General features: G+C 44.9%; 2 protein-coding genes across 4 annotated transcripts; one reads left to right on the top strand and one right to left on the bottom strand.

Moving 5' to 3' along the window:
- Positions 1–1,907: 1,907 nt before the first annotated feature.
- On the bottom strand, positions 1,908–14,158 carry AGT (angiotensinogen). Its single transcript, XM_049868657.1, has 5 exons — positions 13,953–14,158; positions 9,092–9,943; positions 5,233–5,500; positions 3,784–3,928; positions 1,908–3,014 (listed from the first exon to the last, which is right to left on the bottom strand). The coding sequence occupies exons 2-5, from the start codon at positions 9,912–9,914 to the stop codon at positions 2,745–2,747; spliced, it is 1,506 nt and encodes a 501-aa protein (XP_049724614.1). The 5' UTR covers positions 9,915–9,943; positions 13,953–14,158; the 3' UTR covers positions 1,908–2,744.
- Positions 14,159–42,876: 28,718 nt separating this feature from the next.
- CAPN9 (calpain 9) lies at positions 42,877–94,018 on the top strand. 3 transcript variants are annotated; one of them, XM_049868652.1, is made up of 20 exons: positions 42,877–43,089; positions 55,084–55,153; positions 56,790–56,908; positions 60,491–60,624; positions 61,463–61,631; positions 62,542–62,625; positions 64,447–64,532; positions 67,351–67,428; positions 71,064–71,224; positions 72,190–72,347; positions 72,515–72,723; positions 75,278–75,314; positions 76,641–76,721; positions 78,987–79,044; positions 80,475–80,539; positions 81,434–81,502; positions 81,862–81,940; positions 84,446–84,562; positions 87,757–87,815; positions 93,992–94,018. In XM_049868652.1, exons 1-20 carry the CDS (start codon positions 42,877–42,879, stop codon positions 94,016–94,018), a joined length of 2,073 nt encoding a protein of 690 aa, XP_049724609.1. The 3 variants fall into 3 exon arrangements, with proteins under 3 accessions (XP_049724609.1, XP_049724610.1, XP_049724611.1); XM_049868653.1 differs by lacking the exon at positions 67,351–67,428; XM_049868654.1 differs by lacking the exons at positions 55,084–55,153; positions 56,790–56,908.
- Positions 94,019–112,593: the final 18,575 nt, after the last annotated feature.

Below are 112,593 nucleotides of genomic sequence, written 5' to 3'. Positions count from 1 at the left end.
GTGGCATGTGTAGTTATCCCATCAGAATGGGCTGTGGGGTATGCTGACTGTGAGGTGTGGGGGGTTCTGAGGAGTGGGCACACCTTGCTCAGGCTTTTTTGGTCTCTGTAAGGAGATGAGGGACCACAGAAATTAGCTGCAAAGCATCGATACGTACGTGATGCATGTTCCAGAGAAAATACAGAAAGTGGGAGCTGATCTGGGGAAAGGGGGTGGGGGTAGCTAGAGAACGGTTACCAGGACCTAAGAGGATCCATCAGCAGAAATCTTCACCTTCAGTTTTAAAAATAGGGAGGGGTGCTGCCTGTCTCCCAAGGGGGCTCAAGACTTGAGGTCCTCCCCAGAGACATCACCACCTCTGCTCCCCAAGTACCAGCCCAGCCCTTACCTGGCAGTGGTCCTCTTGAATGGGTGACTGGCAGCATCAGTGCCAATTACTATCTCCTGAAGACAATAACTAAACGGAAGTACATTCTGAAGAGCCCAGAACACGTGGGGGCAGACTTTGAAAGGCTCCTGATGATGAAGGTGTGAAGCCTCACCTGAGTGAGCGTGTCCAGGTGCTCACAGGTGCATACCTCTATGGCTGCTCTACCTCCACAGAACAGGACTTGTGGGGAGGAAGTTGTGCCTCTTAAGTATTGAATGCCATGGATATGGCAGTGTTTATTCATATCTTCACTCAAGCATTTCCCATTTACCAGTGAGGGCTCTGAGGCCCAGAAAGGCAGTCACGAACCCCATGTCCCGCCCAGTCAGTCCCCCTCTGGAACCCAGGCTCCTGACTGCCACACCCCGCCCTCTTCAATGGGACTGGCCACAATAGAGCCTGATTAGACTGAGTCATGCCCACGGTGGTGGGAAGGGCACAGTGACATCCTCAACATTGGAGCTGGTGAGAGACACAGGACTGTGCGATGAGAAGCTGAGTATCCTGTCTCACACCTTGCCCTTAGATTTGAAGGATATCCTTGCTGTTTGCTGCCCCAGCGTGGGCCCTATCTGAGTGGGAGGAGCAGCCTCCTTCTACCTCTCCTCATAGTATGCTTTGCTGCAGACAGCCACTGGGAGCGTCTCTACCCACTGGGCTCAGTCTGCAGTGGGAGTCTGGGCAGAAGTGACAGGGCAGTTCCCACAGGCACTCTGCTGAAGCCCCTGAAATCGCCTAAAATTGCCTAAATGAGCCCCAAAATCAAACTCAGTGCCATCGACTCGATTCTGACTCATAGGGACCCTATAAGACAGAATAGAACTGTCCCATAGGGTTTCCAAGGCTGTAATTGTTACAGAAGCAGACTGCCACATCTTCTTCTTACGGAGCAGCTGGCAGGTTTGAACTGCCAACCTTTTGGTTAGCAACTGAGCACTTAACCACTGCACCACCAGGGATCCTACCTAAGTGAAAAAAGACCCAAAAACTAAACCCACTGCCATTGAGTCTATTCCGACTCATAACGACCCTATAGGACAGAGTAAAACTGCCCCATAGAGTTTCCAAGGAGCACTTGGTAGATTCGAACTGCCCACCTTTTGGTTAGCAGCTGTAGCACTTAACCACTACACCACCAGGGTCTCCAACCTAAGTGAAAGAACTGTAAACTATGAAACCATCATCCCCACTCCCACCCCTGGGCACTGTTGCATTTGTCTCCTTAGTGCTTATCAATTGCTAACAGATACAAAAATATTTGTTCCAATGTTTATATAAGGTAGAAAAGGAAGAGGAAAATAAAATGCTTTGCACACAAAGAAGCATCTTCCTGGTTATTAGCCAGCAGCTGTGGGCCTGCTGGGTATCCAGCCCTCATCCAGCCTTGTCCAGGGTTTAGGAGGTGTGGGTTTGATCCCACCCAGGTGGCTGGCAGAGACGCTCAACAGAAAGCACTTTGCAAATATTTATATGTGAAGGTTTATTTTTTCTATCTTCTGCTCCCCGGGCACAATATAAGCAGCAGCATGACCACCCTATGTCACCAGTAAGGAAGAAGTGCTAGCCAGCCCAGTCCCTTTATCGGCTGCCAGTGAGGTACAGTGCCCCCCACAGGTGTTCATCTATCCATCACATCAATGACCACCAACAATGACCACCACTGCTTGTGGACAGAAGTGTCCAGAGAAAGGCACCACCTAAAACTCCTCATTGAGAAGTAAGGAGTTACTTAAGGACCAACCAGCCCAGGCCCTCCATGGAAATTCCATCCAAAACATGACTCAAAGTCCTCAAAAGCACTGTGTTTGTACAGTCCTCGAGCTAACTTACACATAACTGTTCTATGGCTGAGTGAAAGATATGTTTTCCTTATGACATTTATTAATAACACAAGGGGTAATTAATCATGGTATTACACTCCAGCATAAATTCAGATGCTTGTGTTTTTCATAAGGAATTTTTCGAGAATCACAAATGGTACATAAAAAAAAAAAAAAAACCTAAGGTATTGAGATTACATACCGGTCAGATTCATATTCTCACATACAATGAGCAGAATATAAACCAAGGCAATGACAAATTTGTTTTAATTTCAAAACCCAATCTCTATTCTCAATTAAAATTAAGGAAACCCTTTTTGGTTTCTAAAATAAGTTAGTTCAGGCTCTTTGCAGGGCAGGAGTCCTGGCTAACTCTGGTTCTGGGCTCCACTTGCCCTGTTACCCACAATACAACTAACCACCTTAGGAAGTCTGGGGCGCCAGGTTCCTGCTGCTCATTATACACAGCAAGTCTTCTACCACGGAGAAACGACCTAACGAGAAGGAAAAGTGGAAGACTGTGGTGACAAATTGGCGCCTGCCTTCTGGGTCCTCCCCCTCTGGCCTGGAGCCCCGTCCCTGGGCTGCGGGTTGATCACACGGCCCAGGATGTGGACAGTGGCTGCGCGCTGCTCATAGACGACGAACAGGAATGGGCTGTTGAGGGTCACCTCCAAGGCCTCAGGCCCGCCGGGCTGCTGGGCTGACTCTGGGGGCTGCTTGCCCTCATCGGCTTTGAGTTCGAAAAGGACGCTGGTCAGCACCTGCAAAAGAGCCACGTCAGGAGGGACTGGGGCGGAGGGCAAGATGGGCTAGAGGCCTCAGAGCCGCGCAGCGCAGGCCGGGGGGCTTTTCCAGCTGTCAGGGTGATGAGCCCTCAGGAAGATGGGTGGGGACAGCCGCGGCCCAGCTCACACGGCAGCTCCTCCCAAAGCGTCCCTCCAGCAGCCCGTTGCCCCTGGCAGAGCCGACTGCCGCCCCGCGGTGGCGCACAGGACCCTTCATCCTGCGGCGCCAGCGCGGAAGGCTCTCGTGCCCGTGAGGTCTGAGGGCAGGCCCACGAGTGCTCCCTTTCCTCCCTCGGCGACAGCACAGTGCCCGAGCAGCAAAGGGGCTGGGCCGGTGACTGCGGAAGAGCACTGGCACGCGTGGGCCCTATTGGCGTATGTCTCCGCTCGCTGTTTTCCTGAAGCGGGGAGCTGTGCGACAGAATCGGGACTAGGGTGAGAAGAGTGAGGCACCGAGGGCGCGAAGCTTAAGGAGGCGGCTCCCTCTAAGAGCTCCAGGTGCCTCACCGCATCTTAGTCCCAGCCCTGCCCCAGGATCCGGAAAGGACCCCGGACTGAAGGAACACACACTCCGCCTGAGGAAGACCTGCCCGAGGGGGGTTGGATGCTCTCCCCCTGTCCCTGGCGAGACCATTCTCTCCAGGTAGGCGCACACCCACCTGCTCCTACCTCCACCCCACCTCCAAAGCTTCTTTGTGCTGTCTCATTCTATCTGGTCCAACCCCATGGTGGCCCCACACACTACCTGTCCAACTCTGGGGTTGCCGTCGCTTATTTTGCCCAAGTGCGCCTCGGGGCCCAGCAGGGTGGGCAGCTTGGCCTGGGTGAGCAGGTCCTGCAGGTCATAGGAGTCCTCCAGCACCAGCTGTGGCATGGTCAGGTGCACGGTCCTGGGGAGAGGATCCACTTTAGGAAAGTTCCTGGGGGCTTCTATAGGGGGCTCCAGGCCTAAGGGGCTGGGCCCGCCCAAAGGAGGGTGCCAGGGACCTTGGAAACACGTGTGTCTGAAGCCATTTTACCCACCTCACCCAGCTAGGTTGCCCTAACTTTTGAGAAACATTTTCTGCAACAATTAAAACCCTTCATGCCCTTTGAAACGCTATGATCAGGACGTACAAAATTTACCATAGATGATCTCTGGGTGATAGACTATGAATAATTGTTCTTTGCTTTCTTTGTTTTTTTTCTGTTTTTAGGTTGGCCGTGTTGAAGATGTATTGCTTGAGTAATTTTTTTTTAATACAATATATTCTCTAAAATAACACATTATGTCCTCTTACCCATATTTCAGTGGTTCTCTGCCCTTGATGAAGAGACACCCATGGAAGGGAGAACCCACAATGTCAGCCGCGGTGCTAGGCATGTGACATACCCCATCACATGTGCCCTCCACGTAGAAAAGTCTGCCTCTCCTTCCTCTGGCATCCCTGAGAACCTATGAATGCTTCTGGTGACATCCAAACATGATGCACCAGTGCCTGTCTCAGGAGCAGATTTCTGGGCTCCACTGGCCTGGCCCTGAGAAGCAGGACAAGGTGATGCTTCTGTTGAAGGGGACTTGCTTTATTTCTGCAACAGTAGGAAAAAGGAGCTAATGGCAACCTCCTCCAGGCAGCAAATGAGGGCTACACAGGGAACAGGAGTTCTGAGAGTCAAAGGAAGCTCCCTGAGAAAAATCCCACCCCCAGGTCTCTTTAAGAAGCCAGACGCTCCCGGAAGTCCATCACTAAGAAGCTGCAGATTGTACACGTGTGGGGTGAAATGGGCAGTGAAATATGTCCCCCCATCCTTCCAAAACAGGTAGGTGAATATAAGCACAAAAAAAGAATACTGTCTTCTCCCCTTTACCTCACCTGCATCCAGGAAGAGAGACATTAAGTTGAAAAAGAGATCAATAAATGGATGGATGGGAGGATAGATGAGTGGGTGGGTAGGTGGTTAGATGGGTGCGTGGTTGAATGAGTGGATAGGTAGGTGATGGATGGGTGGAATGGGTGAATGGATGGGTGGATGGGTGGGTGAACACAGATCTCCAGAAAAGCACTGGCAGTGTGTGTCAGTGCTTGAGGCCACCCAGCTGGCCCAGCACCCCACCTGCCCTCCCCGCTCCATGCCTGGACAGAAGAAGTGATATGATTTCCCACCTTCCGTGGGGGGAACCTGAGATTCAGAGTATGTTTCCAGACAGCCATACCGAGGAGCTAGATTCTTCTTGCGGGTCAGGAAGTCAACCTGGAGAGTATGGGCCTCAACCTTCTCCAAGTCTGAGGCGTGCTGAGGCCGGATCAGCAGCAGGCAGGCATTCTCACTGAAGGGCACACGGGTCACCGAGAAGCTGTTGCTGGCATCGCTCCAGTGCTGGAAGGTGCCAGTGCCTGAGAGCATGGGCACGGACACTGTGGTGGTGTTGTCCACCCAGAACTCCTGGGGCTCTGCCAGCAGGGAGAATCCCTTCATCGTCCCTGAAAATCCAGACAGGGCAGGAAAGACAGAGTTGGCAGTGGTCGGGCGGCAGCCAGGCTCAGAAGGGGGGCGGGTGCCCACCAAGCAGAGGCAGCGTGGCCGTGGGCAGGGGCCAGCTCAGAGCCGAAGCCTGACAGGCAAACTCTGACCACCACCCCACCTCCTCTGAGGTACACCAGTATCAGCCTGAGTTCCCCAGAGGAAAAACGGGCGCTTCTGATGAAGGCATTCTTTCACAGGAAGACAGTGGAAGGTCTTGCTCCCACGCCACACCTCTCCTTACATCTCTCTTTCTTCCTCAGCATAACCCAGACCACTCCACCTGTTCTGCAGCACAGTACTTCACCCTAGGTGCACCTCCAATCTTCTTCCTCCAAAATCCAGCCATTCTGAATTCAATAAAATAACAATAGTAACTGCCACTTGTTGAACACCAGGCACTGAACCCAAGGCTTTACACCTACGTTCTTCTCTGAGCCTGGTAAAAGAAACCACGGCTCAGAGCATTGAAGGAACTTACCAGCTAGGAACTGACCAGCTAAGCCCAGACCCTTTGTAGCCAATCATAGCACCAGCTGTGCAGGGACTGCTGGTGGTTTCCAGTTGCCAGTCTCCCTTCTTAGAGACATAGAGCGTATCGCTGGGCACATGGTCCCTAGAATAAAGACCCCATTTCTCAGCAGCTTTTCTGCTAGGAACAGACGTAGGACAGGGGATTTGAGCAGAGGCGACATGTGCAACTTAAACTCAAAGAGGGGCGGGGACACACAGGGAGCTAGGATGGCAGAGCAAGGAGATAGCAGGAGCCCGAGCCCTGTCAGTGGAGGAGCAGGGCTGCCCTGGCTCAGGTCATCATGGGAGAAATAAACCAGCTGCCTGTTGCTGTCACTGCTCTTTGGGGTCTCCCTGTTACAAGTAACCCAAGCCTGATCCCAACCACTCCCTGCAGCTGCAGTGCTCCCCCTCATCTGGAAAGGGCCTTTCTGGGATGTTTATAGGAGGGTGAGGGGATGCTGAGTAGGCCATCACAGACTGGCCCTTCAGTCTTACTTGCACTGACTCAGGGCTCTCCAAAGTTAAAGGAGGGAGCAGCCAGGAGGATAGTACCCCTAGGGGCAGGAGCTGGACATGTGTTTGTATCCTCAGGTATCGATTTTGTGAGGGTGGAGTGGCAGCCTCCACAGTGTCCTCACTAGTACCCTGAAGGTGCCGTGTTCCCGCTCACCCACCCCTCGCAGGAACCTCAGCACTGCCCAAGCAGGTCTGGGGGCAGCATTTTAGTTTAAAGGGATAAAGGACTAAATCTCTTCCCTCCAACAAAGCTGTGCATACCCAACAGAGAAGGGACACTATCCCCAGAGGCTGGTCTTTGAAAGGAGCAGCCACCCTCTTCTGCTCCTAGACAGTGCACAGTCCCCTTCACAGGGTTAAATCAATCTCCAAGGTCCAGTCAACTGATGCCACGGACCTCGGGTTGTCAGGAAATGTGGGCCAAGGGCATGGGTCCAGTGGCCAGACCCCCAGCCTGAGCTTACTAGAAGCACTCAGAGATTTTCAGAGGCCCTTTTTATGGAACATTATTGCCAAAGGAGAGCTTAACGACCCAGACACCCTGCTACTTCCATGAATGGACAGTGTGTGTGGAGGGCAGAAGGGCATTGCAGTTCCCACTGGACAGAGATAAAGGCAGGGGCAGTTAAGGAGCACCGTCAGAGGGTGGGAACGGGTGGAGGTTGGCTGCATCCTGAGTGCAGTCTGCAAGTTTCCCCTGTCCGTTTTCCTCCTCTGCCCCTTCTTTTTCGGCTCCTGGTCAGAATCCTGTGAGTTGGCATCTCTCGGAAGTGAGACTCCCTTCCTGAGCACTAGAGTCTCTATGGCCTTTGCTTTCTGGTGACCCACTTCCTCAATGACCCTCCTTCTGCAGCTCCTCTGAGTGAGTGGCCTAGGCCAACACCCCCAAACCCTTCCCAGATGGCACAGCGTCCTCAGGGCTGGCCCGTCACCTCTCACCCACACCCAAGGAGACTGGGGGCTCTTCTTCCCTTTGTTATTCACAGTGACTCCAAGGACACTATCGTTGTAGATTATCACGCTCCCCTAGCCTCTCTGTCTCCACAGTTCTCTCTCTCAGCTTCCTATCTTCCCCACAAGGTCGCCTGTCTTCTGGGTCAGCCTCACCAATGTCTCTTAAGTGCATCCCTCCCCACCCCCTGGCCTGTGGACTTGCAGAGCCACCCCGGGAGTGCATGTCCCCAGCACAGTTTGCCTGGACTATTGCACAAACTACTGCGCTCCCTGCCTCTAATCCACACAGTGCAGGGCACCACGGTGGCCGCTGAGCATCACTCTGCCTCATTCAACAGCCTGCCCACCAATGAACTCCAACTCAGGAGTCTCAGTGTCTCAAAGGCTCTCAAAATGTAGCCCCAACTGATCTTTCCAAGCCTGCCTTCTATTGGTGCCGTCTCCATTTTATGCTCTGGTCGAACAAGCCACTTGCTGCTCTCTGTCCTCACCTTGAACTCAATGCCTTCGCTCATGACATCCTCTCTGCCTGGGATGCTGTCCCTCCTGGCCATAGCCCTTCCTCTGAGCACCCCACTGAGACCTCTTCCATGCCCCAGAGCGCTCCCTCTCCCTGGTCACTCTCCAGGGCACTTGCACTTGCACTTGCAGCTTGATACTGGGGTTATTTGTTTGCATGCCTTCTCTCCCTTTGCCCTTTGGCAGGCAGCACAAGGGCAGGGCCTGGAGGCCGTTCCCACTTCAGGTGCCTGGGTCAGAGTTTTACAAAGAGCAAAGTCTCAACGATTATTTGTCAAATGAATGAGCAATCTTTGTAACACAGATTTTTTCATAATACCATCTTCCCAGTGTGAAAGTGATTTGAATAAGCAAATAAATTATTTCTTCATGCGAGAATGAGCCTAGTCCTCACTCTTCCTAGGGGCCATGAATGCTTCCCTTCTGAGCATAAGGCCAGGAGATGTGGCCATGTGATCTTGCACAAGTCACTTTGCTTCTCTGAGTCTCCAATTCCTTCCTTATCAGCAAGTAAAGGCAATGATACCCTTCACTGCATCGATAAGTAACAATGACATAATGAACATAAAATATGTACCACAGTAGCTGCACACATCCCTGGGTGGTGTGAACAGTTAAGTACTCAGCTGCTAACCCAAAGGCTGGCAGTTTGAGTCCACCCAGAGATGCGTCGGAAGAAAGACCTAGCAACCTACTTCTGAAAAATTGGCCATTGGAAACTGTGGAGCACAGTTCTAGACTCTGACACACATGGAGTTGCCATGAGTCCGAACTAACTCCACAGCACCTGGTTTGGTTTTTTTTTGGTTAGCTGCACGTGGTAGGACCATAGGAGGGTAGGGGGGTGCTCAGTCACTGCTCATCCAAAGACTCACACAGGCAGCCCCTCCTCTCCTCTCCTCTCCACTCTCACCTACCTGCCCCATCTCTGAGCCCTGGCTCTGCTTAGCTCAGTGGCAGCATTGAACATCAACTCCAAGAGGGTAGAGAATTGCCACCTTTTGCATCCAGCTGAGGGCTAGAGCAGACCAGAGGGTCTGCCTTACCTTGGAAGTGGACAAAGGTGTTGAAAAGCAGGGTGCTGTCCGGGCTGACCTCTGCCAGGGGTATGCTCATTTGCCACCCTGTCACAGCCTGGATGAAAGTCTTGATCTTCTCAGCAGCGAGATGAGGGTTAGTGGACAAGTCAAGAGAGCGTGAAAAGGTGTTTGGGGCAAAGGGAGCCAGGCCCTGCACGAATGACTGCTTCAGGTGCAGGCCGGGGGCTGTGAACAGGCCCACGACCGTGGACAGGAGCAGCCGGGCATCACCCTGCTCTCCATCCTTGGCCACGAGAAAGCCCTGGATGGTCTGCAGTGCAGAGAGGACCTTGCGCCCATCCAGTCGGGAGGTGTAGCTCTGGGTCTCCACAGGGACACCCAGGAATGTCTGTAATTTGCTGGCTGTGGGATCCACGGCCCCCAGGTAGAAACAGGCTAGGGTACCAAAGAGAGCCACTGGAGAGAGCACATGGGCCGTATGCCACGTCTTGCTCAGCACCGTGTACATATGGAGGCCCTTCAGGTTGATCAGTGTTCCAACCTCCAGGGCCCTCAGCCTGTCAACCTCCTCCAGTTTCTCTACTGCTGATGCCAGCTGGACTTGTAGGGCCTTCTCGTCCACAGAGGATGTCTTGGCCTGAATAGGAACGGGGGCGAAGGTCGGGTCTGGAGGTCCTTCTTCGTGGGCTCCCCCTGTCTCCTTAAGGCTGCTGTCATTATAGGTGAGAAGGTGGAAGGGGTGGATGTACACCCGGTCACTGGTGGCCAGGCCAGCCCAGGCCAAGAGGCAGAGGACGGTGGCTCTCAGGCTCACTTTGGCAGGGGCCATCTCTGATGGAGGTGCTCACTCTGCGTAGCCTGAAACATAATTTTGTGAATGGTAAAAGTGATTATTGGTGATTATTAAGTGCCCACTAGCCAAACTTTTAGTTTTCCCAATATCCCCTACAACCATGTAGCCCAAAAAAAGTCTCCATTTCTACATAGAATGAAAAGATGGATTTAAAGCTCCCTGGGAAGTATTTACATGATCCAGGAGCGACCCCCACATCCCTAGGTCTGTCCTTCTCCCCCAGAGAGCCCCATGTGTACCCGCGAGAGGCCTTTGTGGAAGTCCCCCAGCCCCAGGGAAGGTGGGGAAAGACTCAGTCCACACCCTCTGACAGCTCGTAAGGCCTTTGGAAGACGGGACTATCAGACACAGAGGCTCTTCCTACGGTATAAGCCAGCCTGGCCAGAAAGACCCAGCTGTGTCAGGTCAACCAGGAAACCCACCCTTCATTTCCCAGCCACCGTGTATTGTTTAAGAATACAACCAGTTGACATGGATTTGAGCCCAACTCATAGCATACCCATGTGCCGGAGTCAAACTGTGCTCCATAGGGTTTCCAAGGCTGTGGCCTTTCGGAAGCAGATCATTAGGACTTTCTTCTGAGACACGTCTGGGGGGGTTCGAGCTTCCAACCTTTCAGTCAGTAGCCATGTGCTAAATTGTTTGCACCACCCAAGAGACTCCATATTTTTATGATATGTAACAATTTACAAAAGCCCTTTCTCATGTATTGTCCTATGGAACTGTTAATGATAATCAGGTAAAGAAGGAATTGTTTCACCTCTTTACAGACACAAAAAGGGAAGGTCTGAGACAGGAAGAGATGGTCCTAAGGTCATACAGCAGGTGTGCGACAGAAAAGTCACTCAAACCTGCCCTTTCTCCAGTAGTGCCACTGGAATCACCGGGCAAGGTTTAGAATATGCAAATGCCTGAGTCTCATCCCCAGAGACACTAATTAGATTAGTCTGTGGTGTGGCCTGGCAACTTTGATTTCTTTTAATCTCCCTGGGGTCCTAACACACAGCCAGGACTAAGCTCCACTGGCTTTTACCGAAGCCCAGGCATTTCCTCCTTGTCTACAAACTCTAATCAGTTCTCAGAGGAGCTGCACATTAGCCTCCCCGTCCAGTGCCACTCACAGAGAGGCTGATTTAATTGCTCTGGGTATAGATTTTTTTTTGTCCACGTAATCTATTATTGTTGATGAGGTTATCGACGTCAAATAATGTACCGATTTTCTTCATTTGCTTTTAGTCATCTGTCTTCATGAGCAGTTCTTCACTTTTCCTTCCCAAAATGTTGCATGCCTCACTTGAGGCAACGCAGAATGTTTTAACACCACAGCTAAGGGCCTGAACACTCACTTGTCCACTGTTACATCAGATGTAACTTTGGTGCCTCTCGTTCTATGCGTTTGTGGTCCTCGTGGTTTTTCCAGTCACTCTCTGTGACAAGTTTTTGTAAGGCATTCACCATGGCAACCTTTACACATTGTCCAAACTCAGAGGCTGTTGCACCTTGTAGGGCTCCCTCACCCGGCAGGGCAGCAGAGCTGGGGCCCTCCTGCCTCTTCCTCCCTCAGAAGCCACAAGGAAAGCTCAATTTGGCTTTAATCTCCCACATGTGATGCTGATCTGCAGCCAGGGTTTGGAGCCTCTGCCCTGGACAGGGTCACCCAGGGCGGACTGGAGAGTATCCAGTCCCCTTCCCCCTCTTAGCTCTGTGACTCTGCCCCAGAGTCACCTCCCAGGAACAGGTGGGAAGCCTCTTGGGCATGAGGGAAGTCGCCTGAAATCCTAGGAAAAGGAGATTCTTGGGCTTGTCCTATTAACTTACTCTATTCTTCTCACTTGAGAGGGGGGATGGTCATTCATGTGCTTATTCAGTTCTAAACAATTTATATGGTCTCCACTCATTTCCTTTCAGAAGAGGTATACTGTACTAAGTCACTCCTTAGCCTTCTTGTCCCCTGCCTCCCTGATCCTCTTAGGGCCTCCCGCCCTGCCCTTCCAGAGCCAGCAGTAGGGAGTGGGAGGTGAGCCTCCCTGGGGCTCGTGCAGACCCCTGCAGCTGCACACACCATTCCCCACCAGTTGGCTCCACTTGTGTTGGAGCCACAGTATGTCATCATTGCTCAAGGTCATCTTGTGACCCTCAGATGCTGAGATTTTTTTCCATCTGCACCTACACATCCGGTCATTGTATCTTGTATTTGAACTTTGTTTTCCTCCCCCAGGTCTGGAAACCTGCACAGGATCTCATCCATCATAAAAGTATACTGTCTGTTGTGTTCTGATCTAGTCATCGAATTGCCATTCTTATCATTGTCAGTGAGGGCTCCTGTCTTTTGGACATATTTGCAAGAGAAAGTTTTTGCTTCCTCTGACCCTTTTTCCCCATTTCTCAGCCATCTCCTTGACCCATTCCCCCCACCCCCCACCCCACCCCCGCCCAGAGATTCCCTTTTTCCTCCCCCCCCAAGGGATTTGACAATATCAACTATTCTCATGAAAAGCCACACAAAATGGAAAAATGGAGCAGAAAGCTTTCTCCCCCTCCTTCCAGGCCTTTCTGTTTGGACAAGCTTAAGCTGCCAGTTCACAGCTACTGTAAATAGCCAAACTAAATTGAAACATCAGCGGAAACTGTGGGACCTAATCCAGCAGTAGCCAGCCTGACACAGCCCAGGTCCGGGCAATGCAGAAACCCCCAGCTCCCTCCCCTGTCACAGGCACCATCTCAGGTGAAGCAATTTCATGGGTTGTTTTCAGAGCAGACATTGTTGTTTGCTTGCAGTTGTGATCTGCTGCTGCTCCCAAAACTGGCTCTAAGTCAGCAAGCAGCAGGGTCCCGAAATAAATGGGTAATCCCACCAGGCAGGGTGGACCTGATGCTCTCTCCCTGCGGTCCTGCCTTTCTCCCTGCAGTTCTGCCTTCCTCCTTCCTTCCCTCACCGGGTTCTCCCTATCCACTGACCATACCCCTCCTGCCCCCAGCCTTCTCTATTTCCTACTTCTGTGGTTCTGGAATGTAAAGATAATGTGAAGATAACAACAAACACTTATGGGCTGATGTTCAGTGTTTACCTTTCGTCTCGTTTGTCTCCTACCACTAGAATGTAAGCTGCATGAGGGCAGAATTCTTGCCTTGTTTTGTTCACTGATCTATCCTGCATTCCCGAAATAATGCCTGGGACATAGGAGTACTCCATAAATAGTGGTTAAATGGAACCATTGGTGGTGCTTTTCAGAAGAACAGAGAAGTTGAATGACTTGTCCAAGGTCACATAGCTAGTAAGAGACAGAACTAGGATTCAAACCACACTCTTAAGCACCAATGTATACTGCCTCTTGAATAAAATAGTAAGAATATGCATTTTTAGTTTTGCCTAAAGTTTGTAAAGGCTTTCACATTATATCAGCTCTCTTAACTTACACCAAGGCCCCATGAGAGAAGGAGAGCAGGTATTTTTATTAGTCCTATTTTACAGATGAGCAAATTGAGGCTCAAGAAGAGAAAGTGAGGAGCCTGATTACACAGACCCAGGACCGGAACCCAGGACCAGAGACAGCACTGCCTGAAGGAGCTTCAGGAAGATGTAGACCACACTTCATCTGAGGCATCAGGGGAGGGGGGTCCTGTGGAGACCCACCTGCGGGCTGATGAGTTCCTTCACAGTCCCTCTGCCTGCTACAGCAAACCTTGCTTTTCCACTGAGCAGACTAGGCCCTGGTGGACTCTGAGCCACCACCAAGGGTCCAAGTACCCAGCTCTGGCTCAGAGGAAGCAGCTCGCCTGTAAGACAGGAGTACGGGCTGCAGGAGGGAAGACAGCTGATGTCTGGATGTCATTGGTGTCTCAGCAGCAATGACCCCTGTGAGGCATGGCCCCTCACTCTCACAGTATCCTAGCATCTCAGCCATATAGGCTGCTCTGCCCAGGCTCCACCCCAGATCACGCTGCCTGGGCTGTCTGACAGTGGAGGGGGACACAGGACAGGAGAGGCGCATGGAGTAGGGGCTCCAGACTTACCTTCTGCGTGGTCCCAGGAACAAGGACGGCCTCTTCCCCCAGCTGGGCCCCAGGACTTATTTGTATCTGAGATGGGGGAGAGCTGCTAGCGACTCTCAGCAGGCTGGAGGGTGGGATCATGTCACGTGGCCTGGATGTGAGGGAGGGGGCCTGCAGGCAGCCCAGCTGATGCCAAGAGCAGCTCCACTGGGCCTCCTTCCAGGAAGTTGTAGTGATCGATGCCCAATCCACTGCTGAACAGAACGAGCTGTCCAGGCTCGGGTTGCACATTGACAGGAGCTTGCTGGAGCCTGGGGGAACTGTGCAGGAGGGGCCAGACTGAGGTGTCTGAGAAGCCAGTGAGAGGGGAGGGGAGGCGAGAACAGGCGTGAGTTGGGAGCTCCTCTTTAAAGAAATGCAGCGACAAACAGAAGAGAGATTGGAAAACTGTTCTCCACTCTAAAAATAAAAGAAAAAAACTAACACTTGTTGAGCACCGACTACTACCAGATGCATAGATGCCAGCACATAAGTCTTGTCAACACGTCTACGACACAAATATTATTAAGTCCACCATGCAGGAGAGAAAATACTGAGGCCCAGAGAGGCTCCGTCAGTTGCTAAAAGTCACCCAGATAGAAAATGAGGAATGTAGGTGTGTCTGTCCCCAAAGTCTATGCTTTTTCTACTATATTCATTCACTGGCTCAACAAATATTTATTGAAAACCTACTATCTGCCAGGATTAGGGATATGGCAGGGGGAGGGTGCGGTTGCAGTTATGAAAGGGTGGGCGTTACTGAGAAGGTGACGTTTGAACAAAAACTTGAAGTTGTAGAGAGAATGAGCCAGTGTCTGGGGAAGGGCCTTCCATTCAGAGGGGACAACAAGAGCAAAGATGACGGGGTCTGTGGGTGTTCCCTCTCTGTGTCAGTCCTTCCCCTCCAACACACACTCACATACAGACTCACGCACTCACATACACCCTCTCTTTCACATGGCACGCGCGCACACACGCTCTCCACAGGAAGGAGATGGGAAAAGCATATGACAAATAATGAAAGTTGGTATTAGATAGCAGGATTATAAAAAAAAAAATGGCCTCACGTGGATTCCCATTCATGGCGATTCCATGTGTGTCAGAGTAGAACTGTGCTCCGTCGGGTTTTCATTGGATGATTTTTCAGAAGTAGGTCTCCAGGTCTTTTTTCTGAGGCATCACTGGGTGGATTCAAACCTCCGGCGTTTCTGTTGGCAGCCAAGCTACAAACTGTTTGCGCCCTTGTTGTTAGGTGCCGTCAATGAGATTCTTACTAATAGCGACCCCATGTGACAAAGTAGAACTGCCCCATAAGGATTTTTTGGCTGTAATCTTTATAGAAGCAGATCCCAGGTCTTTCTCACTGAGAGACCTGAGTGGGTTCAAACCACCAACTTTTTGGTTAGCAGGCAAGCACTAACCACTGCACCACCAGGGCTCCTTGAGGGCTCCTTACCCAGTGCCCCAGAGCCGTCGAGTCGACTCATAGCTACCCTATAGGACAGAGTAGAACTGCCCCATAGAGTTTCCAAGGAGCACCTGGAGGAGGGCTCCTTAGGGGACCTTTATTTTCTTCTTTGTGCTTTTCAGATTTTTCTCAAGATTTTATTTTTACAATGACCCTGTTACTTTTGCAACAAAGATTTATTTTTTAAATAAAAATAAATAGCCCAGTATGTCTGAGCAATGTAACAGGGAGGATGGGAAAGATGAGTGCACTGTAAACCCTCAGAATTTTACTTGTGAAGTAGATGCAGTTATTGGGATCTGATCTCTCTTCTGGACAGAGGCCCCTGGAGTCTAGCTCCATGACAGCAGAAGCCACCTGGGTCCTGCAAACCCAGGCACTGAGACAACTAACCACATGTGGGCAATTTGAACTTGGGCAGGCCCTGCAGAGGGAGGCTATGCGGTATCCCTGGGCTCTTTCAGAGCTGCTCAGCGGGCAGCAGCCCGGACACTTCCTGTCCCTGTGCCACCCTGCCACCACCTCTTCAAGGAAAGGCAGGAAGACAGCGAGGGACAAAAGGCTCCCCTCATTCCCTCAGCAGCTATTTTTTTGAGCCCGACTCCTGCTCTCCTGGTCCTTACCTGACTTTTGCTGCAACTGGTCATTCCACATAAGCTGTGTTTATTCTCTCAACAATATTTCAAACAGAGCTTGCCCCATTTCCTTCCAACGGGTCAGCTCAGCCCTGCCTGTGGTCAAAGGCTAGTAGCGCCCGCTGGTTTGCACTTATTCAACGCTAATCTGTCTGCCCACCACCCGCCATGTGCTAGCCCTGCGAGGCCTGAGAGCAGTGGCTCTTAACCTCTCTGCACCACGACTTCTTTAGTCATCTGACGGAGCCATAGGTCCACTCCCCAGAAAAAACAGTCGCACATATGTGCACGCCCAATTTCACTCACAATCACACCTGCTGAGGTCCTTTAATGTGCCACTACAAACCCCTGCGCTGGAAATAGAGCTGAAGGGGCTTTTTTGTGCCCTCAGGGAAAACAGTCTGCGGTTAGGGGATCCAGGGAACGGGCCTATCTACTGATATTCCCTGCTCTGTCTCTCTGTGGACTTGGGTATCTGGGTTCCCTCAGGCCTCCAAATGTGTCACCTCTCCTTCTAGTCCTCTCTGGAAGAGACAGGGGTTTAGACACAACTTTGCTCAGTTCTCTGCTCTGCTTACCAGCCTTCCACTGGGGCCTTATTTCTTACCAGTGAGGCCTCTCCTCTTCCTGGTTCCCTCCTGATTTCAACCCCTCTTACCCATCCAAATTCAGGACCCAGTGATCCCCTCAATTCACCCAAAGACCCACTTCTCCCTGAAACCAGGTTGGCCATGCCCACTCTACCTCATGCCTTGACCCCTGCGGCCCTCAGATCAAAAGTCCTTCTTGTCTCCTAGCCTTTGCAATCCTCACCCATTGGCTCGGCCACTATGCCCTCCATTTAGCTTCTACAGATGATGCCTTTTGGTAGTTAATTGTGTATGCTTTTCTGTAATGCTCTCAAACCACATACCTGTAATATGTATATGACATTGTTATATTGCTTCTATAATGACCTTAAGCCACAGATGCATAAGTTACTTATAATGTGATGTCAACCTAGACAACTTCAGAATTTAGACACAGAAACAGAGAAGTATGTGAAAAATTTGGTAAACAACCTTTAAGTTGAGTTTGCCCCTGTATACTGTAATAACATATAATTAATCTTTGTAAACTAGCCTTGAGACAGAAGTTGTAAACAGCCTTCCTAATCTTTAAATCTTGAAGTAAAGATGCAACATTCAACTAATCTCTAACCCTGGGGAGAAGATGTTAACATACTAGTCTTTGACGTTACACTGACCCTTATTGTGTGAGGCAAAGGTAAGAAATCAATATATAAGCACTGGATTCCTGCTCTTTCCCTGAGAGAAGGCCAAGACACTCCAAAAGGGAGACCCTACCAGAGCTTATACTGACGCTCCGCCTGCCATCACTGACATCGGACCCTAGGTTCGAGTGACCTCCTCCGAGTTTAAGCTGTGGTCAAGCCTTCTTCCCGAGGCGCCTCATTGAAGGTAAATGCCTGAAGTCTAAAGATTTGGACTGTAATCCCACTGAACTAATATTGTAATTATAATTGTTAATTCTGATTCCTCTGTTTTAAATAAATGTCTTAAGGTCATACTTGTGTGCTTTGCCATGACTAACTTGCAATAAACTAGTTTATGCATGCCAACCCTGAGCATTTCTTTATTTATGTTTACTGTAAAATCCTACAGGACAGTAATTCACCCTTTCTCTGAATTCCTTCAGCCCCGAGATCTCTATTGCACAATTACGTAACTTTTAGCATATTTTAAAGCAACTTCTCAGTGATTACAGCACATGTCAAAGTTTATTTCAAAACTTGTCTCAAGGGGAGAGGCCTTGAAGCAAGCCAGTGCAAAATTTCTCTCCTGGTGAAGACATGTTGTTGGCAAAAAGAATAAGGAAATAATCATTGTTAGACTGGATACCATAAAGAATGCCTGCTTGAACTTTTTGCAAGACTGCTTAAAGGCCCTTAATCAACTCCCATGGCTGACAGTCGGCTGGTTGGGTCTTATATGAGAGGCTTTTCAGCTCATTAAAATGAATTAGAAAATTGCTAGAGCATTTTATTAGGAAGGTAAATTATTCCCAGAAGGAGCAACCACTCCAACAGACCACAAAGTCCTGGCCCTCTCAGGTTTAAGACGATTTTCTTTCCCATAGGCATTAACCATCTGTGTGTTCATTCCATTAGTGGAAGGCAGGCACAGAGTTTATCTGTGGCTAAGAAAAGAGCGATTGAATAAAAATAAATGCTTAGTGTAGGAACTGAGTAAACCATGGCTCAAAACTGGATCACTGGAACCCAGCTGTGTGTCAGGAGCAAGCAGAGCAGGGGCATCTGGGGTCCCTCAGATTCCCCCAGGCCAGCCTCATTTGGGTGCCAGTCCACTTTGTTGTGGTTACAGAGATGAGGCATGGCCTAAATGAAAACTCTGACTTTCTGATCTCCTGTCTAACCAACTAGCGATGTGGCACATACATGTGAATCAGGAAAGCAGGGGACTCTCCAGTCAGGCTGATGTTGCAATCAAACTTGAGCCGGCGAGTGTGAGGCAAGGAAACTGGGTGGACACAGGAACTGAATTTTCATTCTTGCTGCTAGGACAAAGTTGTTTCTTTGGGGACTTTTTTCTGCCTGGATCAGAACTGTTACCACTTGAGCATGCCTGGCACGAGACGTGGCCATCGGCACATTGGTTACTGGAACCAGGGAAACAGGAGCTGAGGAAAATGCGGTCCTGCGCCACATCCCATGATCACCCTCCAAGTTTCGGGTTTTTCTTCTTACGACTAGGACGCTTGTCCAGAATTCCAAGGGGGCTTAAAGCCACACCACCTTCTCGCTGGTGCTCATCTTTGCAAGGAGAGCAGGACCTGGCCCTTGGGGCTCTCAGTTTATAAAATGGCTCATAGGAAGAGGCTCATTTCTTTCCAACTGAGAGCACCCAAACACAGACAGAGGTTTCTCAATTGGCTCACACTAAAGAGTCCCAGCACCCCCATTTCATCAGGAGGAATCCGGGGCTTTGTTTAGCCCTTTTTGACAATATGGAAAGCTGTGGGAACTGTCCTGTGGGCTGTTTGTTCTATGTGACAGTTACCTGGTGAAGAGGTGGCCACTCAGTCAGATGCAGCAAAACCACAGACTGGAGGGGAAAAATAACTTGAGATAAATCTCCCTGAGGACACATTACAACATCCTGGGAAATGTCATCGGAACGTGTTTCAGTGGTTACAGCCACCCAATGGCTTTTCTTGGTTGGCATTTGCAGTTTTGTAATTAGGAAGCAGGCTGTTTGTTTCTATCAATCTCAACGTTAGCTGATATAATTAGTGAATCCAGTTCCAGGTTCTTGTGAAAAGTGGTAATAAGCTTTATGCCAAATACTGTAGAATGCTGACACACCTCCAGTTCCCAACACCTATTTCATTTCTCCACTTATTCAGAAAAATGGAGAAGACTAAATACTCCCTTTCCTATCTCCACTGTAGCCATTAGTAGTCACATAAGATAGTTTTGGCCAGTGAGACATAAACCAAAATCTGTTGAGGGATTCTGACAGTCCTTTGGCTTTCCTTTTGTTGGCCGAGTCAGTGGCTCAGGCTTACCCCTTCTTCCTGCCTCAAATGTTGATGTAACGTCTGGAGACAGAGCAGTCATATTGCAACTGTGAGGCAATCAACGTAAAGCACAAGAGGCCAACAACTCAGAATGATATGGTGGAATGATAGAAAAAGCCTGGGTTTTGATTGGCATATAGAGCTGCTAAACTAATACCAGCAATTGCCTGTCTTTGAATCTCTACCTGTTTGTGCACCTGTAGTGGAACTTTCAATTATGTGCAGCCGAAAACATTCTTAATAACACAACCTTTATTCTCACTCAGAATTCCCACTTCAAGAATTCAGTACCACTGAGCACAATATGAAAACCCTGGTGGCACAGTGGTTAAGAGCTACTGCAGCTAACCAAAAGATTGGCAGTTCAAATCCACCAGGCACTCCCTGGAAGCCATATGGGGCAGTTAGTTCTACTCTGTCCTGTGTGGTCCCTATGAGTCGGAATCAACTCCACAGCAATGGGCGTAGTCGAGCACAATATATTTCCCATAAAATTTCAGCCTCTTTGTAACGAGTTTTCCTTTTTACATTTTCTTTTTTTCAGTTACTTTGCTTTTAAGGGAGCAACAAAGTGTAGAGTGCAACATTTTTTCATTGAAGTTCAGAATTGTCCGCTATGCCCAGATGAGGTTAAAGACTCCAGACCTTAAATGAACAACAGTGTTAGTGTCATGTTTTGCCATCACCTTTGCTTATATGCCTCATCTGTAATTAACTCTGTGTGATGTGAGCCTGAGCGAATGCTCTGCCTTCAATTTCGACAAGCTAGAAATACAGTTGTCCTTCCTCTATCTGTTCTCCAGAAGTTTTATGGTTCTTAATTTAAGTCTGCAGGGTGTTGAGCTTCTCTGAGAAAGCTCCGTAAACCCCGACAGTATACACCTTGTGGTATACAGCGCTTTATATAATAGCTGCCACCCTGAAAAACTGGGTGAAAATAAAGACTGGGTACTGCATTCCAGGAGGTGTCTATTTATAGTATTCATGGTCAATCCTATCAAGTAAAGGATTGTTTTATAAAACAAATAATAGAGTTAATATTCATCTATTCTAGGAGTTAGCAAACTACAGTCTATGGGCCAAATGTGAATACCTTTTGCTTTTATAAATAAAGTTTATTGCAACACAGCCATGCCCGTTAGTTTATGTATTGTCTATGGCTGCTTTCATGTTATAACAGCAGAGCTGAGTAGTTGTGGCAGAGCCTGTATAACTCTCAAAGCCTAAAGTGTTCACTATCTGGCCCTTTATAGAAAAAGTTTGCTGACCACTATTCTATTCTGTTAATTCATGTAGTCAATGACAGGGCAATAAATCTATACTTACATATTGTCCTTTCATTTAAAAATCAGTATTAGAAACATCTACTGTATTTACAGCATTTATTTCATGCATAATTTTATTATCCCATTCCTGTAAGGAGGATTACTTTCCAGAAAATTATGAACATAATGATGCAAAAAGTTAGATAACATATTTTATCCAATTCATAATGAATATGACAGGTAGAAATATTCCACACAACCTATCCTGACAATGGTAGAACTGTACATTACAAACATTGCCACCAACTGAAAATTTATCTTTGAAACATTCTGTTGGCAAAATTTAGATCCGCAAATTTCGAGCCTGGGACTTTGGACTTGATCATGGAAGAAGAAAAAAAAAAAGAAATAAAGAAAACTTTGAGCCTGGGTATAAACAATAACTCTCAATGGCAGAAGATATAATTAGTAAAATTTGATGTAAACAAAAACTAGTCAATTAATCAGCTCTTCGTTATAAAATTTAAATGGAAATGAATTTATCCTGATGAAAATTATTTCTAACAAAGAAAAATGGAAAATGTTTTGTTAATTAACTTTAAGAAAATAAAAATGATTTCATTATACCTCATAGAAATTGTTCATGGAATTAAATTGGCTTAACTGATTTTATTCCACGACTTACTTTTTCAATGAAAATTCATCAGGAGTCATATAAATCGGATTAAAGTATTCTTATTTAAAATAGCAAATTCTCATGAGGCCTGAGTTTGTTCTGTGGGTGCTTCCCAGTTCAAGCATGGCTCTGGCCAGGCCTGGGATGCTATTTCCATGTCACTAGGGTGAGCGCCCCTGAAAACAAACACAGGAAGTACTGCTTCCCAATCCTTTCTCCCCATCCAGAGTTCCTTGCACTTGTATTACTGCAACAGCTCCCCACGGGTCCTGACTCCATGTGTTTGCTTTGGCACTCCTGGTTGGGAAAAGTCTACAAAGAACAATTTTGCTCACAGTTTAATAAGTTTAGATAAGAAATGGCTGTCCAAATGAAAAATGTTGTCACCCTTTCCCCACCCAAGTCCCACAGTTGTGTTGATTTAGATGTGTGTGTCCTTGTTGGCCAGAGGTACTACCTCTTGCGAAAACTGAGTTCCAGAAATAATAATTTACTTAAATGTTCAGTTCTTTTCCCATGGAAAATATTGCAAAGAAATTTGTAAAGAGAAATACAGTTAGTAAAAATGGGAAGCAGAAAATTCAGAGTGGAACAAAGAATCCAGTTACTGTAGGGAAGCTAGAAAAGACCATCAATTAGAGTCAATATTATAGTGGCTGGTTTGAATTCTTCGGTCACTGAGCCTCATGCCAGCCACAGCTTAGAGAATTAAATGAGGAAAAAAGCTCACAATAGTTTCTTTCTTTATCTTAAAAATGAAAAGAATCAATTGCCTTGTAAATGGTTCAATGGCAAATGGTCAGGCTAACTTGGCATAGAGAGTTGGCCTAAGATGTCATATTACCACTAGGGTGGGACAGGGCCCTATTTGGTTTGCAATTACAATATTGAAAAACAAAACAAAGCATTTAATTTGATCAATAACCCTTCCCCCCAAAAAACAAACAAACAAGTCCATTGCCATTCAGTCTATTCCGACTCATAGTAATCCTCTAGGACAAGAAGAACTGCCCCATATGGCTTCCTAGGCTGTAATATTTACAGAAGCAGACTGCCACATCTTCCTCCCAAGTAGCATCTGGTGGGTTCAAACCACTGACCTTTGGTTAGCAGGCAAGTGCTTAACCACTGCACCACCAGGTTCTTTAGTTTAATCAATAACTTACATTATTTTATTATATTCTTAATCAACACTGAGGACTCTGATGGCTGAATTAATCTCCATTCTTATCAAATATTCCTGTTCCGTAATTTAATGAAGTGTCTTCTGTATCCACCGTACAAACTGAGAGAATTGTGAGGCTCCAGACAACTCCCAACACCTGTCATCTCACTCATTTTCGATCTTCATATCTGTTCACCTTCCTTTCAGCAGAACCACACTGAGAGAAGATAGTTACCAGTGTCTCCCCACGCCCACACCCTTTCCTTACCATCCCATGCCATTCCATTAGATCTTGCAGTGCTTTTTAAGAAGACATCTGGGCTATTTGAGTAAGGAATCAAAGAATTTGAATAAGGAATCTAGAAGTCCTCCCCTTCTCCCTCGCTCCTAAGAGATTGTGTTCATGGTCGCCTTCTGGATACAAGTTGCCATCTCTGTTGTTTACAAGATGATTAATTGTGAGACTTTCATGCAAGGTAGCCTAAAACTGGTACTCCAATAGGTCCAAGAGACATATAGGCCTTGAAGAACCTAAAACTACTCCAATGGTGATCAGGCATGACCCTGATGCCCAGAAGGGACTTTCTCCTCATAAAGCACAACCTCCCTTGTCTACCCACTCCTGACCTTAGCGACACCACTTGCCAGGAAGTGCTTCTCATACCTAAGCCCTCTTTGGGTGGCCTCGCAGGCCAGCAGAGATACTGTCTCATGATACCCGGCTTCCAAAATATCAATCCCAGATATCCGCCCCAGGAGGCAAATATCCAACTGCCCACACTGGGTTATTCTGCCATTGTAACCTAAATCTATCAATCAGACTGTCAACAAATATTTACTGAGCACATTAGGAATGGAAAAGCCAGCATGACTACAGGTGCCGAGGAAACTAGAAAATTGTGAAGGACTACTATACATGGAAACCCTGGTGGTGCAGTGGTTAAGAGCTATGGGTGCTAACCAAAAGGTTTGCAGTTTGAATCCATCAGGAGCTCCTTGGGAACCCTATGGGGCAGTTCTACTCTGTCCTTTAGGTTTGCTAAGAGTCGGAATGGACTCGACAGCAACGAGTTTGTTTGGTACTATATTCAGCTTTATGCCATTAAGCATAAAAACCTATGTGGCATGGGCAACTCTCCAGCAAAATTCAAATAATCAAAACTGACTCAAGAAGGAAGAGAAACTCTGAATAAACAACTAAGGAGGTCAAAGCTCTACCCCACAGACAACACCAAGCCTAAGTGAATTTATGGCTAGGTCCATCAACTTCTAAGGAATGAATAATTCTCCTATTTTGTCAATAATTACTGAGAACCTACTATGTACAAGATTCTAACCTAGTGCTATGAGACATATAAAGTTTTCCTGCCTTCAAGAGTCTTACATCAAGTTAGAGAGATAATATTTACTCACATGGAGATGTAAACAGCAATGATAACATGGTTGATGTAATTGGTGTCACTGAATTGTACATGTGAAAAATGTTGAATTGGCAAATATTGTGTAGTCTACATTTTTACAACAATAAAAAAATTTAACAGCAACAATAATACTACACTACCGCTCACTGAGCATTTGTTATGCACAGGTCACACTTCCAGGCACTTCACACCTTATTTTCTACCCTCATAAAAAAGTAAGTCATGGGGCCCAGGACAGGAACAGTGGAGGGGCACGTCCTACTTGAGCATAGCCCTCTCAGCACCTGCACTGTTTTTGCTCTTGGATCAGATACTTTTTAAGGTCGAGAAACATGGCTAACATATTTTTATACTCCCTTCAATCTTCGGTGAAAAAACTCCTATCTCATGGGCTGTTGCCATGGTGGCACAGTGGTTAAGAGCTCAGCTGCTAACCAAAAGGTCACCAGTTCATATCCACCAGGTGCTCCTTTGAAACTCTACGGGGCAGCTCCACTCTGCCCTATAGGGTCGATGTGAGTCGGCATCAACTCCACAGCATCAGGTTTGGTTTTTGTTTTTTTATGGGCTGTTGTGAATAGTAAATTAGTTAATTATAAAAGCATTTAGATCAGAGTCTGGTGAACACTTTTTAAGTATTTTAAGTATTAGCTAGTTATCACTCGTGAAAGGCCTGCTGGGACATGGTTAGATATAACTCATCTAGGCTAACAGCGAGCAAAACTGCAAAGGGAACGTGGCCTGCTATCCCCATACTGGAAGCCTAAGATTTCTGCCTTTGGGTATGGTGTCTCCATCACCTACCTCACAGGCCTCCACCACTCTCTTGTGGTCTTCCCCTTCCACTCTCCCTGGACTATCTCATCCTCACTTAGCCATCATCCGATAACCCCCAAGTCATCTTCAGCTAAATCTCTCCGCTGAGCTCTAGGATGGTTTTTCCAACACATAATAAGCACTCTGTGTTCACATATGCCTACTGAACACATGGTTGTCCCAGATGTCCACAGGTTTCCTAACCAGGCTTTGCCTTTCCCTTGCCCCCTCCAGTCAGTTACTCACATGGCAGAGTGTCCTTTTTACAGTGTAAATCACTCTCTGAGAAAATCTTGCCAAAGGCTGCCATTGCAATGAGAGAAAAATCCATGCCCGGGCATTACATAGTCTGGCTGCTGCCCTCCTCTTGAAGCTCTCCAACCATGCCTCACTTTGTCCTCCATGCTCCAGCCACACTAACCTCATTTCTGCCCCCTGAACACAGACTCGACATGAGCCAGGGCCTTGACACTTGCTGTTCTCTCCACCCCGCATGATTTCTTCCCAGATCTTTCTACTGTGGCTCCTCACACCCAATCTCAGCTCATGTTTCATCCTTTAGAGGCCTTCTGTGGTCACTCCAAAGAAGTGTCTGCTCGCCCTGCCACTCTGACCCATTCCACCACCTCATGGTCTTTATAACAACTGTCATCATGTGAAACTATATTATCTATGTATCTGTTTATGTACAGTGCGCTCCATGAGGTTGGTCTTGTCCTCACAATATTCCAACACCCAGAACAGTGTCTGGCCAGAGGTAGGTGTCAGAGCTCTGCCTGAACACCAAGACAGAGGAGCATAATGGGGCTGGTGGGAGGAGCCCTGGGCGGTCTTGGTTAGGGGTTTGAGGTCTACGGTGGTGTGTGCACAGTCTCACCTAGTTAGCACATTTACTGCAGAGTGGGCACCTAGACCAGCCCTGGGCACCCTGAACACACTCAAATAAGCAACTGGTGATCGAAATCACTGCTTTTTAAACGTCCCCTGAAGTCTTCTTAAAACCAAACAAAGTTTTATTTAACTAGGAAAAAATGTCTGCCTTGAACATTATGCTCTTTTAAGAACTATCTATAAAAACCATTGCTGTTGAGTCGATTCCAACTCATAGCGACCCTATTTATAGGGGACTGAATTGGCAACAACAACTCGAAAGATTAGATAAGAACCTTAGGAGGCAGTGAGTTTATGTTAATGACAGAAGAAGAGCTCAGTAGAGGAGGGTAAGAATGGTTGCACAACTCAAAGAATGTAAACAGTGTCACTGAATTATACAGGTAGAAACTGTTGAGCTGGAGGGTGTTTTGCTGTGTATATTCTCAACAACAACAACAAAATAAAAAATAAAATCATCAGCACTTTTTGTGTGAGTTCCTCTAACTGACATCAAGTTTTAGACTCAACTCTTTACCAGTTTGTTTCTAAACAGACTTTTACATGTTCACCTAGAAAAGAAACATCCAAGGGCCAACACCTATGACAATTGCCAGAAGAAACCCATTCTGAGGGGCTGTGTGTTGCCAGGCTGTTGTCTGTACATTTACCTACACACTTAAGGCTGTCTCATTTGCTACAATGTAAGAAACTAAAAGCCAAACCTGTTGCCGTAGAGCCAATTCTGACTCATAGCAACCCTATGGGGCAGAGTAGAACTGCCCCATAGGGTTTCCAAGGAGCTCCTGATGGATTTGAACTGCTGACTTTTTGGTTAGCAGCTGAATTCTTAACCACTACACCACCAGGGTTTCCATAATAAACCCAGTTGCCCAGTTGGGCCAAAATGTCACCCTTGCTTATTGTGTAAAAATAGAAAGAGTTCGAGGACCGATTTTTCCTCTGGAGAACTTGGAAATGAATTCCACACAGAGAGCTCATCCAGTAATATGTTGCTTACAGATGAATTTCCACAACAGTTTCACTCTAGGTACGAAGGAATCACTCAAAGGTTGGGGCTAGCCAGTGTGAGGAGGAACTGGATGTGGTCTTTACCTCAGTTGGCCTACAATTCAGCCATTCCCATTGTCTTGCCTTTTATTTAGAGACTATGTAATAGGCTTGTTATGGCAGTAATTCAGGGGCCACTTCCCCCATCTCAAGGTGAGAAGTGGGGGCCCAGGGAAGAGCTCAGACTCCTCCTGAATCCAGGCTTCTTGGGTCTTCCTGTCTACTCTCTTTTCCATCAACTCTATGTTCTGTTTCTCTTTTTCAGATAATCTGATCATAAATGGAGTCCACGGCCCACAGTGGAGTTAGTGTGTGAGTACGTATGTGTTTTATTTGTTGACTTAAATCCCCCAGTTCACAACAAAACACTTGAATTTAGGTCCCCAAGGCGGGAGACTCTAAAATACTTTCAGCTACTCCCAGTGAAGAATTTAACTCATTGCTGTGCTGATCGTCTTAGTAAAAGGCCCAGAAGACTGGAGGAATAGGATTGATAACCAGATAACTCACTGCAGCAGTAGGTTCCTCACTGCGGGGCTGCTGTCGGGTATTCTCATGGAGCTCCTGCCCTCTTGTGGGAGATCCTTGCCAATGTCGCTCCTGGCAGCAATATGGCCAAAGACCTTCACTAAGGGCTTCCCATCAGCCTTCCAGAAAAGAAGGTGACCCCTGACTCTCACTGCCAAAGCAGTTTCTCTTTCCCCCTTTTCCCTCCTTAGGGTGTATTTGGAACCTGGTTTCCCATTCTAGGAGCCCTGGTGGCAAAGTGGTTAAGAGCTATGGCTGCTAACCAAAAAGTCAGCAGTTCAAATCCACCAGCCGCTCCTTGGAAACCCTATGGGGCAGCACTACTCTGTCTTATATGGTCACTATGAGTCAGAATTGACTCGATGGCAAAGGGTTTGTTTTGCTTTTTTTTTTTTTTCCTGCCCTTCTCTGTTCCCTAGGGACTGTGTCAAAGGGCTCCCTTGTCTCAATTTCCACTTGGCTTCAGCTAATGTGAAACATTAGCAGGAGATTATAGTATTGATTCCACCTCACTGCTTCCCAAGCCTCCCCCATCCCCATAGGTCCCTTGGACCCTGCGTTTCCCAACCCTCTTCAGTTAGCTTCCACCTCTCACCTCACTTCGGAAACTGCTCCTCTCCAGACACAGAGGTTAAACCCCTTGTCTGTTGAGTAGATTCCATTCAAACAGCCGACCTTTTGGTTAGTAGCATAGCTCTTACCCACTGCACCATTAGGGCTCCTCCTGCTGCTGTTAGCCTCAGGGAACAGCTCTTCTATTGTGGTTTTCCTGCTCATATCTTTGTAAATGCTTCATTTATTAAAATTCTCAAATTACCCGACTTAAGTGTACTGTTTCTTTCCAGAACCCTGACTTTACCATTTTAAAGGAAACTGCCTCACCTTAGAGGAGTTTGGAAAAGAGTGTCAAAACTCAAAGAAAGAGGATATCCTAAATCAAAAAAGTTTGCTTCTCTTTGCTCTAATCTCTTGATGCAGCCGAGAAAACATTTCACAACATGGATGAATCTGGATGCCATTATGCTGAATGAAATAAGGCAATCACAAAAGGACAAATATTGTATGAGGCAACTGTTATAAAAGCTCAAGAAAAGGCTTACATACAGACAAAAACAATCTTTGATGGTTATGAAGGAGGGGAGGGTAGGAAGGGGAAATTGCTAGCTAGATAGTAGACAAGTGTTAACTTTGGTGAAGGGAAAGACAACTCACAATGTAGAGGAAGCTTCCTGGACACATTCAAACACCTTGAGGGACTGAGTTACTGGGGCTGAGGGCTGGGGACCATGGTCTTGGGGGCATCTAAGTCAATTGATTTAACATAGTTCATAAAGAAAATGCACTACATCCTACTGTGGTGAGTAGTGTTTAGAGTTTTAAAAGTTTGCAAGCAGCCATCTAAAATACATCTCTTGGTCTCATCCTATCCGGAGCAAAGGAGAATGAAGAAAACCGAAAACATTAGTCCAAAGGACTAATGGACCAAATGAACCACAGCCTCCGGCAGCCTGAACCCAGAAGAACTAGATGATGCCCAACTACCACCATGGACTGCTCTGACAGGGATCACAATAGAGCATTCTGGCCAGAGCAGGAAAAAAATGTAGAATAAAACTCAAATTCACAAAAAATGACCAGACTTACCGGTCCGACAGAGACTGGAGGAACTACCGAGACTATGCCCCCCGCCAAACCCTGCTAACTCAGAACTGAAGCCACTCTGGAAGTCTACCTTTCAGCCAAAGATTAGACAGGCCTATAACACAAACAATAACACACATGAGGAATGCGCTTCTTAGTTCAATCAAAAGTATACGAGACCAAACGGGCGACATCTGCACAAAAGCAAAGACAAGAAGGCAGGAAAGACAGAAAAACTGGACAAATGGACACAGGGAACCCAGGGTGGAAAGAGAAAGGGCAAGAGTGCTGACATATTGCAGGGATCGCAACCAATGTCACAAAACAATTTGCGTATAAATTTTTTAATGAGAAAACTAATTTGTGGTGTAAATTTTCACTTAAAGCACAATAAGATTAAAAAAAACAGTGAAAAAAATTCATATCCAAAAATAAGTGATTATCATGTTACTTTAGGTTCTCACAGCTATGCCTGACGGTCAGCAATTTTATAAATTATCTTTTCATAGGAATCCAAACTAATAAAACCCCTTTGAACACTGGGTCATAAAGATTGCTATGAGACTCCATGAAAGCCATTAGCTCAAAAGAGACAAATAGTTCTCTCCCTGAGCCATTCATCCACATAAGTATAGAGTGAGTGTTTGCTGCCTAATGCTGCTTTCCCAAGTGGGAAAATATATCATTTATGAGAAACTGAAAATGGTGCGTCAGAAAGTGGAAATGGAAAGTGGCAAAGGATGAGACACATGAAGAGATAGATACTGAAGATAAACTGTTACCACGAAAAAGACTGAGATTATGCTAAGATCTATGTAACATAACTAAACAAGCAACTATAGACAGGAGATACTTCAAATGAGATATTTTAAAAACTAATTATTTTAATAAATCAAATGTATTGCGCATGAAGAATATAAAAATCTCTGTAATAAAAGGCATCATTTCTATCACCAAGGCCATATTTTCCAAGTACTAATCCTTCTTTGTTTCCAACTTTTGCATTCCAATCACCAGTAATTATCAACGCATCCTGGTTGCACGTTCAATCAATTTCAGACTACAGAAATTGGTAAAAATCTTCAATTTCTTCGCCTTTGGCCTTAGTGGTTGGTGCATAAATTTGAATAATAGTCGTATTAACTGGTCTTCCTTGTAGGCGTGTGAATATTATCCTATCATTGACAGCATTGTACTTCAGGATAAATCTTTTTTTTTTTTTTTTATTAACTTTTATTAAGCTTCAAGTGAACGTTTACAAATCCAATCAGTCTGTCACATATAAGTTTACATACATCTTACTCCATACTCCCACTTGTTCTCCCCCTATTGAGTCAGCCCTTTCAGTCTCTCCTTTCGTGACAATTTTGCCAGCTTCCCTCTCTCTCTATCCTCCCATCCCCCCTCCAGACAAGAGTTGCCAACACACTCTCAAGTGTCCACCTGATATAATTAGCTCACTCTTCATCAGCATCTCTCTCCCACCCGCTGACCAGTCCCTTTCATGTCTGATGAGTTGTCTTCGGGGATGGTTCCTGTCCTGTGCCAACCGAAGGTCTGGGGAGCATGGCCGCCGGGATTCCTCTAGTCTCAGTCAGACCATTAAGTACGGTCTTTTTATGAGAATTTGGGGTCTGCATCCCACTGATCTCCTGTTCCCTCAGGAGTTCTCTGTTGTGCTCCCTGTCAGGGCAGTCATCGATTGTGGCCGGGCACCAACTAGTTCTTCTGGTCTCAGGATGATGTAGGTCTCTGGTTCATGTGGTCCTTTCTGTCTCTTGGGCTCTTAGTTGTCGTGTGACCTTGGTGTTCTTCATTTTCCTTTGATCCAGGTGGGTTGAGACCAATTGATGCATCTTAGATGGCCGCTTATTAGCATTTAAGACCCCAGATGCCACATTTCAAAGTGGGATGCAGAATGTTTTCATAATAGAATTATTTTGCCAATTGACTTGGAAGTCCCCTCAAACCATGATCCCCAGGCCCCCGCCCTTGCTCCGCTGACCTTTGAAGCATTCATTTTATCCTGGAAACTTCTTTGCTTTTGGTCCAGTCCAATTGAGCTGACCTTCCATGTATTGAGTGTTGTCTTTCCCTTCACCCAAAGCAGTTCCTATCTACTGATTAATCAATAAAAAACCCTCTCCCTCCCTCCCCGCCTCGTAACCACAAAAGTATGTGTTCTTCTCAGTTTTTACTATTTCTCAAGATCTTATAATAGTGGTCTTATACAATATTTGTCCTTTTGCCTCTGACTAATTTCGCTCAGCATAACTCCTTCCAGGTTCCTCCACGTTATGAAATGTTTCACAGATTCGTCACTGTTCTTTATCGATGCGTAGTATTCCATTGTGTGAATATACCACAATTTATTTACCCATTCATCCGTTGATGGACACCTTGGTTGCTTCCAGCTTTTTGCTATTGTAAACAGAGCTGCAATAAACATGGGTGTGCATATATCTGTTTGTGTGAATGCTCTTGTATCTCTAGGGTATATTCCGAGGAGTGGGATTTCTGGGTTGTATGGTAGTTCTATTTCTAACTGTTTAAGATAACGCCAGATAGATTTCCAAAGTGGTTGTACCATTTTACATTCCCACCAGCAGTGTAGAAGAGTTCCAATCTCTCCGCAGCCTCTCCAACATTTATTATTTTCAGGATAAATCTTGAAATGGTCTTTTTGGCGATGAATGCAACACCATTCCTCTTCAAGTTGTCGTTCCTGGCATAGTAGATCATATGATTGTCCAATTCAAAATGGCCAATACTAGTCCATTTCAGCTCACTAATGCCTAGGATATTGATGTTTATGCATTCCATTTCATTTTTGATAATTTCCAATTTTCCCAGATTCGTGCTTTGTACTTTCCATGTTCCGTTAATTAATGGATGTTTGCAACAGTTTCTTCTCGTTTTGGAGCTGTGTCACAACGGCAAATGAAGGTTCCGAAAGCTTGACTTCAACCATGTCAGTAAGGTCTACTCTACTTTAAGGAGGCAGCTCTTCCCCCGTCGTATTTTGAGTGCCTTCCAACCTGAGGGGCTCGTCTCCTGGCACTATATCAGGCAGTGTTCACACATTGCCATTCATAAGGTTTTCACTGGCTAATACTTTTCAGAAGTAGACCGCTGGGTCCTTCTTCCTAGTCTGTCTTACTCTGGAAGCTTACCTGAAACCTGTCCGCCATGGGTGACCCTGCTGGTATTTGAATACCCGTGGCATAGCTTCCAGTATCACAGCAACACCCAAGTCCCCACAGTACAATAAACTGACAGACACGTACAAAATGACGGATTGAAGTTGTCGTTTTATTCGGATCCACAATCAACATCCATGAAAGCAGCAGTCAAGAAATCAAAAGACTCATTGCATTGGGCAAATCTGCTGCAAAAGATCTCTTTAAAGTGTTGAAAAGCAAAGATGTCATCTTGAAGACTAAGGTGCTTCTGACCCAAGCCATGGTGTTTTCAATCACCTCATAGGCATGCAAAAGCTGGATGATGAATAAGGAAGACTGAAGAACTGATGCCTTTGAATTGTGGTGTTGGCAAAGAATATTAAACATACCATGGACTGCCAAAAGAGTGAGCAAATCTGTCTTGGAAGAACAGAACCAGAATGCTCCTTGGAAGCAAGGATGTCGAGACTACATCTCAAGTACTTTGGACATGTTATTAGCAGGGATCAGTCGCTGGAGAAGGACATCATGCTTGGTAAAGTAGAGGGTCAATTAAAAAGAGGAAGACCCTCAATGTGATGGACTGACGCAGTGGCTGCAACAATGGGCTCAAGCATAACAATGATTGTGAGGATGACACCAGACTGGGCAGTGTTTCGTTCTGCTGTACATAGGGTTGCTATGAGTCAGAACCAACTCGGTGGCACCTAACAACAACAACAACCACAATATAATGAAAGAATTTTTAAAATTACATCTGCTTCTGCTATAGATGAACTTTGACCTCTAGTAGCAAAGCACCTTATTTATCAGCATTAATTCACATTGATGATACTCTTGCTACTATCCCCTTACTTGTGTATATAACTGACTCAATCAATGTTTCTTATAATTAAAAACAATAGATGTCTAACTATACAATATTGTTGATAACATTAAGATAAATGTGAGGAGAAACTTTTTTATTGTTCTGATTATCACTTTGTGTTACTGAATTACAAAAAATCACAAAAATATTAGAACTGGAAACCATGTTGGAAATAAGTGGCTTTTCACTCAAATATGGACTCCTTCCCTAGAAAAAAAGAGCATGTACCATATACAATATCAGGGTTTCAAGTTAGGAATCCCTGATCCAACTTAACCAGTAGAGTTGTGAGAGACGGCCACAGATTTACCTGCGAGTAAGTCTAACAGAACAGACTCCTTAGGATCTGCCAGTTGGGCAGACAGAAAATGAAACCCCAGGTGGATGGAACATTTGGAGGTGAGGGCAGGCAAGCAGATTGCCTCCAGTGCTCCCCCTGCAGTCCTTGCTCCCACATGATAGAACATGAACCAAGTCATTTTCCACTCTGCACAGTTCACACCCAAAGCCATGTGACTCATAGGCAACCCTATGGAAGGGTTCCCTGAAGCCTTTATGTCCCCCTTGCTCCAGTCTCCCTCAGTGTATGAGCTCAAAAGATAATCAAGGCTAACAATCTGGCTTCATTTTATAATAAATCCAAGGGCTTTCCTCAAACATAGGCTGGGCTCTAATCCCAGCACTCTGGGACAGGTTGAGCAATTATTAAACCTTCTGGATTTGGGATGATCAAGGACAGTGAGACTTCTACCTGGATATTCTGGAATCTTCCCTCTGGCATATCAGAGGGTGCTTGAAATGGTGTTGCTTGGGTTTGGAATGGAAGGATCCTTCAGATCCAGAGTGAGCCCCTCTCCCATAGCTTTCAGAGAGGAAAGAATCTCTCAGACACCCCCAATTTATGTGTCCTTTGGAGGAATGAAGAATGGGCTAAAAGCAGGAGCAAGAGACCTAATTGAGGGTTTAAGGGTAAGGGTAATTACCCTAACAAAACCAGTGGAATAAATTCTATGGGTCTTGGGATCCTCTTCAGCCTTGTGTGCCACTTTCCCACCAAAGCAACAATGCTCTCAGAGGGCAGGCCACCTGCGCTTTAAGAGTGCCCCCCTCCCAGGTCTAAATCCGTACCCATTGCCTTCGAGTTGATTCCAATTCATAGTGCTCCTATAGGACAGAGTAGAACTGCCCCATATGGTTTCCGAGGAGTGCCTGGTAGATTTGAATTGCTGACGTTTTGGTTAGCAGCCGTAGCTCTTAACCACTATGCCACCAGGATTTGCCTCCAGGTCTAGACAGCCCATATAGCTTTGGGGTGCTTGTTCAACCCTACGAAGAAGGATCAGACCTTCCAAAAGCTAACTGGACTTACAGTTTTCATCAATCCTGGAGACTGAGAGCTCAGAACCAGAATTAATTCCATTTAGGAAATGTTACACAACAAGAATATAATCTTTAAATACTGAATCCTAAATCAAGGTATTTTTATACCCAGTAATCCTTAGTTCAAGGAGTCTTGGCAGTGCAATGGTTAAGAGCTTGGCTGCTAACCAAAAGGTGGACAGTTTGAACCCACCAGCTGCTCCTTGGGAAAAAGATGTGATAGTCTGCTCCAGTCAAGATTACAGCCTTGGGAACCCTATGAGGCAGTTCTGCCCTGTCCTATAGGGTCACTATGAGTCGGAACTGACTCAATGACAATGGATTTGTTTGTTTTTTAATTCTTAATTCCAGCTGTCTCATGACCACTTTTTCATTGATTCAATGGTATTTTTCGTTTCATCGGTGGGTATATCAGTTAGCTTTTGCTACATAATCATTTTTTTGAAAAATGCTATAGAGTCAATTCCAACTCCTAATGACCCTACAGGGCAGAGTAGAGGTACTCCACAGGATTTTCAGGGCTGTAATCTTTACGGAAGCAAACTGCCACATCTTTCTCCCAGGGAGAGGCTGATGGGTTTGAACCCCTCATGCGCCACCAGGGCTCCTTTGCCACATAACAAACTACCTCAAATTTAAGAGCTTGAAACTAAAATTTCTTATTTTCATTCTTCTGTGAGTTGGCAATTTGTACCAGGCCCAGCAGGGCTGTCCCTCTGTAGTGGGCTGCATTCCATTGTTCGCTCTGAGCTCACTCACATGTCTGAGGCCTCTGCCTAGATGCTTGGGGCAGCTGAGGTAGCCGAGCCTCTTTACATGTGGTCTTGCCTCATCCAGAACGCTAGCCAGGGCTTGTGGACACCATGCTAGAAGGGATCCTAGGACTAGAGCAGAAGTTCCAAGGGGTCTAGAGGGCTAGGCTTGGAACTCACACACAATATCACTGCTGCAGCATTGTTTAGATCCAAGCAAGTCACAGGCCAGCCCAAATTCAAAGGATGGGGAAAATGACTCCCCTCTCATGGGGAGGAGTTGCAAAGACTTTGTGACAGGAGATAGAGTAGGGTCAAATCCTCAATAGGCTGAGCGAGCCCAGGAACCTCTGGTCTGCTGCCTAGCGTCCCAGGAGAGTGCAAACTGCCTATGAGGCTCTGGGCTTGTGTACTCTGCACTTGGCCTGGTGAGGGCTGCTGGCCACTGTAGGAAGAAGGAGGCTGGTAGGGACAGGGGCGCTTCTCTCTGGTGCCAAAATGCCACCTGGGAACAAAGGGAAACGAAACACATAAAGACAGTGTTTACTCAAAGAGGACTCAGCCTTGACCTAGAGTGACTTTGATAATAATATAGAAAATCGACTGAACAATCATTGCATTGGGCAGAACACACTGGAAAGGGACAGAATTAGCTTGGAGCCCAAGATCCAAGATGAAATCAGTAATAGAAAATAAAGAAAATGACTCTTCTGTGCACATGGGAAGCCCCCTGTCCCTGTGCGCCCAGCACTTACTACAGAAGTTGGTATTTCTCAACCCTGAGTGTGCAGAGCACCATCATACACACTGTAAGGGATAGGTTGTGTGAGCTTCATTGAAGGGAGCAGGAGGGGAAGAATGGATAGTACTCTAGGCAGAGGGGTGTAGTGTATCAGGATCCACAGCCAGAAGTGACGTGACTGTTGCTGTTAAGTGCCATTGAGTCACTTCCAACTCATAGTGGCCCCATGTACAAACGAACGAAACACTGCCCAGTCCTTTGTCATCCTCACAAACGTTGCTATGTTTGAGCCCATTGTTGTAGTTACTATCAATTCATCTTGTTGAGGGTCTTCCTTTTTTTTTGCTGACCCTCCACTTTACCAAGCATGATGTCCTTCTCCAGCGACTGGTCCCTCCTGATTCAAAAGCAAGAAGAAGCCTCTTCATTCTCCCTTCTAAGGAGCATTCTGGCTGTACTTCTTCCAAGAAGATTTGTTCGTTCTTTTGGCATTCTTTGCCAACATGGTAATTCAAAGACATCATTTCTTCTTCGGTCTTCCTTATTCATTTTCCAGCTTTCACATACATGAGGCAGTTTAAAATACCATGGCTTGGGTCAGGCACACCTTAGTCCTCAAAGTGACTTTTTTTTAAAAAAACACTTTAAAAGGGTCATTTGCAGCAGATTTGCCCAATGCAATATGTCATTTGATTTCTTGACTGCTGCTTCCACGGGCATTGATTGTGGATCCAAGTAAAATGAAATCTTTGACAACTTCAATCTTTTCTCTGTTTATCGTGATCTGCTTCTTGGTCCAGTTGTGAGAATTTCTGTTTTCTTTATGTTGAGGTATAATCTATACTGAAGGCTGTAGTCTTTGATCTTCATCAGTAAGTGCTTTAAGTCCTTTTCGCTTTCAGAGAGCAAGGTTGTGTTACTTGCGTACCACAGGTTGTTAAAGAGTCTTTCTCCAATCCTGATGCCACATTCTTCTTCATATAGTCTAGCTTCTCAAATTATTTGCTCAGCATACAGATTGCATAAGTATGGTAAAAGGATACAACCCTGACCAACACCTTTCCTGATTTTAAACCATGCAGCATCCCCTTGTTCTGATCGAACAACTGCCTCTTGGTCTATGTACAGGTTCCTCATGAGCACAATTAAGTGTTCTGGAATTCCCATTATTTTTCAATGTTATCCATAATTTCTTATGATCCATACCGTTGAACATCTTTGCTTACTCAAGAAAACAAAGGTTGAGAGCCTGGAGCCAGTGTACCAGTCAGGTACGGCACAAGCACAGAGAGCTGCTCCACCCCCCTGAACTAACCCCGGGAGGGGGACCAGCCGTTTCCGCGGGCGGCGTGGGACGCAGCCGGTAGAAGAAGTCCCCGGGAGGCAGCGACTGGTCTTGGAACGGGGAGAGCAGCGTCCCAGCCAGGGAACCATCCCGCCGGGATTTGGACTGGACGCAGCGGATTTTCTGGAAAAACTAGTTTCCCAGTGATGGCTCGGAGACAACAATCCATATCAAACCACTTAAAGAAGCAGACCATGACAGCTTCTCCAACCCCCCAAACAAAAGAATCAAAATCTTTCCCAAATGAAGATACAATCCTGGAATTATCAGATACAGAATATAAAAAACTAATTTACAGAATGCTTCAAGACATCACAAATGAAATTAGGCAAACTGCAGAAAAAGCCAAGGAACACACTGATAAAACTGTTGAAGAACTCAAAAAGATTATTCAAGAACATAGTGGAAAAATTAATAAGTTGCAAGAATCCATAGAGAGACAGCATGTAGAAATCCAAAAGATTAACAATAAAATTACAGAATTAGACAACGCAATAGGAAGTCAGAGGAGCAGACTCGAGCAATTAGAATGCAAACTGGGACATCTGGAGGACCAGGGAATCAACACCAACATAGCTGAAAAAAAATCAGATAGAAGAATTAAAAAAATGAAGAAACCCTAAGAATCATGTGGGACTCTATCAAGAAGGATAACCTGCGGGTGATTGGAGTCCCAGAACAGGGAGGGGGGACAGAAAACACAGAGAAAAGAGTTGAAGAACTCCTGACAGAAAACTTCCCTGACATCATGAAAGACGAAAGGATATCTATCCAAGATGCTCATCGAACCCCATTTAAGATTGATCCAAAAAGAAAAACACCAAGACATATTATCATCAAACTCGCCAAAACCAAAGATAAACAGAAAATTTTAAAAGCAGCCAGGGAGAAAAGAAAGGTTTCCTTCAAGGGAGAATCAATAAGTTCAGACTACTCAGCAGAAACCATGCAGGCAAGAAGGGAATGGGACGACATATACAGAACACTGAAGGAGAAAAACTGCCAGCCAAGGATCATATATCCAGCAAAACTCTCTCTGAAATATGAAGGCGAAATTAAGATATTTACAGATAAACACAAGTTTAGAGAATTTGCAAAAACCAAACCAAAGCTACAAGAAATACTAAAGGATATTGTTTGGTCAGAGAACCAATAATATCAGATATCAGCACAACACAAGGTCACAAAACAGAACGTCCTGATATCAACTCAAACAGGGAAATCACAAAAACAAACAAATTAAGATTAATTAAAAAAAAAAATACACATAACAGGGAATCATGGAAGTCAACAGGTAAAAGATCAAAATAATCAAAAAGAGGGACTAAATACAGGAGGCATTGAACTGCCATATGGAGAGTGATACAAGGCGATATAGAACAATACAAGTTAGTTTTTACTTAGAAAAATAGGGGTAAATAATAAGGTAACCACAAAAAGGTATAACAACTCTATAACTCAAGATAAAAGCCAAGAAAAACGTAACGACTCAACTAACATAAAGTCAAATGCTATGAAAATGAGGATCTCACAATTAACTAAGAAAATCGCCTCAGCACAAAAAAGTATGTGGAAAAATGAAATTGTCAACAACACATATAAAAAGGCATCAAAATGACAGCACTAAAAACTTATGTATCTATAATTACGCTGAATGTAAATGGACTAAATGCACCAATAAAGAGACAGAGAATCACAGACTGGATAAAGAAACACGATCCATCTATATGCTGCCTGCAAGAGACACACCTTAGACTTAGAGACACAAACAAACTAAAACTCAAAGGATGGAAAAAAATATATCAAGCAAACAATAAGCAAAAAAGAAGAGGAGTAGCAATATTAATTTCTGGCAAAATAGACTTTAGACTTAAATCCACCACAAAGGATAAAGAAGGACACTACATAATGATAAAAGGGACAATTGATCAGGAAGATATAACCATATTAAATATTTATGCACCCAATGACAGGGCTGCAAGATACATAAATCAAATTTTAACAGAACTGAAAAGTGAGATAGACACCTCCACAATTATAGTAGGAGACTTCAACACACCACTTTCGGAGAAGGACAGGACATCCAGTAAGAAGCTCAATAGAGACACGGAAGACCTAATTACAACAATCAACCAACTTGACCTAATTGACTTATACAGAACTCTCCACCCAATTGCTGCAAAGTATACTTTTTTTTCCAGCGCACATGGAACATTCTCTAGAATAGACCACATATTAGGTCATAAAACAAACCTTTGCAGAGTCCAAAACATCGAAATATTACAAAGCATCTTCTCAGACCACAAGGCAATAAAACTAGAAATCAATAACAGAAAAACTAGGGAAAAGAAATCAAATACTTGGAAAATGAACAATACCCTCCTGAAAAAAGACTGGGTTATAGAAGACATCAAGGAGCGAATAAGGAAATTCTTAGAAAGCAACGAGAATGAAAATACTTCCTATCAAAACCTCTGGGACACAGCAAAAGCAGTGCTCAGAGGCCAATTTATATCGATAAATGCACACATACAAAAAGAAGAAAGAGCCAAAATCAGAGAACTGTCCCTACAACTTGAACAAATAGAAACTGAGCAACAAAAGAATCCATCTGGCACCAGAAGAAAACAAATAATAAAAATTAGAGCTGAACTAAATGAATTAGAAAACAGAAAAACAATTGAAAGAATTAACAAAGCCAAAAGCTGGTTCTTTGAAAAAATTAACAAAATTGATAAACCGTTGGCTAGACTGACTAAAGAAATACAGGAAAGGAAACAAATAACCCAAATAAGAAACGAGAAGGACCACATCACAACAGAACCAAATGAAATTAAAAGAATCATTTCAGATTATTATGAAAAATTGTACTCTAACAAATTTGAAAACCTAGAAGAAATGGATGAATTCCTGGAAAAACACTACCTACCTAAACTAACACCTTCAGAAGTAGAACAACTAAATAGACCCATAACAAAAAAAGAGATTGAAACGGTAATCAAAAAACTCCCAACAACAAAAAAAAAAAGATAAAGTTAAAATTCATCTTCTGGTATTTGTGGAATTTATCAGGTTTGGATCCTAAATGGCCAAGCATTATGATTGGGAAAAAGGATCAAATGGTGCGTGGCGCCTAGTGGGAGCTGGGAATCTGAGGCAGAGCCACCTGTGTGTAACGGGACGGCCCCACGATGCGTAAGCCACACTCAAAGTTACTACTCAGATTACATGCCTTTCACACACAGGCATTGCTGACTTTCAGCTTCCATATGCCCCTTGTCAGAAGCACACGTGACGAGGCAGGCGTCAGGCTGGTTTGGAGCAGGGTCCTCCACCTTGCCTACCCCTGACACCTCTAAGAGAAATCCTGAAGGAAGGACAGCATTGTTTTTGCCATGTGGTGCTTCTTACAGGAATGGCATCACCTAACAGGTGAGGTGTGGGCCTAAGATGGAAGACAGGTGCTGACATTCACTGCCCCACAGCACAAACAGCAACCGTTTTCATTGGCAACATCCACTCCCCCAAAATAAAGTCATGTTTTTAGTTTGAAAAAAAAGAAAACAAAGGTTAACATCTTTCTGGTATTCTCTGCTTTCAGCCAAGATCCAGCTGACATGAGCAATGCTGTCCCTCATTCCATGCCCTCTTCTGAATCTGGCTTGACATTCTGGCAGTACCCTGTTTCTGTACTTCTGCAACCACTTTTGAATTATGGTCAGCAAAAATTTACTTGAATGTGGTATTAATGATGTTGTTCGATAATTTCCACATTCTGTTTGATCACTTTCCTTTGGAACGGGCACAATTATGAATCTCTTCCATCTGGTGGGCCAGGTAGCTGTCTTCCAATTTCTTGGCATCAAAGAGTGAGCATCTCTAGTGCTGCATCCTTTTGTTGAAACATCTCAATTTGTATTCCTTCAATTCCTGGAGCCTTGTTTTTCAACAATGCCTTCAGTACGACTTGGACTTCTTTATTCAGTACCATCAGTTCTTTATTATATGCTACCTCCTAAAATGGTTGAACATTGACTAGTTCTTTTTGGTACAATGACTCTGTGTATTCTTTACATCTTCTTTTGATGCTTCCTGCATCATTCAATATTTTGACAATACCCAGTAAAAACCCAGTGCCATCGAGTAGACTCCTTCAATATTGCACCTCGAGGCTTGAGTTTTTTTCTTCAGTTCTTTCAGCTTGAGAAATGCTGACCATGTTCTTCCCTCTTGGTTTTCTAACTCCAGGTCTTTGCGTGTTTCATTATAATACTTTGTCTTCTCAAGATGCCCTTTGAAATCTTCTGTTCAGCTCTTTTACTTCATCATTTCTTCTATTCACTTCAGCTATGCTATGTTCAAGAGCAACTTACAGAGTCTCTTCTGACATCCATTTTAGTCTTTTCTTTCTTTCCTGTCTTTTTAATGACCTTCTTGCCATCTTTATGTATGACGTTCTTGATAACCCACCACTCACCTGGTTCTCAGTCATTAGCATTCAATGCATTAAATCTATTCTTGAGATGGTCTCTAAACTCAGGTGAGATACACTCAAGATTGCACTTTGGGTCTCATGGACTTGTTCTAATTTTCTTCAACTTCATCTTAAGCTTGTATATGAGCAATTGATGATCTGTTCTGAAGTCAGCCCCTGGCCTTGCTCTGACTGGTGATGGAGCCAAAACATATTTTCAGAGTTTTATAAAGCAAGGAATGTCATTAATATGATGTCTGTTTTCACTAATATGACATCTATTTTGTCCATTCCTGGCAGAGGCTGCCAGGAATATGGAAGAGCACTGGAGGGAGAGTGTGTCCCTCCTGAGCTTACTTGTATCAGGGGCCAGGTCAGCAAACTAAGGAAAGCTTTCCTGGGACAGCCATTTCCAGTCATTTACACATCATCTATCACAGCTTTTGCACTTAGACAGCATAGCCAAGTAGTTGAGACAGAGACGTGTGGGCCACAAAGCTGGAGACATTTACAATACCCAGCCCTGTACACAAACAGTTTTCGAACTCGGATCAAAATCAAAATAAAACTGTGAAAGGGCTGTGTAAGCTCTATTAATGCAATGTGCTGCTATTATGTTTCATTAAGCTCCGTTCCAACCACAAGACTGCAACTCTTTCTTTTGGGGGAGTGACTGCGGGAAGGATGCACAGTGCACTATCCCACGGGAACAAGGCGGACCTGCCACTTCCTGGGTCCATTTGGTTTCTTGCCATCTTTCCTCGAGAGGCAATCTTCTCTCTCACTGGGTTCCTAAGCCTTCAGCGGAGGTCCACAGCCTGTGCCTGGAGTGGGCAGGCCGAAGCCCTCCGCAGGGCAGGTTGCTCTCACCCCGCAGTTTGCGCTCTGGGCGCGGCCCTCCTCCGTCCAGCAGGGAGTTCCCGGACAAACAGGTGTGGGCCGGCGGGCCCTCGGCCGGCTCTTCCTCCACGCACAGCCTCTGCATCCTCACTCCCTTTCCACGCATCATGCCCTACCTCCACCGGGCCGCAACCTCCCAGGCACCCCCGGCCCGCAGGGACGCTCGCAGCATCCACTCCTCGGGCCAGAGCTTTGAGCAGCTGCGGCAGGCGTGCTTCCGCAGGGGCGTCCTGTTCGAGGACGTCGACTTCCCGGCCAGCAACGCCTCCCTCTTCTACAGCGAGCGTTTCCCGGTCCCCTTCGTGTGGAAACGGCCAGGGGTGAGTGCAGCGAGCGGGACAGGGGAGCAGCGCCGGGGAGGGCGGAGCGCTGGAGAAGAGAGAGGGGGCTTACACAGATTCTACCTGGGCACGTCTGCAAGGCTACTTCCACCGCTGGAAACGGTGTGCGTGGGGTGGAATGCTCTGAGGGGTCTTCTGGCTGCACCCCCACTCCGGCCACAGCTGTCTGCTTCCACTGAGGCTGGGGCCCTAAGTCAGAGAGGATCTTGTCAGTAGGTGAAGAGTGGAGTCAAAGCTCTGGTCACTTGACCTCATCCAAAAGGAGAAGTCTCAGGAATTCAAGGGCAAACAAATGCAGAGATGGGCTAGGTGTGGGAAGATTCTGGGATGATGCTGGGACAATGTAAGTGAAGTGTCTGCAGCCAGAGGCTGAGCTGTGGATACTGGCCCTCCATCCTCTCCTCCCGACGTTAGAGCAAGCATGGGTAAATGTGTGACAAAGGAGCTGCAAGTGAAGGGGCCTTTCTCCCCTTCCCTAAGGGAGTTGAATCATTGCTGCCCCCACCCCCAACAGTCAGAGGTGATGGGTCCCAGGAGGCACCAGCTGGTGCCTGGGACAAGATGTCAATATTTGCCATGCTGGACTCATCAGGCCCTCCCTGTGACCCGCCCAGCTGGCTCTTGCTGTCTTTGGGTGGTACTGGCTTGGGAGGGGCTCCTGTGGGGAGAGGTGACTCATGGGCAAAGAGGAGCAGTCAGAGTGTGGGGCCTGAAGGGGGGACCCTGAGTGCTGGCCACTAATTGGTTACATGATTATGGTCACATCACTTAACTCCCTGAGCCTCGGTCTCGTCCCCTGTGAAATGGGAAAAACAATAATCAGAGGATTGCTGTGGGATTTCAGATAACTACGGTAGGCCGAATGCCTAGCGCACAAAAGGTGCTCAATAAGTGAGAGCAATCATTGTCATTACTGTTACTGTCTTTATCATCATCATCATCATCATTACTAGCTCTTAGTCCCATCTCACTTATGATTGGCACAGGACTCACTGTGTCAACCTCCTCTCTGTCTCCTGCATTAAAATTACTGCAGTGGTTTAAATAAGAAACGCGTAATTACAAATAAAACTAAAAACTTTTGGGCTCTTCAAGGTGGGCTCAAAGTAAACATGAGGTGTTATTTATGCAGTGATCAGCTGTTCATTGCTATTTCCTTTTGTAGTCTGAGTGTGGTGTGACTACATGTGTGGTATATATGTGAATGTATGTGAGTGTTTGTATATGTGTGACTTTGTGCGTATGAGTGTGTGTGTTGTACATGTGAGTGTGTGTATGTGTGAGTGTGTGTGAGTGCATGGTGTATATGGGAGTGTGTATATCTCTGTGAACTGTTTGGTATATATGTGAGTGTGTGTGAGTGAGTACCCATGTGAGTATGTGTGAGCCTGTGTGGTGTATATGTGAGTGAATTGTGTGTGTGTGAGTGTGTGACTGCGTGTATGAGTGTCCATGTGTATGAGTTTGTGTTGTGCATGTGTGTGTGTGTGTGTGTGCATGGTGTATATGTAAGAGTATATATGTGTGTGTATATGTGAATATGTGTGCACCTACGTGTGAGTGTGTGCGGTGTATATGTGAATGTGTATGGGATATCTATGTGACTGTATGTATGTGAATATGTGTGAGTGTGTGTGGTGTAGATGTGAATGTAGTATGCGTGTGTGCATGTGTGTGTGTGTGTGTGTGTGTGTGTGTGTAGACACAGGAAAGGCTGGGACTCACCCAGCCACCTGAAAAATGCTGAGCTGAAAAACAGCTTGGTTGGCCTACACCCCAATCCGAAGGGGACAGCAGCCAGGTTCACCACCCAGGCTGAGGGCCTATGTCCTTCGGCCTGTACCCTACTTCCCAACTCAGAATTGCCCTGGCCTCCTTTTCCTACCACCCCCATCCCCGCCACTGTCTCCTTACACCCGTCTTTGTTCCTGCTGCATCTCCAAACGCAGTTCCCTCCCCACTTCTCACCCTAAAGCCAGTACACTTGTCTAGGAAGCTCCCATATCTCTCCAGTTCTGAAGACTCCCCACAGCACTGCACTCCACACATGCCAGATGACATCACCTGTCTCTGTCCTGCAAAGCACACTTGCCCTCCCTGAGTGCAGCCGTGTTCCCTCAGAGCTGCGGGGGACAGGACCTGGTGCCCCCACATGCTGGCCACAGCTCTGCACTCAAAGGCAGAGATCAGCTCAGAGCTGCTGGTGGCCAGTGCCCAGCATCTCCAAGCCTTGTTTATAAAACCAAAAAAGAGAAAACCGAAAACCAGTAGCCATGGAATAGACTCCAACTCATGGTGACCCCCTGCGTGTCAGAGTAAAACTCTTTGCTCTGTGGGATTTTCGATGGCTGGTTTTTCAGATGTAGATTCCTAAGCTTTCCTCTGAGGTGCCTCTCAGTGGACTCGAACCTCCAACCTTTTGGATAGCAGGTGAGCACATAAAGCTTTTGCACTACAGGAATGTGGTTTCCCCTTTTTACATCAATTACTTGGTGGGGAGAAGTCTGAGGCTGAGGCCCTGACGCCGTACCAGGTAAACAGAACAGGCCCTGAAAGCAAACATTCCAGGATGCCGGGCCCTTCATGCTCCATGAAAATGGGTTCCTGAGCAAGGGCCAGCCTCTCTCTCAGCTTCCAGACCCCCAGCAGCTTCTGAGTTCATGTCATGTTTACTGAGATCCCTCAATCCATCATCTGGCACAGAACTGTAATTTCAGGTAACCCTCTCCGGTTCTCCCTCAAGTTAAGCCACCCACCCCCCACCCCCTAGTGCCCAGAACAATGCACTTTTGGGCCCCACGCATCCATGCAGGACACTCATGCACAGACACAATGAATGCACTCAAACGCATATGTGACCTATACACACGGAGCATGCACAGAGGCACATACATGCCACATGCCCAGGCATGCCACGTGCCCTTAGCACACATGGGACCCCCATCTGTCCAGCATACTCTGTGACATGCCACACAGATGTTTAGCCATATGCCTCAGCACAGATACCTCTTCAGCTACGTGTACACAAAACACCCTCTGATTAGCACACATGAACCAATCCAGTACACGAACGTTGGACAGAGGCATAAGTCACACATACAAGGGCCTTGCCAAACTGTACCTGATGACTAACTTGCGTTCATTGGGTGAGAATTTCTGAGTTCTCTCCTTCTATATTTTTCACCAGCTTGATGAGATTTGATAAATTTCTCCTAAATAAAAACAACCAATAACAGATAGGAGCTGGGAGAAGTGACAGCTGCAGGCACAGTTGGTCGGCAAATGTTGGGGGGCAGGGATGCAAGGAAGTTGCCAAGACGCAGGGTCTCCACGCTTGGAGGCCATCTAGCCCCCAGGAGGTCCAGGGGTCTGGTGCAGCCTGCTGGGGCAGAGATCTGCTGGCCCTCAGAGTCCATGGGATGTTCATGATAGGAATTCATAGCAGTGACCATGGTGAATATCACTTGTTAGGGCTACAGAGCAACTCCTCTGATGAGGCTGGACAATGGAGACAAAGAGAGCTGTGGAGGTAAATATGAGCCCAAGAGACAGAAAGGGCCACAAAAACTGGAGACCAGAAGAACTAGATGGTACCCAGCTACCACCGATGACTGCCCTGACAGGGAACACAACAGAGAATCCCTGATGGAGCAGAAGAACAGAGGGATGCAGACCTCAAATTCTAGTAAAAAGACCAGACTTAATGGTTTGACTATAACTGAAGGGACCCCAGAGGTCATGGTCCCCAGACCCTCTGTTAGCCCAAGACTGGAACCATTCCTGAAGTCAACTCTTCAGACAGGGCTTGGACTGGACTATAAGACAGAAAATGATACTGGTGAGGAGTAAGATTCTTGGCTCAAGTAGACCCATGAGACTATGTGGGCAGCTCCTGTCTGGAGGGGTGATGAAAAGGCAGAGGGGGACAGGAGCTGGTTGAATGGACACAGGGAATACAGGGTGAAGATGGGGAGTGTGCTGTCTCATTAGGGGGAGAACAGCTAGGAGTACATAGCAAGGTGTGTATAAGTTTTTGTATGAGAGGCTGACTTGATTTGTAAACTTTCACTTAAAGCACAATAAAAAAAAAAATAGAGGGCAGTGGGGGCCCCTCAGTGTCTCTTTGGGGCAGATGCTTCAATGAACATTCCCAAACCCAAAATAAGCCCAGAATGTCTGAGGCGGAGGAGAGCAGTCCAAGTCTCTCATGTGACAGACGAAGACACAGCCCCAAAGAAGTTGAGTGATGAGCCCATAGCCCCTCTGCTTATTGGCCAGGGCCAATGTTGGGAACTCTTTTTTCAAGACCCATTTATATTTTCCTGATTTGCACCTTTCCACCATGCCTGGCACTGAGGAACTATCTCCCTTCCTTACCTTCACCTGACTGTCCTGCTGTAACTGAACACCTCTTGGGTTCTTGTCCTGTCTTATTAGCCAATTGAAATAAGATGGACACCAGTTGCAAGGGAAACAGAAAGTGGCAAGTTTATTATCTGCACAGATAAGGAGCAACGAGGTGTCTATTTGTGACCCTAATACCTCACAACATGTTTTCTCCTATTCAAAATGGGTGATTGAGAGCTTGACATAACTAACGCCATAATGATGCTCTAAGTAATCTATAAACATTTTTTATTGCACCAGCTGCACTGGTCTCTTTCCAAAGGGGTACAGAACCTCTTGGCTCCTGTGGCCTTGATCTCTCTGCTCTTCTCTGTTCTCTTGAGAAACGACCTTCAGCCTGCAAGACAGCAGCTAGGAAGGCTGCCTGGTGCTTTTGGTCTGCAACTTTCTTTCTTGTTCCTTATCTCAGTCAGAGCGGACGTGGCAGGCCAGTTCCACTAGCCGAGAGATTCTTATGTAAGTTTTTTTTAGCCTGTTACAAACATACAGATCAGAGTCCAGATGTCCAAAATGCTTATCTTCAGTTTAATAAAGAGCTTCTTGTAGTTGTTTTGTGATGTATATGACCATCCGTGGGTTACATGCTTAAAAACATTAGATAATCCTTGCCAAAACAATATATAAGCTCTGATGTAAAAATTGCTTTTGGGAGAACTCCATAAAGGACAGGCCACGTTGCTGTCGGCCCCCCCTCCCCTTTTCATGGGCTCAACTGTTCCAGGGCACAGACCCCAATCGGGTAACATAGTGACCAGAAGGCTGTGAGATTCCTGAGCTGGGGACTTGGGGATTATGGGGAGACTGGTTCAGGGTCTTACACCTCAGTCCCCTTTAGCCTGCCTACTCTTGGAATTCCCCTCCCCTGTCCAAGTTTGGGAGTCCAGTTGCCAAGTCATCTTGGGCTGGATGTACTGGTGGATGGGCCCCTTGCTCCAGAATGGGCCCTAGGTACATTAGTGGGCTGGTCAACGTGTTCCCCTCTCAAGGAAGAAAGTTCCGAGGTCAGGTTCTGTGCAAGCGTGGGTGGCCGATTGTAGCTGGTTCTCAAGGCACAGCATGCTGGCCTGAAAAATGTTAATAAAATGTTGCCTAGAGCATATCAGCGATTAGTCAGGAATAAAAGGGAGTTAGCAGACCTTGCACAACTCTATCTTATCTTGGGATGCCTCTCATGAGCCTTAGCTGGGGTTTCACTGCCAGGGACTAGCATATTGGAGATTAGGGTAGTTTAATAAAAAGAATTCCAAGGCCACCTGGAGCTGAGGGTGGGAACACAAGGACTTGTTATGGATTGAACTGTGTTCCCCAAAGTTTACGTTGAAGTACTAACCCAGTGAACCCAGTGCCGTCGAGTACTAACCCCTGGTAACAGTGATGGTGACCTTGTTTAGAAATAAAGTCTTTGAAGGTGTTATCAGCTAAGTTAACATGAGGTCATACTGGAGTAGGGTGGTCCCTAGTCCCATCTGAGGGTGTCTTATAAAAGGGGATAAGAGACAGAGAAGACAGCCCTGTGAGGCAGAGTTATGCCGCGCTGCAAGCCAAGGAACACCTGGGGCTACCAGAAGCCGGGAGAGACAAGAAAGAATCTTTCCCTACATCCTTCAGAGAGAACATAGTCCTATCAACATCCCAAATTGAATTTCAGATTCCTAGCCTCCAAAACTGTGAGCCTATGCATTTCTGTTCCTATAGCCGCCTCCCCCCCACCCCCACCACCACTTGCCATGTTTTGTCAGGGCAGCCCTTGGAAACAAATACTTTGCAGAGTATTCATTTTTTTAGTATCGGCATTTGGGATGTTTGTTCCTCTGCCAGGCCTGGGCTTGTGGTGCATCCTTGCACCCAAGACAGCGGATAGGCAGGGTTCCTGGGGAGTGAGGGACAAAACAATTCAGGGCTGAGGTCTCGCCAGGAGGCAATGTGACTTTAGCCCTCCCCCTGGGCGTCTGCCCAGATATGAGTGGGCAGTTTCAGTCTCCAGCAGGGGCTCCCTCTCCAGTCCTGATTTCTGGAAACAGTGGAAACAGGTGGGAAATCATCCCTCACTCAACCTGCATTCAGATTCCGATAGAGTAGTTGAGTGCCCACTGTGCACCAGGAACTCTCATCTACATCTCTCCCTAGAGTTCCTTTGGGTCAAATGTCAGCTTATGGAACAGGCCCTCCCTGACCACCCCATCTAAAGTAGCCCCCATCCCACCCATCACTTTCTGTCTGAACACTTATCACTCCCTGAACTTACATGTCTGTTTACTTGTTTACTGTCTCCCCAGCCCGACCTGCACTCCATGAAGGCAGGGACTTTATCTCTCTTACTCATTACTGGGAATGGAGCCCAGCACCTTAACAAAAATTTTATAAACATATAAATTTTATATAATCGTTTTAAAATTCCTTTTTAATGTTTTAATTATACACCTCCATGTTATATATACTGCATATAATAAAATATATAATGCACTTATAATGCATACTTACATATAATATATATTGCATATAACAAAATATATAATGCATATCAGTATCTAATATATACTGCAGATAATAAAATATATAATACATTTAGGTAAAATTCTATATTGTGGTGAAATGAGTTACTTCATGTGGTCTTTTGCCTTGATTCTTTGGAAAAAAACTTGAGAGCTTCTTTTCCCCTAAACTCTGAGGAGTTGCCTTTACCCTAGTTTTCTACCACAGAGGGTTTACTACTTTTGTCCAGGTTGATTGACATTTCCTGGCTAAGTTATAAACAACTCTGTTTGATACTTCTGCCTGGTCCTCGGCTGGAGCCTGCCCTGTGACTGGTATGCACCTCGCAGAGAGTGGTCAATAGACTATGAAAATGAAGTGTCTGTGGCCTACCGAGAGGAGATTGGTCAGTTTGCGGCTTTGGTGGGAGGGCCATGCCTTGAAATTGATGAGGAGTTTCTAGATGTAAGCAGCTAGACTTGAAAACCCCAATCACCACCCTTTCTTTGTCTTACTAACCACAAGCTTGTTTTGAGCAATATTTTTCAGGAAGTTGCAGCAGGTAGTGGCTCCACCCACCGAACTAGCCCAACCTATACCTTGAAGCATGCGCAGATTGAAGAAATCACATCCTTCAATGGACCCCCAGTTGGAACTGTCCCTGGAAGGAGCAATATTTCCCAGCCCATGATTTCACCCGATTCCATTTTAGAAACGAGGGGTGCCACTACACGCACATCCAACGGAAAATGATTTAATATCCGGACCCCCAAATATGGGCATGGGAGGGCTAAGGGCAGAAAGTTACTGGTATGAAACCCAACGCCTGACGCCACTGGAAACAAAAAGCTCCCCAGCCCTCTTAGACGGTGAGGACGTGGCTTTATGGTCGCTAGACCCCACACGCTTCTTGTATGCACAGACAATAAACTTGCCACTTTCTGTTTCCCTTCCAGTTAGTGTCCGTCTTATTTCAATTGGCTAATAAGACAGGACAAGAACCCGAGTGGCGTTCGGTTACAGCCCCACAGAGGTTTAGGTAAACAGAAAGAAGCAAGAAGAGAAGCAACTGGAAAACCAGGAGGAAAAAAAAAAAAAAAAAAAAGGCAGAAGCAGCAGAGAAAGAATGGAGGCAAGGAATCTCCTAAAAAAGCTGTAACAACGGCCAAGGCCTGTAACACTGAAGGCAGTGAGAGGCCCAGAAAAGGCCCAGTGGCAGAGCTAAGGTGAGGCTGCCCTCAGGGGGCGGAGAGGAGCCTGTCCTGGAGGGATGGGCTTAGAGGCGGCCTGTATAGTCCAGAGGAGCTGAGAGAGCCACCCTGCATTGAAGAAGGGGAGACTTTGCCTGAATGCTTCCTAATCCTGGCTCCTGAGTTATAGCTGGTTCCTTCATAAACCACTTAGCAGTAGATATGGTCTGTGAGTTCTGAGTGGCCGCTGCAACGGGTTATCAAACTCAGGAGAGAAGAAGAGAGTACCATAGGCAGGACGGCTGGTGTCAGAATTGGTAAATAGGTTGGAGAGTGGAGGTATACCTGACCTCCACCTCATAGGGATCAGTCTGGGGCTGCTTTTGATTTGCATTACCCCCCCTAAAGTTAGACAGGTTCTACTGTTACTCCTACTAGCACCATTGTACATATACATATATGTACATACATAGAGAGAATGTTTGACCTAAACGATTTTTTAAAAATAGACTTTTTTTAAGGCAAGTTTAGGTTTACAGAAAAATTATGCAGAAAGTACAAAGTTCCTCTGTACCCCCTCCCTGCTGCACACTGTTCCTTTATCATTAATATCTTGCATTCCTGTGGTATGTTTGTTAGAATTGATGAACCAGTGTTAATGTGTTATTAACTAAAGTCTGTAGTTTACAGTAGGCTTCACTCTTTGTGTAGGACAGTTCTCTGAGTTTTGACAAATGTATAATGTCGTGTGTCTACCATGACAGTATCATATGGAATAGTTTCTCTGCTCTAAAAATGTCCTGTGCTCCATCTATCCAGGCCTCTCCTCTCCCCTATTACTCCTGACAACCAGATATTTTTTACTGTCTCTGTAGTTTTGCCTTTTCTAGAATGTCATATACAGTGAAACCTGTGAGATCTGGAACTTGACAGGACTGCCTTGTTTTTCCGGGTCTCACAAGTTTTCCTCCTTTGACAGGGTGCGGTCTTACCACTTTTCTATCACTCATTTTAGTGGAAAATGTTTGAGTTTTGCTTCTCTGACATGTTTTTGCCTTACAAAGACTCCAGCTTTTGCAGGTGTTACTGTAGTTGACGTGATACACACTGGCTTCTTTTAGCAATATGCTTTCTGTGGTTTCATAGCTCATTTCTTTTTATCACTGAATAATAGTCCATTTTACAGAAGCACCACGGCTTGTTTCTCCATTCACCTCTTGGTTGCTTCCAATTTTGGACAATTATGAACAGAGCTGCTATAAGCATTCGTAGGCAAGTTTGTATGTGGACATACATTTTCAACTTATTTGAGTAAATACCTAGGAAGACGATTGCTGGATTGTTATGGTAAGCCTGTGTGCAGCTTTGTAAGAAGCTGCCACCCTGTCCTCCAAAGTGGCTGTACCATTTTGCGTTCCCACCAGCAGTGAGTGAGAGTCACTGTTGCTCCCCATCCTTGTCAGCCAGCGTTTTGGAGTTTAGCCAATTTAATAGGTGTGCAGTGGTATCTCTCATTATTGTTTTAATTTGTAACGCTCTAATGACATTGAGAGGAGGCCTGGAGGGGCAGTTGTTAAGTGCTTGGCTGCTAAGCAAAAGGTTGCTGGTTCAAACCCACCAGCCATTCTATAGGAGAAAAATGTGGCAGCCTGCTTCCATAAAGGTTACAGCCTTAGAAACCCTATGGGGCGGCTCTACCCTGTCCGATAGGGTCTCTATGAGACGTAATTGACTCAGTGCAGTGGGTTTTTTTTAATGACATTGATGTTGACCATTGTCTCATATACTTATTTGTCATCTGTATATCTTCTTTGGTGAAATTTCTATTCAAATCTTTTGCCCACTTTGCAATTGGATTGTTTGATTTCTCATTGTTGAGCTTTAAGAGTTCTTTTTATATTTTGGATACAAATCCTTTATCAGATATTTGTTTTGCAAGTGTTTTCTCCAAGTATGTGGTTTGTCTTTCCATTCTCTTAGCAATGTCTTTTGCAGAGCAGAATTTTTTCATTTTAATGATATCCAATTTATCTTTTTTTTTTTCTTTTATAGATTGTACTTTTAGTGTGGTATCTAAACAGGCCAAAGCTAAGGTCATCTAGATTTTCTCCTATGTTATCTTCTATAAGTTTTATACTTTTGTGTCTTATATTTAGTTCTATGACCCATTTTAAGTTAGTTTTTGTACAAGATGTAAGCTCTGGGTCTAGATTCTTTTTTTTTTTTGTACGTGGATGTCCAGTTTTTTAGCACCATTTATTGATAAAACCATTCTTTCTCCATTGAACTGCCTTTGCTCCTGTGTCAAAAATCTGTTGACTATATTTGTGTGGGTCTAACTCTGGGCTTTTTATTCTTTTCCACAGATCTATTTGTCTAATCTCTCACCAGTACCATACTATCTTAACCACTGTAGCTTTATAGTAAGTCTTGAAGTCAGGTAGTGTCAATCCTCCAACTCTGTTCTTCTTCAATATTGTGTTGGCTATTCTTGGTCTTTTGCCTTCCCTTATAGTCTTTAGAATCAGATTGTCAATACCCACAAAATAACTTGCTGGGATTTTGATTGGGATTGCATTGAGTCTGTAGGTCAAGTTGGGAATAATTAATACCTTAATAATATTAAGTCTTCCTATCCATGAACATGGAATCTTTATTTAGATCTTTGATTTCTTTCATCAAAGTTTTGTAGTTTTCCTCATATAGGTGGTAGGCATATTTTGTTAGATTTATGTCTTTTTTTTTTTTCTTCCTGCTAATGTAAAGGATGTTGCGTTTAATTTCACATTCCAACTTTTCATTGCTGGTGCATAGGAAAACAGTTGAGTTTTTGTATATTTACCTTGTATCTTGCCTTGCTTATTAGTTCCAGGAATTTTTTTTTTTTTTTTTTTTGGTCAATTCTTTGGGATTTTCTATGTAGACATTCATATCATCTGTGGACAAAGACAGTTTTATTTCTCTCTTCTCAGCTGGTGTGCCCTGTATTTCCTTTCCTTGTTTTATTGCACTAGCTATAAAAATAAAACTGAATAAGAGTGCTACACGGGGGCATTCTTGTCCTGTTCCAGATCTCAGGGGGAAAACATTTAGTTTCTCAACATTAAGTATGATGTTGGCCATAGGATTTTGTAGACGTTCTTTACCAGGGTGAAGAAGTTCTCCTCTATTCTTAGTTTGCTGAGAGTTTTTATTATAAATTGGTATTGAGTTTTGTCTAATTTTTTTCTGCATCTATTGATATGATCAAATGATTTTTCTTCTTTAGCCTGTATTGATATGATGTTATATTAACGGATTTTCCAATGTTGAGCCAGCCTTGCATACCTGGGATAAATCCCATTTGGCCTCAGTGTATAATTTTTTATCTACATTATTAGATTCTATATGCATTTTTTAAAAAGAAAAATGTTTGGTGGGTAGGGAGTGGGAATTTGTATTTCATCCTAAGCTCAAGTCTGTTTGTGTGTATTCCTAACTTCATTGTAAGATGAACAACTTGGAGCCCACAGAGGTCACACACCCATAAATGGTAGAACTTGGATTCAAACCCACAGCCTCTGATTCTTCATGAGGGACATGAATGGGGATGGAAATCCTAAGTGCATAACTGATGCCCACTCTGTAGCCAGGTGTGGTGAGGGTCTGTTTGGTCAGAGGATGGCACTGAGGGGCTACTCAGGAGATTGAGAGGAATGGAGCCCCGATTTGGCAGGACATTTCCATAGGTGGTGTGGCTTACCAGAGTCCCCAGGTCTGTCAGAGGTGTAATGCCATGGCATCCTTTCATATACAGGAAAAAATGCCCTTTTTCTCAGTAAAAGGAGAGAGGCCCTGAGCCTTCTCCATCTTACAGGGTCGCTCTGTGGCAGGCCTCACTTTAATAAAGTTCTCATTCTTCCAGGAAATAGTGAAAAATCCAGAATTCATTCTTGGAGGGGCCACCAGGACTGATATCTGCCAGGGGGAGCTTGGTAAGTGGGAGGAGGGAAGGGGGTGAAGAGTAAGTTTGACACACACCACCCCATCCGCACTCACCAGAATGGGTCAGCAGTAGCAGCACTGGGTCCCAGAATGCCCAGGGAAGCACAGGATGGGTGGGAATGTTACCCCCAGGGAGGCAAGGAGTGGGTGGGAATGTCACTGCTGCTACCCTTTTTCTCCTTCTTCTTCATCCTTCCCTTCCTCCAAGCCTGCTGGCCTACTCCCTATGAATGGAGACTGGTGGACTCCAAGGCCCTTGCCATCACACCACTCTGGTGGGAATGTGCATGTGGCCTCAGATCAAGCTCACAGCCTAAGAGTTCCTGAGAACAATGACTCCAGCAGCATTAGATCAGCACTGTCATAAGTGATAAGTGATAGCTGTAGCCAAAATGTCCATGCGTTCATTAGGTTACCTGCCAGGCATGCATCTCAGCACTCTACACGACCTTCTAGCCACCCTCCCAATTTTACAGATGAGGAGACTGAGCATGGACATCTTTAGTCTGTGTCAGTCTCCTGTGGAGTCTCCCAGAAGGTGGACCAAAGGACAGCTGACACATTAGAAACCAAACTTTGTGACTTTGCCAAGGCTGGGGTGCCATGCACCCTGCTGTGACACCCAGAGAAAGCCAGAAATAAAGCAATCTAGTAGAAGTCTTCCTGATGAGCACTTGGTGATTCTCTCTCACCTGTGCACAGCAACCAGAGAGGGCCGTATTACAATGTCCAGCATCCAGAGAGTACACCAGAGTATGGTAAACAGTTCTGTCCAGAAATGTGAACTTTGAGGAAGCCAGGCTTGTAGAACTTTGATTCCAATTATTATCCTCTAAAAACAAAGACATCTGGGAGGAGAAAACCGAGAGGTCCCGTCAGATAAACGGACACTTCCAAACATCTGCTCACATGTGTTCCAGCAGCACCTACAGCACTGCTAGGCATGCCCAAGGCACTCAGGCATTCTCAGTGCAGGTCCGTAGGTGCATCTGGTGTGTGGTAGACACCGTTGAAACACTGCAGAAGGCTTGGCTTCACTCTTTAGTCTTCCTCCAGATGTGTGCTAACCTGAAGACATAGCTTGGGAATTCCATGGCTAAGTCAACAAATCTTGAAATACAAAATAATGCAAAACGACTGCCCATTGAGCTACGTTTGCCTACCATTAAACTGATCTGGGTCGCGGGAAAGCATCAGCTCCAGAATGTGCTCCCCAGGCACTGTGGGAGGCTATTTCTGAGGACACCCAAGTACTGAGGGACCTGCAGGGCAGCTATGATATGTCTGCTCGTCTGTTCACCGTCATGTACAGCCTTGGTACATGGGAATGGAAGTGGGTGGAATTTCACAGAGCTGGGACATAACAGAGTCCTGTGTTACCTGAGTAAGTGTATCTGACAATATTGCCACAACAGTCACGGATGTTTATGGCAAACTGGGAGGAGATGAGCAGGGAACGGAGGCAGAAGGGAGGACAGAGGTATCTGTTCACATTCTGTCAGTTTTGAAAAATGCAGAGAAGCTGTGTCCATGTGTGAAACTCCCCATATCTCTTTCTGGCAGACGTTTTTCCCATTTACTGTGAATCACTGGTGAAGTTCATGACTTATGGTTTTCATTTTGCAGGAGACTGCTGGCTATTGGCTGCCATTGCCTCCCTTACGCTTAATGAAAAGGCTCTGGCTAGAGTCATCCCTCAGGACCAAAGCTTCGGCCGTGGATATGCTGGCATCTTCCATTTCCAGGTAAGCAGAGTTACCTCTTGGGGGCCCAGCACAACACCAGGGGCATCTTTACCCTGTTTGGTGACCCCGGCAGGCATCTGCAGTGTGAGAGCTCTGGTTCTAAAACATTACTTAAAACCATGCTTTGTGATGGAATAATACTTAAATGCATTAGAAGAGCTTTAAAGACATCCCATGGTGAAGCCTTTTGTAAAGTTTACAGTAAACCCATAAGTGATATGTTGGCAAACCTGATGTCTATATTTCTTGCACTTTAGACATAAAATGCCCAAAATCAATCACACCTCTGGGGAACTGGATTATTTCTCATAAACTGAGAGATTCTCCTTACTGAAGAAATTTAAATTTGGAGATATTGAACGAGTTCAAAAAAATAAAAACTAAGAGACGCACTAGGACAACGTGTGCTGGGATAGTGTAGGGGGAACATGAGGTATAACACACAGTGGGCGACGCACGGCAGGTGAGGCTGCCCTGGGAGATGAGTTTCCTGTGTTCTCATCTGCCCTTCCATGCTTGCTCCTCCATCAAGTCCTCCTATAGAGGCCAACCTTCTACCAGCTTAAACGGGAGGCCTCAGACAATTTTCCTGGTGAAATCAAGCCTTGGTACACTCATCTGAAAACAGGAGAGACTAGCACTGCCTCAGGCATTTTCATAAGAACTGAGCAGGACACCACATAAAGTGGTGGCAAAGTGCCAGCTGTGAAGTAGGAGTCCCTTACCTTCTGCCCCACCACTTCCTCCTTCTCCTCAGGACACCACGCTTGGGTTCAGCCTTGGTCTTTTCTGTCACTGAGGCCAGCAATCTGATAAACTAATGTACACTCCAGTCTCAGCAACTGATTGTTATGGAGTGAATTGTGCTCCCCCCACTCCCCAAAAATGTGTTGGAATCCTAACCCCTATACCTGTGGGTATAACCCTGTTTGGAAATAGGGTTTTCTTTGTTAGGTTAATTATATGATACCTGAGTAGGTTCTAAAGCTAATCACTTCTGAGTTATAAAAAGCAGATTAGAGACAGAGGCACACACAGGGGGAGGACAGATGTCATGTGAGGATGATCCACAAGCCAGGGAACACCTGGGGCAATCAACAAGGAAGGAATCAGCACAGTTGGTCAAGACCCTGTTTTGGACTTTTAGCCTCTAGAACTGTGAGAAAACAAATTTCTGTCCTTTAAAGCCACCCACCTGTGATATTTTGTTATAGCCTAACTGGGATACTAAGACTCTGATAACACAGATGTGTTTCCAAACTAGAGATGGAGATGGAGGGAAGCAATGCGTAACTGAGAACTCAATCTCCACTCACAGGGGCCTGCTGACAGGGTTGGCCCTGGGATCTGAGCTGCTTGTGGCAGAGGTAGAACTCTACGCTGCCTTGCCTGGTGTTTCTCTGCCCTCTCAGACTTCTGCCAATACCACCAGCATCTGCCAATCACTGATTCTCTTAAACATGCAGGTGGAAGGGTGGGGGTGGGGGACATTTAAGTCTAGCAAATCCAGTAGAACTGCTGCCTCCAAACTGGAACAGCTACCATCTAATCTTGGGCCCCGCAAGCGAACGGTGTCCTCCTCTGTCTCCATCAGAGCTGGAAGGGATCTTGATGAACATCTAATCCAATCCCCTCATTTTGCCAGTGGGGACACTGAGTCGCAGGGATGGGGAGTGACTGACCCAAGTCCATGAGGCAATAAGGAGCAGAACCGGGCCTGGAATCTGAGTCTTCTGGCTCCAGGGCCCTCTGTTTCACTCCACCAAGCAGCCTCTGGTGAGCGGGGCATTGGCCCTGCTGAAACCGTCCCTTAAAATCTGATACCTTAGGGCAATACTACACTGCTCATGTGAAGCAGAGAGTTAGAAATAGATCCCTTGTTTTCTGCTCCTCTACCTCCACCCAGAACGCAGGTGTGTGGGTGCTGGGGGCTGGCAGTCATCTCTTCAGCCACCTCAGACCTCTGCTCCGGCCCAGCCCTCCCAGCTGGGTGCTGCTGTAAGCAGTAAACACTCTTCCCTCAATCTCCACCTTGCTTCAGGAAGCTGGAGGCCAGGTGTGGACATTGAACACCTGTCCAAACAACCTCTTAGAGGCTCCATCTATGGGCAAGGAGGGTGTCATGGATTGAGTAGTGTCCTCCAAAAATATGTGTCAACTTGGCTAGGCCATGATTCCCAGTATTGTGTGGTTGTCCTCCATTTTGTGATCTGATATGATTTTCCTATGTGTTTTAAATCCTAATCTCTGCCTGTGGTTAATGAGGCAAGATTAGGTATGTTAAAGAGTATTAGGGTGGGATGTGACAGCTTACTCAGGTCACAGCCTGATCAATGTAAGGGGAGCTTCCCTGAGATGTGGCCTCTAGCACGTTGTATCTTAACAAGAGATAAAAGGAGAGAGAAGCGAGCAGAGAGAGGGGGACCTCATTACTATCAAGCAAGAACCAGGAGTGGATGCAGGTCCTTTGAACCCTGGATCCCTGCACAGAGAAGTTCCTAGACCAGGGGAAGATTGATAACAAGGACATTCCCCCAGAGCCGATAGAGAGAGCGACCCTCCCCCGGATCTAGCACCCTGAATTCAGCTTCTAGCCTCCTAGACTGTGAGAGAATAAATTTCTGTTTGTTAAAGCCATCCTCTTGTGGTATTTCTGTTATAGCAGCACTAGGTAACTAAAACAGAAGGAGTTAACGGTTAAAGAACCTCTGAGATGGGGCTGGAACCTGGATGGTAGAGAACAGGAGAGAACTGGACTGCACAAGAGAACCAGACTCCACACCACCACCACCACCACCACCCCACACACATACACACACACCCAAAAAACAAGAAAGAAAAGAAGGAACAAAGCTAACTGGGGGCATTTTAAAGTGTCCTGAAACTGAGTCTTTGGGCCAGTGTCAATGACAAGTGGATGTACCACACATGGCTTAGTGGGTGAAAGTTAAGTGGCCCCATCGTGGAACTGTATTTGTTTTTTGTGATCACTGTAACAAATTGCCACAACCCAGGTGCCTTAAAACAATGGAAATGTATTCTCTCATGTATTCTGACGTCTAAAATCAAGGTGTTGGTAGGGCCATACCCTCTCTGAAGAATGTCCTTCTGGGAGAAGAATCTTTCCTTGTCTCTTCCAGTTTTTGGAGGCTGCTTGCAATCCTTGGGGTTCCTTGGTTTGTAGAAGCGTTGCTCCAGTCTCTGCCTCCGTCTTCACATGGCTGTCTTTCCTCTGTGTCTATGTCTCTGTGTCCAAATTTCCCTCTTCTCATAAGGACACCAATCATTGAATTAGGGCTTTCTCTAATCCAGTATGACCTCATCTTAATTAATTACATCTGCAAAGACCCTTTTCCAAATAAGGTCACATTCACAGGTATTGGGGGTTAGGATTTGACCGTATCTTTTGGGGGAACACAGTTCTACCCACTGAAGAACTTATATGGGATTTTCCTCAAGACTGTAAGGGCAGTTTGGTCAGGGCCCCCCCGCCAAAAAAAAGAAATGTGGTCAACAATTACAAATGGGGCCCAGACCTCAGGTGTGACTCACCCCCAATTTCTATTCCAATCCTATGCACAGTTCTGGCAGCACAGCGAATGGCTGGACGTGGTGGTTGATGACCGACTGCCCACCTTCAAGGATCGCTTGGTTTTCCTCCACTCTGCGGACCACAACGAGTTCTGGAGTGCCTTGCTGGAAAAGGCCTATGCCAAGTGAGTGCTGTTGCCCCTGAGCAAGAAAGCCCCCTGTGTCAGGAAGCCTGGTTTCCACTCCCAAGAGAACTCTTCATGGGTCTTCTATGGAGGGAAGGCCAGGGAAATCAGAGGAAGGAGACCAAGGCTCAGAGCTTACCAGTGAGGCACAGTGGGCCCACCTCATTAAGGCTCCCTTAGCACTGGAAGTAGAAAAGGAGCCATCTGAACAGTTTTCCTGTCATGGGCCTAGATTTGTCCGTTCCTCGGGCATCTCTCTCTGCATTACAAATCTAGCCTAGAAAACAGATGACAGAAGAAGAGCTGAGAGGGAAATTCTGGATGTACTGACAGAACACTTGGTTCTTCAGACATTCCAGTTAAACACTGTAATGGTCCAAACATCTGGGAAGAGAAAGGGACTTGGTCTCTCTCAGTCTACATATAGTTAACACCTTCACGGTCAGGCCCCATTCCAACTGAAATTATACAGAGAGACACACTTATGTAAACCACAGCAGTCCTAGGAGGAAGAGTACATTGTTATCCCCATCTTAAAATAGGGAACTGAGGCATGCAGCAAGCAACTCAGCCCAAGGTCACATAGCTGTAATGGTGGAACTGGGGTTTGAACCAGAGCCTGTGCTCTTCACAACCACATCATACTGCCTCCCTCAGAGTTTCCTCAAGGCTCAATTCCTGCTTCTCATCTGCCATACCTCCCAGCCGGGTCACATCTGGTTCTGGTTTAAAACAGGGAAACATTCTGTATTCACTCTTTCCCTGATGACTGAGGGGCACCCCCTGGTGGTGTCTCTTGTTCTGCAGCAGTCTCCTTGCTTTCTTGCTGCCCTCACAGGCTCAATGGGAGCTATGAGGCTCTGAAGGGGGGAAGCGCCGTTGAGGCCATGGAAGATTTCACCGGGGGTGTAGCAGAGACTTTCGAAACTAAAGGGGCTCCAGAGAACTTCTATCTGATTCTAGAGAAGGCCTTGAAGAGGGGCTCTCTGGTGGGCTGCTCCATTGAGGTAAGTCTGTCATCACTCCCTCACTTGCCAAGCTCTACATTCTGGGCACTGTGCTAGAACCAGAGGTCTGAGAAGGTGCCCTGGCCACACAGAAGGAGGCGCACAACTCTGTGTGTGTGGTGGGGTGGAGTTATCAATGTTTATTTCTTTTAACCTCACCCACAACTGCCTGGTACGTATCCCTTCACATCTTTCTCCTTGCCCATACAAGCATGCACAAGCGCATAAATACATGTATAGGGGTGGGTTGGTTTATTTTCACTAAAATGGAATCATACTATGCACTTTTCTAAAACTTGTTTTTTTTTTCACTTAATATATAGTGTAAAAATATATCAGTAGATAGAAATGTGTCAGTATTATTTCTAATTTTTGTGCATACCCACATATACATATAATTGCAGCTCATCTGTTTTTTTTAAATCTATTCAAGTTTTCTACTTCTTCTTGGATTTATTTCAGGAATTTATTCTTTGCTAACAAAACATCCATTTCCTCTGCATTTTCAAAATGTGACATAGAGATGTGTGTAATATTATTATACACTTCCTATAATCTCTTCCATATATGGGACCGTTTCTTTTCTCTCGTGCTAGGTGATGCTGGTGGTCATATTGTTCTGGTTGAGGGCAAAAAGAAAAAGTCAGCTTTTTTTGGGGTTGGAACTGAGAATGAGGGTCTCCACAGCCTGGGGGGAGCGGGGCTTTCTGTATCTCCCTACTGATCACTTCAGGGCTTCCCATTTAGACATGTTCTGTGCTCTACACTCATGGCCCGCATGGGAGGAGCAGACCAAGGGGCTGCGGGAGTGGGTTGGGGCCAGGCACAGAGCGGACCTACCAGGGTAAACCCACCAAACACATACACTTGACTTAGACGATGTGTTCAATGTTGCTCTTTTCATATTTAGACCAGAAGCGCTGCAGAGTCAGAAGCCCGAACGCCTTTTGGTCTTATTAAAGGTCATGCCTACACTGTCACAGGGATTGACCAGGTAGGTGATGAGAACTCCTGTTGACAGGACCAGCTATGGGCACAATAACACTAGTCCTTCGTACCTATTTAATGCATCAGAGTGGAAACAGCATTGTCAGAGAACATCTTGTCTTAGGGAGGCAGGCTGGGATCCAAAACAACAAAACATCCAGCACCAAACTTTTGAGAGGCAGGGGAGCCTGGTCTTTTTTCTTTTCTTTTTCCCCCAACTCTACATGAGCCCCATTCTCTGCAGCTGTTATCCAGGCTGGAGCTAATCTCTGGGGGCACCTAGAGCCACACAGCACCAAAGAGAAGGGGGAGGAGGAGATGAAAGAGAAAAACTAGGGGCCAAGGGCTGCCTTCTCAGAAAAGTCAGCGAAGCCAGGGCCTGTCTGCCCCCTTCGTGCCTCTCACAGGCAAGTCACAAACCCGTGCGGCATTTGGCGAGGGTGCAGGCCCTTTGGTCTGCTGCTGCTGCCCATATATTGAGGAACGCACAACCAATGAGGGGGGAGTGCCGGATAAAGAAGGGAGGGCCTTGTCCTTCCCCCTCATTGGAGCTTATGAGCAAAGGGGTTTATGTTGAAGGTTGCAGTTCTTCCTCCCCTGACCATGCAAGCTTTGCTGACCGCTCTCTGGGGCATGCATGTGGTTTTCTCTAAGTAACAACAGAAGCTTTCCATCGTCTCTGTTCAATTGCTCTTACTTTCTCTTCACCTACAAGACACTTACCTTTTCTCAACATCTCAAATCCATGACACTCTTAAATGGTGAACTGCAAACCCCATCTGGGACTCTGGAGTGGTTATATGACCTGAACTATTTGTACAAATCAAAAATACAATTTAGGCCAAACTCATGAAGGATAAAGTGTTCTGACCAACTGAAAGTTCTGCTGTCTTTCTGCCAAAGCCTTTCTAAAATGTTTTGATCATCTTTCCTGCCCCAGGCCATAGCATTAAACACATGCTGGCCCTTTCCTGGCCAGGGCCCTGCATGTTTCAGGGTTTCTTTTTGAACAGCAATGACCACATATGACACCTGAACCAGTTGTTGTCGACTCCAACGCATGGCAATTCCACATGCAGCCGTAGGGTTTTCAGTGGTTGATTTTTCAGGAGCAGGTCCCGAGGGCTTCCTTCTGAGGAACCTCTGGGTGGACTTGAACCTCCAACCTGAGCGCATTAACCATTCCTACCACCCAGGGACCCCGTGAGACCTTTTGAAAGGGGAGAACGTTGGAATTAATCAAGCTGTAGAAACGATCTTGGCTTGTTGTTGTTTAAATCGCCAACATGTATTTAAATTCTGATCATTCATCTGTGAGCAGGATGCTAAAGGTGAAGAAAATTCGGGAATAGTGCCACAAACATTTTTGAAGGTATTTTTTACCATTCATGTGCTAGATGCTGAGATAAACAAGGCTTTGTCCCTGCCTCCAGGGAGATTCCAGTCTAGAGAAAAACCTCATTTGTTTGAAGATTCATGTGGGTTAAGTTCTCGTTAATTACAATTCAATACTATTTCCCAGAGCAGCATAAGCATCCTGGGTAATTAATATAAAATCATTTGTAATGCTCATAGTTGTGTTCAATAAGAATTAGAAGATTCCAAGGCCTGATTAAGAATTGATGAGTTTTTAAATGCCTTTTCTTTTGCCTCTGAGGGGATTAAGTGGGGTTATAGAGGCTGCAGGGTTTTATCCAAGAGACTCATGATAAAGCCAGTCCTGGCTGAAGCTTCCCCTCCGATGACCGCCCTGGGGAATGTGTGGGAGCGTAGCCCAGCCTCTGCTGCGGCCATTAGTTTACATCTCTCTGATGCCCTGCCCTTCCAGGTCCGCTTCCAAGGCAAAAACATCGAGCTCATCAGAGTCCGGAATCCTTGGGGCCAGGTCGAGTGGAACGGGGCATGGAGCGACAAGTCAGTACCCCTGCCCCATCTCTCCTGCTCCCTGGGCGTGGGGGCTGGGGCTGGCTGTGTGCAAACAGGTGAAGGAGGAGCAGTCTGTCTGCAGTTCTCCCCTGGCTCTTAGTCAGGTCTGTCCTGCCTCTGGGTGGGCCTTACTTCCCCCCTTTCAGCCCTCAGGGCCCCCCTTTCAGTCAAACTGGATTCTCAAGCAAGGCTCTTGTAAGCGCCCTTTAACTTTTCATATAGTTGTGTTTATGTCACATCCCATAGGGATATTTAATGGGTTACGCCTTATCTGTGATTGTGGAAGGTTTTGTCACCTATTAAATCGTGAGTAGCTCCGGTCAGCAGTATACGTGCGTTATGTGCGCGTGTGTGTACATGTGTGCGTGTGTGCACATGAGTGGGTATGTGTGTAAGCATGGGTGTGTTTGTGAGAGTGTGTTTGGGGTTGAGTAGGTGTGTGGCAATGAGTATTTTGGACGTGGGAATTCTTGAAACACTTGACGAGTAGGTCACAATAAGGTTCTCTCTGATGGTCACTGACAATTGGCCAGAGGCCCAGTAGCCCAGTAGAGAAATAGGGGAAGTGGAGCAGGAAATTTGTCCTATTACAGGGCCTTTACTTATGTGGCCCCCAATTATAAGAAAAGGTCTGCTTTTCCTGTGTGTCCCCTCCTGGTCTCTTGTTCCCAGGAAGAATGGACTTTTTCATCTCTACCTCTGTGTAGAAGGTGTGGTTCACCCTGTGACTAGGACCCTGGGGACATTTAGTGTGCCTGTGACAGCACCTACCCTGAGCTGTCTCTCCTCCACTCCTTCCTTCCTTGGGTAGGCTCTCTGCTGTCTTGGGCTCCCAGAAGTCCTTCCCTGCCCCACCCCTGGCTCATGAAGCTCTGGGGAGCCCGGAAGTCTAGAATGAGAGTCTAGGATGTAGTAAAACTGAGCTAGCATTGCCCTCTGTTCAGACAAAACAACCAGGTCACTCACCATGTGTTTGATAGGGCTTTATTAACCAGACTCCAGCACTGGGGTGGAGCCTGCTTGTCCTCCTTGTCCCTGCTCTTGTCCCATCACCTGTCTCCCACTGCCTGTTATCTGCCTGCTCAGAACCAAGGGCACTGACACGGAGACCAGCATCAAAGTAGAGAAAAGCTTGGCCAAAATTAAGGAGGCTGCTTCATACACTAATAAGACTTGTAGTGTTCCCCTGTTTAAACAAAGCAATATATACAAGAAAAAGGATTGTGTTTTCCTTCTCCTGGGTAATACACAGAGGGAGAAATAAAGAAAGTGCATTTTTACGGGAAGCAAGCTCGTCTTCCCCTCACACTCAGCACCTGGGAGTGGTGAGAGCAGGTCCCCATGCTGACTCCTCACCCTGGCCATACTGCCTGGGCCGTGAGAACAGTTAGGGACACTGCTTGGCCTCCTGGGTGGAGGGTCTTCATGTGAGCCACTTAGAAAATCAGGGCTTTTAATTTTACTCTTCCCACTCTGGCACCAGTGACCTGGAGGTATGTCCTCCTGAGTCCTTTGCCTGAACCTCCTGTTCCTTCTCTCGGGTTAATTTGGGATCTATAGGATGTAGAAGTAGCACCTCAATTATAACATGATAGTAAACCGTACCAGCTGCTGTCGAGTCCTTTCCGACTCATGGTGACCCCATATGTGTCAGAGTAGAAATGTGCTCCGTGGGGTTTTCCAGTGAATGATTTTTCAGAAGTAGGTCACCAGGCCATTCTTCTGAGGCACCTTTGGGAGGATTCAAACCTCCAACCTTTCAGTTAATAGTCGAATGCTTAACCATTTGCACCACCCAGGGACTCTATAACATGATAGTAGTGATTACTTAATTTGAACTCTGTGGGCATCTGTGGGGTAGTAGAGAACCCAGTGAAGTTGGAGTCCAAACTGCCGAGCTTGAGGGACAACTGATGGCCCCTCACTAGCTTTTCCCTATGAGCATGTTACCTCATTTGCCTGAGTGTCCTCATCTGTAGAGTGAGCATGTCACCTGGCCTGTTTGGATATCCTTGTCTGTGGAGTAGACATATTGCCTGGCTTGTCTTGAGTGTCCTCATCTGTGGAGTGGGCATGTCACCTGGTTTGTCTGGATGTCCTTGTCTGTGGAGTGGACATGTCACCTAGCCTGTCTGACTGTCTTTGTCTGGGCTGTCTTTGTCTGGGCTGTCTTTGTCTGTCCAGTGGGCATATCTTCTGGTCTGTCTGAGTGTCCTCATCTGTACAGTGGACATGTCACCTCATCTGTCTGAATGTCCCCAACTGTGGAGTGGGCACATCTGCTTCATAGAACTGTGAACTGAGTTCATAATTAAGTCACACACGTAAAGCTACTTTGTACCTAAAATGCAGAGCATGGGCAAATCTAAGGTATTATGACCACTTTTCAAAGTGGCAGCTTATAAACTAAGAAGTCGCTTGGTTTGCCCCCAATCAAAGAGCAAGTTGGTAACAAAGAACCAAAGTCAGCCAACTGACGGCTTCCAGTGGTGCTCTTTCTACTACTCTGCTGATGTTCCACACTCGTGGTGACGTTGTGTGTGGGAGGTCCAAACAGTTCTCTGAGGTTTTTCCTCAGCACTGAATAGCTGACTCGGAGATGGGCTTTCTGACCAGCCCTTGTACTTGAGTACTAGGGGCCAACTAGTCTGTACATGCCTTGCACATTCCAGAGAATAGTCACTGAGCAGACTGTTTTGTACAGAACAAACACATGCCTTGGACTCCGGGTGAGGGGCTCCACCCAGGGTTGTTTGGGATACTGTTTACGATCCTCTCCCTAAATGCTGACTTTGTTCACTTGCAGTTCTCCTGAGTGGCAATCTGTTGGCCCGGCTGAGCAGAAGCACCTCAGTCACACTGCTCTCGATGATGGAGAATTCTGGTACCGTGCTTGTCTCTCTTTTCAACTTTAATGTGCCCCGCGGACTTTTTTTTTTTTAGATCAAACACATCTGTCTCAAGCCCCTTATATCCTCCCAGGTTGGCAGGAAATTTAACTTCAGTCATGCCTTGAGGGGACTCACCCCGTCTCTGTGTTTGTATGAGTCCCAAGAGAATTAGTGTAAGCCAGAAAAGAGTGGGTGTGGAGAAGAACCTCTGGTCCCAGCACAGCAGCTCACCTCTGAGCTATTCGTCTCCAAGTGACTTTGAGAACACGTAGCTCTGCTGCTCACTGTGTCTACTCCCTCCATGCCCAACTGGATGACAGGGACCTTTGCAGGTGCTACCTTGAGAGCATCTAAATTAATCAGGGCTTCAAACTGGTTTGTTTGTTCCAAACCCTGCTGAAAATTTGCATTTCTAACAAGTTCCCTGCTGAGAATTTGCATTTCCACCCCAGAAATACTGACTCAGAATCTGCATTGTCACAAGATCCCCAAGTGATTCTTACGTATAACTTCCTAGGAACTTGTTAGAAATGCAAATTCTAAGGGAGGGGGTGGTGGTTCTAACCTGAACAAACCGATTCAAAGCCCTGAAAAGAATGGAACTAAATGGGGAAGAAACATTTCTATTCTGGTCTTTCCATGGGGCTGAATCTCTTCGTTTAGCTGAAGATTCTTAGTGGGCCCTTGTCTCTGGAAGCTTTTTTTTCTATCTTATTTCTTACAATTTGGAGTCCAGAGGCAGTTGCCTCTTCCAGCCCTGCAAGACCACAAATTTCTGGTTTCTAGTTCAATTTCCTTTCAAGCTCCCAAAGCAGTCAATCCTTGCTTGAGTTCATCTCTTTCTTGTAACACTTTGTTAAAGACAACAAGTAAAAACTAGTACACACTAATATTCTAGGTGTTTTTTACTTTTCCCCTCGAGTACAACCTTAGTAGGCATTTGTTCTATCTTCCAAATTTGTACAGTAAAAATTACCCAATATTTTGTCACTGCATAACATAATGTAGATATCTCTTTTTCAGCTTCACTATTTTTTTTGTGGCTTCTGCTCAACTGCTAAGCTGATTTCACATATTTTAGAAATCTATTATGGAAGCTCTGTACTCCAAGGTACCAATGACTTAGGGTAATGCTAGCTGCTATAAGTAATAGACCCAAAATGTACAAAGGCTCAAACACAGTAAAGTTTGTTTCTTACTGGCTGTAAGAGTCCAAGGAAGATGTTCCTATTCTGTGTGGGTCTCTCTGTGCAGCGATTCAGGGGACCCAAGCTCCTTCCACTCTGTGGCTCCATTGTCCCCTAGGGTCACATGGTCATCTGCATATAGCTGGCAGAAGGCAAAAAAAAAAAAAAGGAAAGATTGGAGAAGACACCCTACTTCCTGAAAGACTTGACCCAGAAGTAACACACATCACTGCTTACATCCATGGGGCACAGCTAGTCACATGGCCACCCTTAGATGAAAACTGGGATGTAATCGCTGGCCCCATTCTAGTGAATGGATCCTAGTGGCCCACTAGCCATCTCTGCCTCAGGAACCATGAGGGCCTAAGTCCCAAGACACTTATAGAAACCATGCAGGGTACTTGAGAGATTCACCAACTGTTTAATTGGAAATTAGAGACAAATTTACCTTGAACTTTGAGTACGGTGAGGCTTCAGGTGACATCTAGATTCACACTTACAGGAATTGGAAAGCTGAGCCTCAGGAATTGCTATCATCATAGGAGTTGTGGAATATGAGCCTGAGGAAGAGCAAAGGATCGAGTGGCCATCTGAGGTCAGGCTAGTGGAAGGTCTGGCAAAGGGAGGAATAGAACAGAGGAAACGAGGAAATCCACAGAGTGGGACACCCAGCCAAGGAGGGGGCCCTTTTGGGTGATTCATAGCCCTGCCCACAGACACTTACCTGCTGCTTTGAAAGGAGCTATACCTCACACCTGGATCTGAGACTGCTCAAGCAAGGCACCATGGGAAGCTCATCAGCACTCTCTGACTCCAGCCTCTCCTTCAAGGATCTGATGGATAAGCCCTTTCCAGTCAGTCTCCTTCCAGTTTCAGCTTCCTGTGATTCAGTTTCCTGGAATTCTCTCTTTCCCTTGATTTATGAAAGTTCCCTTTTTCTATTAAATCATTCACATTAACATACAAATGCTATGATTTCTCCCAATCTCAAAGGAAAAATCCTTTCTTGGCCACTTCAGCCACCAATCCATTTCTGTGCTCTCCTCTACAGCAAAACTTGCCAACACCTTTTCTCCTTGCTCTCTCCAACACTAAGGCTTTTCCCCATATTCCACTGAGACTGCTTTTGCTAGTGTCACCCCTGACATTCACTTTGCTAAAGTTTCTCATCTTGGTCTGTCCACAGCATTTGACATGGTTGACACTGTGTTCCCTGGGCCCTAGGGGATCTTACACTCTCACGGTTCCCATCCTATATGAGGATTCCTTCTTAATGTCTTTTCCTGGGTCTTCCTCATCCCCTTAACTTTTTAACTTTGAAGTTTTGTGGACCTCAGTCCTTGGACCTCCCCTTCTCACCACCTACACTCACTCTTTAGGTAAGCTCATCCAGTCTCGTGGCTTTAAATACTGTTTTTACACAGATAACTTCCAGGTTTATACCTTCAGCTCTTTTCCCCGGAATTCCAAATTCATATATTCTAGTACCTACTCAGCATCCCCTCCTGAATATCTAATTGACATCTCAACCTAGCATGCCCAAAACTGAACTCTTGAGCAGCTTTCCCAAACTGCTCCACCCACAGCCTTCCTCATCGCTATCCTTCCGTTTGTTCAAACCAAACATCTTGGAATCATCCTTGATTCCTTCCATTCTTTCCTCCCCCACATCCAATCTGTCATCAAATCCTATGGGATATAACTTCAGAATATGTCTAAAATCTGACCGCTCTCTCCCTCTCCCCTGATAACAGCCTGACGTGAGCCACACTCATCTCTCACCTGAACTACTGCAGGAACTTCAAAGCTGGTCTCTCTGCTTCTACCTTTGCCCCACAAAGTCTATTCTCAACACCGTAGACAGATGGATCATGTTACTTCTCTTTCCCACGTTTTGGTGGCTCTCCATCTTCTCCAAGTCAAAGCCAAAAATCTTGCAGATGACCTCCATGACCCTACGTGACCTGAGCCACCGTTGCCTTTGAATCATATCTTTTACTGATCATATCACTGGCCTGCGTGTGGTTCCTTGAGCACATCACACGCACAGCATATCAGTCTCAAGACCTTACTGCCCACCTGGCTGGAGCCGTCTTCCGCCAGATAGCTGTTTGCCTAGTCCTTTGTGCTTTAGGTCTCCACAAAACTCACCCTATTGGAAAACCTTTCCCTTGCCTCCTATGTAAAATAGCATCCCACCCCTACCTTCCATCTTTTTGTCCTGCTTTATTTTTCTCTGTAGCACTGATCATATACAGTCAACTTCTATTTTTACTTTTGTGTGTGTGTGTGTGTGTGTATTTTCTGTGTCCCCACACTGGAATGTAAGCTCCATGAGGGCAGGAGCAGACACTCGATAAATATCTGCTGGATGATTAAATGAACAAATCATGTCATCACCGTCACCCTCCCATATGTTGTTCCACTCCGCTTTGTTGCAGGATGGCATTTAAGGATTTCAAGGCCCATTTTGATAAAGTGGAGATTTGCAACCTCACTCCTGATGCCCTAGAGGATGATACAATCCACAAATGGGAAGTGACGATCCATCAAGGAAGCTGGGTTCGGGGTGCCACTGCTGGGGGCTGCCGCAATTTCCTGGGTTGGTATTCTGCTCTCCCTGTCTCTGCCATTCACAACTGTCCAGTCCAACCAGGGACGTCAAAGGGATTGCAATACAGTAGAACTGGGACCAGGACCATAGAGAAAGCCAGAACTATGGAATGAGAGAGTATGATTTCAGGGATGACTGGGAAAAGTGGAGATATAATAGGAAGTCAGATGAGAATTGCTTAGGAAAACTTCCTGTTTTATCACTTGGGTTATTTACCATTATAAGTAGTAGAAACTATAACTCATACCAGTTTATCAATAAAGAGGATTTGTTGGACTACATAATTGAAAAGTTCAGAGGAGAAGTAGGTGGGCTTTAAGCACAGTTCTATCAGGTCTCTGGCTCCATTTGTTTGTAATTCTGTGGTCTGCTCTCTTTCCAGTGTTGTTTCCTCAGGGTGGCTTTCTTTATAATCACAGAAGGGCTGCCAGCAGCATCCAGGGCTACCTGATCCCTCATTCCCATGCACAGAGATCATCAAAGTCTTCAACTTCCCTCTAATTAGAAATTTCTTGAAACAATATGGCCCTGGGGAATGATATGGGCTGACTGGCTTTGTTCCAATTCTCTGTGCCAAGGAGGGTTAGCACAGACCAATCAGAGTTCACCCCTGGAGGTGCAAGTGAGGTCAACCCTACTCAGATTGTATAATCATTAAACAGTGGGATGGATTGGATGCTGAGGGGACAAGTACAAGCCCACTACACTCTCATTTGAAATGCCAAGTGGAAGAAACTAGGATGTAGCAAACTTTAGCAGACTAGATCCAAAAGAATGTCTTTAAAAAAGCTGCATAGGAAATGGTCTAAAGAGAAGACAGAGGGAAAGTAAAGGCAAAACAGATTGCATTCTCACAGAAAAAAAGAGATTTTCTCAAGTTTGGGAGGAGGTAGTGATTGTATGTGTGTGAGAAAGAGATTGTCCTTCATGAATTCATATCTTTCAAATGGCAGATACCTTCTGGACCAATCCGCAGATAAAGTTGTCTCTGACTGAGAGAGATGAAGGGCAGGAGGAGTGCACTTTCCTGGTAGCCCTGATGCAGAAAGATCGAAGGAAACTCAAGAGATTTGGAGCCAATGTGCTCACCATAGGCTACGCCATTTACCAAGTATGTAGGAGCCAAACCGCTCTTCACAATCCACCATCCAAGTTTAAATTCTCCATTCCTCTTCTGCCACACTCCTGAGTCTCAATGGCTAGTCCCCAAACTATGTCCAAAAGCCAAGACCAGTGACCCTTCCTAGGGTGAACCACCCTCTTGCTTTTTTACTGCAGAGTCCTGGCAAAGACGAACATCTGAACAAAGACTTCTTCAAGTACCATGCCTCACAGGCCAGAAGCAAAACATTCATCAACCTGAGAGAAGTCTCTGACAGATTCCAGCTGCCCCCGGGGGAGTACATCCTGATTCCCAGCACTTTTGAACCACACCAGGAAGCTGATTTCTGCCTGAGAATCTTTTCAGAGAAGAAAGCCATTACTCAGTGAGTACTAGGTTTGGGAACCCCTTTTCATGTAGTCGTTCATTCACAGAGAAGCCACCAAGGTGTGGGCACTGTGTCCCTCTTCTTTCCTTGTCCACTGTCTAGCTGCACAGCAAGCCCGGATGGTTTCTTCACCCATTTGCAAAGTGGTATACATTTCCACGTTGGCTCTGCCTCTCCCTCTCCTTCCCTCCCTCCATCCTTCCCAGAATCATGCTTACTGGGTGCTCAGGTGGAGCACTTTGTTTTTCAGGCCCTATTACCATGAAGTTTCCTGGGTGGGAGCCATATTTAGGGTTGTTAGACTTATTTCCGTGCACAGTGAAGGGGGTGGGTATTGCAGGTTTCAAGGGTTGCATGCTCTTTCAGCTCCAGGCTAAACAAATGTGGACAGATCTGCCTGCCATTTTGCCTATACAACTTTCTGCCATCTCTCCGTCACAGTGCCTTTGCAAAATTATTTTGTATCAGTTCCTTCTATGGAAATGATTTCCCATTACTGCCTAGCCACCGTTGGTTGCTCTGTGACAGAGAAAAAAATGGTCAAGATACAGGAGTCCCTTTATGTTTTCAATGGAGACATTCTAGGAATCCCAGAGAATGGCAAAATCTATGCATGCTGCATGTAAGCTAGATACGTCCCCAGTGAAGGACCATTAACAAGTTGCGAATACATTGTCTGCTATAGTTTCTGCCTTTTATTTTGTGGGTAGAATTGGATTGGTGGTGTCCACTGAGAATGCTTCAAATTACAATCTGGTTGGATTTCACAGGATGATCAAAAAGGCATGGTTCTTTCTTTAGTACTAAATCAAAGGAGTAAAGCCTTTAATTTTTTCAAACTCTACTGGAGAATTTTCCCCCAGCCTTCCCACAGATACTAGTACAAGCTGAGGACGAGTTTCTCAGAAAAGCATGAATTGCACACAAAAACACCATACAAGAGCCACGTGGTTTGCCATCTCTTGTGAGTGGCAAGAGCAAAAAGCTGGTCTATACCTATCCTATGCATCATAGTGTCCATCGTCTTAGTGGGATGAGGTCAGAGCCCCTGGCCTGTATAGGTGGCTTGTACATGGCAAAGCTGACTCCATACCCTGACTGAGAGCCTTTAGTCTGCTCAGATATTAAGCATAAGAATCAGCTCTATAACTCAGGAACAGAAGATCCATCCACACCGAGCTGCCTCTATTGGTTTGGTTTTCATGAGAGGGCCCCAAACAAAAGAAAATTCTGAAACAGTTATGCTTTGTGGCTCAGTGGATGAGAAGGAAAAGGCAGACTATCCTGGTTCAGTCTCATCATTGCTATTTACAGTCAAGTCAGCTCTGACGCATGGCCATCCCATGTACAACAGAATGAAATGTTGCCCGGTCCAGCATTATCTTCGTGATCGTTGGTATGCTGGAGTCCATTGTTGCTGCCACTGTGTATTTTGAATGCCTTCCAGCCTAGGGGGCTGGCTCATCTTCCAGCACTGTATCAGACTACGTTCCTTTGTGATCCACAGGGTTTCCGTTGGTTAATTTTCAGAAGTAGATCTCCAGGCCTTTCTTCCTAGTCTGTCTTAGTCTGGAAGCTCTGCTGAAACCTGTCCATCATGGGTGAGCCTGAAATACTGGTAGCATAGCTTCCAGCATTACAGCAACATGCAAGCCACCACAGTATGACAAACTGACAGATGGGTGGCGGGACTCGATCTTAATGCTCATGTATTTATATTCCCTTTGAGTTTTTATTAGTTTTTCTCTGGGAGGGCTTTAGGTTTTAATCTATAAGACTGCATTCTTCTGAATGTTTTTTGCTTTGACCAAAGCTGAAGACTGCTCCTCCTGTCATCTTACTGCCACCTCAGTATAGGTTCCCTTACATATGTGGGCAGCAAAATAAACAGTATTTTTCTTCTTTGCCCCAAACCTAAGTGTACAAACACAAATCCCCAGTGGAGTAAGGAATTCACATCTATGGGAAGCCTTGAGGGGGTACACGTTGCAGCTTTCAGGGGTAGTTTTTGGTTTTTTACTTTTATTTATTTAGTTTTTTTTTTGTTGTTGTTCTGACTCACCTCGCTCTGTAACCTTTTAAAATCCCCCCATGAATGACTAACCCTTAGTAGGCTGAATGGTCTCCAAGTACTGTGTACCTGCTTTAGGGTTGCAGAGCTTATGGGAGTAAGTATGCATGTAATGAAACTGTGCTGCTCATGGGTCCTCGGTGGCTCTGCAATTCCACAAAGCACATCACAAATTCCCCTTGTTAACGTTCATCAGAGACTAGGGAGTGACTGCTGGCTTACCTTCTTTTCTCCTGGAAGTCCAGAATTTGTAAATCCTCCTTGGGTGAAGGCCACACAGGCCACCCTCTTGGTGCCTTCTGTGCGGGATCTGAGCAAGGGTCAATGGTGGGATCTACAGGCCCTTTGAAATGCAGATGTCACTGAAGGAGAAGGCATCAGTGGGGCAGAAACTCCCAGTACACCTAGGCCCTTGGGCTCTGCAGACTCCAGTTAGAAAGTTAGCCCACAATTGAGTCTGTGTGTTTTCTGCCCCCACAGGGATATGGATGAACGCGTAGACATTGAACTTCCTAAGGTGAGTCTCCTGGAGTTGCTTTCAGAGATGGGATTCAGCAGAGAGTCCTGGAAGCCTTCCTTTTAACCAACCAACCAAAACCCAAACCCATTGCTGTTGAGTCGAGTCCGACTTGTAGCCAGTATCATTTGAAACTCTGAAGTTCGGGGAGTGGCTGTTTGCTCTCAGGTAAATCTGTGATTCCAACCTCCTGGAGAACAAGACTTGTGCCCTTAAGCCTCATGTCCCGCAGGGCCCAGCATGGGAACGAGGCAGGTGCTTAGTATAAAGTTGTTTGGCGTGATCTTTCTCTGTGCTACCAACTCCTTCCATTTCTGCTGCTTCCAAAGGGAATGAAATATTTACAAAACATATTTAAGAAAAATGATAGATTAAAAAAAAAAAAACAGGAGAGGCAGGTAGATTCTTTTCTGTGGATTCAGAGGAAAACATTACTCCTCCTATACTGTGTATGTGTGTGTGTGTGTGAGATTTTATATGGTTAAAAGGGCTGTAAGACTTTGAAGAGCTGCTAGGTGTAGCAGGAATAGCCTTACTGCTTCAAGATCAGCAGCGATGGAGTTTTAGGAGGGCACTTGTGCCTCCTTGCTGCCCTCTCGGGGTTGCAGTTTATTTATGGGCCAAAAGAAACAAACAAGCATTTCCTGAGCTTTCTCCATGTACGAAACCCTGGTGGTGTAGAGGTTAAGAGCTACAGCTGCCAACCGAAAGGTCAGCAGTTCAGATCTACCAGGAGCTCCGTAGAAACTCTACAGGGCAGTTCCACTCTGTCCTGTGGGATCAGCATGAGTTGGAATCAACTTGATGGCAATGGGTTTTTTTTTTTTTTAGGCACAGGCTCTTGCCCTCAGAGATTTTACTATCTATTAGCACAGATAATGAAACAAGTAACTACACCCAAGGATAGTGAGTATCAAGATAGAGAAAGCACAGGGAGCAATGACAACCCCATGGCCAAGACCCTAACTTAGTCTCAGAGTTACTTTCCCTCTTTCTTCTCTTTAGACCATTTCCTATGCAGCTTTTTAAAAGACATTCTTTTGGATCTAGTCTGCTAAAGTTAGCCTCATCTGTAAGGCAAGGAAGGCTCAGTGAGTCAGACAAAGTCCTTCCAGGCTCTCTCATGCTGAAGAGGCCTCCCAAGCAATTGAGACTGTCATTCCTAATGCTACAGGGAGAGACCACCACATTAAGAGGGTGACATATGGCTTGGGGTGGGGAGGGTCTGGGGGAAGAGTTGTGACTTCTCACTTAGGGACAGCACCATTTCCTGCTATTTCTTAACAAGTTTCTTTTTGGGGGCATGTTCCTTTGGTTGTGTTTTAGCCTCCGAAGCCAACCTCACCTAGCCAGGAGACAGAGGAGGAGCAACAATTTCGCGCCATGTTTGAGCACATCGCAGGAGAGGTACGGGTACACCCTCCACAGCCCCCTTGCTCGCCCAAATCCTCCCAGCCCACCTGGCTTCATCTCTAACTGGGCCTGAGGGGCCTGCTTCCCCAGCGATGAATGTGTGAATGCTGTCTATCAGCACCACCTTGCCAAAGCACAGTGGGTCTGCTTGCAAAGTAAGAGCGCCCATTGTCATTTGAGAGGCCCCGAAAAACAGCCTGTCTGAAAGGTCTCTGACACCAGTCTGCCCCTGTTGGTGGGGTGAAAGAAACCAAAGAAGCACAACACATGCCCAGAAACTTTTTGTTGGAGGCTGGAGAAAGCCTTGAGGAGGCTGCCCCTTGGAACTCTGTCCAGAAATCCTACCATCAGAACGCTACCCCTGATCTGTGCAAAGGTGGTATTTTTCAGGGAAGCCACCATTAAATTGCAAGCACCTTACCTGAGAGGGACTCCCCAGGTGCAGTATGTTTTCATCCGTCAGCACCAAAGGAGCATCCCAGGTTTGACAGCCCCAACTGCAGCACTAACAAAGACAGCCCAGGGCCAGCCACTGGCAATAGAGAAGGAGGGCAAGCCTGTCCTCTGCCTCCTGCCCTTTGCCACTGACCAGAACTTGCCACCCTCCCTGTGGCCCAGCTCCCTGCGAGACCTGTGGTGGAAGCTTCCCTCCCAGACACTGCCCATCTGTGCTCCCTGGGAGTCTAGCAGTTGGCTGCCGCAAATAAAATTAGCCTGATAACTAACTCATCTCAGGGGCTGATGACTGCATTAGCTTCCTGTGTCTCCCCGGGATGGAGCTCTGAATTATAGAAAAGGCTATCTGAAGGGGGCGATACCTAAACCTGGGGGATGAGTCTCTACAGTTTGGGGTAGAGGAGTGGGGACCAGGAAACATAGCCCGCTCTTCCTGCAGCTCTGGGCAGGGCAGAAACGCAGTGATAGGAGAGGACCGAGTCAGACCCAGCAGGGAAGGGCTCTGATGAGCTGAGGAGGCCCACTGGGGGAGGGTCAGAGGTTGTAGGAAATGGAGATCCAGAGTTTGGAAAGGGAAAGGGGAATGTTGCAGGAGATTCACTTAACCTTTATTTAAGGGGGAAAATGTCCCCCTAGAGTGGAGTTCAGTTAAAGTGCTGGGCTGCTAACCAAAATAAGGTTGGCTGTTCGAACTCACCAGCAGCTCCATGGGAGAAAGTTGTGGAACTGTGCTTCTCTAAAGATTTACAGCCTTGGAAACCCCATGGGGCAGTTCTACCCTGTCCTATAGGGTCGTTATGAGTCAGAATTGACTTGACAGCAGCGGGTGAGTGGAGAGCTGGTTCTAGATGACTTTCAACCTGGAACTCCATCTCTCTTCCCTCCTGTGAAATAGGGGTTGGGGTGGCTTCAGCACTTCTCAGGGCTGACTGTTCAAAATGCCCATTCCCTAGGCCACAGGATCTTTAGGGGCAGGACCTGGGCAGGCGAGCTTTAAAATGACTCCCCAGGTGATTCTGTTTCACACAGCTAGTTTAAAACCTTGGACACAACGATCTCTAAGTCAATGCTACCCTTTACCCTTTGCTGTTGGGTAAATTCTGACTCATAGAGACCCCATAGGATAGAGTAGAACTGCCCCATAGGGTTTTCAAGGCTGTAAATCTTTATGGAAACAGACTGCTACATCTTTCTCCTGTGGCGTGGCTAATGGGACTGCCAATTCTCCAGTTAGCAGCCGAGCACTTAACCACTGCACCACCAGCACTAAGTTAGTATTACTCAAACTTTCATACTAAGTACCTGGAAGTATCTGAAGTCCTGTTAAAATGCAGATTCAGCTTTGGGAGGTCTGGGGTGGGCCTGAGAGTCTACGTTTCTGAGAAGCGCTCCAGGAGTGAGCAAATGTTCTGAAGTTCACCCCTAGAAAAAAAAAAAAAAAAAACTTTAAAAATAATCAAGGAGCAACGCTCCTGGTATTCCGGAGGAAATGGTCTGTGGAGTGGGTCCCAGGCACAAGAGTGTTCAAAGCTGTCTGGATGATTGTACTGGGCAGAAACTTGGAGACTTAAACCAGTTTGCCCAAACTTCCTCTCCTGTAAGATGCATCCAACAAGCGACCCTTCCCTGGGGAGGTTAGGGGAGCATTGCCTTGTGCCCTTGGCTACGCAAAGGTGGGTATATCTGCCTCAGCAGCCCTGAGGGCCCGCCTGTCCCCCAAGCTCAGTGAAGTTCAGACCTGGCAGAAACTCTAACAGATAAGGTGCTGAGGGCCACAGAAAGCCATTGTCTCCACTTCCACAGGACATGGAGGTGACAGCAGAGGAGCTTGAATACGTGTTAAATGCTGTACTGCAAAAGAGTAAGTACCTGCCCGTCTGGTACCTGTGTGACAGGTCTGCTGCCTGTGTCCCCCTCAGCTCCGCCAGGTCTCCTGGCCCGCAGAGCTCAGATCTGCTTTCCAGGGCTGACTTTTAGGTAGACTTTAGGCATTCATTGTTTATTTCCTGGTTACAAAAATCATACAGGTTCATTGTAGGAAATTTGTGAGCAATGCAGAAAAGCCTAAGGACAAACATAAAAACCACCAATAACCTCACCACTCATAGGTAAACCACCATTAACATGTACATGTGTGACTGTGTGCTTCCACACAACACACACACACTTGGTATTAAAGTATAGACACAATTTTCTTTGTTTTTATTTTCTTAGATAATAGCTTTGAGATATAAATCATGTACCATAAAATTCACCAATTTAAAATGTACAATTCAGTGGTGTTTAGTATGTTCGCAGAGTTGTGCTACTATCACCACAATCAATTTCAAAACGTTTTATCACCCCTCCAAAAAACCCAACTGTGGGGGCAGTCACCCCCACCCCAGCACTAGGCAGCCACTAATCTACTTTCTGTCTCTTTAGAATTGCTTAATTTGTCTGTTTCATAAAAAATGGAATCATACAATATGTGGTCCTTCGTGACTGGCTTCTTCCACTCAACATAATGTTTTCAAGGTTCATCCATGTCGTAGCATGTATCAGAGCTTTATTTCTCTTTATCGCTAAGTAGTACGCCATTGTATGGATATATTACGTTTTACTGATTGATGGATGGACACTTGGGTTGTTTCCATTTTGCACTATTATAAATAATCCTGCTGTGAACAATTATGTTCAAGTATTTGTGTGGACTTGTATTTTTGTTTCTCTTGGGTGTATACCTACGAGGAGAATCGCTGGGTCGTATGGTATTTCCATGGTTAGCCTTTTGAGGAACCACCGGACTGTTTTCCAAAGCACATGCACCATCTTACTTTGCCACAGACAGTGTATGACAGTTTCCATTTCTCCAGCAATTTTAAATCCTGCCTTTTAAGCTTAACTTTTGTGAGCATTTCCCTGGGTTACTAAATATGCTTTAAAAATATGATTCCCCAGGAATTCCATGATACAGCATTATGTGGACATAAGAATTTCCTGGCCATGCCATCCCACTGGTCACTGATATCATTTCTTATTTTTACCATTATAAGTTATCTAATGATAAAAAGCCTCATTTTAGATTCTTCGTGTGCCTGATTGCTTGGGATTCTTAAAATTAGAATAGGTGGATGAAAGAATAGTCACATTTTTAAGGCTTTTCCCACATTTTGTGATTTTTTCCCTCCCAGAAGGCCATGTCAGCACCCCACCAGCAGTACAGGGTGGGGTCTGACCCTCAGAACAGTAGACTGGGACGTGGGGGTCACCTTAGAGGCCAACTGTTTCTGCTTTCATGTGTGATTTCAGAAAAGGACATCAAGTTCAAGAAGCTGAGCCTGATTTCCTGTAAAAACATCATTTCTCTGATGGATGTATCCTTCCAAATACTTGGGCAGAAGTGCACGTTAATGCTGGGCTCTGTGGACAGGAGAGTATTTTCCTATGGTGCAGAATTTCCTAAAATGCCACATCCTTAACCAGTAAAGTAGTCTTCTCCGTGGAGAACCAAAGACAGAGAGCTCTGGTGCTAGAATTGGGGCAGAATCAAGACACAGGACCATTCAGTGGGGAAGTGTTTTTAAGGGACTTGGGATCTTCTTGCCACTTTGGGGCCCCATCCAAGGCAATGAAGAGTTCTGAGTTTTTGAGACCCTTCCAACCTCACCTCCGTTCCACTCCTGCCATTTCCCTTCTTCAAATATTCATGGTTTAAGAATTAAAACCACCACTACCTCTATCAGGGACCTGATTTTGAGTCACCTATGCCAGTGGTGGAGCCCTGGTCGCTATGGGTCAGAATTGACTTGATAGCAACAGGTTTGGTTTTGTTTTGTAATGCCAGAGGTGGCTCAGTGGTAGAATTCTTCCCTTTTATGCTAGAGACTTAGGTTTGATTCCCCGTCAATGTACCCCACATGCAGCCACCACCCATCTGTCAGTGGAGGCTTGCGCATTGCTATGATGCTGAACAGGCTTCAGCAGAGCTTCCAGGCTGTGGTGGACCAGGAAGAAAGGTTTGGCAATCTGCTTCTGAAAATCGACCAGTGAAAAACCTATGGATCACAATGGTCCAATCCTGTTGTGCATAGGGCCACCAGGAGTCAGGGTTAACTCCAAGACAGCTAGCAAAAACAATGACAACGATATGCTGGCCCAAAGAGTTCTCAGTTCATTGTACCCCTCCCCCTAAAGTCCCCAGATCTGAGGTCCCATGAGGATCCTTTATTGAAATGCTGCTCATGTCTTCCTTAACCATGTGGACACAGACCAATGGCAACGGAAAACTAGAATTTGATGAATTCAAAGTGTTCTGGGACAGACTGAAGAAGTGGACTGTAAGTAACCATGTTCAGTGCTGGACCACAGGGAGACAGCCACAGCCTAGAACAGTAGCAGATTTTAAAAGGCCACGGTGCTGCAGGCAAGAGGATTTGTATTCAGAAAGGGGAGAGGGAAGGCATTATGATAAAATTCTGATACTTAAGGGAGTACCACAGACCTTCCCACCAATGAAAAAACAAAACAAAAAAGTTAAAAAAAAAAAAAAAAAGACCGACATCTTTTGGGCACCTCACCAACTCCTCCCCTCTGGCCCCTATGGGCAATACCCCGTTAGTGATAGGAAAGCCGAGCCCTTCCAGGCACCCTGCCTGCCACTGAAGGGGTCTCAGTGCCTCTGCTCTCCTTCCTGCAGAGCCTGTTCCTTCAGTTCGATGCAGACAAGTCTGGCACCATGTCCTCCTATGAGCTGCGGGTTGCACTGAAAGCAGCAGGTAAGGAGACACCTGGGAAGGTCGTTGGGGTGGCCAATGTCTAGACCCTGCACCAGGTGCTTTCTATTCAATGTCTCCTACTTCTCACAGCCCACGAAGTGGGCGCGAGGTAGGGGGTCTTCCCAGCACCACCCCACGAACTGGATCTGAACGAGTTTATGTTTCCTTCAGTCGTTTGCTGGCAGTGGCAGAGCAGATTTCATACCCAGGACGTGCTCCCTGCAGGGCTGGGAGTTTCAACTACTGTGCAATATTGGTAGGAATTCTAAAAGTGTATCCAAGAGAATGAACTTAGCCTAGTCCCTGAGGCCTCTCACCAGGGACATTTTGGCCGAGCAGACTTACGTGTGACTCTGTGGTGACACTCTGTGGTTGTCCCTCTGATCTCTGCTTTCTGACAGTGATTATCACAGAGTACAGGGCATACAGCCGTCCTGTGGCTCTCTGGGTTAACGATGCACACTTCTGGGCTCCAGCTCAGGTGACTCCCATCCCCTCTTGCTGTACTGTGGCTGTCCTTAGCCTTTGTCAGCAGTAGGCCCTGCCTCCAAACCAGATTATTTAGTCATGATTTATACCCTGTCCCTTTTGCTAAGGATTGACTTCAGGTGGCTTTCTAACCCACTGTCAGCCACTGTATGTCAGCTTGGGTCTACGTTTCAGCTTTCCATGTCATTAGTTATAGTTTTGGTGGCCACTCTGCATCCTACAGCCCTGCAACTCTGCACTCAGCTTCTACAGAGCCTGCTTCACAGACAGGCCCCTGGGCCCTGCTGGGGCTGGTCTCAAATGCCCTCCCAGGAAAACCAGACATCTGGAAACACTTTCCATTTCGTAGTCTTATAAAGGGCCAGAATGTACAAAATCAAGACCATCTTGGAAAAATCTGGGCTCTGTGTGTGTCTTAGTCTGGGATCTTCAGAAGAGCAAAACCAATGAAGTATATATAAATATAGAGAGAGAGAGAAGTTTACTTCAAGGAAATGGTTCATGCAATTGTGAGGAAATGGCTCTTGCAATTGTGGGAGCTGGCAAGTCCCAAATCCATGTGTCAGGCAACAGGCTGATGACCTCTACTGGCTCACGTAGTTACAAGGGCCGATGAACCCCAAATCTTCAGGTCAGGCATCAGGCTGAAGGCCTCTGCTGGCTCATGGGGTTTCAGGGGTTGGCAAATTCAAAATCTGAAAGTGAAGTAGCAGGCTGAATCTGCAGGTAAGACTTCTGCAGGCTTACATCCCAACAATCAGAGGTCACTTGATGAGAAGAGGGCAGGATGGAGAGAGAGAGGGAGCTTTGCCAGAACATCCATTTACATGGTGGAGGCAGGTCACATCCCCAAGGAAACTCCCCTTTCAATAAATTGGCTGCTCACATCAGATCACAAAATGCAAAGTGATTACATAATGTCTGCCAAACCACTGAGGATCATAGCCGAGCCAAGTTGACACATAACATTAACCATCTCAACGTGAACAAGAAGAGAATAAGATTAGTTATAAAAGTGACAAGTATCACAGATCATAAGACAGGAGGGACTGAGCCCTTCAGAGAGGAAGGGATGCCTCTCCTGAATTGTTGAGGGGGATGGCCCCGTTCTCTGTCCTTCTCAGCCTGTTGGACAGCAGCCAGCAGCCAGCTCCCCTGTGCAGATCCCAGACACTGTGCTCTGCTTCTGATAGGCCACCCCTTCTGGCTTAATTGGAAATGAGGAGGCAGGAAGACCCTGGTAGATTTCCAAACAGTACTGTGAACATTCCAGAAAGTGAACATGTAGACTGAGATGAGAAGAGAATGTCACTGTAAGGGTATTGATTAGAAATCGAAGTGTTATCTAGAAGAAACTTTACCTTACTGACAAGTGAGGACCCTGAAGCCCAGAGTCGTGGAGCAGTGTTGTCAGGTAACGCCAAGGCTGCTGGCCCTGCCCTGGTGCTCTTTCCCACCATGGCTGTGCAGGAGCCACTGCCCGAGTCACTCCTTGTGTGCAGAAGCACCCCTTTGAGACATCACTCCTAAAGGCCCACCATCTCAGGGCCAAAATGCCCATGAGAAATATCCACTCCTTCAGGGATCATGGCTGGAGCTTTCTAGGCCCAGCAAGGGTGTAACCAGGCAGGGAGCAGCTTCATGTGGAACTTGAGGTGATGCTGTGCAGGCATGGGATTGGGGCTCACACACCTTCCAACGTGAAATTCCACAGCGAAGCTTCCTGAAAAGTCAGCAAAACCTCATGGGTAATGTTGGCATCATAACCAAGACCATGAGCTCTTTAAACTTAGAAACTGTTCTGGAGTACACCAGTGAGCTCAGCAGCAGCCACCCACCCCAACAAAGAAAAACACCCTCACACTACATTCAGTCCAAGGACAGCAGTTTCTCTGGGTTTGGGAAGCTCATGCTTTGTGGGCAGGGCATCAACTTGTGCTCACTATGTCTCCCAGGGAGGACAGCATCTTGGAGCTCAGACATGGTAGATCCTGGGTCTCTCACATCTCTCCACAGGTTTCCAGCTGAGCAGTCACCTCCTGCAGCTGATCGTCCTCAGGTATGCAGATGAGGAGCTCCAACTAGGCCTTGATGACTTCCTCAACTGCCTGGTCCGGTTGGAGAATGCAAGCCGTAAGTGTCCAGGGAGCTGTGAGAGTCATCAGCTCCTTGGGGAGAGTCTAGTCTATGTCAGGGTATCTTCTGTCACCTTCCATGAGCAAGTACGAACCTACCTGCCAAAAACAATGGCAAAGACAGACCACAGATAGCCACCACTTGATTTATGTAGACATGAGTGGTTAGCTACAGGGTCCGAATTTGTGATTCTTCTCTGCTTCTGCAGTGCATTTCTTATAAAGTCATTCTTTATGTTCATTGTATCTTTACAGGAGGATAATCAGGGTGGGGTGAAGTTCCTGCCTCATCTCTGACTAAAGGGTCCGACTTCAGGTCAAATCCATCCATCATAGCTTGTAGAACCAAAAAAGTCTATCTCTCTGTTTTATAAGCCACCCTAGACGTTACCCCAGTCACCCAGTTAGCTGAAACAAGATTCGTTATACCAAAAACATAGAAAGATGATGTGTAGGTGGTCTTTAGAGCTTGGAATTTATTGCCATATCCTCCTGCCCCCCACAGGGCCATGATGAAGATGAGGCGGCATGCAGCGTGTCCAGGGGCCTGCAGCCCGGCACCAGGGCTGGTGGCAGGGCACCATCAAGGCAGCTGCACAGGCCCCATGCTCCAAAGCAGGCCTGCGCTTGCTTTAATGCCATTGTTACCGTCTTAAAAGTCTTCATAACTTTTCAGTTAGGGCCCTGCGTTTTTATTTTGCGCTGGGTTCACTGTGAGTTAGAATTGACTTGATGGCAATGGATTTGTTTTTTTTTCCCACTGGGCATAGCAGATTGCCAGTCCTGCCCGGTACTCTCTAATGTGTGTTTGATAGGTGACTTCAAAGCACTTCCCAAGGAATTACTTCTTTCAGGAAACCTAGAGCACTTGTAATGGCTTGCTGGGAGCATGTCTCCACTTGACCATAAGCTCCAGGAACACTGTACTGGGTGGAAAGTCCGTGAATGTGTGCTGACTAAGAAGTAATGAGAAATTATTTTAGAGAGGCAAGCAGGTCCTAAGGGTCTTGTGTGTCAAGAGAGCCAGCTGGACTTTTGCTAGGTGGTTGCCAGTAGCAAAGGAGAGATGCATGTTAGAAATACCCCTTCCTAAAAGATAGTAACTTATTAGACTTACAGTGTGGTCAAATCTGACTATTGGAACAGTGGAATTTTATAGCCTGTCTTCTCTCAACTGCCGTTTTCCTATCTAAATCCCTTCGGGCCTAATCCTTTCCAAGCAGGTTCTCTGCTTGTTCTTATAATTGCGGACCATCACAGGGAGGAGACACTTTAGGCTTAAAATCAACTCCCTCTGTGTTTCTCACATTAAAGTCATTTTGGGATTTTACCAAAGTGTTGTTTTAACTTTTCATTATAGAAATTTTCAAAAACAAAAGTATAAAGAATAATAATAGGCCCCATCCGCCCTGGAGCCCTGGTGCCACAGGGGTTATGAGCTTGGCTGCTAACCAAAAGACCGACAGTTCAAATCCACCGGCCGCTCTTTGGAAGCCCTGTGGAGAAATCCTGCTCTGTCCCACAGGGTTGCTATGAGTCGGAATCGATTTGACGGCAACAGGTATCTGCCCTACACCAGTGCTTCTTAAACTTTGCTACACCCTGGAATCACTTGGGGAGCTTAAAAAGTTTGTGATGACCAGACTACACACACAAACAATAAACTAGAGTCTCTGGGGTGGCACGTTGTGTCAGTATTGATCAAAGTCCCCATGTGATTCCAGTGCCTCACACCCAGCTTCAATAGATGTCAGCATTTTGTTAATCTTTGGCTGAAGTCTTTAAAAACAGACCTCAGAAATTCTATCACTGCATCTGTAAATATCTCAGACTTGATAAAGACTTGTTTTTAGCACAATTGTCATGCTGTTAGCTCAGCTAACAGAATTCCCAGAAGCCTCCACCTTGTCTACTACCCATCCATGTGGAAACTTCCCAAGTTGCTTTTTGACAGTTGTTTCACTTGACTCAGGATCCAAACTAGGTTCAGTAATTGCATTTCCTTGTTAGGTCTCTTAAGTTTCTTTGACTCTCTAACAGTCCTCATCTCCCTTTTTTTACGTTTTTTAAAGCTTCCTAGGATTGAGAATTATTGATTGGTTCAACCTCTTCTTGTCACAGATGAGGAAACTGAGGCCCAGAGAAGGAAGCACTCTTCTCAGTTTGCACAGTGCATTGGGTAGGGGGTGCAGCTGAGGGTCCACGCTTTACCCCAGCTCTTTCTACCACCGCAGAGACTCCTACTGTGAGGGACCTCCCGCAATACTCACATGTTCCTACGGGTCTCTTAAAGATTGAACAGCTCTCGGGACTCAAGCAAAAAGTTTATGCCTGTATGCTTTTTTCTGGGAGAAGGTTCGTAGATTTCATAAGCTTCTCCGCGGAATCTGTGTTATGGATTGAAATTGTGCCCCCCAAAAAATATGTGTTGTAAATCCTAACCTCCATACCTGCGATTATAATCCCATTTGGGAATGGCTTGTCTTTTTTACGTGAACAAGGCAGGATTAGTGTAGGGTATGTCTCCAGTCAGTCTCTTTTGAGATATAAAAGAGATTAAACAAGCAAGCGGGAGAAGCAGAAATGGGGAAAGATTGATGCCAAGCCACATGGAGATCTCCGAGGAAGGGAACAGAAGCTAAACAGATAAGGACCTTCCCCTGGCCAGAGCTGACAGAGAGGGAAAGCCTTCCCCTAGAGCCAGTACCCTAAATCTGGGCTTCTAGCCTCTTAGAAGTAAGAGAAACTGTGATAAAATAAATTTCTGTTTGTTAAAGTGTCATCCACTTGTGGTATTTCTGTTATAGCAGCACTAGATAACTAAGACAATCTGTAACTCCCCAAATTTAAGAATCACTATCCCAGGAGAAGTACATACATCAACTAGTGGGGTTTCAGACACTGAGACAGACAGATGGGGGTTTTGGACCAGGGAGCTAGCTGGCTGGCGTATTATAGATGGCAGCATGTGCCACCCATTCCTAGGACCACCAGCTTGCAGCATTCACAGGATTTCAAGGGGCTTCCACTAGATGAGAGTCCTGCCTGACACTCCCGAGGATGCAAGTTCACCACCAGGTGGAGTAGCTCCCTCACAGGCTTCACAGAGAAGCCTCGCAGTCATTGGGAATAATTGAAAAGGTTGGAGGAGTTGTCTCAACACTGATACCTTTCTCATGTCTCTCCTATCAGGAGTGTTCGAGGCTCTCAGTATAGAGAACAAGGACTTCATTCATCTCAATATAAACGAGGTATGTTCAAGCCAACCTTCCATTCAGGAAGCCACACAGGGTGGGCATAGAGTAGGCACTCCATGAGTGTTTGCTGAATGCATGACTTTTGTGAAGGCTCATACCTAGCAGTGGGATTGATAGTAATGATAATGATGGTGATGATGATAGCTAATGCTTTCAAGGTGCTATACCTTTAGTAATCAATTTAATCATCACAATAATCCTATGAGTTAAGTACTAATATTATCCCCATTTTACAGAGGTGAAACTCATTAATGTCGAGTCGATTCTGACACACAGTGACCCTATAGGACAGAGTAGAACTGCGCCATAGGGTTTCCAAAGAGCAGCTGGTGGATTTGAACTGCTGACCTTTTGGTTAGCACCTGAGCTCTTAACCACTGCACCACCATGGCTCTACCAGAGTCACAGAAAGATTAAATAAATCACCTTGAATCCAGTGAGCATACAAACTCTGCCTTCTTGCCTTTCTCTTCTTCTATCAGTTTCCTTCCCCTTTGTTCATTCCTCCTTGCTCATGTTGTCCTGTGGATACCATGATTCTTGAGTTGTATATGTGTGCCTTCACACTTCAATAACTCTGAGAAATACTTCACTTTTACCAGTTACAAAGGCTGATGACAGCAGTAATGATGGTCGGTGGGAAGGCCTGGGTCAGAATCTCGGGGATTGGGCAAAACACTTCCGGTGATTTTGATGTGCCATCTCCCTAGACATTCAGTGTTGCCCCTGCCACTCAGAGTGTGTCCACCAGCTAGCAGCATTGGCATCACCCAGGCAAGCTCATTGGAAATGTGGAACCCCCTAGCCCCACCCTGAATCAGGATCTCATTTTAACAAGATTCCAGGGATCCACTTTGTTGTTAGTTGTTAGGTGCCGTCAAGCTGGTTCTGACTCATAGCGACCCTATGCACAACAGAACGAAACACTGCCCGGTCCTGCGCCATCCTTACAATAGTTGTTAGGCTTGAGCTCATTGTTGCAGCCACTGTGTCAATCCACCTCTTTTCTGCTGACCCTGTACTCTGCCAAGCATAATGTCCTTCTCCAGGGACTGATCCCTCCTGACAACATGTCCAAAGTATGTAAGACGCAGTCTCGCCATCCTTGTGTCTAAGGAGCATTCTGGTCGTACTTGTTCTAAGTCAGATTTATTCATTCTTTTGGTAGTCCATGGTATATTCAATATTCTTCGCCAACACCACAATTCAAAGGCATCAAGTCTTCGGTCTTCCTTATTCATTGTCCAGCTTTCACATCCATATGATGTGATTGAAAATACCATGGCTGGGATCAGGCGCACCTTAGTCTTCACGGTGACATCTTTGCTCCTCAACTCTTTGAAGAGGTCCTTTGCAGCAGATTTACCCAATGCAACGCATCTTTTGATTTCTTGACTGCTACTTCCAGGGCTGTTGGTTGTGGATCCAAGTAAAATGAAATCCTTGACAACTTCAATCTTTTCTCCGTTTATCATGATGTTGCTCATTGGTCCAGTTGTGAGGATTTTTGTTTTCTTTATGTTGAGGTGCAATCCATACTGAAGGCTGTGGTCTTTGATCTTCATTAGTAAGTGCTTCAAGTCCTCTTCACTTTCAGCAAGCAAGGTTGTGTCATCTGCATAACACAGGTTGTTAATGAGTCTTCCTCCAATCCTGATGCCCCATTATTCTTCATATAGTCCAGCTTCTCATATTATTTGTTCGGCATACAGATTAAATAGGTATGGTGAAAGAATACAACCCTGACGCACACCTTTCCTGACTTTAAACCAATCAGTATCCCCTTGTTCTGTACAAACAACTGCCTCTTGATCTGTGTAAAGGTTCCTCATGAGCACAATTAAGTGTTCTGGAATCCCCATTCTTCGCAGTGTTCTCCATAATTTGTTATGATCCACACAGTCAAATGCCTTTGCATAATCAATAAAACACAGGTAAACATCCTTCTGGTGTTCTCTGCTTTCAGCCAGGATCCATATGACATCAGCAATGATACCCCTTGTTCCACGTCCTCTTCTGAAACTGGCCTGAATTTCTGGCAGTTCCCTGTCGATATACTGTTGCAGCCATTTTTGAATGATCTTCAGCAGAATTTTGCTTGCCTGTGATATTAATGGTATTGTTCTATAATTTCCACATTTGGTAGGATCGCCTTTCTTGGGAATAGGCATAAATATGGATCTCTTCCAGTCAGTTGGCCAGGAAGCTGTCTTCCATATTTCTTGGCGTAGACGAGTGAGCACCTCCAGTGCTGCATCTGTTTGTTGAAACATGTCAATTGATGTCCCATCAATTCCTGGAGCCTTGTTTTTCGCCAATGCCTTCAGAGCAGCTTGGGCTTCTTCCTTCAGTACCATCGGTTCCTAATCATATGCCACCTCTTCAAATGGTTGAATATCGACTAATTCTTTTTGGTATAATGACTCTGTGTATTCCTTCCATTTCTTTTGATGCTTCCTGCGTCGTGTAATATTTTCCCCATGGAATCCTTCACTATTGCAACTCAAGGCTTGAATTTTTTCTTCAGTTCTTTCAGCTTGAGAAACGCCAAGCGTGTTCTTCCCTTTTGGTTTTCCATCTCCAGCTCTTTGCACATGTCATCATAATACTTTATTTTGTCTTCTTGACAGGCCCTTTGAAATCTTCTGTTCAGTTCTTTTACTTCATCAATTCTTCCTTTTGCTTTAGCTGCTCAATGCTCAAGAGCAAGTTTCAGAGTCTCCTCTGACATCCACCTTGGTCTTTCCTTTCTTTCCTGTCTTTTCACTGACCTCTTGCTTTCTTCATGTATGATGTCCTTGATGTCATTCTACAACTCGTCTGGTCTGCGGTCACTAGTCTTCAATGCATCAAATCTATTCTTGAGATGGGCTCTAAATTCAGGTGGGATATACTCAAGGTCATATTTTGGCTCTCATGGACTTGCTCTGATTTTGGTCAGTTTCAGCTTGAACTTGAATATGAGCAATTGATGGTCTGTTCCACAGTCGACCCCTGGCCTTGTTCTGACTGATGATATTGATCTTTTCCACCTGCTCTTTCCACAGATGTAGTCAATTTGATTTCTGTGTGTTCCATCTGGTGAGGTCCATTTGTATAGTCACCGTTTATGTTGGTGAAAGAAGGTATTTGCAATGAAGTCGCTGGTCTTGCAAAATTCTATCATTCGATCTCCACCGTTGTTTCTATCACTAAGGCCATAGTTTCCAACTACTGATCCTTCTTCTTTGTTTCCAACTTTCACATTCCAATCACCAGTAATTATCAATGTATCTTGATTGCATGTTCGATCAATTTCAGACTGCAGCAGCTGATAAAAATCTTCTGTTTCTTCATCTTTGGCCCTAGTGGTTGGTGTGTAAATTTGAATAATAGTCGTATTAACTGGTCTTCCTTGTAGTCATATGGATATTATCCTATCACTGACAGCGTTGTACTTCAGGATAGATCTTGAAACATTCTTGTTGACGATGAATGCAACACCATTCCTCTTCGAGTTGTCATTGCCAGCATAGTAGACTATATGATTGTTCGATTCAAAATGGCCAATACCAGTCCATTTCAGCACACTAATGCCTAGGATATTGATGTTTATGCGTTCCATTTCATTTTTGATGATTTCCAATTTTCCTAGATTCATACTTCGTACATTGCAGGTTCTGATTATTAATGGATGTTTTCAGCTGTTTCTTCTCATTTTGAGTCATGCCACATCAGCAAATGAAGGTCCCGAAAGCTTTACTCCATCCACGTCATTAAGGCAGCTCTTCCCCAGTCATCTTTTGAGTGCCTTCCAACCTGGGGGCTCATCTTCCAGCACTATATTAGACAGTGTTCCGCTGCTATTCATAAGGTTTTCACTGGCTAATGCTTTTCAGAAGTAGACTGCCGGGTCCTTCTTCCTAGTCTGTTTTAGTCTGGAGGCTCACCTGAAACCTGTCCACCATGGGTGACCCTGCTGGTATCTGAATACCGGTGGCATACCTTCCAGCATCACAGCAACACACAAGCCCCCACAGTACGACAAACTGACAGACATGTGGGGGCAGGGATCCATATACACAGTAAAGTTTGAGAAGCGCTGGTGAAACATTCTCCTGTCCAAAGGCAGAGGGTAAACCATGCAGTGTTTTCCTTCAGTAGTTTCTGTAATTTTTTTTTTCCTTTCTCTCTCTGTGTCTGTCTGTCCAGCTGTACTGAACTGTGCTAAAGCCAGGCAGCCTGTGTCTCCTTGTTGTTTCTCTGTTATTTCTCCTCTGCACCATGCCCATGCTCACACTGCACACAGCACTCATTTCCAAATTCAGTAGTAACTTTGGATTTAGATAACATTTGATTGGATATTCCAAGAAAAAGAAGGTGGTGGAAGCATGCATTATACAGGGAGCAGAGCCTCCTCTCCTCCCTACTCTCTGATTGTGATCAAGCAACCTGCTTTGTGCTGCAGTTGCATCATTTCCAGAAAGAGATTAGTAATTCTAGCCATAATCTTACACCAAAAGTTTGGTTTATAGCAATATCATATAATTGGCGATTTATTATGTTGATTCATCACTAATTTTCTCATGTGCGTGCTCTCCCTAGATATATATTATAATTTCTTTGAAAATAGAAACTGGGCAATATTCTTTTCTAGTATGGGCATTGTGGTTAAGAGTTCAGCTGCTAACCAAAAGGTCTTATCCACCAGCCACACGTGGGAAACCTTATGGGGCAGTTCTACTCCTTCCTATAGGGTTGGAACAAACTCGATGGCACCTAACAACAACAACAATACTCTCTTCACCTTTAGCATGTGGTAGTCATTCCTTTGATACAGAAAGATGTACACACTCAAATTATCCTCTTATGAAAACAAGAGGGACCCCCACCTCACCTCTGTTTCTATTTATTTCAATGTGTTACCACTAATAAGCATGACGGAAGTGTGTGTTGGCTTAGAGATAATGGAAAGGAAGTTGTTGTCCAGCAGCCTCTTGGCCAGTCAAAAGCCCAGTAGGACCAGAGAATGTGCAAAGCATTCCATTGCTTCAGGTGAAAGGTATAACTTCCAACCCAAGAGTCCACAGGGCGTGGGGCTGGAAAGGCTTCCTAATCTCATCCTCTCCCCATCACTTCAACATAGGCACCTTACCCCTTCTCCTTTATAGTTAACACTCTTCTGGACAGTAGGGAAAACCTTTTAATCCTCTCTCCTATCCCCTTCACTTTAAACCTTGAGTTCCTCTCAACTCTGCTACATGTTAGAATCACATGGGAAGATTTTTAAATTCCAGTTAAATCAGAATCTCTCAAGATGGGACCCAGGCTTTAACATTTTTTTAAAGTTCCCTGATGATTCCTATGTGCACTATTTTAACTCCCATCCTCCCCTCCACCTAGGAAACAACCATACCTTTTCTACTGCCTAAGTGACCTCACCTGCAGTTACTATGGTAAAAAAGAAAAGCCTGGCAATCTAACTGAAAAATCAGCCATTAAAAATCCTATGGAGCACAGTTTCACTCTGACACACATGGGATTGCTGTGAGCTAGAATTGACTTGACAGCAGCTGGCTTGGTTTTTTGATTAGGAAGGAGGACGGGCAGAGAGATGAGAGAAAATGCATCCCACTTAATCATCTTCCTCAGAGTCACTCTGTTGTGATAGGGAAGCAGGTGGGAAGGAAAGGCAATATGAAGATGGAGGCCATGAGGAGGCCATGTTAATAAGCCGTATTACACACTTCTCCACCATTCACTTGTTAAGATCCCCCAAAACTGAACCTGCTGCCCTTTCCTGCAGTTCCTCGGTGATAGAGGACCACCACTGTCCCCAAGGTGAGGGATTCCCTCATGAAAGACAAAAGGAGCTTCATACTACCCTGCTCAAGATACCTCAAAAAGGCTGCAGTGCTTCAACAGAGAGAAACCACATTTTACCATCTCTTTCCTCATCTGAGCTTGATTTGAGCACACTCAGAAAAGGCTCAGGAATTCATTTATCTGTTTATCTATCTACTTATGGATTTATTTATGTTAAGTTTCCTGATGAGGCAGATGTCCAAGTTTGCAGGCAATGATCAGATTGCAGAACTCCTGTGACATGAACATAATGGAGCCATTCCTGAGGCTGGCAGGAAAGTGTAGGGGTAACAACCTCTTATATGTCTCTTTCTTTGAATTTTCAGTTCATCTGCTTGACAATGAATATTTGAAGCTGCCCTGGTGGAAATACAGCCTGTCCATGAATTTCAGAGCTTCTCCTGGTTTAGAGCCATCCCGCCCAGAGCCGTCTCCCCATCCATTGTTCATCCCTCTCCTACCCTTCTCCTTCCCCATACCTTGATCTGGGAAGAATGAAATGGACTCACTAGGTCCTGTGATTTTGTACTACTTCTTTGTAAAATCACAGCTCTGCAACAGTTGATGCCACCACATGTCTTCCATCCAGATTTGAGCATCTGTACCAATCTCTGTCTCTCCCTCTACATTCCCCCACTTCCACCTATTAATCATATTCAAAGTTCTAGTGTACAGAACCCCTGGCTTCAAGGTAGCTTCAATCATTGTACTCAAATTGTCTTGCAGAACAATGTTTTTGTAAATGGGCATGTGGCTGGAGATGAGAGTGGAAAGCATTTTCTGCACAAGTGTATTTCCTTATTGGGGCAGACATTAGAGAATTCTGGATTCTTACTGATAAGAGTGGAGCAACATGAAAATCCTTACCTCTTCCGCCAGGAGCTTGTAACTAATACATCCTCTGTCCAGTCCAGACACTCTTTATGTCCAAAACTTTTGGGTCAGAAAAGCCAAATGCAATACTGTTCTCAGGGAGTCCAAATTCTCATTGATCTCATTCATCCCTTATGACAGGGGAGAACAGTGGAGAAGTCTTGTTAGGATTCCCCTGACGCGGAACAGGGAAAGCCCTCTAAATTGGATAATAGAAAGTAACATAAAGAGATATTGGCTCAGTAAGTGCTAGGTCCCACTTTTAAAAAATAAACATACTGTGGCATATGAGGTGGTTCAGAGAGGAATGAAAGGAGAATGGTTGGGATGAAGATCAAGTTAGAAGTGGAGCTAGATCAGAACCATGTCCTCTGACTCATAGCTAAAGATGCTGAGGCAAAATAGTCTCCTCACTCACCCCCCACACCCTTCATGGACTCACCCAGCCAGCAGTGGGTACAGGACAGGAGCACTCTCAGGAGGAGAGCTCTCTGGTGGACCACATCATACAACCACACATCACCTGTTCTCCTTGGTCCATGCCCATCTCATTGGTTCCTGTTGCTGCCAAATTGTTTGTTAAATATTGTGAACACAAACCCTGCTCACAGGAAAAACTTGAAGGGGAGTCCTCACTACATGACTCTCTCCTAGTGTCATCTCTACAGAGTGCTTTCAGGCCTTTATGTCCATGATTACACAGATGTCTCTCCACTAATTTTTTCCAGGGCTTGAAAGGAGTAGAATGGTATCTTAGTTATCTAGTGCTGCTGCCACAAGTGGACAGCTTTAAAAAGAGAAATTTATTCTCTCACAGTTTGGGAAACTGGAATTCCAAATTCAGGGCACTAGCTTTAGAGGAAAGCTTTCTGTCTCTGTCGGTTCTGAGGAAAGGTCCTTGTCATCAATCTTCCCATGGTCTAGGAGCTTCTCAGTGCAGGGACCCCAGTTCCAAAGGACGTACTCACTTCTGGCTCTTTTTCTTGATGATACGAGATCCCTCTCCTCTCTGCTCAATTTTCTCTTTCATATCTCAGAAGAGATTTACTCAAGATACAAACCAATCCTATAGACTGAGTTCTGCCTCATTAACATAATTGCCTCTAATCCTGCCTCATTAACATCAGAGAGGTTAGGATTTACAATACATAGGATACTCACATCAGATCACAAAATGGTGGACAACCACACAATACAAGGAATCATAGCGTAGCCAAGTTGACACACACAATCCATAACAAATTGTGTTTATGAATTGGGCATCCTCTTTCCTTTTCCACAGATAATATTAGTTATCCCTGGATAACTAATATTATTCAGGGATAATATTAGTTATTACACCAGAATATATAAACTAGAACTGTGCTTGGAAAATTGGGATTTCTCTTCCACTAATTGAATTCCAGAACACTTAACTGTGCTCATGTGAAAGCTGTACACAGACCAAGATGAAGTCATTCAAGCAGAGCAAGGGCATACTGCAGGGTTTAAAATCAGGAAACTTGTGTGTTAGGGTTGTATCCTTTCATCATACTTATTCAATCTGTATGCTGAGCAAATAATCCAAAAACCTGGACTACATGAAGAATAACACGGTATCAGGATTGAAGCAAGAGTCATTAACAGCCTGCGATATGCAGATGACACAGCCTTACTTGCCGAAAATGAAGACAACTTGAACCACTTGCTGACGAAGAGCAAAGACTACAGACTTCAATATAGATTACACCTCAACATAAAGAAAACAAAAATCCTCACAACTGGACCAATAAGCAACATGATAAATGGAGAAAATATTGAAGTTGCCAAGAATTGGATCCACAATCAATGCCCATAGAAGCAGCAGTCAAGAAATCAAATGACGTATTTCATTGGACAAATCTGCTGCAAAAGACCTCTTTAAAGTGTTAAAAAGCAAGGATGTCACCACTTTGAGGACTAAGGTGCACCTAACCCAGGCCATGGTATTTTCAACTGCCTCATATGCTTGCACACAAAAGCTGAACAATGAATAAGAAGACTGAAGAAAAATTGATGCCTTTGAATTGTGGTGGTGGTAAAGAATTTTGAATATACTTTGGACTTGCAGAAGAATGAACAAATCTGTATTGGAAGAAGTACAGCCAGAATGCTCCTTAAAACGGAGCATGGCAAGACTTCATCTTACATCAAAATACATCTTACAAAGTATTTTGGACATGTTGTTGGGATGGACCAGTCCCTGGAGAAGGATATCATGCTTGGTAAAGCAGAGGGTCAGTGAAAAAGAGGGAGACCCTCGATGAGGTGGATTGATTGACACTGTGGTTGCAACAATCAGCTCAAACACAGCAATGATTCTGAGGATGGTGCAGGACCAGACAATGTTTTGTTCTGTTGTACATAGGGTCACTATGAGTTGGAACTGACTCAACGGCACCTAACAACTTAACAATTATATCCATCACCACCTATGTGATAATATATTTCAGGCCTTGTCACCTAAAAATATCCATGCTCTGCAACCTTTAAATAAAAAGTAGTATAAATGAGCTATCATGCTATTGACGAATGTATCACTTTGCACTAAAATCATACAAAACACAAAAGGTGCACACTTCAGCATCAAATAATTGAAATAAAGAGAGGAATCTTGAAAGGAGCAAGAAAAAAATGGCTCATCATGTAGATAGAACAACAATAAAATTAGCAGCTGACTTCTCATCAGAAATAATGGGTGACTCAGGCAGTGGAATGATATTCAAAGTGCTGAAAGAAAAAGGCTTTCAATAAAGAATTCTGTATACAACAAAACTACAAAAATGAAGGCAAAACAAAGGTATTTCCAGATAAATAAAGACAGGAATTCATTACTAACAGACTTGCTTATAAAAAAAAATATATATCAGAAGAAGTCCTTCAGGGTAAAAGGAAATGATATAAGATAGTAACTTGAATTTGCAGAAAGAAATGAAGAGCAGTGGAGATGGTATCTGTGGGTAAAGATATACAAGACTATATAAATATGTTTTTTCTCTTCTCTTAATTTTGTTAAAAAATATAAGATTATATAAAGCAATAATTATAACCTATATTGTTGAATTTGTAACATATATAGAGATAATAGCATAAAGTGATAATAACAGCACAACAGAAAGGGGAGGAAATGAAGTTATATTGGAGCAACACTGCAATATTTTACTGGAATTATTAACCTAACGTATATGATGATAAAATGCACATTGTAATCTGTAGAGCAACCACTAAGAAAATAACTCAAAAATACAGTAAGACAACAGAGAAATTTAAATGGAACACTAAAAAAAAAATGTTTAAAACAAAAGCAGTAAAGGAGAATCTGATTTCTTTTTAATGAGACATATAGAGAACAAAGAAAATCACAGATCTAAGTCCAATCATATCAATAATTATGTTAAATATGAATGGACTAAACACTATAATCAAAAGACAGTGATTAACAGACTGGAATTTAAAAAAAAAAAAGGCAAGATCAAACTGTATATTGTCTACAAGGGATGCACTTCATACAAAAAGACACAAATAGGTTGGAAGTAAAATGAAGAAAAAGGGTATACCAGCCCAGAGAGCCAGAGTGGCTATATTCATATCTGACAAAATAGCTTTTAAGAAAAGAGATATTACTAGAAACTAAGAGAATAGAGACCCTTTATGATGCTAAAGGCTCAATACATTAGGAAAATATAATAATTATAAATAGTAATAGTACATAACAGCTTGTCGACTCCAACTCATAGTGACCTTATGTACAACAGAATGAAATATTGCCTGATCCTGCACCATCCTCACAATCATTGCTATGTTTGAGTCCATTGCTGCAGCCACTGTTAGTCTATCTCACTGAGGACCGTCCTCTTTTTCACTGACTCTCTTCTTTACTAAGTATAATGTCCTCTAGGGATTGGTTCTTCCTGATAATATGTCCAAAGTGAGGCAAAGTCTTGCCATCCTCACTCCTAAGAAGCATTCTGGCTGTAATTCTTCCAAGACAGATTTGTTTGTTCTTTTGGAAGTCCGTAATATATTCAATATTCTTTGCCAACATCATAATTCAAATGTGTCAATTCATATTTGGTCTTTCTTTTTTATTGCCCAACTTTTGCATGCATATGAAGTGATTGAAAAGATCATGGCTTGGGTCAGGCACAACTTGGCCATCAGAGTGACATCGTTGCTTTTTAAGATTCTAAAGAATTCTTTTGCAGCAGATTTGCCCAGTGCAATTTGTCATTTGATTTCTTTACTGCTGCTTCCATGGGCATTGATTGTTGATCCAAGTAAAATAAAATTCTTGACAACTTCAGTATTTTCTGTTTATTTTGGTGTTCCTTATTTGTCCAGTCATGAGGATTTTTGTTTTCTATACAGTCAGATGTAATGTTTACTGAAGGCTGTGGCCTTTGATCTTCATCAGTAAGTGCTTCAAGTTGTCTTCCTTTTAGGCAAACAAGGTTGTGCCATCTGAATATCACAGATTGTTAATGAGTCTTCCTCCAACCCTGATGCCACATTCTTCTTAATATAGTCCAGACTTTCAGATTATTTGCTCAGCTTATAAATTGAATAGTTATGGTGAAAGGATACAACCCCATCATACACTTTTCTGATTTTAAACCACAAAGCATTCCCTTGTTCTGTTCAAATGACTACATCTTTGTCTATGTACAGGCTCCAAATGAGCACAATTAAAAGTTCTGGAATTCCCATTCTTTGCAATGCTATCCATAATTCATTATGATCCATATAGACAAATGCCTTTGCATAGTCAGTAAAACACAGGTAAACATCTTTCTGGTATTCTCTGCTTTCAGCCAAGACAAATAACCCAATTAAAAGATGGACAAAGGATATGAACAGGCTCTTCACCAAAGAAAACATTCAAGCGGCTAACAGATACATGAGGAAATGCTCACGATCATTAGCCGTTAGAGAAATGCAAATCAAAACTACAGTGAGATACCATCTCACCCCACCAAGGCTAGCATCTGCCCAAAAAACACAAAATAATAAATACTGGAGAGAATGTGGAGAGATTGGGACACTTATATACTGCTGGTGGGAATGTAAAATGGTGCAACCACTTTGGAAATCCATTTGGGGTGTCCTTAGAAAGCTAGACTAGAACTACCATACGATCCAGCAATTCCACTCTTTGGAATTTCTTATTTCTAGAGAAATAAGAGTCAACACATGAACAGATATATGCACACCCATGTTCATAGCAGCACTGTGCACAATAGCAAAAAAGATGGAAACAACCTAGGTGTTTATCAACGAACAAATGGATAAGCAAATTGTGGTATATTCACACAGTGATAAAGGACAATAATGAATCCACAGAACATAACATGGATGAATCTGGAAGGCATTGTGTTGAGAGAAATTAGTCAGTCACAAACAAATATTATATGAGACCACTCTTATAAGAACTCAAGAAAAGGTTTAAACACAAAAGAAAACATTCTTTGATGGTTACAAGGGTGGGGAGGGAGGAAGAGGGGTATTCACTAACTAGATAGTAGATAAGAATTATCTTAGGTGAAGGGAAAGACAACACACAATACAGGGGAAGTCAGCACAGATGGACTAAACCAAAAGCTAAGAAGTTTCCTGAATACAACCAAACACTTTGAGGGACTGTGTAGCAGGGCCAGGGGTCCGGGGACCATGGTTTCAGGGAACAACTAGGTCAATTGGCATAACAAAGCTTATTAAGAAAATGTTCTGCATCCCACTTTGGTGAGTGGTGTCTGGTGTCTTAAAAGCTAGTGAGCGGCCACCTAAGATGCATTGATTGGTCCCAACCCACCTAGAGCAAAGGAGAATGAAGAACACCAAAGAAAAGAGGAAAATATGAGTCCAAGAGAGAGAAAGGGCCACATAAACCAGAGACTCCATCAGCCTGAGACTGGAAGAACTAGACGGTGCCCAGCTAGCACCAATGGCCACCATGACAGGGAATACAACAGAGGGTCCCTGATGGAACAGGAGAAAAGTGGGATGCAGAACTCAAATTCTAGTAAAAAGACCAGACTTAATGATCTGACAGAGACTGGAGGGACCCCAGAAGACATAGCCCCCGGAATCTCTGTTAGCCAGAACTGAAACCGTTCCTGAAGCCAACTCTTCAGACAAAGATTAGACTGGACTACAAGACATAAAATGATACTCATGAAGGGAGTGCTTCTTAGCTCAAGTAGATACATAAGACTAAATGGGCAGCTCCTGTCTGCAGGTGAGATGAGAAGGCAGAAAGGGACAGACAGGAGCTGGCTAAATGGACATGGGAAATCCGGAGTGAAAAGGAGGAATGTGCTGCCACATTATAGGGAGAGCAACGAGGGTCACATAACAGTGTGTGTATAAATTTTTGTATGAGAAACTAAATATATGTGTATATATGTATATATACACATCTGACATCACCAGTGATATCCCTTGTTCCATATCCTCTTCTGAATCCAGCTTGAATTTCTGGCAATTCCTTGTCAATATGGAAGACATCCATATTTGTCCCATTCCAAGAAAATGTGATCCAATGGAATATGGAAATTGTTAAACAATATTATTAATATCACATTCAAGCAAAATTTGCTAAATGTAATTCAAAAACCTAACAACAGAGCCTCAAAACTTATTAAGCAAAAAAAAAAAAAGGACAGAATTGAGAAAGGAAATAGACAATTTAGCTACTGTAGTTGAAGTTCAATACCCTATGTCAATAATTGATAAAACAACTAGACAGAATATCAGGAAGTATATAAAACACTTGAACAATAATATAAACCAATGTGACTTGCTGACATTTAGACCTGATCCACCAGCCATTTCTTGGAAACCCTACGGGGCAGTTCTACTCTGTTGGAAATCGATTTGACAGCAACGGGTTTGGTTTTTTGGTTTGGTTTAGCACAGTGGTTAGATTTCCCAGCTGCTAACTGAAAGGCTGGTGGTTCGAACTCACCAGCTGCTCTGTAGGAGAAAAATGTGGAAGTTTGCTTCCATAAAGATTTACAGCCTTGGAAACTCTATGGGGAGTTCTACTGTGTCTCATAAGGTCACTCTGAGTTGGAACTGACAGCAATGGGATTGGATTTTTTGGCTTCCAAAAAATTTGAATACACATTTTTTTTCAAAAGCACATGGAACATTCTCTAAGTTAGACCATATGCTAGTCCATAAAACAAATTTCAATATATTTAAAATGATTTTTTAAAGTCAAAATATGTTCTCCAGCTGCAAAGGAATTAAATTAGAATCCAAAACAGAAAGAAATTGAGGAAAGTCTCAATACTTAGAAATTAAACACCCTTCTAAATAACCCATGAGTTGGAAAGAGTACAAAGGAAATTGGAAGTATTTTGAACTAAGCAAAAAAAAAAGAAAGAAAAGAAAGCCCACAACATATCAAAAGTAATGGGACGGAGCTAAAGGAGCAACTTAGAAAAGCATAAGGTTCTCAAATCAATAATAATTTAAGCTTCTACTTTAAGAAACTAAAAAAAGGTGGGATGGATGTGAAAAGCAAATTAAACCCAGAGCAAGCAAAAGAAAAGAAATGAAGATCAGAACAGAAATAAATAGAATAAAAAATAGAAAAAATAAATGAAATTAAAAGTGGATGTAATGGATTGAATTGTGCCCCCCAAAATATGTGTCAGCTTAGCTAGGCCACGATCCCTAGTATTTGGTGGTTGTCCTCCATTTTGTGATCTGATGTAATTTTCCTATGTGTTGTAAATTCTAATCTCTGCTTGTGGCCAATGAGGCAAGATTAGGTTATGTTAAAGAGGATTAGGGTGGCAGGAAACACCCTTACTCAGGTCACAGCCCTTACTGATGTAAGGGGAGTTTCCCTGGGATGTGGCCTGCATTACCTTTTATTTTACAAGAGAGAAAAGGAGAGAGAAACAAGCAGAGAGATAGGGACCTCATACCACCAAGAAAGAAAAGCCAGGAATGGAGCACGTCCTTTGGACCTGGGGTCCCTGCCCTGAGAAGCTCCTAGACCAGGAGAAGATTAATGACAAGGACCTTCCCCCGAATCAGAGATAGAAAGCCTTCCCTGGAGCTGGCACACTGAATTTGGACTTCTGGCCTCCTAAACTCTGAGAGAATAAATTTCTGTTCGTTAAAGCCATCCATTTGTGATATTTCTGTTATAGCAGCACTAGATAACTAAGACAGTGGGTTCCTAGAAAAGATCAACAAAATTAATAAACTTTTAGCAACACTGGCCCACAAAGAGAGGAGACACATATTAACAAAACCAGGAATGAAAGAAGGAACATTTGCTGACTCTACAGAAATTAAAGGAATTATAAAGGAATATTATGAATGACTTTATACCAACCAATTAGACAAATGAAATAAATTCCTAGAAAGAAAAAAATTACCAAAACTGATTCAAGAAGCTAAAAATCTGCATAGACTTATAACAATTAAAGAATTTGTAATAATAGTTTAAATTTTCCCACAAAGAAAATCCCAGGACAAGGTAACTGAACTGGTGAATTCTATGAAATACTTGAAGAATAAATAATTGAAGTTGTCAAGGATTTCATTTTACTTGGATCCACAATCAACACCCAGGGAAACAGCAGTCAAGAAATCAAAAGATGCATAGCATTGGGCAAATCTGCTGCAAAAGACCTCTTTAAGGTGTTAAAAAGCAAAGATGTCACCTTGAGACTAAGGTGCACCTGACCCAAGCCATGGTGTTTTCAATTGCCTCATATGCATGTGAAAGCTGGACAATGAATAAGGAAGACCAAAGAACAATTGGTGCCTTTGAATTATGGTGTTGGTGAAGAATATTGAATATACCATGTACTGCCAAAAAGAATGAACAAATCTGTCTTGGGAGGAGTACAGCCAGAGTGCTCCTTGGAAGCAAGGATGGCAAGACTATGTCTCACATACGCTGGACGTGAGAGATTGGCCCCTGGAGAAGGACATCATGCTTGGTAAAGTAGAGAGTCAGGAAAAGGAAGACCCTCAAGGAGATGGATTGACACAGTGGCTACAACAGTGGGCTTAAGCATAACAACAATTGTGAGGATGGCGCAGGACTGGGCAGTGTTTCGTTCTATTGTATATAGGGTCGCTATGAGTCAGAACTGACTCAATGGCACCTAACAACACACTCTTTTAAAATACAGAAGGAAGACTTCTGTAAGACTCATCCTATAAGGCTAGTAATAACCTAACAAAGCCAGACAAAGCAGTCATAAGAAAACTGCAGACCAATATCTTACATAAATATAGATGCAGTAATTCTTAGCAAAATATTAACAACTCAAATTTATCAGCATATAAAAAAAATTATACACCATGACCAAAAAGGATTTATCCCAGGAATGCAAGGTTGGTTTAACATCCAAAAATCAATTAATGTAATACACAAAAACCACATGATCATCTCAATGGAGGGAGAAAAACCATTTGACAAAATCCAACATCATTCTTAAAATCTCTTTAAAAACTAAGAATAGAAGGGAACTTCCTCAACCTTATAAAGAATATCTATGAAAAGCACACAGTTAACCTCATACTTAATAGTAAAAGACTGAATGCTTTCTCCCAAAGATCATTAATAAAGCAAAGATGTCAGTACTCATCACTTCTAGTCAGCATTATGCTAGAGGGTCTACTTAACATAAAAAAAAAAAAAGTTCGTTACCACCAAGCCAATTCCAACTCATAGCAAACCTATAGAACAGAGTAGCATTTCCAAGGAGCAACCGGTGGATTCAAACTGCCGACCTTTTGGTTAGCAGCCATAGCATTTAACCACTGGGCCACCAGGGCTCTGACTTGGTGTAATAGGTCAGGAAAAAGAAATTAAAGGCGTACAGGTTGGAAATGAAAAAGCAATCCTGTCTTTATTCACAGATTACACAAACCTGTATGCAGAAAATTCTAAAGATTCTACGTAAAAACTACATAAAGAACAAAGTAGGAAAGCGTATACTGCTCAATTTCAAAACTTACTAAAAAGCTACAGTAATCGAGAAAGTGTAGGTTTGTCTTAAAGACAGTTAAATTGAACAGACCAAAAAGTCCATAAAGAAACCCTTACATTTATGATCAGCTAATTTTTTTTTTTTTTAATTTTTTACAAGGGTGTTAAGTCAATTCAAGGAAAAAATAGTCTTTTCAACAAATGATGTTGGAACAATTCAATAGGCATGTGGAAGAAAGGAAGGAAGGAAGGAAGGTAAGAAAGAAGGAAGGAAGAAACTTAAATTCTTAACACTACACACAAAAATCAACTCAAAATACATCACACCTTAATGTAAGAGCTAAAACTATCAACCTTCCGGAATGAAATATAGGAGCATGCACCTGAGGCCAATCAAAGTCCCATGATCACATCTAAAGAGCTTACAGACTTTCTCTACAAGTCTACAGACTAAATTCCTTGGGCCCTGCCAGGCCCACTGACACCTTTGTCTGAAATTCAGAGCCTGCCTCCCAGCTTCCTTTCCACCCTGTTCCATGAAGAGCCACAGAGTGAACTGAGGGGCCGGGGCTTCAGAAAAACCAGAGCAGTGACCATGTTAGGGCAGGGGTGCCAAGGTCATTCAGTGCCAGCCTAGTTCAATGCACTGGATTATTTGTGAAAACAAAGTGTCCCCCTCCAGAGAGACAACGCTGCCTGCCAAGCACCAGCAGTAAAGACTGCTGGTGGCACCCAGCTGTGAATGAATAGAGAAGGCTGTGCTGGCTACAGATATTGGCCCAGAGCACTTCCCACGATACTGGAGGAGGGGAGGGGGGGTGGTCTGAGACTTTCCCTGATTTCTGAATAAAGCCTCTGGGTAGCAGCAAGTAGCCCAGTGATGTTCCCAAGTGAGGAAGTTTGTCTGTTCATTATCAGTAGGGCTCTGCTGGAAGTAAGCGTAGCTCCCCTTCCAAGGAAAGGAGACAACCACAGTTAGGCGGCTACACTGCATGGAGCATATAATGGAAATGGCACTGGATTTAGAGTCTGGATACCTGTGTTCTAGCCTGGAACTTACCTCCAGCTAGCTGTGAGACCTTACCCATATCACTTAAACTCTCTGGGCTTCCTTTCACTGCACAATAGTATGATCCCTTCTCTAGCACTGGAAACTTAAAGGTCAAGTCAGTGTGGTACAGCCCTGGTCCAATTAGATGGATGGGGACACTGGTATGAGGTAGCAGAGGTGGGGCCAGGGGAGCCCTGAGAATTCATCTGATTCCTTGTCAGATCTCAGGGCCCGAGAAGAATGAGATTGCCAAGGCCCCCTCTGGGCCACATCAGGACCTGGTTTCTCTACTCCTTTCTTTCTGCATTCCAACATTCTCGACTCTTCCACCTTAAAAACAGGTCTGAACCCAATTTAGCCATACGATTTTTGTCTTTTATCACAGTTTACCTTCTAGATTCTAAAAAGAATTGTCCATCCAGATGTCTCTTCTCATAGTCATTTCTGCACACATTGTGTCCAGCTTCCTCCCTCACCACTCTGCTGACGCCTCTCGAGGGGTGAGGTGCCAGTTGCCTGGAAATGACCAATCCATGGGACACTTGTTAGTTCTCATCTTGTTTGCTGACTCACAGCACAGGGCACCATTGACCATTCCCTTCTTCGTGAAACTATATTTCTTTAATTTTGAATGCTGTTCTATTCTGGTTTTCCACCTGCCTTCTGGCCACTCTTTGATGGTCACATTTCATGCTCTTTTTCCTTTGTTCAGACTTAAACCTTGGTGTGCTTTTGGATTCAGTTCTCAATCTACCCCCTCCCATTTTTTGAATTGTGGTAAATATATATGTAACAAAACATTAGCCACTTCAACATTCTTCACATGTATAAATCAGTGGCGTTGTGGTCATCATGTTGTGCAACCATGACCATTATCCATTTCCAGATTTTCCATCCGCTTACATCTCCTTCTATATACTCTTCCTGGTTAAGATTTTCTACTCTTTAATCGCCACTTTTATGTCAGTTACTCCCAAGTTTATATGTCCATCTTGGACCCCTCCTGGCTCCAGGACTGTATATGCACTTGTCTCTAAATAGCTCACAGGGATCTCCAGAGGCTCCTCTGCTTTTGCACTTTGCAAATATTGAACACTTACTCTGCCTGGAAATACACTTTTGCATTCTGCAAATATTGAGCAGCTCATTCTGCTATGTAAGCCTCCTGAGTAAAATACTTTAATGGTTCCTCACTGCTCCCAGAAAATGCCAACCCCTCTAGTACAGCCCTGCTTACCTCTCAGCATGGTTCTTGGCTGATTCCTCCTTGTCCTTCAGGACCCAGCCTAGAGCAGGTTGGCACCAAGGTCTCTGCCTTTCTGGGTCCCGGCACTTACTCCATTGTGCTCTCACTTCTGCTCACTTGGTTGTCTCCCCTGTAGACTGTGGGCAACTTGATGGCAGGGACTGAATCAAATCGTTCTTGTCTTTGTGTGTCCCAAAGTGCCTAGCACACAGCTTCCAGCCCACAGAAGATACCTAATAAACGTTTGTGGAGCAAATCTTGATCCAGAATATATAATCTGGGCTCCTATGATCCCTTGGAGCCCTGGTGGCACAGTGGTTAAGAGCTCGGCTACTAACCAAAAGGTCAGCAGTTCGGATCTACCAGCTGCTCCTTGGAAACCCTGTGGAGTGGTTCTCCTCTGTCCTATAGGATTGCTATGAGTTGGAATTGACTCAGCAGCAATGAGTTTGGTTTTTTAAATATGATCCCTTAGAATGGGCAGAATAAGACTTGTCTTTTGTGAATATATGAAGGACTGGCACGTAAAACTGACTCTGCTACTGCTCAAAAAGCACCCGATATGTTCTACTCCAGAGATGGCATCATGCCTTCCAGACACCAGACATCTCAAATGCACCGGTGGCCCTCACTGAAGCACTGAACACTGCGGTAAACCCTGGATAGAAAGCAAGTGCAGGGCTCCTTTTCTAAACAAAAGAATCATAGTGCAGTTCACAGAAAATGCCTGCTGTACTTAATAATTGCAATTAAAAAAAAAAATCACCACATCTAAGCAGCATTCAGTGGTGTCAAGTCCCTGGAGAAGTCAGAAAATGTGGAGCTGAGATTCCCACAGAAACCCTGTATCATGTTTGCCACTATCTATTATTTCATATACTACAACTGCATTAAAATCAGACAGGTTTTTGCAAAGCTGATACTTCTTTTGTTAGTGATAGGTCGCCGTATATAGAGGCATAGGACCTTTCTAGCTGAAATCACAGAAATATATATTACTTTTGATCTTGGGGCATAAACACAATAATAACCCATGGAGCACTTGCAGAACAATTCCAAGGCCCTGTCCATCTGTTCTCTACCCCGATATTTCCAAAGAAATTCCCTCACACTTTGTGTTTTTGTTGTATTATCATAGCATGTTTATTATAATTTAAGTAATAAAATACAAATAAAATGTTTTAAAATCTCAAATATCATCATCCAGATATGACAATCATGATTTGATCTATATAATTCCTGAGAGAGTTGTATCCTATTGCTATATATCCACATGTATGTACATACAAAGAGATAGAAGAATAGATACTTACACAGAAAAAACATTTTTATAAAATGGGATGTACCAAATGTGCCATTTTTAGTTAAATACCAAAAGTAATTTTTTTAATCTGACCTGTGTTTGCATGTATTTTTTTTCAATAATTTCATTATGGTATAATTGACATCTTTGAAGATCAAAGACCACAGCCTTCAGTATGGATTGCACCTCAACATAAAACAAAAATCCTCACAACTGGACCAATGAGCAACATCATGATAAACGGAGAAAAGATTGAAATTGTCAAGGATTTCATTTTACCTGGATCCACAATCAACAGCCATGGAAGCAGCAGTCAAGAAATCAAAAGACGCATTGCATTGGGTAAATCTGCTGCAAAGGACCTCTTTAAAGTGTCAAAGAGCAAAGATGTCTCCTTGAAGACTAAGGTGCGCCTGACCCAAGCCATGGTATTTTCAGTCGCATCTTATGCATGTGAAAGCTGGACAATGAATAAGGAAGACCTAAGAAGAACTGATGCCTTTGAATTGTGGTTCTGGCGAAGAATATTGAATATACCGTGGACTGCCAAAAGAACGGGCAAATCTGTATTAGAAGAAGTACAACCAGAATGCTCCTTAGAGGCAAGGATGGCGAGACTGCGTCTTACATACTTTGGACATATTGTCAGGAGGGATCAGTCCCTGGAGAAGGACGTCATGCTTGGCAGAGTACAGGGTCAGCGGAAAAGAGGAAGACCCTCAATGAGGTGGATTGACACAGTGGCTGCAACAATGAGCTCAAGCATAACAATGATTGTAAGGGTGGCTCAGGACCGGGCAGTGTTTTGCTCTGTTGTGCATAGGGTCGCTGAGTCGAAACCAACTCGATGGCACCTAACAAGAACAACATAATTAACATACAAAAACTGCATATATTTAAGAGTACAGATTGATAAGTTTTGGTATGTGTATACATCAATGAAACGATCACCAAAACCAAGATAATAAACCTAACCATTTCTCCCAAAAGTCTCCTCATGCCCCTTCTAACCTTCCCCTTATGTCCCTCCTGTTCCTCTCCCCTCCTCCAGCATCTCCAGGAAACCACTGATCTATTTCTGTAACTAGAGATTAGTTTGCATTATCTAGAATTTTATTCAAGTGGAATTATAAGTATGTAGATAATCTTTTTGAGATTCTTCCATGCTGTTGCATGTAGCAATAGTTCATCTATCTCATGTTGATTAGTATGTCATTTGTTTATCCACTCATTGTTGAGGGACATTTGGGTTGTTTCCAGTTTGGACTATTACAAATAGAGTTCCCGTGAACATTCATGTATAAGTCTTTATGTAAACATATGTTTCTGCTTTTATTTCTCTTGGGTAAACCCAGGACTGAAATTGGCTGGACGATATGGTCATCGTTGTTGTGTGCCATTGAGTCAATTCTGACTTATAGTGACCCTATATGACAGAGTGGAACTGCCCCATAGAGTTGTCTAGGCTGTACATTTCACAGGAAGAGATGGCCAAGTCTTTTGTCCTGTGAAGCTGCTGGTGAGTTCTAACTGCTGGCCTTTCTGTTAGCAGCTGAGAGCTTAACCACTGAGCCACCAGGGTTCCCAGGCATATGGCCAAAACCCATTGCCATTGAGGGAATTCCAACTCATAGAGACCATACAGGAACCCCAAGGAGCTGCTAGTGGATTCGAACAGCCAACCTTTTTGTTGGCAGCGGTATCCCTTAACCACTGCACCCCCAGGGCTCCATGGGCCATATGGCAGGTGTGTTTAACTTTTTATGAAACTACCAAACTGTTTTTACAAAGGGGTTGTACATTTTCTAGTCCCACCAGGAGTGTATGACAGTTCTAGTTTCTCTACATCCTCACCAAACCCACGGCCGTCGAGTCACTTCGGACTCATAGCAACCCTACAGGACAGAGTAGAACTGCCCCACAGGGTTTCCAAGGAGCGCCTGGTGGATTGGAACTGCTGACCTTTTGGTTAGCAGCCATAGCACTTAACCACTACACTACCGCACATCCTCACCAACACTTGGTATTGTCGACTTTAATTTTATTATTATTTTAACTTTTAGATATTTTGATGGATGCATAGTGGTATCTCATTGTAATTTTAACTGCCATTTCCCTGATGACTAATAATTTTGAGCATCTTTTCTTATGCCATCTGTATATTTTCATTGGTAAAATGTTTGTTTAAAATCTTTTAAGTTTTTATTTGGATGCTTATTCTCTAATTACTGAATTTTGAGAACTATTTACATATTTTAAAGTCCTTTAACAGATATATAACTTAAAAATATCTTCTCTCGGCTTGTGTCTTGCCTTGCCATTCTCTTAACAGTGTCTTTCAAAGAGCTATTTTTCTGTGAATTTTCAGAAATATTGCCTAACCCAAGTCAACAAAGATTTTCTTCTATGTTTTATTCTAGAAGTTTTATGTTTTACATTTAGTTCTATGATCCTGTACTGCAGTGAATTGCTATTATATGGCCCTTCTAGCCATGGTCTTGTGACATCCACAAAATGATTGAGTGAGACTATGCAAATAAGGTGCTTGTGGCCCACCAAGGAGATATGGACAGTTTTTCTTATGCAAATAAGGTGTATGGAACCCTTAGAAGTATGGGAATATGCAATAAGGTGAATGGAACACTAATGAGGGGATTAGTTAGTTTAGCCATCCTGCTAGCCTGAAAATGAGCCAATCCCAGAGTCTGGGAGGGACATCACTACCATCAAGAAGAGCCAGGAGCAGAGCATGTGTTTTGGCCCCAGGGTCCCTGCCCTGAGAACTCAGGAGACAAAGAGCTGTAACACCAGAGAGTGCAAGACAGCATAAGACAGAAGCAGCAGCAAGCACAGCAGGGTCCGGTGGCAGAGAAACGGTGGCAGCAGAACCAGGAAAGCAGCACAAGATAGCTCGTTGGGCTTCCCAGCCCATGGAGTGAGGTGGCTACAGCAGGCATATGTCATGGATTAAGTTGTATCCCCCCAAAATATGTGTCAACTTGGTTAGGCCATGATCCCCAGTATTGTGTGGTTGTCCTCCATTTTGTGGTTTTCCTATGTGTTATAAATCATAATCTCTGTCTGCGGTTAAAGAAGATTAGGGTGGGATTCAACTCCTTGCTCAGGTCACATCCAGATCCAATGTAAAGGGAGTTTCCTTGGGGTGTGGCCTGCACTACCTTTTATCTTACAAGACATAAAAGGAAAGGGAAGCAAGCAGAGAGTGGGGACCTCATACCACCAAGAAAGGAGTGCTGGGAGCAGAGCACGTCCTTTGGACCTGGGGTCCCAGTGCCAAGAAGCTCCTAGTCGAGGGGAAGATTGATAAGAAGGCTGACAGAGAGAGAAAACCGTCCCCTGGAGCTGACACCCTGAATTTGGACTTTTAGCCAGTTTACTGTGAGGAAATGAACTTCTGTTTGTTAAAGCCACCCACTTGTGATATTCCTGTTATAGCAGCACTAGATGATTAAGACAGCATGATAGGCACTTCTTGATGGAGCTAGACTCGCAGACAGACAAAGTGAAAGAACTGAGTACCTCCCGGTAGGAGGCTTCCTGGCGGAGTGAGATGCCTCCCGGCACTTATCCGCGGAGCTAATAGAGCTCTGTAACACTCACCCAAGTAGAGCAGAGGCCAGGGCCGAGAGGAACCTATTCTCAGGGGTCCAAGAGGAAACCTGTCCTGAGGGCCTGAGAGGAGGCCTGAACGGCTGAGAGGGAGTGTGCACAGCAGAAGGAAGGGCCTACTTGCTTGCTCAGCCAAGAGGAGCTGAGAGAGCTGTCCTGCACAGAAGGAGGGAGGGATGTGCTCTCCACTTTGGGGGAGCCTTCCAGACTTTGCCTACATGCTTCCTGATCCTGATCCTGATCCTGAGTTGTAGCCTGTTGTCCTAATCCTGAGTTACACATGTTACACATGTTACTTCCCTAATAATCGTGAGTATGGTCTGTGAGCTCTATGTGGCCATTGCAATGAATTACCAAACCCAGCAGAGAAGTAGAGAGTGCCATGACAGGGACATCTAGTGTCAGAATTGGTAAAAAGTTTAAAGAGTGGAGGTATGCCTGACCTTCATAGGAGTCAGCCTTGGACTGATGATGATGGTGATTCTCCTCTCTCCCCCATGAAGTTAAAAAAGGTCTGACAACACTATACCATTTTTACAATCCACTTTGACTGAAATTCTGTACATAGATTGAAGTTTTTTTTTTTTTACATATGGACATCCAATTGTTTCAGCACCATTTGTTTTAAAAGTACCTTTTCCCGCTGAATTGATGATGCACCTTTGTTGAAAATACATTGACCATAGATGTGTAATTTTTTTTCTAGACTCTGTACTGTTCCATTGACTTATTTGTCTATACTGATAGCAATACTCCACTATCCTAATTACTATAGACTTATAAATCTTGAAGTCAGACAGTGTAAATCCTCCAATACTGATCTTCTTCAAAGTCATTTTGGCC

This window comes from Elephas maximus, chromosome 24 (genome assembly GCF_024166365.1).
Source record: "Elephas maximus indicus isolate mEleMax1 chromosome 24, mEleMax1 primary haplotype, whole genome shotgun sequence".
Lineage (NCBI taxonomy): Eukaryota > Metazoa > Chordata > Mammalia > Proboscidea > Elephantidae > Elephas > Elephas maximus.
The sequence above is the reverse complement of the archived record's forward strand: the minus strand, read 5'-3'. Positions and strand labels throughout refer to the sequence as shown.

Excerpts from the sequence above, each read along its gene's own strand:
- CAPN9 (XM_049868652.1), top strand. The coding sequence starts at position 42,877 with ATGCCCTACCTCCACCGGGCCGCAACCTCCCAGGCACCCCCGGCCCGC. Across the intron at positions 81,941-84,445 it reads GGTTGCACTGAAAGCAGCAG|GTTTCCAGCTGAGCAGTCAC; the intron begins GTAAGGAGACAC and ends ATCTCTCCACAG. Across the intron at positions 84,563-87,756 it reads CCGGTTGGAGAATGCAAGCC|GAGTGTTCGAGGCTCTCAGT; the intron begins GTAAGTGTCCAG and ends CTCTCCTATCAG.
- AGT (XM_049868657.1), bottom strand. The coding sequence starts at position 9,914 with ATGGCCCCTGCCAAAGTGAGCCTGAGAGCCACCGTCCTCTGCCTCTTG. Across the intron at positions 5,501-9,091 it reads CACCTTTGTCCACTTCCAAG|GGACGATGAAGGGATTCTCC; the intron begins GTAAGGCAGACC and ends CTGGATTTTCAG. Across the intron at positions 3,929-5,232 it reads AAGAAGAATCTAGCTCCTCG|GACCGTGCACCTGACCATGC; the intron begins GTATGGCTGTCT and ends TCCTCTCCCCAG.